Source organism: Melanotaenia boesemani, chromosome 18, assembly GCF_017639745.1.
Source record: "Melanotaenia boesemani isolate fMelBoe1 chromosome 18, fMelBoe1.pri, whole genome shotgun sequence".
Classification (NCBI taxonomy): Eukaryota; Metazoa; Chordata; class Actinopteri; order Atheriniformes; family Melanotaeniidae; genus Melanotaenia; species Melanotaenia boesemani.
The window spans coordinates 12,846,734-12,968,096 of record NC_055699.1 but is presented as its reverse complement, the minus strand read 5'-3'; the positions used below and the strand labels follow the sequence as shown (position 1 = coordinate 12,968,096).

The window sequence follows — 121,363 nt, the reverse complement described above, 5'->3', positions numbered from 1 at the left end:
ATGCATCACGATGTATTGTGGGATCAAACCAAATCAAATTGTTGACAAGATAATCATAATCTAGTCGAATTTTGAGACCCGTGAAGATGCCCATCTCCTTTATATCCATGATACTTGTTTATATTTTTAAATTAGCTGGAATTTGTCACAATTACTCCAAACCAGTCTGTAGCTACAAAATGAAAAGTGTCTATTTTCGAGTCTATTTTCTTTACTTTCAAATGTTATTTTAATTACAATATTTATATGATTATGACATTTTAAGTCTCTAGAAATCTCACAGACAATCCATTGGCACTATCTGCTTGTCTAAACATAACCGATCAACCTCTGTGCCCATGCCTTGGTCTCATGTGAAACCTTTGACTGACTTTTGTGAATAAGGCCTATTGAGAGCCTGTTGGGCGTTACCTCATTGCCCTCCCACGCTTCAAGTAAGCATACCTGGGTCAGTTAACACTGTTATCAGCCTCCTCCCCTTGTCATCCGGCCCTGTCCTACCACTACCAGCACCACCTCTGCCTGTGCTGTCAGGGACAGGATCAATACAGCTGACCCAATATCCACATAAATGGCCGTGCCTACACCTGGCTGTCTCTGATAACCACAACTCTCACCCCACGTATCACACACACACACACACACAGATACTGCATGTGTGATGTGTTCGCGCTGTAGTGGGATTTTCCTGTGTCTGTGTCAAACCTTCAGGCCTATCGCAAGAAACACACACCCTAACGCCAACACTTCTATCATTGTCACAAATATGACTGTCACAAGCAATGACAGTCAATTTCACTGAAAGTTAAAAAAATGTGAGGAATAGTGAGACTCTATTTTAGTGGAAATGAAAGGAATTTTCCTTATGGTCCTCACAGAAATTAAAATTAATTATAAATAACATTTGAAGGCTGCTTTTTTATTATATACCACTTAAACCATTTTTCTTCTAGTATAAATGCTTCTAGTAAATGTTTTTTACTCACACCCTGGACACAAAGACAGTCATATGTTATATCTACATATCACACTATGCGGCGGGTCCACACAAAAACTCTTGTCTGTGTCCACGTCCAATTATCTTCTGTTTGAGTGTGTGTGTGAGGGGTTAATAAGTAACACCAGGGTCGATACAGCTGCTCCAAGCTGCTGGCTGAGCTGACAGACTCAATCTGTGTGTGTCAAACGTGTGTGATTAAGGAGTTCATAGTGATCCACAGCTTTTATCCACAGGCCTGTTCTCTCTGCCCTCCTCCTTCTTGCTTGCTTTCTCTCTCCTTTTGTTTACCTTCTGTTTCTTCAATCAGTAACTTTCATGAGTCATGACGCTGTGATGTGTCTGAGAGAATACATAAACACACACATATAAAAGGATCTACTTTAAGGGTTTTGGCAAAAACAGTAAAAAGAGTAAAAAACACCAAAACACAGATTTATAAAGATTTTAATGTTGTATGTGAGAGAAATTAATAACATATAAGATACAAAAGAGCATAGATAAGGCTTTGCTTATCTATATACTCCAAGCAAAATCAAGACCCCGCAGATCAATACCAAAGGGCTTTGGTTGCCAACATGCTCATTGATTGATTGCATTTTGTTTTTCAATCTGTTTTTGCTGGTTTTATCACTTCAGGTTGTTGGACACTTATTACTCTGTCCAGATAAGGCTGATGTCTGAATTCCCTGACCTCAGGCCAGCAGGGTTATGAAGGTGTGGAGAGACAATGTCTACAAGTTTATCTAAAACAGGTTCCTCCATTGTTCACAAGAAAATTACAACATTACAACATTCAAGTTCCTCTTTTGCAGGTTTTTTTTTTTTTTTTTTTTTATGTTCCACCTCCCAAAACATTTTTTCTATAAAATAAATAAATAAAATAAAAAATATGGAATGAAAATAATTTGTTGTCCACACTGAGTCCTTGCTAGCATCCTCTTTCTTAAGCTGCTGGATCTGTCTCTGCAAGCTGGGCCTAATTTGTGAAAATATTGGGTAAAGCGCTGAGGTGAGATGAGATAACCTATTTTTCAACTATTTATAAGCTGCCAGCCATTCAGCCTCCACTGATTAAACATCACACATCTAGTGGTCCACACACACACCTGTCATATAAATGCTTCATTTTTATGCAGAGGAAAATATGGACAAAACTCAGTATACACTGATGACCATAAACTCTGTAAATCTCTATTTTATTGTAAATTAATTTAAGGGATTTAATAAAGCATTTCTTAATGTTACTTTTACAGAACTCAGTCAAGCAAAGAATTTAAGTGGTTTGTTTTTTTATAGACTTTAATGTAATTTCTGGATACCTCAGAATTGTAGATTTACCTGAAGCTCAGGTTCCTGTTTAATTTTTTCTGTACTCTCATGTCATTTTACTTTTCCTAGTCTTTCCAGTATGAAAACACTGGAAAGTAAAATAATATCACCTGAATATGGGACACTTTACACACTTGATTTGCTAATGTAACAAAATGCTCACACAAGTTATAGATAATTTGTCTATGGCTACAGTTCTGCTTGGCCAATATGAATCACCAGTTAACACTAATAATACATTCTTTTTTAAATAAATGTGTTGTCCTGGAGTAGCTGCACAATATTAAGTCCAAGCTTTAATTCTGGTACACACTGCCACCTACTGCACTAACAGAAGAAAATCTGTTTGTCTGACATCATCTCTCTCCACAGTAAACCCCCTACATCAGGTCTACTCAGTTCGGTCCTACGAGAGCTGCAGTCCTGCAGGTTTTCAATGTTTCCCTGCTCCAACACAGCTGACTCTAATTAAATAAATCCAACAGCCAAAGAAATTCTACTCGATAACTAATTTGAGCCAGGTATGTTGGAGCAGGGACACATTGAAAACCTGCAGTACTGCGGTCGTAGTAGGACTAAATAGAGTATCCTTGCTCTACATGATGCAAATATCCAACCCTTTAAAACCAGGTCTCTGCTAATTGCTCTTGCAGACTCCCCCCAAAATATCTACACTTGCTGGCTGAAGAGGTTTCTTCTCCAGCTGATAAAACAATCTTTGAGAATGGATTAAACATGTGATCTCTATGGCTTTGGATTACATGTTTACAGTGTTTGCAATAACTATCCTACTGGTTAAATTAGAGGTTGAACTCCATCCTTTAACTAGACCTTGACTGTTTTGAATCACTTGGATTGTTTAAAAAACCCAACCGAACATTTCCAGTCACCGTATCAGATTAGACCTTAAAGTTGCACCAATAACTCAGATTTTTGCATTTTCATGAGTTTCAACATTAAGTTTTAGTTGTTTTTGTGCCAAGATTTCTGGATTGCAGCATATTTAACACACTAATTTGTAATAAATTTGGTCAAGGCAGTCTTCGGTTGTAGCCCCATAAAATCAAGCCATTTCTTCATTCACAGCAAATGCCAAATAATCATTTCTGTTGTAATGACCAAGCTGTACCCATTTTCAATACTATTGGAGTTTAGGTTAGAACAGCATGGTATTAGTTTATATTTGATATACTTCTATAAACAAATTCAACAGGGTGGATTTATGTTCTCTACAGCAACTGATCATACAGTTTCTATTTCTATATCTTATGTAAAAATAGCACAATACTAAATTACTAAAAATAAAACTCAGCCTTTTCTTTAAAAGTATAGGTGTGAAACGCTTGTGACATGTGTCAGTCACCCTCAGTTCGCCGGTGAAATGCGAAGTGTTCAATTTCCTTTTGAGCAATCAAAGGAGGATAATCATCACCGAATGACGGCTCATTGTGACATTTATGCATTCAAATGTGTGAACAGGAGAAATAACAAGCAGTGTGTGTACAAATATTTTTATTTTGTTGAGCAGTTTATGCCATGAACTCGTAGGGGATGGGCTCCAGCAGCTGAGGCTCGTTTTTCTTGGTGCTGACAAAGTGGGCCTCACGGGGAGGAGCAGGCTGAGGAGGCAAAGCAAAGAAACATTAAATAATTGAAAGGTAAATACAAACATTTGGTTACTCATGCCCACAAAATAAATTATAGTATAAGGAGGTCCTGGTATCAACTTTGAAATTTTCAATATTTTAATTTTCAAATCTGACATTTGTTCATACATGCTGGTTACCACCACCTGCTCTCATCATTGCAAATTAATGCATTCCTTCACAAAATACAATTCAAAGAGACATCTGAAGAAAAAGAAGCAAATTTTTTAGTTCAGTTCATACCTGGCGCTTAAGCTCTATCCAGTTGCCTTGCTGCTTGGCCTCCTGCTTCTTGGCCTCATTTTCTTTGACACGCTGCAGGAAGCTGTCTCTGCTCTTTGAGTGCTTCACATGCTCAATGCGCACATTAATCCTCTTGGCCAGAATCCTTCCTCTGCAAAAACCAGAGAAAACTATTTAGTACATAGATAAATAAATAAATAAATAAATGAGAAACTCCGTTTTTGCTCAGTTTCTATAATGCTGTGTAAACATCAGCTGTGCTCCAAGCACAAACCCAGGTCAAAACACAAAGTTCTGGCTGGGGTGTTAAAGGATGAACTACTCTCCCCCACATGAATGACCACTGAGGACAGAAAGGTTCCAGGTGGCAAAGTGAAGATGGGGGTCATTAGATCAAGTGTAAAACAGCAAAGACTTAAGGATGTTTACATACCCTCCTCCAAAATAGTTAAAAATCCTATGCTTTATTAGCTGAAGTAAAACTAATACTGTAGTTAATGATATTAAGGGCATTTGCACTAGGATAGTCTGCGAGTCTCGATATGATCTGGGATTCTGCCTACAAATGTTGGTTCTGGTCTGCTTCAAGCAGACCAGGACTAGAATTCGTAGGTGGACAGAGTCTACTTCTTTGATCAAAATCAGAGTCTGTTTCCCAAACAAAGCGGACTTTCTGAGCAAATGGACTCTGATTCGAATCAAAAAGGCTGGTCTGAATGGGCCCTTAGTCTGATCACTGTAGTGAAATGTTCATCTGTTGTAATCAGATCAAAACTTGTTGGCTGTTTATTGTTCTAACTTCCTTAAAGATTTATGTTTCCAAGAACTTTTATGTGTGCAGACTAAATTGTGCATAAATACACACATGTCCCAAAATAAATATCACTTTATACTTACTTGACTTGCTTGTTGACAATGATGCCGACAGCATGTTGGGTTACGTTGTAGACACGTCCTGTCTTGCCATGGTAGCATTTATGAGGCATACCTTTCTGAATGGTACCTGTGCCCTGAAAAGAAAAAACACGTGAAAATGTTATGACACAAAAAAGAAATTTAATAATCACAGCCTTTCCATATACAACTGATCAGCATTTCCTGCTAAGTAAACCGCAGGTAAAATGTCATTTAAATCCAGTCATGATTCATCTGCAACATATCTTTTGTTACACACTTCAGGGACAAATGGTGTTTGTCAGTTTTGATCAATGCACCCTTCATGTTCTAAAATAACTGCATGACATTCTAGTTACTTATTTATAAATGAAAACACTGCATTAATATTTCATGCTCAGGAACTTCTAGAGAGACAAAGTACAGCAAAATATACTTTACTATATCCTACCTTGATGTCAACGATGTCTCCTTTCTTGTAGATGCGCATATATGTGGAAAGGGGGATTGGGCCTGCAGAGAAAACAGTCCAGGTTAGCTATGATAGCGTACTTTTGCTTAAAGACTGATATTAGGCCCTCTTCAACCCCTGGGTGACCCAATCAGAAGTGGACAGCACTATGTCAGTTGGGTAAATGAGAAAGGTACTCAAATGACTTCATTTCTTTTTAATTATCAGCGTACATTGATGCACAAAATGTGCCTAATCCGATGATGTAATAAGAAGAAATCTCAGCTTAGATCAGGAATGTACTGCATCTCTCTGCCAGACAACAATCTGCCGTACAACCATGTTAAATTCAGTTATTTTTGGCACACATGGGCAGACATTATGCATCCCTAAAGTGCAAAATCCTTGTTTAATATTAAAGAAAAAAGTAATTTTACCAGTTTTCTGGATGAGCATGTACCTTAGAAAAAGAAAGTACTTATCTGACAACTTTAAGGAAACCAGTTTGTCAGATTTCGATTTTATGTTTTGATGGTATGTAGGGCCCTATAATTTATAACAGAATATATAAGATATAACATATAAGAATATATAAGAATAACATATATAACAGAATTGTGGAATTGGCCAATTAAAACAGAATCCATTTTTTCATGCGGAACATCGCGGAATTTGACATAATTTGACTTCCATGCTGTTATCGTGGGGAGAAGGAGCGCATGTCTGGGGAAAACTGCATGGAGGTAAGCAAACCTGAGTGGCACAATAAGCCCTTTCCCCTTTCAAAACAATGTAAGCATGGCAAAGAGGCTGCCTGTGGCTCTGCCTTCGTCGGCATAAAAACTGCAGAACTCAACGCTAACCCCTCAGTACAGAGCCGAGCATTTCCAGAACGACTTTTATGTGTCTGGTGAACTGATGTTTTGCAGATTCTGTCAACACTCCGTTGACTGGAAACGTAAAAATACATTAAGTGACCACATAGTGTCCAAAAGCCATGTGAGAAACAAGGACACTCACACAATTTAAATTACTTATATAAGTTACTTTTGAAAAAGTTTAAAATGTTTGGTTGTTTTATGACAACTCAACTATGTTGCTTGTTTTTGATGCACTTTAATGTGCTATATGTTACTGTATTGAGGAAATGTCTGTCGCCTCAATAAGCTTAAGTTCATTTCTATTTAATTTGTGTACATTTTAGTCATTTACGTTAAAAACATACTGTTTTTGGTAGTTAAATAGGAGTAAAAGGTAAAAAAAAAAAAGGGGATTTCTATATAATATGATGGAAAAACTGAATTCCAAAAAATTAAAATGGAAAAAACTGAATTTTGGTAAAAATAAAACAGAATTTGGGAAAAAATAAAACAGATTTTATAAGGCCTTAGGTACATTTTTGATTTTGATTTAAAGACAAAGCTTTAACAAAATAAAATGTTGCCAGTCGTTTGGATGACCCCCTGCAGGTCCACAGCATACTGCAGATTTTATTTAGCATATTAAGGCTAATCAGCCAAATTGGTGGATTGTTACTTTAGACACAAATAAAATCTGATTATGTTACATAGAGGCTATTACTGTCACTGGCTGCTCACTCTCCTCATATTTATTTATATGAATTACTGTGTGCACAACTGGATAAATAATCACGCAGTGCTTTCAAAGTTGCAGCAATGAATAATTGTGGGATGAAATTATCCCCCCTCAGAAACTATTCTTCTTAGTATATTGAGAATCCATACAGTTCTCATTGTGGCTACAGAGTAATCTCAGTAAGGACCTTTCCTAAGCAAATAAGACCGTTTGACCAGATCCCTTGTCAACTCTAGATATGGTTTTACTCCATTCAGTGCAGGCAGATCCACTTAGATGTCCACTTGTTACCATGCTAAATGTTAACAGATGAGAACAGGACCCTTAACTTGTACATTTAGATCTTTACTCACCATGTTTGCGGAATGGCCTGCTGAACATATACCTGGTCCCCCTCCTCTTGCCTCTGGTGTTCGTCATGATGCCTGATTACTGAGGAGAAATACACATGGCTTGGTTATTCACCCTGGTTATTCTAATTAATAAAAACTATACATGTCACTTCATTTAAAAGATTAGAAAATATTTTCGTTAAGTTAATTTTCATCTTCGCACGTGGATTTACTAAATGCCATTCGTTGGCAGAAAAACTTGCACTAATGAATTTACTATGACCATAGTGACAACGAGGCATTACATGACTGTAGCCCTCGAACGTCAAAAGGTACTCCAACCTAAAAATAAAACTGAGCTTATCGTAATTAAACAGCTGACTTTTAAAGCAGCTTTAATGACAGTGTTTATCAGTAAGACTGCAACATTTAGAAGAAAAATTTCGCACTGAATACAATATGCCAAGTTTCAACACAGATGTCATCAAAGCCATCTTATTTTATTGTTATAAAAAATATCCATAAACCCACGTCCAAAAAAAGGGGTCAAATATCTTTCAGAACGATTACCATGGTTTCTGAAGAATGACGCTTTTTCTACTGAACATTTCTCAGCCTAGCAGGGCCGCATGGAGAGCCACGCTGCTGGTCATGCTCAGATTTAACGGGAAATACACGTCTAGAATTATTTTATAACCTACGATTAGTCGTTAACATGCAATAAAATATCTTTGATGCACGTACAAATAGTATTAAGAACAAATAAAAAGATATTTAAAAAGAAACAATATATTTAAAAGGAGAACAACTTACCCCCGGTCTCAACAAGATGGCGGGTGCGGCGGAAAGAGAGAGGTAAAGCCCCCAAACGCCGCCTTGCGAACAACAATTTAGGCAGGCCGAGATAATGCCTAAAACGAAAGAAATAAGCATAGACAAACAGGCCTTAGCGTAGAGTAAGGCCTGTAGAGTATTAGAGCGTAGAGTATTTCTTGATGAGATTACCAAACCATATGAACTAAACTGGCTGACATTTATGTCAATATAACAAATTAAGCTTTATATATATATATATATATATATATATATATATATATATATATATATATATATATGTACTGTAATATTTCCACCTTTTTTAATTATACATTTTTTTATGTATTTTGCTACAGTTTAATGTACAAAGTCGTTCACATCTGGTTTAATTATACGCATGCGCAAAGTCAGTGGCAAGTTTTTTTTGTGGGTTTTTTCCAAAATACTGACCTTTAAAAAATAATAATTATTATAATGTTAATAATTTTGGGTTTATGCAAATACAACTATATTTGGTATTTTGATGTGTCCACATGTTTGAGGTTCAGTCAAAATTATTGTGATTAAGCGAAAACGGAAGCAGCAAACAGTGAATGCTCTTTAGCGATGGGACTGTCCTCCGCGAGCTCAGCAGAATCGCTCGCCTGTCCTCACGAGGGGAGCCAGCCCAGTCTTGTCAGCGCGCAGCGGTGTTGTGGAAGATGGCGCTAGCCGAATGGAAATCCTAATGACAGTCACCAAATTTGCCTCTTTTTGTACCATGGTGAGTGCACGGCATTTTCACACTTGCATTATCTGGACTATAGGGCGATATGGAAACCGCGACTGCACTGTTATTGGTTGTTTATATTGTGAAGAGATAAATGAAAGCAGTAAATTGTAATGTCTGTGCTAGCCAAGCAGTATTCGATATGTAGCCAAGCGAGCAGCCACCCACCGCCTTTTCCGCGCTTCTCTTGTTGTTATCGACAATAAAACTCATTAGGGTTGAGTGTTTTCAAAATCGTAGTTTAATAGCCTGATTAGTTAATATTTTATCACAACTCGTGTGGACGGTGACAGTGCACCTGCTGTAGCTGAGATTCAAAGCTAACTTGCTAACGTAAAGCTAAACCAGTATTTGAGCTTGTCAACAACTGGAACAGCTGGACAATGGATGACTTCAGGCAAAGAGAAGATTGATTTGTATTATCTTTGGGGAAACAATGTTGAGAAAAGCCAAAGGTTTTGTCTTTTGGTCTTTGAAAAAGTTCACAATGTTATTAACACAGACAATGACGACATTGCTCTACATTAGCTGCGCACTAGATAAATGTGTCACAGGTTGTTTCTGTCTACAAATCACATCGTAGTTTATTACCTCTTACTAAATTATACTAAATGAATATTTGTTTCTCTAGTCACCGAGTCATGTTTAAATTTATATAACCTCTGCTGCCATACTCAGCTGTCATTCAGACCTTGTTTTACATTTAAAGCTTCATGGGATGAATTTAATTAGTGGCTCCCCTACCTTTACTGTCAACTAAAATGATGCATTATGTTAGCTCAAATGGGGGGGGGTGGAACACACACACACACACACACAATGGAGCTACAAGGAGGAAGTGTCAAGACTTTTAAGGACCTGCGATTTTTGCTATTTTCAACCAAAACTGATATTGAAAGTTTCAACTTGCTGGAAAGTGATGTGGTAATTGCATACTGGTTTTGAAGTAGTGGTGATTTGTATTTGTTATTTTAAAAACAATATATCAATGCTCATTTTATTTTGAGTGGGGAAAAAAATTACACGCATTATCTCTGCATGTACAGGGCGCCAATGCCTCTGCTCTGGAGAAAGAGATTGGATCTGAGCAGTTTCCAGTCAATGAGCACTACTTTGGCCTGGTCAATGTAAGTAACTATTTTCTACTGTGCAGTTTCATTGTTATGGATAATTATATTAGTTAGGATAAGATGAGACTTTATTTGTTCCACAATGGTGAAATTCAGATATCTCAGCTTCTCTAGAAGAAGAATATTGCATAATAATAATAATAAAGCACACAGTGCAACTCTAAAAGGAAGTGTATACAGATAATAAAAATAGAATAAAATGAAAATTAAATCGGGCACACTGGTCCATGATCCAGTAGCTGTGCAAATGAATAGTTATCTAGTTATTCTAATTTTAATTGCTGTAGAAATTAAGGTCCTACAGAAGTTACCTGGAAAATATTTCTTCAGCCTGAAAATATTCTGTTTAGAGATTCCAACAGTTTTAATGTTTGCAAAATAAAGTGTTTCAGTCAGATCCATATTTAAATATTCTGAAGCATTTCATCTGATTATAACTTTATTATTTGCAAAGTAGTTCTGCTTGCTGCAAAGCATCTGTCAAAAATATAAAATGTTTGGGGGCGGCAGTGGCTCAGGCAGAATGTGGATGAATGTTCGATGGTGGTTGGAGAGGCCGTAAACGCAGATTGGCAGTCACGTGTCCGTCAGTCTGCCCCAGTGTATGAGTGAGGAATGAATTGTAAAGTGCTTTGGGAGCCTTGAAAAGCTATGTATTATAATTATCATAGGCAGATATTTTCCTGTTGACCAGATAATTAACTATATATACCACCCCTCTCAAAGGGAAAATCTTCCCAGCCTTGCTAGATCAGCCCAGTTGGTGCCCATTGCATCAGTTGCATGAGGCATGTTTTTCCCTTTCATTTTTAATATTTTACAACTGTTAGTATATATATATTCATTAGTGTTTTTGTGTGATTTGTAGTTTGGAAACACCTGCTACTGTAACTCGGTGCTGCAGGCTCTGTATTTCTGCCGTCCATTCCGGGAGAAGATCCTGGCGTACCGCAGTCAGCCTCGGCGGAAGGAGAACCTGCTCACCTGCCTGGCTGACTTGTTCCACAGTATTGCCAACCAGAAGAGGAAAGTGGGTGTCATACCGCCCAAGAAGTTCATCACACGGCTACGCAAGGAGAATGGTGAGTGAAAACCTATCAGCTTAGTAAGACAGCAGTGACGGAGGAGAAAAGAAGTGTTTTTGAAATGATTTAGCCTGTTGTTTGCTGATGTTGCGGCAGCCCTGAAGCATCTCTTCTATTATATTCGTCAGAACTGTTTGACAACTATATGCAGCAGGATGCCCATGAGTTCCTAAACTACCTGCTTAACACCATCGCTGACCTACTCCAAGAGGAGAGGAAGCAAGAAAAGACCAATGGCCGCCTTGCCAATGGTACATTGGACTCCCAGAACAACAACAGCAATGCCACACCTGCTCCTACCTGGGTCCACGAGATCTTCCAAGGCACTCTGACTAATGAGACACGCTGCCTCACATGTGAAACGGTGATGTGCCTTGTCTATCTTTTAATTTTGTTGACACACCAAAATTATATGTTTGTCAAATGATCTTGGTTTATGAAGGTTTTATCCATTTCAAACAGACTTTATTTAAATCTTGGGCCTGTGAGTCTAAGAAATGTTTAATGTGAAAGAAAGAAACTGGTATTTATGTATTTTATAATTGCCATACAGTTGTGACCACCACTCTATACTTCTATACATGACATGAAAACGTCTTTAAACATTATTCCAAATGACATGGGCTGAGATTTGTTAGGAATAGTTTCTTAGTTTATTTTGTGTTATTATGACGTTTGCTTGTTCTCCCCTTTCTGTAGATAAGCAGCAAAGATGAGGACTTTCTGGACCTCTCTGTGGACGTAGAGCAAAATACCTCCATCACACACTGCCTCAGGTAACGCACCAGTTTTTACTCCTTTTAAACGTTTTAATGGTTTATTATACAACATTTTTGAGCAGCAAACACACACACACACATACATATATATATATATATATATATATATATGCAACGTTACCAGAAAAAGGATTCACTCCCTGTGTGTGTTTGTGCTGTAACTCGAGCTTCTCTGCTCAGTGTTTTGGCAGCTGGTCCTTGCTTTTATGTCCTTTCAATGCAGTGTAGAACAGATATGCGCTTCCTGAGTTTACAAGATGCCTAAGAGCTAGGATTAGCCTTTAGATTTTTTCTTTTTTCTCTTTGTTTTGCTTTGAAATGCTGCAGCTGTAGTGTGACACCAGTTGTCTTGTAACTAATAAAAGATCAAATTACACAAAACAATCACAATCAGAAAAATTAAGGGAAGTTAAAAATTTTATATATATTTATAACATATATACTGAAGTGCACACGGAGAGTATGGCAATATATTGATTTGTAAATGTGAAGTTTAGATTGACTTGTTTTTCTTTTTGTGTCCTCACAGGGGTTTCAGTAACACAGAAACACTGTGCAGTGAGTACAAATACTACTGTGAAGAATGTAGAAGCAAGCAGGAGGCACACAAGAGGTTGGTATTAAGTTTAAATTTTATTAATCATCTAATCATTTAGATCCAGTGTCTCACTGCTTTTTATTTTTATTTTTTTAATGTAGGATGCGTGTGAAGAAGTTGCCAATGATCCTGGCTCTGCACCTGAAGCGTTTTAAGTACATGGAACAGCTGCAGCGCTACACCAAGCTGTCCTATCGCGTTGTCTTCCCCCTGGAGCTCCGCCTCTTCAACACCTCCGGAGATGCCACCAATCCTGAGAGGTTATACGACCTGGTCGCTGTAGTGGTGCATTGTGGGAGGTGTGTATGTGAACGCACAGCCAGCCAGAGTGTGGCGCCTTCTGGCTGTCACCATGACAACCAGAGAAATGCAAACAAATGAGTGTTCTAACAGTAAGACTCATTTTAACCTCGAGATTAAAAGTATAGTGAAATGTAAATCTATCCGACAAGCGAAAACACACATCCTTGTCTGTCATTGTTCAGCTCTACTTCTTTTTATTAGCACTGCTTTTGACCCAGTGTGAGTGGGAGTTAGTGTGTCTGTGTTTATTCAAGGAGTTTCCATGCTTTCCAGCAAGTGCACGCTGACACAGGCTCCAGCCCTCCATGACTGAAGCGAACAATAAAGCAGATGAAAGAGGCATTGCACCCAAAAAGGTGTTTTTGAGCTGTAAACAACACAGACTTACTGAGTTGTGATGAAGACCACATATACTGTTGATTAAAATTAGTAAAAAAATGTCTCATAACGCCTCTACAGGGTAAAACCAGGTTGTTTTTCATGACATTGAGCGGTTATCTACGTCACGAGAAAATTTTAAAAACCACACAGCCCCTCCCTCCAGATGCAGATAGATGGGTCCTCCTTGCTGGCATAGAAAACCACGCCTACCAACGCATATGAAGGGATGTGAGCTTATACGGTGTAGTTTTGCTAGTTTCAGACTTCTATTCTTTCACAGAGTTTCTGATGAAATATTCCTTCAACGGACCGGATTTGTGCTTTTGAGGGGTGTAAAAGTAACTCTGGACTTTATTCTTTACCTGCTGATCCTCATCTGGCGACAGACAGCAGCTCAAGTCGTAGCAGCGGCAACTTCCTGCAGCTGCTACACCCTGCCGCAAGTCTCCACAGTTTTCCAGAGTCTACTGGAGCTGCTGACGGGCCAGCACAACAGCGCTAACGGCTCAGACTGATACGGTTCAGGACCACCTTGTTCTCTTGTAGCTGAGGAGATTCAGGAGGGGAAAGTCTTCCACCACAAAGACCGCTCTCTGTCATATATGCTTTGTGAATCACCCTTGCAGTTTCAGGAATTTTTCAAATTCGGCAGTGGGTGGAGTTACGCAAAAAGTAGGGTGTGTAGTTACCAAATACTTGTAAATTATATCCGTTGTCTACTAAAGGGAAGCCCTAGTTTTCTGTCCTTGAGCTTGACGCTAGCCATTTCATGAGATATGAGACCTTTTCTTCCAAAATTTGTAGTGTTGATGATAATTTAATTAACCAAAACATTTGTGGTGTAATTAAACCACACAATGAGTATTCTTTTCTATTATTTCTTTACATTTCATTTTAAAATCTTAGTGATCTTAAATGTATTGTCTCAACCCTCCTTTCTTTTCTCACATCTGAACAAGTAGTTTGATTTTATATAGGTTAAATCACTTAAGAGCCTTTGTTGTTTTTTTTTTGTTTGTTTTTTTGTGCCAACACAGTGCTTTTTCTTTTCAGTGGTCCAAACAGAGGTCACTACATTGCCATTGTGAAAAGTCACGATTTCTGGTTGCTGTTTGATGACGATATTGTAGAGGTGAGTAAATTAATATATTTATATTTGTCATTTAGCACTCACAGTCAGCATTTACTTACTGAGACTGCACTTTAACCCTTCACCATGTCCTGTTTGTTGCAGAAAATTGATGCGCAGGCCATAGAAGAATTCTACGGTCTCACGTCTGAAATCTCCAAGAACTCTGAGTCGGGTTACATCCTCTTTTACCAGTCCAGAGACTAAATGTGGACCTGAGCTCTTCACCACATAAATCAGGAGAGATACTCTCTTCCCGCTTTGTGGGGAGCAGCAGACTGTTAACCACACCCACAGCCACATGCACGGTGTCATACCTGCCCGCACAGCTGGAATTCATACCTGTGCTTTAACGCAGTCAATGCTGCAGCTCAGCCGTGGAAGTTCCCCTCCTACATACCAGCTAAACCTGCTGGCCTCCATGTTCTTCCTGTCCCCTCATCCACCGCTGCTGCTGCTGCTGCCAGGACAATGAGACGATAATGAATGAAACTGTGTCAAGATTGTTTAAAAAAAAAAAAAAAAAAAAAAAAGAATGAGGGGTGTACAGATGTTGACTGGTTGTATGAGTGGTGTTCTAGTTTTTGCTTTGGGGTGAATGGGTATTTAATTCATATTATGTAATACTGGCCTGGAGTCTTCACCTCCCACAACGCTATTCTAAACTATGATGGAGTTTTTGGTCATGGATGTTAAAGGATTGACGGGAGGTGGGTGTCCTACTTGTAGGGCATACTGGGTTGTGTATTTCTATAGTGTACAGAATGGTATTTGTATAAATATTACAAGAAGATAATATTGGAAAATGTTAGCGCTTGAGAAGATGTATTAACACTATGGTGCACTTTTGATACTGTTTTGTAGGTGTTGGCAAGCTTAATGTGGGGGTTTGCTTGAAAAGGCCTGTTGTGAAGCGATCATTTTCTGTTTTAAAGAAAAAGAAATAAAGCCAGTAAGACTGATGGATGTCATGCTCTCCTTTCCAAGTCCCGCAGGTGCATACTGATGACTCATAGGGGCTTAACGTCGCCCCTTAGCGGTGTGTTCTGGTACTCCTGCTCTCCCATTGCAACAGGAGCTATTTTTAATCCATTCACACCAAACAACCAGGTGCAACCAGCCGATGTACTGCTGAGACATATGCATATCAACAATTTGCCCATCGGTTGAGGTGATTCAGAGGCAGCGCTGCAAGAAGTGTGATAGAGAATATTGAGGACAGGGGAGATGGAAGGAGGAGAGGATGCTGGTGACACACATCAGGATTGCTGTTAATAGCTCAGACAGGACCAGAATAGCAGGGCGTCGCAGGAGAAAAGCGAGCCTTTGCTTCCAGCATCTCTATATCTGACACTTGAGCCAGAAAGAAGACAATAAAAAAATGAAAACTAAGCAAGCACATAAGGTTAGGTATGCTGCATCTTCGTTTGATCTAAAATAAGCGTAATTAAATGAGGGATAAATGGCGCAACATGCAACCATGTCATCATAGATGTCATTTCATGGTAGAAATGCACCTGGAAATTCGGCACACGCGCATCTTTCCTTGATACAGTCAGCATGGGCTAGAAATTTAAGGAGTTTAACCAGTCTCTGGCAGTCTGGTCCTTCTGGGACTCCTCCTTCATGATCGACCCCCTCCTCCCCTTCCCTGCACACCTCCTGTTCCCCCCTCCCTTCCGCCGCTGCTCCTCTCGCTGCTCCCTGCACTATCGCAGTCCACGGCGATGAGCCGTTAACGGCAGAGCCGCTCCGCGCTCTTTTCTTCTTCCATCATCCCCCTTTTTCCCCCTGAGCTGCGCCTCTATCCGCCGCTGCAGCATCCGCATCACTAACATGGAGATACAAAGCGATTGTTCGTCCATCTAGACAGGAAGTCACACCTCACAGTCAAGGTAGGCAGGATGGAGGCGGAATGTGATTGTTGAGCATCCTTTGCGTGCACGGGAGGGAAAAAATGCTGCATGTTTTTTCCACTTGTGAATCCATTTGCTGACGTGGATCAGCCTCTGTGTTTCTCTAATGCAAGGTGCACAGGATAAACCAACTGTGTATGGGCAGCCGGGTGAGATGCAGGCTGGCTGAAAGAGGTGTTTCCATCAGGGGTGCGGTATCTTGTACCGTGGAGATCGGCTCTTTTCTCTCTTCCATTTGCGTGAATTGTTGCTATCGCAACTGAGGGTTATCGATATCGGCTTTTGTTGCCTGAAAGTTGCTGTAAAGGATATATCTAGCCTATGTTATCGTGCATGTCCTCTGACGATTAATTTATAAACAAAGCTAATGACATGCAGTCTGAAAGGTCTATAATAGCTCACTTTGCTTAATTCCCAGAGAAAAAATACATTACCTGTTAACGGTACAAAATTAATTTAAACGTATAGCTATTACATACTTGTTTTAGTGTAGTGTTTAATTATTCAAAGACTGCTAAAATGAAAGTCAGTTGGATGTAGCTCAAGGCTTTGGCTCCAAGTTGCTCAGTGGCAGTATAAAGGTTAGCATGTGCGCATGGGCTGACACTATTGTACATACAGTTCCACAAGCAAAAAAACGCGACTGGTTGTTTTCTGGGATGAGTAAATGTCTTAAAAACACACTACATTTAATGCTAGACAAAAAGAAGTGATGTAGATAGAAGTGAAGTTCAAAGAATAAGACAAAAGAACACTTTTACTCATGAGTCTGCTTAACACCTGCGTAATCATGTGTGTGTGTGTGTGTGTGTGTGGCAATTACAGACGGGGGCCACAATGAGTGAGGAGCCACCGGTCACCCCCAGCTGGCTGAGCCCTGAACCAACAGCGTGGGCAAGTGGAGGCGGGGGATCGATGGATAACAGCACCAGCCTGGGGACGTTTCCATCGGAAGGCTCCATCCCACCCAGCCAGCTGCCACTGCTGGTCAACCCCTGGGACATTGTGCTGTGTACATCGGGGACTCTGATAGCATGCGAGAACGCCCTGGTGGTGCTGGTGATCTGGCAGAACCCAGCGCTCAGAGCTCCCATGTTCCTATTGATCGGCAGCCTGGCTCTGGCGGATCTGCTGGCCGGCCTGGGCCTTGTACTTCACTTCACCTGTGCCTACTTGCTTCGCTCTGACTCGGCCCAGTTGCTGACCGTGGGCTTGGTGGTGGCCTCCTTCTCCGCCTCTGTCTTCAGCTTGTTGGCTATCACAATAGATCGCTACCTGTCGCTGTACTATGCCCTCACATACAACTCTGAGCGGACAGCGGCTTTCACCTACACCATGTTAGTGCTCCTGTGGGGCCTTTCCTTGTGTCTCGGGCTGCTGCCGGTTACAGGGGTCAACTGCCTGGCAGAGGAGGCTACATGCAGCGTGGTGCGGCCACTGACAAAGAATAACATCGCTGTGCTGTCCGTCTCCTTCCTGCTGCTCTTTGGCCTGATGCTGCAACTCTACGTACAAATTTGCAAGATTGTGATGCGCCACGCTCATCAGATCGCCCTCCAGCACCACTTCCTGGCTGCCACACCCCACTACGTCACAACGCGGAAGGGCGTGTCAACCCTGGCCATCATTCTGGGTACCTTTGCGGCCTGCTGGATGCCATTTACTGTCTACTCCCTTATCGCAGACTACACCTACCCTCCACTCTACACCTACGCCACACTGGTGCCTGCCACCTACAACTCTGTCATCAACCCTGTCATCTACGCCTTCAGGAACCAAGAAATCCAGAAAGCCCTGTGGTTGGTTTGCTGCGGCTGCGTGCCTGCAAGTGTGGCCCAGCGTGCACGCACACCTAGTGACGTCTGACCGAGCAGACCCAGGTGGGAAAAGAGAGGCGACCTGGGTCAGCTGTGCTCCTCGCTGGATATGTCCAGTCCTAAAGGGAGCAGCAGTACGGGAGGTCAGGAGGAAGTGGCATCAGGTTGTGGCTTCAGCTCCGGCTGGAGGCAGTTTAGTCATTTGCAGTCCACAGGGGATGGATGGCATATTTTATTTTCTCACACTAATCATAGGGCAAAGGTATCTCACTGTCTTCCCCAGCAGATGCCACTTGGAGGGCTGTAACCCGCCCCTCCTGCTTAACTTGTGCCACGCCCTTTCTCATTTCTACAGCGAGAGCCAAGTGCATCACATGTTACAGACAGCTGTATGTGCATACACTTAACAGCACTGTAGCTTTGGTTGACACGTGCTTGTTTTTCTTCAGATAGAGGGAGGAATTATTCGTTTGCGCGTGCGTGCGTAATAACACACACTGTGCATCCGTGTTGAGCGGTGATGGGAGGAGAGGAGGACTGAATACGCAGGCTTTTCCACAGTGAAGCCCGTCTGGAGCAGCATCACGGCGTTCCGCTGCTGCACTCTGAACGTGCGACGAAAGCTAAACAGCCGCGGAGAGCTAAAAATAGATCCGCTCTCTGCTCTGATCCGCGCTCAACAGACTCCGAGGAAGAAATCAAGCCGCTCCTTCTCCTCGCCTCTCCCATTTTATATACTTCTTTTCGCTATGGATTACGCGTAAATGCGTTATAGTTTAGGAGGCTCAAGACAAAGTCCCAACAGACCACCCCACCCCCCTTCCATTAACCTCTTCCTGTATTTTTATTGGTATGAACATCTAAGTTCAGATGAATTTAAATTTACCCAAAGAGCCAACATATATGTAAATTTTGTCTGGAAATCCCAATTATCTTTACATGTATGGCTTCCAAAACCTTCATAAACACGCTAATAATAGATCTAAATAGACTACTACTTCAATGTAATTTGCATGCAACAAGCACAGATCCACATTTTCCTCGCTGAGTTTAGTGTGGTAGGTCACATAAACCACTGCAGGCAATCCACCAGGTATTCCTGATGTCATCATGACCTTAATAATGTGTTTATGTACAAAGTACCACTGTGTACCTCACATGTACAACATTAAAAGAGCTACAATTATCACTGCAAGGTCACAAGAGCTGCATTTTGTTAGAAAAATCTAGATTTTTTTAGTATGGTATGTGCTGTATTGTGAAGATAGGTTTCAAGTTATAGTTTTGCTTTGATCTTGCTCGAGTCCCATAGTTTATAAGCTGCTCTGAGTTAATCTTTTTCTCTCAAAAACATGGAAGTTGTATCTCTCTCCTTAAGCTCATCTCAGCAATAACTAGCCTATTAATGGTAGTTATTTTTTAGATGTGAAGCAATACTCAGACAGCAATAACATCCACGTCCCACCTTGACTTCTTCCTTCTGAGTGAAGTACTACTCAGTCAGTGAGCCACGAGTGATGCTCCAGTGATAGATGCTCAAACAAGTGGTGGGATCATCACTCTTGGACGAGATCAAACGACCCATTCATCATGGTGACATCACTGCCTCATTCCGCCACAACCCCAATTCGGGTTTTGATCATTTGTCACATCAGGATGAAATTGTGAACTTTTTTCCATTGCCTTTTTTCCTTTTTGCAAGCATACAGACCACCCTGAGTCTTGTAAACTCAAACAACACCTGCGTGATTTGGAACGGTTTTCATGCATCTGGTGTGAGTTGCATGGCCTCTGGGTGTGTGCATGTGTGTTGTTTATAAACCAGCAGCTCAGCAGACCATAATCTATCTCCTTGTGTTTGTCACGTCCTGTTGACACCCTGACCTTAGAGGATAACAATGTCAGTCTTCCTGTCAATTTTGAGAGAAGTGGCCTCGTAACGTGTTTGTAGACCTCCTCGAAGGGAGATGGGACTACGAGGTCCAGCACTTCAAGCCAAAGTGAAAGGGACTCTGAATGAACTGCGATCCTAGTCCTGCTGTTTTTTTTTGTCTCCTGTATCACTTATACTCTACTTTCAATCAATCTAGTTGAAGCAGGTGTCCGTTAAGTGACCTCTGAATGATCTTATGAGCTAAAAACGGCTACTTCCAAATACAAAGATAATGCTGATTCTTTCTTTCTCTGCTGCCCCCCATTTCAGCAAAACCTGATTGACTGAATTGTGGACTCCATGTTTTTTTTTTTGGCTTAATATCAGGAGCAAAACCTTTTTCTTAAATAAAGGGGGAGGGTAAGGGAAGTTAAAATACAGCATTTCTAAGCATGGAAATGTAGCTTGTGTGTGTTAACTTGTGCACAGTGTCAGGCTGAACCGTGTGCTATTTGATGAGCACCGAAGGATCAGACTGGCACATCACAAACCATCACAAACTGTTATTACTTTACCTTTGAAGAAAAGTCTATTTTGTTATATTCATTGAAAAAAAAATTCTATTTTTTTTCCACTGACCTGACTTATTTGTCTTCTTTCAGATTCTGATGTTGTATGAAATAACTGCGCTGTAAAGCCTTTATCTGAATGTAGTATTTATCTAAAATCCTACCCTCTTTACACATTTGTTTCTGTAAATTAGGCATGCTGATGAGGGGAGACTTTATACCACCCTGCATGGTGCTACCAAAGCCGGTCAATCTGGAGGATGAGTTGGGTGGCACCAGTTATTGTGAATGGCATTTCTCCACCTTTGCTGGTAATGTAAACAGTGTTCTGTAAGATTTCACTTCCCTCGCTTTAATATGCAGCAGTGAATGAAAAGATATTTTGGCTGAGCAGATGTTAGAGGAAAATCAACACAAAGTTCTCAGATTGGTGAATGTGAGTCACTTGTGCAGCCAACAGTATTGTTGAGATTATCATTGCCGAACAAGTATGAACAAGGGCTTTGTATCCAAGAAAGGGGGAAAGACTGTGATGTTGGATGTAACTTATCTGTAAAAACACCTGTTAATCTACTAGATGGTTTCACACTGTAATGGTACACCAAGATGTGTGCAAAGCAATTGATTTTTTTTTTCTTTTTGAAGAAATGGTACCAGTGGTGAGCTGTTAAACCAGAAGGAGACTTGTCTTTTTGGTTATTACCAATTTAGAGCTAAATAACAAAACACTCAAGGGCCTGTGAATGTGTGAGTGTATGTGCTTTGGGGTTGGAGATGGGGCGGTGCCACAGTAACAGCATCTCGTGTAGACGTACGCGTAGTTTTCAATGTAAAATGCACTTTATTTTTTGGATGAAAATGGCACAACAAATTAAGTATCTGCAAAATGAAACATATAAATGATAATCAACATGCACTAACTTAACTGAGATATTGTAAAAACATTTGTGTGAATGTGGTGTCTATTTTTCCAAGGTGTTAGTTGTACTTTTTATTGCTTTGGTTAGTTCACTCAATTGAGAGATCTTGTTAATTTTCTATTAAAAAACAATCATGTGCTGTGCATAAAACTCCTGCTTCCACTGTTTTTTTTTTGTTTTGTTTTTTTGTCCCCCATCCTCACAGCAGCTTACTGTCCTCTTTTTTGGACTCTTCTGTTTCCTTGGCAACTCCCTTCATAGCTGTACTGTTACTATGGAAACTGAGGTCTTAGAACCAGGTATGCGCTGTCTCAATGATGAGAGTGGAGCATTAAAGAGACATGGCAGTCCAGCCGCAATACTTCATTCATGATTTTATTTCTCTCTAGGTGAGAGGTTACAAAGCTCAAACTATATACGACTCCTTCCCCTTCCCACACAGCAGTGAGCATCTGTGGTAAGACTCTTTACATATTATGCTCATCCATCACAGCATATGCCAGTCATTCGGTCAGTGGTCCGAGTCTGTGGCCAAACTAAACTTGTCCATTGCTTCCAGTTATATCCATATACGGATTAAAAACTTACCTCATGATCTGTTACAAGTGTTTTAGTAAAAAAACATTTTTTTAAAAAGACAAGTACATTGGTTAGCTCAAGAGGAAAGTTTCTAATAATTCTAACACTCTCAAGTTCTGACTACATAAAATAAGCACCTTCGCATGGTGTCTATAGTGTTGTAACAGGAAGAGAAACATCCACTGGGGTGTATTCACAATGCTTTAAAGTATAACCATCAAACTCAGTGTTAAATGTTTCAGAGTGGTCAGTCTTAGTGTACACTACTAGTCTTTGTACAGTGTTTAGTTTTGTTTTCTTTTTTTGCATAAAGAATACACTCCCAGATTTCCAGTTTTGGACCATTCAGCTTATTTCAACCTTCAGCATGTGATAGTGTGTGGGTTTAGTGTGGGTTTTCAGCAACAAAGTCAGTGAAGAAATCATGAATTGGTGGAGAAGTGGAACTTCTTCTAGGTGAGTGTGAGGCTGACTTGACCGTGTATCTTACTGTGTGTCAGTGGTTATCCTACATAAATACTTTGCATGTAAGCCTGTGTTAATCCGACCAGTCGTTCTCCTCCAACTCTGAGTCATCCTCTGAATCAGAATATTCCACAGCGATGCGTCTTGACAGGATGGTGGCCACGTCGTTTCCGACCGGTTCTCTCTTAGCCTGCTGCTCCTGCTGCTCCTGCACCTTTTTCAACTGGATGCCTGCAGGAGAAACAGAAATGTAAAGCCAAGTTTTTAATAATACACTTTATAAAGGTCTTTTACTGCCTAAACATTGTTCAATTCTATTAAAACACACTATAAAAATTATTTTTACATTATTTTTCAGTAAGTCATCTGCATATTTGTAATCAATGCCTTGAAATAAGAAAAACAAAGTAATATGAGATGACGAAGAATTCAGTGGAATTACTTCATTTAGATCGATTGCCATGAATGAGGCAGAATATTTACATTAGCTTAATAACCTAAATCATGCTTTTAAAAGCAGATATGAAGCTCAGTGTTTTATTCAATCAATTTAGACATCTGTTGTGTTGCAGAGATGGTTTAAAACCTATATAAAGTACCGCAATGCACTTACAGACATTTTTTTTAGCTCTAACATATATAAAGATAAGTTTACATGTAATCTATTACTCTTAACAAACTATTTATCAGCATTTTTTTAAATCAAAGATTGTTTCAAATAATACTTCCCCTATAACATAAAACCAACACAGGCAGCTCTTACCCATGCGTATAGCGGCTAACAGATCACTGCGGGCATCGTTGACCACTGTGTTCTCAGCAGGTGCAGCAGAGGACATCTTGTGGGTTGTAGAGTGGGAGGCACCAGCTGGAAGAGGTGGAGGGCCAGGAGGAGGTGGAGCTGCCTGGGCTCCAGACACAGGTGGTGGAGGTGGAGCATAGCCACCAGTGCCAGCCATCGGTCCAGGAGGCATCAGACCTCCAGGTGGTGAGGCGAAGGCAGTCTGGGCAGAAGGGATGAGAGGGGCCGGGGGAGGGGGAGGAGGACCCGTGTTTGCATAGCCGTCCATACTGTGGGAAACACAGGAGTGAGAATTACTTGAGTTCATAAAAATAATAGCAAAACTGTTCACTGTTACTAAGATTTGACTGTAGTACTATAAAGAGACGTATAAAGACACTTGCCCACTAGGTGGCAGCATTAACCCACCAAACTGAAAACGTTTTATTATATCTAAAATTCTGGCAGTAAAATTAACAATATGTAAAAAGAAAATGCCTTCAACTATGTATTTTATATATTTAATGTTTAAATATGCCGTGTACTTTATGGTGGTTCTTTATGGTTTGTTGACTCTGCAGTGGCAGAAAATTATACATTGAAAAAATAAGAAGAACACACAATCATTAGCCTATGTTAGCAGGTTAAGCCTTTATTTACCTGTAATCCATCGGTGGGAGGGACATAGAGCCACCATTCATAGCTTCAGCAGGAGGAGGAGGCAGTGGGACTTGGTGGTGGTGAGAGCGTCCCAGTGTGCCACCCTGATAGGCCATCATAGTCCTGCCCCTGTTATCATGTTCACCTGCTCCACGAGTGGCGTGTCCAGCAGCCATCTGAGCAGCAAGAACGCTAGGTGGAGGGCCAGAGTAGGTGTGGGCATGGCCAGCATGGTTCATGCTGTTGGGGTAGTGATGCTGATCCCCACCATGCCTCCTGATAAGGCAAAAAATAAATAAATAAATTACTGATATGCAAACAAAACATATGTCATGTGATGACAATGAATTAACATTAGAAGGTGGGCTTTGCTACCTGTTGTCTGGTGACATTGAGCCCTCAGAAGAAGCCCCTCTGTCTCTGTGTATGGTATGTCGATGGTCAGGCCTCAGCTCCTTATCCAAAGCCATCATGTTCCACTCCTGCCGACGGTTCCTTGCCTTGCGGACGTTCTTGACCTCCCTCTGTAATGTCCCATCAACACAACGCCTCTGTTCCTGCAACCAGGAGAGAAAACAAATATTATCAAGCTCTTTTAGATCAACAGACATACTGTTAACAGCACATTAAAGGGATAGTTGAGGTTTTTTTTTTTATTTAAGTTTCACTGAAATTTACAGCATGTTTTATTGAGAGAGGGGTGGCCAGCAGGCAATTAAAATGTCAATATCAGACCTCAATAAATGGCAGTTGAATGTTAAATCATGCTAAGTATTATCTCAGAATTACTCTAGGCCAGTACTGTACCTTCTGCTTCCTTTTTTCTTTCCTCTTGTCCTCTGTGTCCTGTAGCATCTTTTCTTTCCACAAGTCAAAGAAATAGGACGGGTCTGTGTAGAATTTAAGTGCCTCTTTACGGTCATCCCTACAGAAATGAACACATGTTGTAGTAGGATGTTTTTATGTTATGCTGCTACATAAATAAGACTTAATGCATTGTTAGGCCTAGATGGGAATAAGAATAAGAAAACCTTTATTAGTCCCTCAGTTGGGAAATTGCTTTGCTTCAACAGTACAAGTGCAGTAATCAGAAACACGCAGGTGATATCAAACAAGAACACACACACACACATAATAAATAATATGTACAGTATAAAACATGTAAAGTTGTAAATATTGAATGAAAATGAATATAGGAAAAACAGTGAATTGGTTTGCTGCATTTTTATCACAAAGATAGCATTACTAAAGATGACACAATATAAAAATGGAGAAGAGAGACTGAAAGATAAAAGTGGGGAGGGTCAGGGTGGGGAGTTAAAATTCAGAGTCTTGACATGTTAAATATATAATACATTCGTGCAATGGAAAGAACCCTGAATAACAGCAGCTACACCATCAGGTATGAAAGATACCAGCACAAAATCTGCTGTTTCATCTTGGATGTTAGTCAGAAACTGGTTAAAGTTCAAGCTTGATACATGACCCACTTAATACCATTTATATTGTATGTTTCTTTTAAAGTCATATTAAACATTTACGAATAGGAAAAAACAGACCAGTGAAGAAATGATAGCTGTTAGTTATTTAAGATTAAATCATAAGGAACAGAAAGAAGAAATGACGTACGATATCTGCCCCTTTATCACATCTATTTTCTTTTTCATTGTCAACAATTTTATCATATATTCTACAGACAATGATACATCACTGAAAGAAAATCACAATATATTATGACTGCATAACATGGACCCGCATAAGCAGCAAGAAATGGATCAACTTACTGACTAGAAATTATTCATGCCAATAGAAAATAAAAATGTTCCAAAACTTTCTTACTCAACTTGTATGAGAAATTTCTGCTCTTTTCATCAATCTGCTGTGTTCTGGTTTATGACAAACCAGCATAAATGTACTGCCAGCAAATGCTTTTAAATATTCCGAACACACAAGTTACTGCCAAGCACTTGCAAGTCCCAATTTTAAAAAGTCAGATTCAGTTGATCACAGGAAATGTATCAGTGGCTTTGTTGCAGAAAGCACATTGAATGTGTGAGTGCTTGATGAGTGTGTATGCATTGACAGCACTGACCTGTATGGAGTGAGGATGGTCAGAGGTGGAGGTTTGTCGCTTAGGTTGTACATCTCTCTGACAGGAATGGGAACACTGCTCTTGGACACCACCTGCTGGTCCTGTGTGGTGGAGCTCTTAAAGGCCTTCCTCATGTTGATGTCTTGCAGAGAAACTGAGAGTACAAAAAAAAAAAAGACAACAAATGACCAAATTATTGGCCAGCTCAAAAAATAAAAGATGGAACAAGTGAAAAGAAAAGATGAAAACATTCAGAAAACATTAAACAAACAAGTCTTTAAATAGCAAATAGTGGCCTGCTGTGCTTTCTACCCTCTGACCCACCTTCCTCCACAGTGGAGTCTAACTGTGTGACTTTGACAGCCAGCCGGTCGATCCGGTCCTGGAGAGAGTTGGCACGCATGTAGAAAGTGTTGGCTTCATTAAAAAGCTCACTAAAAATGTCCTCGGCATGTTTACCTGGAAATAAAAAGCAGGAGGATAAAGAAATTGGAAATTTGAGAAAAAGGAGACTTTAAGTCTTTGTCTGGAGTCATGTAAATCCACACAGATACTGAGGCCCAATCAATAAAATGATCATATCACACAACGTGAAACTAGAGTATTGTGCGGGAAACAATAATTCAAACTACTTCATGTTGCAACTTCCGTTATGAATAATTTAACATCAGCCAAATATAAATCCCCCGAGTCAAACTGTGTATGTTTGAGTCGACCCAGTGACCAAAATGCAACTGTAGATCATCGTAGTCTCCGTCTTTTAAAGGGGACCCTTCTGTCATTACGGACTCTTTGACTCACTCCTCAGGGTTTTTAATTTAAGGTTTAGCACAAAAATAAAACATGATCCCCTTTTTTCTGGCCAACTGCTGTTGGGGTGGTGATGTGGAGGAGGTCAGACAGATATGGAGGGGGAGGGGGGGTCAAGGTTATGGATGTCCTTGAAAGCATAGAGGGGTTTGAGCTGAGTTCGATGAAACACTGGGAGCCAGCAGAGTTGCTGTAGGATGGGGGTAATATGGTGATATGAAGGGGTGTTAGTGATGATGCGAATGGCTGAGTTCTGAACCAGGTGAAGGATTGGGAGGGAAGGCCAAAGAAGAGAGATTTGGAATAATCAATACTGAAGGTGACAAGACTGTGGACAAGGATAGTGGTAGTATGGGTGGAGTCGACTGATATTTCAAGGTTGGAAATATGCAGACCGGGTAATGTTATTTATATGAGACTGGAATTTAAATGTACTGTCGAGGATGACATCCAGACACTTAGTCTGAGAGGAAGGGGAAACTGAGGAGCTGTCACTGATCAGGGAAAACCTGTCAGCTTTGGATAATATGAATAGTAAGTAATGAAGAAAAGAGGCCTCAGGACAGAGGGGAACACCTGCAGTGACTGAGGAGGGGTCAGATCTGAATTACTTTAACTGTATGAAATAAATGCAGCCTGAGAGAAAAGAGTGAAACTAGTTAACGGGAGTGTGCGTGATGTCAATGGAGGAGAGTCTACTGAAGAGGAAGGGGTAAGAGATAGTGCCAAAGGCCTCATTCAGATCAAAGATGACAATGGAGAGTAAACCAGAGTCAGCTGTGATAAGGAGGTCATTAGTGATTTTTATGAGGGTAATTTCTGTGCTATAGCGAGGACGGAAACCAGACTGGAAGGACTTGTGGAGGTTATTTTGAGACAGATGTGATTGAAGTTGGATGCCAACTATTCTTTAAGAATTTTGGAGATGAATGGTAAGTTAGAGATGGGGCTGAGGATACTGAAGTTGTTGGGATCAGAAACTGTTATTTCAGTAAAGGAGGGACAGCAGCAGTTTTGAATAATGGTGGAAGAATACCAGTGGTGAGTGACGAGTGAATAATGGCAGTTATGAAGGGAAGCAGAGAAATCAGCTGTAGGTGTCTTGGACCACCTCTAGACTGAGTGATCAGATCTGAATGTGTACTCAACCTGTCCTAAATGAATTCATAGCAGTTTTTAGCTCTGTCCATTTTTTAATTGGATGTTAGCATTAGCACCAAATGTTAACAGCTTCACACATCATATTTGTGAACTACGCCTCAAGTCACACAACACTGGTGGGCTTGGACACTAACAGATTTGTAAGTTAAGGTGGGCACTCATCAAGAATCATAACCAGTAGTAACAGCATCTTATGAATATTTTCTTAATAGCTGAGGTTACGATCATCAGTGGAGCCTGCAAATCTTTTTGACATGCATTAGCTATTTTGGTTTCAAACTTAATTTGACACATGTATTCTTAACAAAATGTTTTGGGGAAAAATCCATGCAGGCAAAGACAGAGATCTCCCTGCTCTGGAAAAATATGGGCTGGACAGGAAGTAGCCTACAGGTGTCAAAGGACTATTTTAGCAAGTACTTAAAGAGCCCAAAACAAGGTAAACTTGGGCTGTAGTAAAATTAAAAAAAAAAACAACATATTGAAAACAACCTGTGTAGCTTTAGTAAAGTTCTAATAATTTTTAAGCATGCAACACTTAATGCTATGTTATATGTAGAATGGCAAACAAGGGCTATTTCTGTCTCGCCTGCTGACAGGATGGGCAGCAGGAAAAACATTTAGAGGAAGGAAGAATCACAGATCCGGCACGCCGAGCCCGTCAACTCTGACCTCTCTGGAGGATTCTTATGGTCCACGAGCACACATGTGCACACAAACCCGTACTGTTCCGGTCTGTACATATTCTCCATCAGGCCTGTGTGAAGATTTATATTTAACCCAAACAGCTGTTGGTGAAAGGCCCACTCCCACTGCAGGAACTTGACACAATAAGAAACAGACAGAATCAATGTGACTGTGCCAAAAACAAAAAAAAAGGCCTGATTCTAATTTATGCTGCTGAAGTTCACCACAGACTTTCAACAAGGTTAGTATGAGAGCAGGAAAATGGGTGCAGCCGAGGATAAATGGGTAAAGGATACAATATAAATGGAAATACATCAACACACTGTTGATGTATTTCCATTTATGTATGAAGGACATGGAAACGGAGGATGGATGGGAAGATAGATGCCTTTTGTGCTGTAATAACTGTCTGATACATCTGCAGTAAGCATAAAAATCAATAAATATGCACTAAACAGCTTTCACACACTCTAACACACATAAAGTGCTGCTGCACAGTCACATGTCAACAGCTGAACAGAAAGGATCGTTTTTGCAGCGCTGTCTGAAAGGATTACATTTCAATGCTCCATGTTCCAGTGCGATCCTGTTGTAAAGCCTGCTTCTAGCCCTATGACCCCCAGCCTTGTAACTATGACAACACCCAAATCAATCACAGCTTCAGGATTAATAATGAGAGCATGTGATGTTTTACTGCTACAAAGAGGCTACACACAGTGAAGACATAATCACACTTAACTTAGTGGGGTTGCAGCCCAAGAAAGCAGTTTTAGTGTTAAATATAAACAAACAAAAAAACCCATTTGAGCATTGTTGTTCTCCTTTCCACATTTGAAGCTTTAAGCATCTGTTTGTTTACAGGAAATGCTGGATGTTTGCTTGAGTGTGTGAGTCTTACTGAGGCTGCTGAGCTGACGAATGATAGCAGAAAGTGTGTTGTTCATCACACACTCCAGCTCACTGCTGATGCCCTCGGGCAGCTCCCCTCGGCAGAGGTGACGCGGCTCGATATTCCTCTTCACCAGCGGCATGGCGAGGCCTCAAACCAACACAAGCTGCAGGGATACACAAGCACACACTGAATGAGATGCAGCTGGTCAGCATCTAATTTGCGTAAGTGTTAATGAACAAGACATGGATTAAACTCCTAATTACATCCATGATGAACGTTGTGGTTGATATGTTGAAGCAAAGCGGTGAATTCTCAAGAGCCAACACTAACAAATTAGTTGCTTATTTAGTTCGGTTAGTCAACAACTCAAAAATAATAAATTAGGACAGAGGAGAGGAATATTTTCATTTAAAGGCTGGAAACAGGACAGTTTTTCTTCTATGTATTTATTTTGTTTGCATTTTTTTTCTTTCAAATTTATGGCAATTACTTAGAGGTTGCCATCTTTTCATTTTTTAAGGCATACTTGGAACCATAAGGTTCCTTCATCATCCACTTCAACTTATCTTGCCATACTATGTCAACTGTTTCAAATTAGGCCATCTATCATATGCATATGCAACGAAGCAACCAATCAAAATTAAGTAACATGTGATTTTAAGTTAAAATATATGCCCATAAGGAAGCGTAGTTAACCAAATTTATGGATTTGCATATAAATATCAAAATCTACACAGATTAAATAAAAGCAAGTGGAACATCATTGTTGCGATGGGGAGGGTCTTGTCAGGGTGCTGACTTGTTACGCTACAATAAACGTGAAAAATATAGAAACTTTAGAATGTACTTTTTCTGTGTTTCCCTTTGATTACATGGGCCTGGTTGCTTTGCTAAAATAAACAAATAAATTAATTAATAAATCCTTTTTTCAAATGCTAAAATAACAGCAAAATTAAATCAATTGCTTCTAGAAGCCATTTATGCTGTTCTCTTCCAAAGGAATCTTATTTATATTATTTACCTGATTTATATGCATTATTTTACATTTCACCTCAGTGTTTAAGTCTATTGTCCTTTGATTTTATTTATAGTTGCTTCTCTACTCTCTTCTGCACTATGTCTGTGTGACAAGGCTCTGCAGAGGGGAAGCAGTTGAAGTGGAGATGAATTTATTCAAACAGACAAAAACTATTTAAGTGCATTTAAAGCATTCCAACAAGACTTGATAAATAATGAAGACAAAAGATGTCAAAACCAAAAGTCTGGAAGCTAGGCTCAAATATGTGGACATATCTTGGGACATGGGAGGGATATGAGGAAATAAGCTTTGCTGTTGATGTCAGGCAAACACTAGAAGATCTTAAAATGATAATCTTACATTAGTAGCTTAAAATAAAACAACACTGAAAAAGGAAAAATCTTGGTCACCTATAAGCATGCATGTGGGGCTGAGGTGTAAGGGCATATTTCATTAGGCCAAAACTGTCTACCTCAGGGAATCAATGTTTTTAGTTTTATTGTTTGTTTTACTATTACAGTGGTTATAGTCAGGAATTACACTTTCTTTCAAGGTTCTATTTTTTTCTGTTCTCCCTCTGCATATGCAGTATCTTGCATAAAAAAGAAACGTGGGAGGGCTGTTGACCACAGAACCGAGAGTGATGACCAACTGAATGCCAAAGCCAGAAGACTTCTGGCAACCAGCAGAGAGATTAAAGCATTAGGGATAGGAAGATACAGCATGCCAGCTAATCCCAGGCCAGCTTGTCACAAGCCCAGCTGGAAAACTGACACAACCAGAGATTGTGGTTAACACCAAAAAACAAGTTGAAAAATAAATACACCGCAAGGAAAAATTCAAAGCTTCATGACTTTCTCCAGATGACAGACAGTGTTGAATAGTTTTGCCCACACCCTCTCCCAACTCTGAACTTGGTTGCCTAAATTAAAACCTAATGACCCTCTGATCAGACACTCTGAACTCTTTATAGTTCAAAGGACTACAAACGATCCCTAAAAGCAAGAGAAATCCCAGGGAGTATTAGAGCAGCCATCTTATCATTGTCTCTTTCTGCTTCCTGTTTTTGAAGTGTGAGTCTGGCTCCTGTTTCCTGGTCCTCCTATTGTCACATCTCTCCTTCCTGTCCAGAACAATACAGCTATGGCTCAAATAACAACCAGAAGGACAGACAGAAACACATGCTTTAATAACCAATCAATTTTTGCACAGTCTAAATAAATAAATAAATAAAATGCACAAAAATCACCAGAGAAGAGCAGCTTGGAAAGATGCAGGGGATCTGGCAGTCTGACAGAAAGCTAATAATAGCAAACAGATAAGTTAAACACAAAATACCTCACTGAATATGAATCCTTATAAAGCAACACTACTTTAAAATATGGACTTTTCAAATATTCATCCTTGTTACTTTTTGTAAACCCTTGCCTCATGAGAGCCTAAGTAAAAACTCACATTATATCTTAAATTCAATAAAACACAATTCAATTACTGTTGTCACACTATAAGAGTCTGTAAGAATAGTGTAATAACTTCTATCATTACAGAAAGTGTCATTACACTTGTCAACAAATGACAAGACGCACTTGGTGTTCACGCAAGCCAATTCCCACCAGCATAATCCTTATCTGGTCCTTCTTTCTCAGCAAACAAACCCTTGCAAAACACAACAACATAAGAAAAAAAAAAACAAGAGTCAAAATAAATTATCGTGTGTAACCATCAATACCCAATAAAGACTGATTTGATACAAATATGGAGGTGGAGCTTTCTGCGGAAACATTTTGAAAACTGCACTTTCTGTGGCATAGATACGAGGTGATGCAAATTAGAAGATTGCATGTTTTTGCTTGCCCTGTCTTGCATGACAATCACACTGATGAGGCGAAATAATGAGCGAATGGGGGACGAGTGGGAGGAGTGACAGGCCTTGTTTGCTTGTGAGACATGAGTGGAAAGTGAAGGGAGGATGCGTGAGAGAGACACCAAGTGGGATAAAAGTGTGACAGATAAGATAAATAAGACTGTGTGTGTGTGTGTGTGTGTGTGTGTGTTTGTTTGTGTGAGTTATGATTGTGTGTAAAATAGGGAACAAAGTATATGTGTGTGTTTATGTGCTTATGAGGAAGAAAGAATGGGGGGGTCGAGTGGGGGAGGGGTTTAAACAGGAACCTCAGGGAAGCCACTGAAAGGTTCCAGGGACAATAGAGCTCCGTTCACACGGCAACAGCATTAGCACTCCCATGCATCCTCCCCTCCTCCTCTTCGACCTTTTTTAAGGCCCCCTTTACGCAAGCAATGAAAGCATAGCAAGCAAGCACTCCTCCTTCATCCTCCACTCACTGAGGGAGGAAGACAGTTTAAAGCCTGAGCTTAAACCCACAGCTACCATCAAACTCATAACCTTATTCACATTTATTTTGCCAAGCTTCTCCTGAGCATCATGTTTGGATGCTTTAATTATTACTACACAACATGTAAATTCAGCCATTCAGCTAAACAAATAGGTTCCAACACACCAGGTAGCCTCTCAAATGTCCCATTAGCAGCCTGTAAAATGCCTCATCAGCAGCAAAAAATGCCTTTGATCCTCAGAGATGTGACATTCAGACTGCATCCGGGGTAAAAACAAACTTCCCCTGTGACTCCTGCAAGACACCCACGTCTATATACCAACATGGAGTGATGGATGGAGGAAGCCTTTACTACAGATGTGAGAACTCCATTAAGTTTTGAAAGGGGAATCATTACCAATTTATGTGCCAAGTAGAGCTTCTTGTGTCAGAGGCTTATTTGCTTGTTCTGATGTTATGAATAATGCAGCCTGGATTACGTCATGTCACACTGCCCTAAAAATGAAGTTAAAATAAACTCTACATTGTACATGAATGTCTGCTTGTTCCAATATTAGTCAGGAACACACACAGTGGAATCCAGGTGGAATTAAACTAAATATGGAATCCTGCTGAGCTGTCTTTATTTGGGCGTTCGCTTTTTTCTAGCACCAGAAGATTTTGCAATAATCCAATAATACTGTTAGGTAACCTGGAAAAAAATCACAATGTGATGATTGCACTGTCCCCATACAAAATTGTGCAAAATAATATTTCACATAAAAAGATAAATAGAAACAGAAATACTCAGAATTTTATGTTGATTTTTTTTTATTACATTTAAGTCTGTAGTACATCTGAACATACTCAGCTGTTGGTGTATTTGAAATTAAAACTGGTCTTTGAGCCTATCACTCAGTCTTACACTGGATCCCTTCAGTAAATCTTCAGGATTATTCTTGTTCAAATACCTGACTTATTTATGCAAATGAGAATTTAATGTGTTATAAGTCTGGTGGACAATACAGTAGGTCAAGAAGCTATTTTATTTGTGGTTGGTTAGGTAAACTTTTTAAATTGGTACTTTATTTAAGTATAAGTCTAACATTAGCTGGAAATAAGATTTGTGACGGACAGCTAAATAGTGAGAAATATTAAATATATTAAAACTTTTAATTGGCATGTTTTGAATTTGTTTAGTTTTACAAATTTGTTTGCAACAACATTAGTCTGAAATCGTGATTTGTTGCAGCCCATGATAATAACAGCAAGCTGTCACAACCCACAGTATCAGTAACTTTTTTTTAATAAACTGGCATCAATCATTTTATAATATTTAAAACACCAAGAAATCAGAAGGCATTTCATTGTGGAGTTGTTTTAAAATACATTTTCAATGTTTCAAGTCTGCATGCTTAATTTAGCCACACACTCCTTTTTCCCTACCCTCAGGCTGATGAATATGAACACACGTGCACGCCCATTCACAGAAACAAACACGCGCGCGCACACAAGCGTAAATTGATGGCAACTGCGATCAATCGCTGTTCCGCACCATCGCTTCCCGTTACCGATGGACTGACCCACATCTGCTCATCCATCTCGGTCCCTGCGACTTTATATACCAGTTTTAATTTTAAATAAACCGGCGGGTTTCGTTTAAGTACAACACAAACGCTACGCTGTAACCAATATTATTTATCAGATTAAAAGGCTTTAAAGTTACTTAGCATCATGAATAATATTGAGTGTTACAGAATTTAGAACCCGTATATTATTATTGTTATTATTATTATATGGGGGTCTGCTCTAACTGACCACTTGGTTAGCTAGCCCATGACCAGTGGTCGATTACTTAGTTTGGACAAAAGCTACGAGGGTCAAGAGAAATATCCATACAAATGTCGTTATTATACCAAACAGTCTTATTAGCTGTTGTAAAAAGTATCATAAGGCCCTCACCAGTACTTGAATTATAAGAAGAAATCAGCCCGTCCGCATGTCCCGTTAGATACTCCTATTAGCTCTGCCATCCTGTATCCCTCAGCTCGTTTGGTTACTCTGGGGAAAATCCTTTGAGAACGGGGACACGCCCCTCTTAGCCTCGTCAGCTAATCATATCTCCAAACAAAAGATTTATTACGTGATTGGCGTTAAAATTATCCAATAGGATAGCTAAAGAGTTATGATTGACAGGAACACTCCCCGGCTGGAAAAGCATTGCTGCGAATGAAGGGGGTGGGGCAACAGTTGGGTGTTGCTGAAAGGCTTTTTTTCTGTTTAACTTGGTCCCCCTGCTAAGATGATAGCGTTATAAATATATATTAGGTGATTTACGAGCCTGTATTTTGCAGAGTTAACGATCCATTAAAAAAAATAAAAAATAAAAAAAAATAACGAGTAATAACACAAATTCGTGTGCTGCAGCTACAGAGGTTTTTAGGGGGTTAGTAGGTTATCAGGTACAGATGCAGAGCTGGGGAGAGTACAGTATAACAAAAATAGCTAGGCCAGCATCTTAAAGGTTCAGTGAGACGACTTGCTATTATTAGATCTACAGTCTAGTCTTTTATGTGTGTTTGTAGACACATAATGATCACTGCTATAGAAAGGATAAAGAAAATGGGCATTATTAGTGAATGAAGAAAAAGCAAGCTTAATTTTTGAGGACCATTTTTATCCCTGAACAAGGAAAGAAGTCATTCACAACCAAAAAATGCTACATATGTGGCAAGGGTACAAAATAATGCTTTGTTGGGATTTGACAGCAAATATACTGGTAATATGTAAAGAACATGTTTTCCCTTTCTTGCTTGATAAGATATTTTAGCATCTCAGCAGTTCAGGGTTGCTTTAGTCTTTTTTTTTTATGGTTTCACAATTTAACTGATTTTTCAGTGGGAGAGAGGTCTGGCCTGTTTAGCATGAGCAATAAAGCAATGCTTTTGTTTTAGATGTAATTGGAATTTACAGTATTTTAATTTACTAATCAGCATTTTCAGTGCTTTCACAGATATGCAAGGTCTCTTTGACATATGCACTAATGCAACACCCCATAATATCATCACAGGTGTAGATTTACTTTAAGTGTGTATTATTAAAAAGTTAAATATTTGCTTACAATTCAAAGCAGAGCATTACTTTTAGAAATAATTCAAATAATTACAAAATGTTAGTGTTTGGACCATCGGGCCTTCTCCACATTTTACGATCAAACCCCAGTCCTTTCTATTTCTATTTTACAGAGGTAAGGTATTTGTTTTATTTAAGTGATGCAGTAGAGGTTATCCAGCCAGCTAGATGGCCCCAATACTAGGACTGAAGGGCTACTTTTGATCCTCTAAAGAGAAAAAAAACTTTTCTCTGCTAAATGGCAGGGTAGAGCCAAGGGGGATTAGGGTAATTCCAAAATATTTACTATCTTTACATGATAGTTTTAACTTCCATTTGTAAATGAGGAATGAACTGCAGTGATTTTTACAATACAAGTCATGCAGCTTAAGGGTTTTATCAGAATAATTCAGTATTAATTTTCATCTTTATCACTTCTGAAAACAGCTTTCTCTATTACTTTTGTCTGTTATGTACTGTAGATAATGAACACCCCCCAATTTTTTCTTAAATTGCTTAACTATTTGGCCAGAGTAGTAATCCCTTCCCCATCTTTGCTTCCAAAAGACTTAGCCTCATTGGGTGCTCGTTTCATACCCAGCCATGGCAGCAGTAGTGATCTACTGCCATTTTATATCAATTATGTAAAGTGTGCAGTTTTGTTAATATTGCAAGATTAATTCAGACTTCTCTCCCTCTATCTTTTTGCTCCCCCAGTCTTAAAAGACTTTGTAAATGCGTTGCTGAAATCAAACAAACCAGGAATAAAAACACAAAATATTGGTAGTCACTACTGTTAGCTAGTTGGTAGTTATATGCCCTCCTGTTGGGTAAGATCATTTGCCAAAACTCTGCTGTATGAGTTAAATACAAACATGTAACATCTGAACACATGCTTAAATTAACAGAACTGCTGCCATTGCGCACACACTTCTAAAATATCGACAAAATGAATGCTTCCACTTTTATTGTCAGGATACTTGCTTCATGTAAAATATTTCAATAGAATACAGTACAATGCATGTTCCATCTGCTGTCCTCCATGCGATAGGTTGGTTTTGTCATCATGTTGTAAGGCTTACACATAGCATACAGCAGCTGAATGCTCATCTCACGCAAGCTGCTATGCCACTCTTGCCATGAAAACAAAACCACAAAAACAGATTAAATTATAAACTACTAAAATATTTTTTGTCTTTTTCTTTTTTTTTCTTTTTTTGTTTTCCTCTCTTAACAAAAACCCTCCAAGCCACAGCTGCAGGGGCTTCTCATCCTCCCAGTTTGCTTCATAGCAACTCAGTTCAATCCTCAGCTGAGGCCCTCACAGGACCCTACACACAAAATAAAAGACAGACGGACAGGAGGACAGATGGACTAGGAATCTGTCGACGCCGGCAGTCACATAGCAGCTTTCAGTCTCATCCAAGCTTTGACAAGAAGAGGGGAGCTGGCTGGGGTCGAGCGTAGGTGGAGGTGACAGGTGAAGCAGAGGGAAGGGAGGAGATGACACTACAGTTTAACATGTGTCCATCAAACCTTGATATCTTCTCTTTTCTTAGCCTGTTTGATTATGCTTGAGAAACAGAAGCAGACTGGATTTAATCATGAATGCCTTCATTCCATCCTTCCACCTTGTGTTTCACCTATCAGGCTTTGCTCTATGCTGTGTTTCTAATACTCAGATTGTGCTGTGTTATCTGAAATAAGTGCAGACTTTTGTCAGTCTGGTCTAAAGTACTGCTGCAGAGAAGGTGTCTTCTGTGAGGTGGGACAGGGGGGTTGGTGGAAAGTTTTGTTGCCGTGGACATCTCCACATCCCTCAATACATTCGTTCAAGTGGGCATAGTGAGGGCTGTGTGTGTACACATGTCTAGAAATGTGTGTATGTTTGTTGTGGAGGGGTGATTCAGTAGCGGTGGGTCTGATGGGAGTACTGGGGCGGCTGTTGGGAGGTAGAGGAGTATCCCATGCTGCTTTGGGGCAGTGATGTGCTTGGTCCAGGGTTCTGGTAGGCAGCATGTGGATTAGAGCGCTGCAGGGACAAAGGAAAAAGTGATATGTTAAATCTTGTTTGACACAATAGTTTGTTTATTCTTTAATGTTAACAATGTTAAAAAAAACATGCTTGAAGTGGTGACATGTTACAGCTTTTTGGCCACATGAATGCAAAATGAATAATAAAGCTACTTAAGGTTATTTAAAGACTTTGGAAAGGCCTAGTCAAAGTCCTGACCTGAATCCTATTGAGATGCTGTGGCGTGACGTTTAAAAAGGCTGTTTATGCTTGAAAACCCTCCAATGTGGCTGAATTAAAACAAATCTGCAAAGATGAGTGGGCCAAAATTCTTTCACAGTGGTATAAAAGACTCCTTGTAAGTTACCACAAACGCTTGATTGCGGTTGTTGCTGCTAAGGGTGGCCCAACCAGTTATTAGGTTTAAGGGGGTAATTCCTTTTTCCACACAGGGCCGTGTAAGTTTGAATTTCTTTTTCTTTCTTAACAATAACAACCTCATTTAAAAAATGCATTTTATGTTTACTTGTGTTGTCCTTGAGTAATACTTAAATTAGCTTGATCAGAAACATTTAAGTGTGACAAACATGCAAATAAAAGAAATCAGGAAGGAGGCAAACACTTTTTCACACCACTGTAGCCTAAACAGCCAATCAAAAGGATCCCAGCTTCCCGTATCTCTATCAAAATGTTATTAGAGAAATGCCTGGTAAAAAGGGCTTAACCAGTTGGGTGTCTTTAGAGTGAGGTATTTTGGGTTTGCCATTAAGGGCGGACAGCCTGGGGCAGACCCAAGGCACGCTGGTAAAGGCTACAGCTCTCAGCTGGTTTGGGAACATTTCTGTGTCCACTTTAAAAGAGCTTGGGAAGCTGCCTCAGCTGCCAATTAAAAGGCAATGGGAGCTGCAGCCTAACCTTAAAGCACATGGGTGACAGGTGTGTGAGACAAATTTACCTGGTAGTCTGAGGTCATAATGAGGCCACCTGAGGTAGTGGTAGGTGGGACAACCCGCACTTTCTTCAGAGGCGGGCCCTGGGCGTGGCTGTTATCTGGGTTGCCAGTGTGACCTGCCCCATTTGTGTGGTTGTTTCCCTGTTGCTGCTGCTGGTTTTTCTAAAGGGAAAAAACAACAAGCAATGAAACAAACTGCTTTTCAACTCTATTGTACATTTATCACCATATTTTTCTGTTTCTCTTTTCTAAAAGCACACTCATGAAATAAGGATGTTCAATGACTAGAAAGACAGCATGAGGCACATTGATATTTTACTTTGTCTGCCTTGTCCTCTGGCTCCTCCTCTGTCAGGAACTCTCTCTTGGGGTAAGGAATCTGACAGCCTGCAAACACACTGAGGAAAAAAAAAGAAAATCTTGACACTTTTAAACATTTATTCCCATGACTCAGATCTAATTAGCCAATCATGTGAGTCAAGGGCAAAAACCAACACATGATACTGTAGACAAAACTGGATAGAGGCTGCATATATGTGTGCATTTGCCATAACTCACTCAGAAGTGGGTAAGGGCTCCTCTAAAAAGTAGGGGTCCTGCATTGCCTGTTCAGATGTGATTCTACGGATGGGGTCCATGGTCAATAGCTTTTGCAGCTGTATAAATTTGCAGAGTTTTAGCACCAAACAAGAAGCAATAACAGAACCAAAAATGCAGAAATTCCATGCTAGTACTCCATTTACTCACCAAGTGGAATGCTTTACTGTCTGGTTTAACTTTATGTTTCTCCATGTACTTTATAAGGCTGCAGTTTGTGTATCTGTAAAGAAGTAAAAGCAAATACAATTACTATCATGTCATCATAACTTAATTTAAAAGGACATGCATAGTTTTGCAATGATTACAAAAATATATTTTTTCTAGCAGTCATACTTTATTTTCATATGTGATTACTTAAAAAGAAAAAGAAAAAAAAAACTGGGACAGAGGTGATCAGTAAACTCACGTGTTCCTCCTAAAGTCTTTCATCAGTGTTGAGTGCTCTGGCATCTTTTTGATGTCCTCCCAGTCTTTATCTGTCGAGTGAAGGAAAGACATAATTACAACATGCTACATCCTCCCTTTGAGAATTTTATTTTCATTCTGTAAGGTCTGAAATAAAAGATTTTCAGACACAAATGCTTATAATTTCCCTAATAGCAAAAAAAGTTTTGCAAACAAAATCAAGCTTTCCTTATTACTTCTAGGTTACTATCTTTTTCTATATAACTTAAAAAAAACTCATCAGCAAGTTTCACATTAATAAACCCTAAGGTAAATTAAAAGTATTATTGCAAATAAATGTTAAAAATGCTCAATTTTCAGGCACATAAAAAAGATCCATCAAACAGGCTGGTGCATTACACAACTACAGCAGCAGAGATAACAGAAGGGAAATAAAAAACAATCAAAAGCAGCTTAAATGAAGTGGAAAATATTGGTCCAAATGTAGTCCTGCAAGCTAAAGTTTTTATGCATGGGACTTGACTTCTTGTATGGAGTCTGTGGGTTAGGGTTCTTAGCCCACAGACCACATCGCTGAATTCAGAAACAGTGCAAATCGAGACCAATGAAGAAAAAAAACAAACAAAAAAAAAAAACTTTCTAAGCCAAAAACATAAAATCCCTTTCACAACCTTTCTCCACAGGAGTTGGACTGACAGCAGATAATAGAGATAGTCAATTATTTTTTCTGAATATTTTCCAAAAAAGTCTCATGGTAGTGGAGTCTCACCAGCAGGGAAGCCCATAACATTAAAGATGCGGTCCAGTTGGTCGTGGTGATAGGGGTTGCTGGTCTTGATGTCTTCCTGGCGACAGTGGAATATGGGCTCAGACGTCAGCAGCTCGGCAAAAATGCAGCCAATCGCCCAGATGTCTGAGAAAAAAGCAGAATGCACATTAACTAAGATGGTCGCCCCGAATCAGTAAAAACTGGCTACACATCTGCAAAACAAGAGAAGCAGTAAATCTCACCGATGGCTTTGGTGTAGTGCCGAGCCCCCAGCAGCAGTTCCGGTGCTCTGTACCAGAAAGTGACCACAACTGGGTCGAGATCGGCTAAAGGCTTCAGTGGTGAATTGAAGAGACGAGCAAACCCCATATCCGCTGCACGATAAAGAATACACTTGCTGTAGCAAAAATCAAATCTACACAAAAGTTTACAATGGAAAGATTAGGCACGATACATACCAATCTTTACTCTGCCCCTCTCAGGCCCTTCTCCCATCACTAAAATGTTAGCTGGTTTCTGATGAAAACAAACAATGATAATAAAAAATAAAAATAAAAAACCTTGTATTTCCACTATCCACATGTGTGAAAACAGCCCTTCAAAGAACCAAACTTTGCTTGATCCAGTTGCAGAATTTTTGTACTGAATGTTGAAAAACTGCATGTTGCTGCCCTCTAGTGGATACATCCTTATATGAAGAGGGCCTAAATATCAATTACATTTTTTTATTTAACCTTGCAAACAAATAGTACACATAATGAGAAATTATATTATCAAAAAACTACTGCAGACTAATCTTTTTCAATTTAAACATGTTAACTAATCATGATTTATCAATATGAATTCAATTAACTTCAAAATGACAAAAGGAGACCGATGTAGCTTCACGTCTCCACCTATCTTCCAATGTCTCATTAACTGTCCAAACCCATTTTCCCTGATAAATAAACACCCTGAAACCTAATCCTCTTACAAGATCTCTGTGAAGGACCCAGTTGGCGTGGAGGTAATGGATGCCATCCAGAATCTGGTAGAGCAAAGACTTCACCATTCCTCTAGGCAGCTGAAGTGGCTTCTTATTGGCCTTGGAGGCCCTGTGAAACTTAATAATGTGCTATGGAAAGACAAAATAGTGGTTACTTTGATACATAATGACTGAAATGTGTCCTTTTCTTGCCATCCAGTCACCAGCTAAGTTTGCTAAGAGCAAGATGGGTAAAAACTGAAGTGTGTGACATGTTTTTCGACTTATTTGGAAGGGGAGAGCAAGTATAGCTGCTCTGGGGTGGAAAATGACATCCATCTCAGCTGTTGCCATTGTAATTGTAGGCTGTAATGCAGCTTTAATACATATTTGCATGTACCAGATATGGAGTACTTCTTGGTGTGTGATTTTTTTAATGAGACTTAGCCTATTTAACCCAATTACAAACTAAGTGTACTGTTTGGAATTTGGGTGGTTATCTGCTGCAGGGGTATATATACTTTTATTACAAAAAAAAGAAATTAAAAGGAAGTTACCAAAAAGTATCAACAAAGATTACATCTGAAACAGATATATTCAATAGAAAAGTTCATAATATGTTTGATAAGTTAACAGGGACCAATGTGTGTGTATATTTTACCCAGAGATCATGTTCTGCGTAGTCAAAGAGCAGCCATACTTTACGATCAGCATGTGACAGGAAAACCTTCTGTAGTGAGATGACATTGGGGTGCTTCAGCTCCCGCAACAGCTGCAACACATGAACCCGTTCAGAGCAATGACCTCATAATTTCAAATAATTAAATATTGAAAGAAGCAGTCTGTACAACTAAATGTATATTATAATTACTAAGAATTAGCAACTAATAGCACTATTATTCATAAATAATGCATGCAGGGAATAGACACATTAACATCTATACAATCCTAGTGCAATACAACACGAGGGTAATTCTTTTAAATGTAGGATGTTTTGACGTGTTGATTTTGGGGACATAATTAAGATAACTGACATCGTTTCCACCCATACAAGCATTATGATAATATTTAATTTATTTTTCCCCTTGAGTTTATATTTCATATCTGTTGCAAATGTGACACACGGAGACGGAAATTAAAGGTGATTCTTATTTTAAATAGAGCACTTGGAAATGGCATGAAGGTGGTCTCAGTCACAGACCAAACAAAAGAAATAGAGTAAGCCAAGCAGCTCTTACTGCAATCTCTCTGCAGGCTGACATGGAGATGCCAGTGCCTTCAATCTGTTTGAGGGCGTAGTCCTTATCATCCTTCCTACAAACACAGAGAGAAGCAGAGAACATCAACACCACACTAGACTGCAGACCCCCAGAGAGTTGTCTGCACAGAAACAGAAATAAAGGGGGCACTTGGCAGCTGGCACAGAGGCTGAGTTGCAATACCTCCAGATTTGTGTAATCAAGCTCACCTCTGAGGCTCAAAACAATAGAAGGAGAAAGGAAATGGGCCTTTTCTGGCAGCTGGTGAGGGACAAACAGAGCACTGGGACTGGCTCGCACTTGAATGAATTGGTTACAACCTCTCCCTCCCCCAGGCCTAAATCATCTCATAAACCCGTGCTTTGTTCCTATTCAGGCCTTGGCCAAATGTTGCAGCGCAACTTAGCTCAAGACTCAAACAGCAGCAAATGAAAATACTTTAGTTTTTTTTTTTTTTTTGTTACCACCAGGGCTATGATAATTGGCCTTGTATGAACCTGGTAGCTCAAACTCTGCCCAGCTTTGGTCTACAACTCAGATTGTTAGAGAGATTGCATTAGAAACAGCAGGAGAGTCTTAGAGAAGAAGGTAAGGTGGTGCCCTGACATCCTTAAGGGTTTAATAAACTAACCAGGAGCCCAAATGTCTACAGTTTGGGCAAATCTTTAACTTGCTTTATTTCAGTCCACTTTTACACCATGACTAAAATACAACAACACACATTTCTATATGCAAGATATTTATCTAAATGTCAATGGATCAAAGTCAGAACCAAAACTTATGGCGAGGCTTCGTTCCACCACTAGAGGACTTGACTGTGGAACAGCTTGTCAGAGGAGCTAAGAGCTGCAGAGACTGTTCTTGTTTTTAAAAACAGACTCAATACCTTTCTTTTTAGCTTAACCTATAGTTGAATTTGATTTGATTTTGTTTAGATTTTTAGTTATCTAATTATATATTTTTCTATTTAAATACCACCTGTTTATGTGGCTCTCCGTTTTATTGTTTAGTTTTACCCAAGCACACAGTTTTTATGAACTCCTTTATCTGTATTTTTATTCTTGTCTCTCTTATCAGTTCTTATTGTTTTTAAGTTTATTTAATCTTTTTTTTTTTTACTTTTTGACGCCAGTGTTTTCCTCCTGGGGATCCTCCACACCGGTGGCTCTACCTGATCTGTCTGCGGGGTTGTTGTCATGGTGACTGCCCATGTCTGGGTGGCTGAGGGTCCTGCACTGCAGCCCTGCAGCTGTGGTGTGGACCCCCGATCTGGGTGTTTACTATGGTCGCACCCTCTGTGGTCATGGGTGGGCTGACTTTCAATGTGACTGAATGACCTAGATACCGTTTCCTCACAGCAGCATCAAGCCAGATGTTTTCATTCTATGATATTTTTATACTTACATTCTATTACGTGACCTAGGGATGTAGGGATGGGAGTTCATGTTTATACAGAATGAGGTATGGGCGGATGGGGGGAGTGTACATGCGCTTTGTTTGTATGTGTGTGAGTGTGTGGGTCTGAGATTGTGTGTGAAAGAGACTACTATGTGGTGTGTTTTAATTTCCTGTTATATACTCTGGCGTGTGAAGGCTTTTACATTTTGTTTTTAATATGCATAATTTGTTTGTATTACGTCAAGCACTTTGTGTTGCTTTGTGCATGAAAAGCACTTTATAAATAAAATTTGTTTTGATTTGATTCAACTCTCATCAAGAGCCCACTGGTACAGATGGTAGGTGGTAGAGCAGGTCATCCAATGACCAGAAGGTTGGCAGTTCAAATCATTCCCAAGTCAATCTGTAGTGTGTCATTGGGCAAGACTTTTCACCCTTCTTGCCTCCAGTGTCAGCACCACATGTGTATGAATGTGTGCGAATGTTTGATGGTGGTCAGAGAGGCCTTTGGTGCAGAGTGCCTGCCATGTTTCAGACAGTTTGCCCCAGGCTAACTGTGGCCAAGAATGAAAGTGGAATGAGTGAATAATGGATATAATGGAATAATGGTAAAGCACTGTGAGTGCATTGAAAAGAGCTATGTAAATCTTGTTGTTGTTATTATTATTATTACTATTATTATTATTATTATTATTATTATCATCATTATTATTATTATACACTACAAAGCTTTTCAAATGTCACTGGACAACAACAAAAAAAAGAAGAAACTAAACAAAGAACTTAATCTTATGTAAGGGGTTTAAATGGTATGAGATTTATACCACCTCTGAAAATACCATGGCTTCAGGGTATCATAATGTTGCGCAATATGACACAACTAATATTAACATTAGATATACATAGTTCTAAAGTAACTTAAAAACAGAAGTAGTTTTCTGGTTGAAACCTTTAATATAACAGAAACTTTAAGTTACCTGCAATCTTACTTAAAATTTTAAATGTGTAAACATAATATTTTCCAATTTAACTGTTCATGCCATTTTATTTTCACACACTGGAATGATACTCTTTCTGACAAAATCCTGAGAAAAGCTACAGCCAGGGCAAATAGGATCATTTCAGCCCGTTAGTGACAAATCTGGGCCAAGCTAATTATCAAAATCAAAAACTACAATTAGATAGATAGATAGATAGATAGATAGATAGATAGATAGATAGATAGATAGATAGATAGATAGATATTTTCGTGCATATCAACCATACACGTCACTAATCATTGTTTTAGCACAAACATAAGCAGAAAACACTTACATTAAGGATTATGTACAGAGGTATTTAACCCGAGTATGATAAAAGATATAACCCCAGAGAATCTCACAGAAGCACCTGCTAAATCCTACATTTACCACGTCACCTAGAAAAGAACTTAACAGCAATACATTGAACTATATCCAGAGTGAAACACATCAGAAAACAAATGCATGACAATGTCAACCTCCCATGTAAAAGAATTAAGATAACATAATAAAATAATAATAAAGGAACGCCACCATCCCAGTTGCAAAACACGTTATTATGCTATTTAAAGCTTAACCAGTATCTCAAACGTACAAACCATTTCAGTTCACTGCCCCTCAAAATGTATTTGTCTACATAAATCTTGTATCAACGCTCCTCCTTGCACAGCGGTCTCGGAAGGGAGAAAATGAGACAACTCGTTTAAATGTGTTTGGGAGAGGGTGGGGGACTGGCGCAGGGTTCACTGGCAGGAGGCCTTGTTGGTCATCAACTCACCCATCTTTTCTCTTCGCCTTGTATACATGACCGTAGGTGCCTCTCCCCACTTTGCATCCTTCGTACTCAAACAGGTCCTCGACACGTTCTCTTTCGCCGGTGAGCTTCACTTTGAAATCATAGTCCATTTTCACCACTGTTTGGGCTGAACGTATGCACTCCTTCCTTTTTTAAAGCGTCGCTTGGGAGGCAACTAGGCTCCTACAACGAGCTCGGTTTGGTATTTCAGCTAGTTGCCTTCCCCAGCGTGGCCCTTTCTTCTTTTAACCCAGCTTCCGCATTGAGTTTTTGGGTTAAATTTAATCTTCCGGGGGGGGGTGTGCGGTGCTCTGAGATAGCTCAAGTAGAAACGAGCTCGATTATATTTATTCCTTTCTCTTGTTGCTGCGTTTCTCTCAGCCGGTATCTGCTCCAAAGAGACGCACTTCAGTCGGTAACAACGATGTATTCACGCACGGCATTGTCGTAAAACGTCGTAAAGAGAGCCCTGCATTATAGAAAGAAGATATGAAAATGGATACACAAGCGTTCACCACGTGGAAATTTAAACTCGTAAAAATTTAACTTGAAGTATAAGTTTGAGAAGATATATCAAACTCACGTTATGGAAAAGTTGTTATTTTTATGGTTGCATTTTTAGTATGTTCTCACAAACACATCTACGAGTCTGACACTAACAGAATAATCCATTTTATTTAAACGAGAATGATCCCTTTCTTTGGATTTTTATTTACAGCTAACTGAATGAGAGAATTATTACCTACTTTATTGCTTATATAAAATAATAAGTATACCATTCTTAAAGTTATCAAATATTTATTTCACCGAAAGTAATTACATCATGTAAAATTGGTATTACATATTTCATCTTGTCTTAGCTTATTATGAATGGGTCCCATACATCACATAATTGAGACACCTTGAGTGAAAGAATCGCAAAAATAATCAAAAAAATATTAACAGATTTATCTGTATGTGGTTTCAATAATTTTGATGATCAGTAGTAGTAGGATGTTCAGTAGGATATTTCATCAATGTTGTTGAATGGCTGTATGAGGAAAACTGCCAATAGCTTTTACAGGCTATAGTCATGAACACAATGGAAGGTATGACTGAAATGACATTAAAGAGAAAATGAAGAACTAAGAGACTGTTTTCACACAACAGTCGTTTTGTGTAGCCCACATAGGGAGGACATTGACAGTCTGACCCACTGCATCACAGACTATATACATTTCTGTGTGTATGACACTGTGCCATCAAAGAGGGTATGGTGTTTTCCCAACAACAAGCCCTGGGTGACCCCTGAACTGAAGGCTCTACTGAATGAGAAGAAGGCTTTCATCTCAGGAGACAAGGAAGGAGCTGCAGAGAGTACAATGGAAGCTTAAGTACACCATCTGGAGGTGTAAAAGAGCCTGTAGACAGAAACTGGAGCTTGGAACAAAACAATGTCCGAGATGTATGGAGGTCGGAAACACATCTCTGGCCACTGCAGAAATGGGGACAGTCAAGTTACTATTGGGGATAGGGACTTGGAAAACAAGTCCCCCCCCCCCCCCCCCCCCCCTCGTCAGATGCCACAGATCCAGATGCCTTCACCTCCAAGAGATTGTGCAGACTGGTTCAGTGAGGTGGTCCAACACTTGTTCAACTTGAGTCTCTGTTTAGAGAAAGTCCCGGTCTTGTGGAAGAGCTGTGGTTCCGGTTCCCAAAACAGCCCACCCCAGGGAACCAAACCACTATAGACCCATTGTCCTGACCTCTCATCTAATGAAGACAATGGAGAGAATCCTCCTTGGCTATCTTCTCCCCCAGGTGAGCTCTATGCTAAACCTATTGCAGTTCGCCTACTGACCTGGCATTGGGGTGGATGATGCCATCATCTACCTGCTGCATCAGGCCCTGTCTCCCCTGGAGTCCCCTAGAAGCACTGTGTCATGTTCTTTGACTTCTCCAGTGCCTTCAACACCATCTAGTCATTACTGCTGCAGGGGAAGATAGAAGAGGCTGGCGTGGACCAACAGATGGTTGCTTGGACCATCAACTACGTCACTGACAGATCACAGTACTCTGGATCTGTAGGATCTGTGGCTGTGAATCAAATATGGTAGTCTGTAGCACAGGGGTCCCCCAGCTGCTCTTGTTAACGATGTACAACTCAGACTTCACCTATAACTTCACCCTTTGTCATCTGCAGAAGTTCTCCGATGACTCTGCCATTGTTTGCTGTATGTCAGAAGGGAATGAGCAGGGGTAGGGGGTCATTGCTAGATTTGTGGACTTGTGTGAGCAAAACCACCTGCTCCTCAGTACCAGCAAGACCAAGGAGATTGTAGTTGGGGTGCTACTGCAGATCAATCCACAGCCATCAGACTGTATAACAGCTCCATATAACACCAAATGTACAACTCATTTCTTATCAATCCAGTCACCTTGTACATTTGTCTCATCACACTCAATTGCTTCCCACCACTCTTTGTGAGCAATTATATTTAAATAACTAATTATTATTATTTTACATTTCTTAATATAATACACAGTAAAATATGTATATAGTTAGGTACTATTACTATTGCAGTTGTTGTCACTGCAATCATGGTATTGGGGCACATTTTTTCATTATTCAAATAGTAAGTATTAAAATCCACTACATAATACAGGGTAAGCGCTCAGCCATATAGAGCAATGTGCAACAGCTTTGACTTTATACACATTCAGCTCATCCTTTTTGTAGTTAAAAACTTAATTAATTCAGAAAGCGCTTTCATAATTATCAAAGTTAAAACATTTTTCCATAAAGACTACTGCTTATTGCAAGTGGTCTACTTGCTCTATCACTGTGTTTATTACATTAAGAAGTGATAACTACACCATTACTCTTAACATATAGCAGCTAGCAAAAGTAATTTCCCGAAAACCGGAATAATTTTCACAGTAATACCAATATGCCGCTTTGCCACAAAGAATAGTCTTTTAAGTATATAAAGACTTGCGCCATGTTTTGTCGTTGTGCTTCCAAGGAACTATTGAGCCAAGCAGGTTGTTTGTGACGGACGACATAATGTAGTACCACTGGTCCCATCTTGGAGAGAGAGAGAAAGAGAGAGAAGGGGGAGCTGAGCGAACCGTCCATATTATAGCTGCTTTGTCAGGTACTTAATTCCTTTAAATGTTGCTGTTATTATACCTGGAAATACGCTTTAATTACGTGTTAAGTTCCATGAATGTTATCCGCTTAATACAACTGTTAAGCATGTAAATACGTGATGAGTTTGTCAGCCCTGCATCTTGCTGGCGAGTCAGCTAGCACTGGTGTCGACTGATTGCTATTCGCTAACGTTGGTTGGGCTAACATGCTAGCGCTTAGTTAACGACTGAAGCATTGCGCATTCTAATTAACCCTTAGCAGTATTGAAAATGCCACAAAACTGACTGATATATTTGTTCGACATGGACGTGTAATATTTCCAGACGCAGACATTTTAAAAGTCCTTTTGTTGAATATTGCTGACAAGATTCTTTGTCTTTACTTCTTTGGTGTGGGTTTACATTGAGGAAACCTCTGTTTAGTCACTCATGTCCCGCCTATGTAGATCAGCGATTGGATGCTTCCTGTGTCGCTCGGTGGGACTAGGGCGGCGATTGGTCGCTTACCAAGATGACAACGCCAGTTTTGTTGCTTCGTTTCCCTGCCTTCAACATGGGCCTCCGTAGATAGGGTTGTCAGTTGGTTTGTACTACCTTAACATTATGAAGTCTGTCGGCCGACTCTTCTTGTTGATTAATTGAGCGTTAGCTCATGTGTCTAAGTAGACGAGTCTACAGCGCTAAGCTCCAGGCCAAACCTTAGCAAGATTATCATAGCCTTACTGAGTCAATTCCTAGAAGTGTCTTTCGACAGAAAATGGATGGCGTTGATTTAACGGTTGATCTTTTCTGCTGAAAGGCAGTGTTAGAGAGCTTTAATTTGCACTGTCTGTTGCGCCAGTATATGTTACAATACAGCCGAACACGTTTGTTCTTCGTCTATTCACCTAATAGCATCTGACTGCGGGGTTTTTCATGGGCATCCAATACTGATTACAAATGTCCACTTGTGGAAAGCTATTGTGGGTAGGCATTTCATCTTTATTTGACAGCCTTCCTCATCTACCCCTCAGCACTTTTCATGGTGATGGACCCTCCTGGTGGGGGAGATGAACGACGGAGGCAGGCAGAACGTCTTCGACGGGAGGAGGCATACTATCACTTCATTAATGAACTGAGTGAAGAGGAATACCGCCTGATGAGAGACAGCAACCTTTTGGGAACCCCTGGTGAGGAGAACCCTGCACTATTTAAGTACAGACTAGAACTATTAATATAGACCCACTCGCATATATTCTATATATATTCTAAAAGGTTTTACAGTATGTGTATTATATTCAGGGATGAACAGGTAGATTCTTCTGTACCAGTATTGTTTTTTTATATTAGTTTTTTGTTTGTTTGTTTTTTTTTGTATTGGTTTTAAATTGACTAGTGATCACCTAACCTTGCATCAGATTCTTTGCCACTCAAATTTACACACATGAACAATACAGTGGTTCCAGTGTACAGTTGCACAGACTGTAAATTCATAGAAGCTTGTACTTTGATATTTTCATGACTTAGTTCTCACGTCATGAGCTAAGTGTGTCCATAGAAAGTGGACTCTGAAGGGGGGCATGATCTCAAGACCAAAACATGTTCAACAGAGCAGTTTTTCTTGCCTGAGTATGAAATGCAGAAATATACTTTCAAAAGTGAGATTTGAAATTTATTCATTCATAAGTCAAATCTTGTTAAAAGACAAATAACCATTTTAAAGTAGACAAAAATTTAAATACGCTCTTAGCCAATGTAAACAAGTAACATAGGTGTCTTTCTGCTGTCAACTGTAAACAACGGGATTGGTGCCATTAAGAACTTTTCATATTGAAAGGAACAACAGGAGAAACCATCATAAAATTAAAAGTGTATGGATACAATGCATTTAACTTTCAGTAGGATTTTAGAGCAGTAAAAAGCTTTTAGAAAGAAATACATTTGTAATCAGTTATACAAAAAAATTACCTGTTCTTAATCTTAATTTAAGAAAAAGTTTAAGTATAAATGTTTTTCTCTGATGCTCATGACACATTACAGCCTGCATGTTCATATAGACCATTTGATTTACAGGGGAGGTGACTGCAGAGGAGCTTCGGCAGCGTCTGGATGGAGCAAAAGAACGTTTGTCATCTCAGTCTCGTATTGAGCAACGTTCACAGAGTGCTGAGTCCGGAGAACTGCAGAGCAGTAGCGGTGAGGGAGACGAGAGAGGGGCTGGAGGGAGACGAGGAGCAGGTAGGTTGGAGCAGAAGGGTCTTTTCTGGGTTTCGTATGGCTTTGGTTTGATTCCATTTTGATGAAAAAAGAAGCCAAAAACATCAAAGAATGACATAACATAATGGATTTGGACTTGATAAAAGATAACTTTAATTGTAAATTATTATTACTTATTGCCAAAATTATGTTCTTTATTACATGTATAATACAGTATACCTTGTGTAGGTTCATACATATTTATTATTGTTTTGTGTGTTTATTTTTTTGTTTGTTTGTTTTTTTATAGGTGGCACAGAACCCAGAGCAGAACCGTCTAATGGTGATTCATTACTGGAGTGGCTTAACACTTTCAGACGCACTGGTAATGCTACTCGCAGTGGGCAGAGTGGCAACCAGACATGGCGTGCTGTTAGCAGGACCAACCCTAACAGTGGAGAGTTTCGTTTTAGCCTGGAAATCAACATAAACCATGATCAGCCAGAACCTGGAGAACACAGTGATACTGTGGACACTGCAGTAACGGCAGAGTTGCCGGTGACTGCCCCGAACACAACTGCACAGTCTACTATACGCACGACTTCCTCCCTCTCCAGCCCTCGCCCTTCAACCACACCAAGGCCAGCTCCATACCCCTCCCCCCGCCCGGCCATCAGTAGAAGGATGCAGACACGGCGTACACGCAGCAGTACTACCACACTTTCAATGAGTCCTTCTGCAACTCCTCCTCCAGAGACCACCATGGCTGCTGCTCAGAGGAGGGGTACCACTTTGCACTCTTTAGCACCTCATCCCACGGTTCCCAATCCTCCTGTAGATCAAACCACACCTTTTCAACAGCAATCCCTGAATGTAGAAGTCGAGCAGAGGCATGATGATATGTCTGCTTCTTTAGACTGTCCTCAGGTGTCACCCCAGTCTGGGTCACAAGCTGCAGCTGTGGGGCACGAATCACGTGGCAGTAGGACTCGATCACGTGTTCGTGCACGCAGGGGTGCAACAGCGAGCGGGGTTTCATCTCGCATGTCAAGGCAAAGTCGTTCCCCTTTGAATAGAACACCCGTTGTCAGTTCCCCTCCACCATCCAACAGTGGCTTCAGTGGCGCTACCATTCACACTGTTCAGCCAGGCAGCATCACAACCTCAGTGTCGATGGAGACTGGGGAGACTGTGTCAGAAACTGCTGCTCCAGTTGAGTCAACTGGAGAGATAGCTGAACGTGAGAGCGAGTCCCACATATTAGGAACAGGAAATTCAGCAGTGAGGCGGCATCCAACCATAATGTTGGACTTGCAGGTGAGAAGGATTCGTCCTGGTGAAAACCGTGATCGGGACAGCATTGCTAGCAGAACAAGATCCCGCGCACGAGTTGCTGAGAATACTGTCACATTTGAAAGTGACAGTGGTGGATTCAGACGCACAATTTCCCGTTCTGAGCGAGCTGGCATCCGCACCTATGTGAGCACTATTCGGATTCCACTGAGACGCATCAGTGAAACGGGCTTGGGAGAACCTAATTCCACTGCCCTGCGCTCCATCCTGCGCCAGATTATGACTGGATTTGGGGAGCTTAGTTCCCTAATGGAGACAGAGGCTGATTCTGAAACTGTTGCACCTAGCCATGCAGATGGCAGTGGCATTAATAGTAACACTAGCTCTGCCAGTCGTCTACATTCAAATGACAGTGCGCCTGGTCAGGTTGGTACAGGTGAGGTTGTCCAGGAGAGGATGGGTTTGGTTGGGAGTGAGGATAGCCAGAATGGACAGGCCAGACTTGCGGGAGGAGTGGTGAGCACCACAGATGGACGGGCTAATAGCAGAGACACCAATAACCTGGTTGAAAATGGCACCCTACCCATCCTGCGGTTGGCACACTTCTTTTTGCTCAATGATGATGAAGATGATGAACATCCCAGGGGCCTGAGCAAAGAACAGATTGACAATCTATCCACACGTACATATGGTCAGGCCAGCCTGGAGGGCGAGATGGGTCGTGCATGTAGCGTCTGCATCAATGAATATGCTCAAGGCAACAAGCTGCGCCGCCTGCCCTGTTCCCATGAATTCCACATCCACTGCATTGACCGCTGGCTCTCTGAAAACAACACCTGTCCCATTTGCAGGCAGCCTATACTTGCTGTGCATCATGACTGACCTGTTTGCTCACAAACATATTCATCATACTCATGGCTGGCTGAACTGAGCAAACCCAGGTTGGCTTTGCATGTACATAAGGCTTTACTGGTTTAATTTCTTAGAAAATATCCATTATGTTAAAGAAGGTTGAACCAAAAGTGTGATTTAAAAAAAAAAAAAGACTATAAATGCAGAGAAAATTAACAAAACTTTATTTTTTTAGACTCTTTATTTTCAGGATCTCATTTTATTTTCTTCTCTCTGTGACCTTGGTCACTAATCCTTTCATAAAGCTTCAGAAATACATATGTCAGTAGGTGGCACTGTGCTTAAGGAGCTCCTGTAGCTGCTGCTTAATAGTCTAAATTTTTGGTGTCTGATACATGTGACGTCTCTTTTTCACAACTGGACAATACAAATCACTTCTAGACTTGATTTAATTAGTATAGGCTGTAAATAACTTACCACTGCTTATAATGTTTCTGAAGTAAGACTTATTTTCATGCCATCTGCTCAGATTGAAAGCAGGAAGTTTTTTTTTAAGTTTATTTTTTAGCATTTGCCATTTTAAGGCCTCAACATCCCATTTTAAAGTGTCCCTTTACAAAACATTAAGAAATGTATGGTTTATAATGAGTTGTATGAGTGGTGTATTAGGTTTTAAAATAAGTTTTATTCTGCACATCTATTAGTATTTCTTAAGCCTTTAAGTCTCAATGCAATATATACATCCATTGGTCACTCATCAAAAATCTGCCACATGGAAATTACAAACACCCATATGAGCAGCACAAGTCAAATGAAATGCTGAAGGCATGTAATATTCAGGGATTCAGACTTGTTGGTATGAGTTGTGCAATATGGAAAGAAAAGTATTTTGCTGTTCATTGGTGTTTACATTGTAATGCCCAATTGTCATCGCCACTTCAAAGTCTTTAAATTAACGTTGTCTCTCACTTTGTTTTTGATCCACATCTGACAGGTGAAACTAAAAAAATTAGAATGTTGCGTAAAACTTAATTCTGTAATTCAACTTAAAAATGTAAACAAATATATAGATTCATATGCAAAGTGAGACATTTCAAGCATTTATTCATTATAATTTTGATGATTATGGCCTACAGCTTATGAAAACCCAGAAATGATAATCTTAAAAAATTACAATATTACATGAAAAAAACAACAGTATTTTTGAATACAGAAATGTAAACCGTCTGAAGAGTATAGTCATGCATATGAACTCAGTACTTGGTTTGAACCCCTCTTGCATGAGTTACTGCCTCAGTGCAGCGTGGCATGGACGTTATCAGCCTGCGGCACTGCTGGGATGTAATGGAAGACCAGGATGCTTCACAGTAATCCTTTGGTCACTGAACCAGGTTTTGGTTCTTTTGGCAGTGTGGGCAGATGGCAAGTCCTGCTGGAAAATAAAGTCAGCATCTCCAAAAAGCTTTTCTGCTATAGGAAGCATGAAGTGCTCTAAAATCTCCTGGTAGACCGCTGCGTTGACTCTGGACTTAATAAAGCACAGTGGACCATCACTGGCAGATGACATGGCTCCCCAAATTAACACAGACTGTGGAAACTTCACGTTGCACTTTAAGTGTCTTGGATGGTTGCCTCTTCAGTCTTCCTCCCGACTCTGGGACCTTTATTCCCAAATGAGATGCAAAATTTGCTCTCACCAGAAAAGAGAATTTTGGACCACTGTTCAATAGACCAGTGGATTTTTTTCTTTAGCCCAGGTAAGACGCTTCTGATGTGTTTTGTTCAGGAGTGGCTTGACGAGGCATACGACAGTAGAAGCCCAACTCCAGCCTCAGTCCACTCCTTGTGAAGCTCCCCCACATTTTTGAATTTTTTTCTGATGATCCTCTCCAGGCTGCAGTCATCCTTGCTGGTTGTTCCACCTTTTTCTTTCACACTTTTCCCTTTCACTCAACTTTTTTATTGATGTGCTTTGATGCAGCACTTTGAGAGCATCCAACTTCTTTTGCAGTTACATTTTAAAGCTTCCCCTCCTTGTGGAGGGTGTCAGTGATGGTTCTTTTGCACAACTGTCAGTTCAGCAACCTTCCCCATGATTGTGAATTCTACTGAAATAGACTGAGAGACTATTTAAATGCTGAAGAGTTGGATTAATTAGCTGATCAGAATGTGGCATTTAGAGGCTACAACATTAAACTTTTTCACACTATTAAAATTTTCTGAGATTTAGATTTTTGGGTTTTCATAAGCTGTAAGCCATAATCACCCATATTATAATAAATAAATGCTGTGAATATCTCGCTTTGACTATATAATAGTTGACCTATGAAGTTTTGCTCGATATTCTAGTTTTTTTAGTTTCACCTGTAGTTCATGCCTGCTTAGTAAAGACTTGAAAAAATGGCACTGAAAAATTAAGTAAAATTATTGTTTTGGTTTTTTTTTTTTCGGTTTTGAAGGTGTAAACTAACTCAAAAATACAAGACAGTTATAGGAAAACTTTGTTTATAGCATTAGATTCTTTTGATGCATTTCTTTAAGTTCCAGTATGAGTGCAACACAAAAGGTAGAATTTGCATTATACAAGGTTTTTCTGTGCTTATTACATTTTGTTTATTTATTTTTTTTTAGATGTAGCGTGAAAGAGATGGATCATGGACTGAACCACTCAGTCAGTGTTTCCACCAGAGTCACTTTATACATAAACACTTGTAGTACACAAGAATTACTACATCTGTGCAGTTAATATGTTGCTAACAAAACTGCAGGGTGCAGTATAGTTTGTAAGAGTGTTTGAGAGTGTGCTAAGTGTGTATGGGTTAATTGTGTGTGAAGGGAAGGCTTAGAGTCCATTAAACCTGGTTCTCTAAAACTTTGTATAGTGATTGTCCATCTTGGAGGGTTGTGGGCAAACAGTTCTGAAGTGATTATTTATTGTGTTCCTATTTAATAAGATGGACATCAGATTTTAAAATGTGATATGTTAAAATGTGATGAGTGAATAAAACAGCTATGAAAATTATCTTACTATGTAATACAATGAAAACATTTCTTTTTCTCCTCTGCTACTTAAGAGCTGTGTAAAATCTTTCTATGGTAAAAAGATATGTGCAGAGGGGAGGAAGGTGCACATGCATCACACGTTAGCCACGCTAATCAACTGTTATTAAGAATGCCATAACCAGTAAACATCCCAATCAACTGTGTCGTATCCAGGAAGGATGGCCATTTAATAGATATCGCTAACTTCAATGGTAAACTTTGGTTAAAATAAGTGTGTGAAACAGGGATTTCTGGGTGTCTAAAAACCCTTAAACCCTTCTCTAATTTAAAAGATAACTGTGTTAATCGGTTTGTTTTTGAATAATTTCAAATAGTTTCAGTCATAGCTTTGATTATTTTTAAGACTGCACGTTAAATAAAAGTTTGTTGTGGCTTTTAATCACACTCATTGCATTTTTAAAGAACCTTATAGAAGATATGAAAAAGCTCATTGGTATTACAAACACGAAGAGTCTCTTCTGTCTTATAATGCATAGTAAATACACTGTAATGAATCAATCAACACAAATGCAGCTGTTCTAATGATGGAGCTGCTGGAGTTCACTGACTGAACTGACTCTGTCAGAGGGTTGCCCACCAAACCCTCAAACCCTAGTATCCTCATCCCTTGTCTACCTATATTTCACACACTGGTTAGCTATAACATTGCCTCTATTGAACAAATATATCTGTTGTCACCTGTCATTGTTTCAGAAAAAGTACATTTATATTTTATGACAATACAGCTCATCTTTTAATGACATAGCACTTTATTGAATACATAACAGCAACCCAAAGTGCTTTACAGAACAAAACAAAAAAAGAATATACAATTACTAAAAACAGCTGTAATTAAATAAAACTAGAAGCGCTCGGCGCAGACTTCTGAAAAACCATAGGGTCACTCATCCGATAAAAACCACAAAAAGCCTTTGAACCTTCTGGATCACCAGATCCAGAACATCAACATGATCCGGGTCAGTGTCAGATTGTAACATTTACCATTATCTGATGAGTTGGAAGCTGTAATGCAAAATTAGCCCTATTTTCTGGATCCAGATGGTGATGCGGATCACCCCTCAAAATGTAATCACTTGTTCCTTTGTTCCATTTCTACCATTTCCCAAAAATGTAATTAAAATTCGTCCATAACTTTTTTAGCTATGTTGCTAATGGACAGACAGCTTGACTCTACCATGATCACCGATCAAAGTGTTTCATTCTGCTGCACACCTAAATTATATTAATGGGTCAACATGCTTGGGCAGAAGTTGACAAGTTATTGGGGAGAGCCATTTAATCTGAATCAGGTGTGTTGGAGCAGGAAAACCTGCAGGACTACAGCCCTCAAGGACTGGAGTTTCCCATCCCTGGTTTAGATAATAAAATCACACAATTAGGTATTAAACTTAGCTGAAAAAGAAAGGAGATTTGTGTTTGGTCAATTATTTATCCTGCTTTAAAAAAACCCAGTTGTTGAATTATACATTGCTCTCTCTTAGCCCAGATTTTGTTTGAATACAAACTTTTTAGCAGCGGTTAATTGTTATTTTTTTTAATAAAAAAAAGTCTCATTACTAAAACAAGTTGTTTCTAACAGTTTTTAGCATTGTGCAGTGTAATAATAATGAGTAGTTAAATTATAGTCATAACATGAACAGTGTTTCTGTCAGATGGGGCAGGATACTTCCAAAACTCACCATGTCTGGACCACAAAGGTGGGAGATTTATGGGAGATAATTTAGATTTTGCGTCTAAGCATCGGGAGCGTGTACGTATCTCCCGATGCGCGAACCCGTACCTCAATAAAGCTAAACAGAACAAAAGGAGGAATGTCACCGTTTCCGTTGACAATAAAAGCTTGCTCCCTATGATTAGGGTTAAGCAAAAATGTCTTAATTAAAATCATAACTCCTCGAGCTATAAATTATCTAAAATGTCAGCAAGGTTTTTAAGAGGGTAGAATCACTTTCAGCCCTCTGAATGTTATCAGGTTCAAAACAAAACAAAGTTAATTTAGGCCAGATGTGCCCAAGTCCAGTCCTCGAGAGCTATTATCTTACAACTTTTAGATGCACCCCTTTCTCCAACACACCTGAATCAAAAGGCTGAATTCCCTCATGCGCATGTCAAAGCCTGCCTGGTAACGAGCCAACAATTTGATTCAGGTGTGTTGGAGAAGGGATATCTCGAGGACTGGATTTGTGCCCCCTGTATTAGGCTAATTATTGTCAGTGACCAAAATATAATACGAGGATCATAGGTGATAAAAATATGTAGCTTAATTATTATTTTTATTTGATTTGAAGAATGATTCTTATTTAATAAGCAACTGAAACTAAATGTTATTTCAACAAATATTGGCATAAATATAATACAGATACCTGTGTATGGCATTATCATAACCAGACATGATGGCTCTTTTATCTCAATTTTTCAGCCGAACCTGTTCATTTATTATATTTTATTTAATATTATTTTATTTGAATACGTTGTTAAAGAAATACATTTATTTTGAAAACACTGACCGGAAATAGAATATATTTAATTCCCGTAATAGACGCTGGTTTAAACTGCCCCCTACAATGTTACCTCCGCGGTCCAACCGTCAAATAATGAACGTTGAACAGCAGCAGGTAGGGCGACGGCAGCCCGGGCCCGGAGCAACCTTTTTCTGCTCTGTCAGTGAGCCATGAGCATGACAGCCATCCGGCCTCCTCGTCCCAGCCGCACCGACTGTCGTTCTCCACCAGCAAGATGTATTTCAACCGGAGAGCCAAGAAGATACACAGCGAGGGAGGTAAGCTAAAACCGCACCTAATTTAATCTTCGACTGCTAAAACTGCGACCTGTCATAACAAAATGCTTATCTCGTGAACGGGCCTGTCACTAACAGACATATAGCGGCCTGTATATAGTCGTGCGTATTAGGTATGTGCTCAGCATAATAACGGGGTACCGTAATGTCTGGGACTGCGGCATGGATATGATGTGCAGGTATTTATCCTCGATCCCTATTCAGTTTTTGAGACCAGAGATGCAAGGACAGGTTGACTGCAGGTAACTCCTTCAGGTAACAAAATCAGTTTTTACATTAAAAAAATAATAATAAAAAAAAAAGTTAAAGGGTACCTTTCTGTTTAACATCACAAGAAAAGGACCGCATAATTAAGCTTGACCTGAAGAATATGTCGGTCGTGTCATCGTTCTCGTTTTATGCACCGTATTAAACGTCCTATGTCATAATTACAGTATTACGTAATTGTTGCATCAGCTTATTCTGTGTTGTGCCCCTGAATTACATGGTATTTCCCTGATAATCGACTATTTTATTTTTGCTTTTATGATGGCTCATAACAAAATATAATTAAGTTGTTTAAATGCCCAAGTCAAGCGCCTGCAGAGTCAATCCAATAACAGCATACCCGATTTAAAAACCACGTGACCACCTAAAGCGCGCTCCTTTGGAGCCGACCGGAAATTAATCTTAGCTCACTTTAGTCCATATTAGACCCCCCATCCCCCCCCCCCCCCCCCCCCCCCCCCCCACCCCCCCACCCCACCACACACACATAATTCATATAGGAAAAGTGATAGATAACATATGAACAATGGCTTTTTACTTTTACATGATATCCATCTGACTAGGATTACTGTTTATTTAATTTTTTTTTCGATGATTGTATATTCTTTGTTATAATAAAACATAAAGATATTATAATAAAGTTAAGATGGGGATTATTAAGCAGGCTGCAATAGATGATTTCACACGTGGCAAACAGACATTTAATTGGATTTTTCTGGAGGAGAGGAGCATGTGTCCGTCTCATCCAGTGGCTTTTAATCGAGACTGGCATATATTGTCAGGCTGCTTTGCGGTTTCGTGTGTGTATGTGTTTGTGCGTGTGTGTGGTGTGGCTGCATGCCTCTTTCAGTTTCCAGAAATAGAAAGCAGGACAAATTGTGAGTAGAGATGAGCGCCAATTGGGCCATGATTGTTTTGTTTTTAAATGTAGAACTTACCCTTTTGACACTAAGACAGCACCTTTTATTGAAGAATGTAGCATTTAACCTTTTTGAAACTATAATACCAATTAAGTTAAATTACTGTTTTAACCATTTTCATATTAAAAACACAAAAATGGAAAATAAATAAATTATTAGCCCACATATGTGTTTTTTTCATGTTTCCTGTATTGTAATCTCTTGGATCCTGACATTTGATTCTTTGCTCCAGTTAGCAAGCTGCCACATCTCAGGTGATGACCTGTGCAGATGCCAATCTGTCACATTTATTTACATTCGCAAGCAGTTGATTTGAATTAAGTTTGTTTTAAGGAGATTATTGATAGTGTGTGATCTAAACTGTTAATAGCATATTTTAGACGAGTACTCACAAAGTAACACTGGTCAGAAACTACATGATTCAGTTGATCAGATTATTTTAAGATTATGCACCAAAATAACGCTAACAACCTGTAATGTTTATATCTTCTGGTTTTCACAGATTGTCTTTGACAGCCTCCCGAGTTTGTATCCTAAAAGAAAATAACTTTTACTGCTGTTGGTGTGGCTAGTTTATGTGAGTGAGGCAGTTTACAAAGCTGTAAACCATTCATCTGTTTTGGGAAGATAATGACTGGTCGTCATGGCTACCAAGCTAAAGAAGATGCCATTTGGGAGATAGAGAAAAGCCATGTCAGTTGTAGAAATTAGGTATTTGCATCATATGGCCATATGGGGGCACTCCTGGGCAAGCTACAAGGTTTTGGTAAAGTCCAAAGTAGGCAGCTCTGCAGGATGGCGTCTTATGTACTGTATGTATGCATAAATCTTAATATTACTATAAAAACATCAGTAAGACACACATACAGACAAACTTAGATTTGCTTTTGTCCTCAAGGAGCTCTGTGTGTGGTACCGTGTTTATAAATTGACTTATTGTCTTGTGTGTGTTTTCTTCTGCCACTGCCTCTCATGGCACCCACAGAGCAGTTAGTGTTGACCACCATTAGGCAGGAGGCTTCAGAACTGCAGGACCCAGGCCAGGGTGCCAGCGCTACCATGCGTGCCCGGCTCACAGACAGGTTTGACAAAAGTGAGTTTGCTCAAATTAGACTGGATGATGCCCCCTTTTGTGTCTGGAATCCCAAGGTGCATGTGCCATGCACAACGGCTAGAAGCAGGCGTCTCCAAACCCCTGGCCCTTAAGAGCTACAATGTGGAGAATTTTCCTGTCTCTGATTTTCAGCTGTAAAGGATACGTCTGTGGCTTCCGAATAATCTGTAGCTCCTTTGGGCCTGGAGTGATGAATGCTGGAAAAGATTTCACCCTCTCACTGCATGCGCTCATAGATAGTAGTGAACACATTTACCAGATCATGCTGGTGAAGACAGAACTATAAACAAAACTTTCAGTATGACTATGTGCATGCTGTAGAGCACAACACATGCATGTACAGACACAGCATATGTCAATAGAGCATGTACATGAACATGGCTGCATGCATGTGAGTGAGCTGGGAAAGCAGAAAAGTAGGAGGGCGCAGGGGAGTAGCTGCATGTTGGGGTCTCATGTTGTGTATTCTAGCACTGAAAAATGTTCATTTACATTTGTGTGTGTGTACATGTGTAGAAGAAGTGTGCATAGTATGCGTGTATGTATTTGTGTGTATGGATACATTACTGTAATTTACGTTGGTGTGCGTGTCGCACCTGTAGGATTAACAGGTTATGGATTAGCAACAGGTGAAGTTGCAGAGCAGACACAGAAAGGATTACCATGCTCGCTCACTGCATTCCTAAGAGGCTTTCTTGCCTTACTTCCTACTCTGGTAAGGTAGAAAATGGACCTACAGGGACAGCTAGTAACCAGGTTAACCTATACCTGGAAATAGGGCCTGCTGGTTACTTAGGAGACCAGGGCAACCATGGGACACAAGGGTCGCTCGGGCAGACGGCGCTCAGTTGGTAATGTGTTCTGATTGCACAGCATTATTGTGGGGTGGACAAAGGTATTTAGGGGAGAAAGTTCTGTTTTCTAAACTGAATTTAAATACATGGAAAGAAAGCCCGTCACCAAAAAAAGAAGAAAAAATAGTTGACAATCCAACAGCAGTTGTGATGAATAATTGTCAATCAGTTTAAAGCACTATCACATTTAAATTAATGGTACTAGAGGCATGTCATACCATCTTTTTGTTAAAAATCCAGAAAAGCTGAGTACTCCTTTTTTGTTTGGCTTGGAACCAGCATCAGATGAAAAATCTTGAAATCGTACCTGAATTTTGAGGAGCCAGTAATGGAAAATGGAAAGGAAATAGAGATGGAAAATTACATTTGAGTCGGTTTCATCCAACTGTTTATAGATAAATGAAAAAGTCTGAAAATGATTGTCCAAGTTGATTGCAATTACTTCACATAAAGGGACTCAAGTGATTATGTAATAGCCATGACAAGTAGTAGTGGTTTTGTGTTTAGCTCAAGAACACTTACAAGAGTTTTTCACTGTCATAGACTTTAAACTATTGTTGTTAACAATTACTTCAAATACTTTGCCTGGACAGGCGTGCCAAACACTTTGGGATAAATATGCATACTCATACTTTTACATCCAAGTGGAACAGCATCTGGATTGCCTTGACAATTTCACATGTAATAAAACGCAGGATCAGCCAGAGTATCCATCCCAAGTGTATCTTGTTTGATGGGAGTTCAGAAACATCTGGAGATAATTCTGTAAATCCCAGTATAGCTGTCAGTATGATTAGCAGATATTGCTTTTCTGGCTCATTTAATCTCTGGGCTGCATAATTGGATTAAATGTGCAAACATCTCTAAAGCTACATTTGTAACTTTACCAAAAAAATACAGTTCTGGCAGTTTTAAATACTTTGATTGCAGCCATCCTGAACGAAACCCAGGCGCAGCACCAAGGCGGCGTGTCTGGTGAAATATGCTCTGCCATACTGGAAAATGTAGATGAATTATGCAGCCTGTCTCTATCCATTATTCAGCAGCCTAAGCTGCTTGAACAGTGAAGTTTTGGAACCAGCCCAAAATACAAACGCTACACTACATATTGAGATATGAAGTTTGTGGGACTATTTACATAACAAGCATGTCAGAACTGACTTTGCATTTTTAGATCGTACAGCCCTCATCCTGCCTCTTGAAACAGGTTATTTTATGTTAACTGTGTTAAAAATCTGTTTAGTCTTATAAATTTTTAATGACCTAAGTAGGTGTTCAAGTAAGAGTGTCAGTAAAATTGCATATCTCTGCATAATGAAAAATTTTGGCTATTGTTTTTAAGAAAGGCAATAAGCTTAGTTTAAGACTCAACAACCAAATGGGTAGCTGGCAGTGTTTTGCTTGCAGGGTATGAGATCAGATTGTTGAGTGCGGATCAGTCTTGTCTTACCTGTTTTGGCCGCAAGCTGTAAGAGCAGAGAAATCTGTCTATCTTGGGTGCTTCATGCGTAATTGACCTGGCTGTGCTTTGCTGTGGTTTGTTGCTGAGTCATCAGAGGTGCACTGGTAATGAGTTACGGAGGCAACGGCGTCTCTATTCCATCAGAGATGAGTAACTGAGGCATTGATCTCCTCAGAAATGAATTATAGCTGAAATGTGGTGCTGAGAAAGCCATTATTGATCTTTTTGAAAAGGTGGAGTCGGCTGGGGTTAAAGGAAAAAGAGGATAAAAAGAATCCAGTAAAAAATTCTATGAGTTCAGAAATCAACACTAAGAGATTTTATTTATTTAGTTTGTGCAGAAAGATTTTGGAAAATTATGGAGTGTCTTATGGACATTAAAGTTACTAATTATATGCTGACTTCCCCAGCCTTAAACCTTGCATCTTCCTTAATCATTTCCTCACAATTATTTGCTATCTTTGTTGACCCAAGTGCCATTTGCATTGTAGCTTGTAGAGCTGCGATAGTGACTCAGAGTTCAGTCCAGAAGTACAGTAATAGCCTATTCTGAGATATAGAGATGTGAGATAATCTCTTTATTATCACATTTCCTGGGTAGACTTTGACCCTTGCACTTTGTGGGCTGGTGAAGTATAGCACTTCACTAAGTTTGAAGCTCTTGTCAAGCAGGTTTCTTTTACAGAAGAATAAAGTGAAGATGATTTGTAGCTCCCAAACAATATAAATGACTATATCTCTAATAAATGTAAGAAGACAAATATGGAATTGCAATTTCCATGAAAAAGTGGATGTCTGGTGTATGAAGACATATGACTGCACATCTTTTCGATTAGTCTGATCAGCTTACTTCTGTGTACTTTTACAAATTCTCATCAACTCTAGACTCCTGAGCTTGAGTGGAATATAATGATGTTAACCTGATTTTGGTTATTGATGAGGAGGGAGAGTAACTCGTCCATTGTTGTATTGCTGAAATGGGGTTTCAGGACCGTGGAAATTCAACCTGCAGAACTCTGCCAGTGCTTATTCTTTATTTAAATTATTCATGCAATTAGTCTGTTGTTTTTCTCTCTGACTCACTCACAGATGGAAACACAATGCACTGTCCCAAGATTATCATCATTCAACACTATGAACATCATTATTCCAAGGAGTATCAGATAACAAATAGTAGGAAAAGTAATTTGTGGTGTAATTGATCTCATCTCATAATTATGACCAAGCACTTCAGTACACGTTAAAGGCATGGAAAGAGATTTGGGGATTACCAGATAAATGCAGGCTAGATGATGCGGCTTGCAATAGATGCAGGATGGCATACGTAGAACTTGTGCTCTAAGGTAATGACAAAGATGTCAAGAGCCAGAGGAAATGGGAAGTGAAGTGAACGCTTCAGTTGTACAGACATCAGCGTTGGGAGGAAGCGACATGTGTTCTCCCGATGGATGGCTCCTGACTCGTGGATGTCATTTGACCCATCTGTTTCGGACCGCAAGACTTTAAGGCGACATCAGGCTTCTGGCCCTTTAAAAGCGGAGCCCCGGCTTTGCCCCTCCGCAGCGCCGAAGGAGCTCCATATGGCTTTCCCCTCGTTGTCTGAGCTCTTAACGTTGAACAACCCGATTAAGGAGAGAGGAAAAAGCCTGAGACGCGCCGGATAGAGGCTTCCCGCGGCGGCAGGTGTCCGGATGACACGGCGTCGGAGCTGGGCGTACCTCTTTCTTTCACCGGGACAGGGAGCTTCCTGTTAAGCAAAGACGAAAGAGGAGAAGCACGGACGTGTTGCTGCGTCTGTCCTCACCCAGGTTCGCCGTTGCTACCAGCTGAGCAAACTGTGACGCCCAGACCTGTTTGTATTTTTTTTTTACTCTTCTCATGTCCCCGCACAACTGCATCTGCTTGCTCTGCGGTATGGGGTGCACTTGATGAAAGATGGCCAGCTCCCGAAGCTCATGTGTGTTAAATGAGCGGAGATCACGACGCTTGGAGATGACAAAGCCAGGCGGGCGGGGAGGCAGGGAGTCTGCGGAAGAAGCGTGTTGGATCATCTTCAGTCACTTTTCTGGATAAAATAGCTTCTATCTAAATGTGCGTCCAGTCATCTCTGTGTCAGGCCACCATATGAACTTGCTGATAAACGTAGACAAACCCCGTCTGTTTGTTCGCCATTATGCATCCCTCAGCACATCCATTATAAGCGGGGGGTCCCGTGGGCGTCGCGAAACGCGCGTGTGTGCATTGACGGCACGTGAAAGACTGGGGTGGAGGGGGGGTTATACGGGAAACGTCATTGAATCGACCCGTTTGGCTTCAGCGTACATCAGCATAAAGTAGACTCTAGTAGTAATTGGGCGCCTTCGCCTTTGAACTGTAAACCACGTCTCCCGTCTGTGTCTCTCCCAACCTCCCCGTTGTTTCTGTCTCTGTCTCCCGCTCGCACTCACTCAGCCTCGCCTCTCTCCCATCAATCCAACGGTGCAGGACCTTCTTGCTCGTCCGCCGGTTATCGCAAGGCAGATGATGAGATGTCCGGGACCACTTCCCAGGCGGATCCCATAGACGCTTCGGCGCGGACGGTGCTGCTCAACCGGCCACAGAATACAAAGTTCTGCGACAACCATGTCAGGTAAGCGGCACTCCAACTTTTGCATTATACATATTTTTTTATTCCCTTGATTTGATTTCATTTATGTGTTCTATAATTTGTAAGGGGAGAGATGTGTCCCCGCCAACCACACACACACACGCACACTTACTCACACACACCTCAAAATGGGACCTTATCACGTTATGTTTTTGTATGTCTGTTTTTCACGTTTTTACAATAAACTAACCCGTCATAACGCGATAAGGTCCATTTTTTATTTTGGTGACAGCTCTACGCTATATATATAATTTTTTATTATTAAAATGAATGGCATATTTTATTTGCCTAATAAAGAAATCACACTAAAACTGCACAAAATCTTTATATTTATTATACAACTCCCTCATGTTGCAGACAGTTTGTGATTTTTTTCTTTTGTGTTAATGCGAAGATTTTTTACCCATCTTTACTAAATCCACTTCAACACATAGTGCACATGTACCTTTTACCTTATGACCCAGTAATATGAACGTTTGTTTACAGACGTACAAGGACGTTCTCTGACAGCCTGATTGTATGCTTTTCCTCATGGTTTTCACTATCTGTCGAGTAGACTTTGGACCACTGAGATTTGGTGTCTTTCTCTTTTGAATATTTAAAAGTTTCTTTGAAATCATTTTCACACTTTTTTTAACCTTTTTTTTAAAGATAATTATTCAAATGTAAATTTGTAAATATGATGCTATTATAACAAACCTATCAGAAGACTGTTTTCAAGTCAGTGGCTGACCCAACGGTTGAAGTTAACATAAGTCACTAGTGAAGTGTTTGGCTTTACGAAGTAACATGACAGTGTTGCTCAATCAATACATCTCCATAAATATTTAAAGCATTTATTGACACTAACTACACTTGCATGTGTTTACAGCACTTACCTGTGCTCATTGGGTCGAAGATTTGTACTGTGGTTTTTTGAGAAACTGTGGAGAGTTAATGTGGCATAAGTGTTGCTTAATGTGATTCTCTTCCTCTGTAGTCTGCACAGTTTGGACTACTGTCCAAACATTGTATGCACCCTGTGGCCCAGTACTCAACAGGTGTGTCCCAATTCAGGGCCTGTGCACTTCGAAGTGTGCAGACCCTGAATTGAGACACACCTAACATCAGAGTGAATTTTTAGATAGGATGTAATTATCTGTCATAGACAGAGCCAGCCATGTGCTGCAGTTGTTTTTTTTTTCTCAACATCCTCCCAGCTGTCATCAGCATATGCTTTGGGTTCAGCTGTGGTGATAAACAGTAAGTCAGGCAAATAGTATTAGTAAGTTTCAGACAGATAGACAGACCACGGTGAAAAATTGTCTTCGGCTTGCCAACACAGATAAAACACAATACACTTTTGCATAGGTGCAATAAAAAACACAAATATACAAATTAAATAAAAATACATATAAAATATATAATTAAAAAACTTGTAAGGGTAAAAACCAGAACTCCAGCACTTCAAATCAGCCTGTGGATTGGTCACTTTGAGTTAAGAATGCCATCTGGAATACAAGACATTTTGAAGGCACCTTTAGCCAGAGGAACTCTGAATCACCTTTCTGAATTCAGGAGCTCCAACTGGTAGGACAGAAGGTGATGGCACTGTTTGCCAGGATTATCTTTAATTTGGTTTTGTACTTACAGCCTAGTAACCATACCAAGAAGTGACATGAAAAGTTGAAACACTTTCGATATGTGTACACAAGTTCTAAAATCCGAAGACTGACACCAGTTGTCAGAGAAGTTTGAGTCGCTGTGAACATTTCTTAAAGCCATGCTTTATGTTTCAGAAAATATCAGCTTCACAGTTGGCTATCAAATAAACCTGATATTCACATCATATCTGGCTTAGTGCAGATAACCAGCTTCTTTGTTTCTGAAACATGGATTTCTAGCTGGCTAGCTGGACAGCATGTTTCAAGGGCCTTTATGCAGGCAAGATAGGAAGCCTCACCAGAGGAGTCTGTTTTCTGTAACAGACTGACTAAAGGCCGTGTCATCTGCATATTCAATTTAAAATAACTTTCATTAGGACAGAACAGCAAAGGTGAAAGAACACTACCTTGTGGGCAGCCAGTGTTTATGGTAAGCTCTCCTGACATAGTACCATTAACACAAACCCTTTGAGGATGCCATGAAAGTAAGTCTTTGATCCAGAGAATCATCCTCTTGTCAACATTAAGATCTGCCAGCCTTTTCAATAAAGTATGAGTTAAAAAGCTGCACTAAAATTACATATAAAATCCTAGCATAGCCTTTAGGAAGTGCAATTTGCTTTGAGACTGAGTCTTGTATCTCTGTTACTCTTATAAACAAATTGCAGCAGATCTAATGCCCTGAACACAGTGGGGGGCTGGAGATCAACTAAACTTTTCTCAATCTTTTTTTTACATAATATGGAGGTTAAAGCAACTGGCCCAAAGTTTTTAAGTTTGCCCGCACCTGACTTTTTGGTATAAGCTTTATTATTGACCATTTCCAGGTTCTGGGCACTTCAGTGATCAGGGTGGAAAAAAACTCTTGTTAATTAAGGAGAGCAGGTTTTAGGAACACGAGCATTGACACCATCTGGGCCAGTGACCGTTTTGGTTTCAGTCTAGAAATACTCTGTGATCACTATTGATGATCCTGTAGGGAGATTTGTACAGATCTCATCATAATCCAGTTTGTCTGCCACAGCATCAAATCTACAGAAAAACTGGTTCAGCTCATCATTAAAATCCCAACTGTTGCTTACAGGAATATCACCTTTTTATGCTTTTACCCATTAGTGTTTTTAAGCCATCCCAAGCCTCTTTGTTGTTACCAGTAAAATATTTGCCCTATATTTTTTTCTTCTCATTTACCCCCTCTATTTGTACCATATCACCGGAGCAGAATCAGCCATTTTTTGATTTTGATATATATAAGTTCTGCTTTGCATAATAGAGAAAAATATGTATGCTTTGTGAGGGGAGCGTTATTAGTCATTGACATTCAGCAATGTTGCTGTTGGAAGATTCAATTTTACTTTAAAAAGAGCTTATTTTAGCTCTACAAATAAGATTGTCGATGCTCATCCAATTGGTTCAGATGTGATATTCTTTCCCCTCGGGTTGCTGATTGGAGAGGTAGGAGCTCTCATACTCCAGACCAAGGTCTGTTGATGTTCCCATAACACTTTAGCTTGTGTTTAAAAGGTTCAATACCCCTATTGATTGTTTTTTTTTTTTCTTTTTTCCCCTGAGATTAAAGCCTCATAGCTTTTATATGTACACTCAACTTCTTCTCCATTTCCCAGCTCTTTCACCTCCTTGTTTCCTATGTAGGTAAAGCTTTTTCAACATCATGAGCTTTGAATACAAAATGACTGGCTCATTATTACAAGAGAGACACCTGCCTGTCTTCTTTCACAAATCCTTTCAGACTTTAACCCCACTTTCTTTTGGCCTTTAATGTATGAGGAACATTGCTTTTTATAAAAACATAACAAAGTCACACAGCCGCAGGAAAGCATCACCCCTACAGCTGACAGCTGTTAACACCAAGAAAAAGTTGGACATCTATAGTATTAAAAGAAAAACACAGTCACGCATTTTGGACTCTTTTCTAGAGCACTTGAAATGTGTGTGTGTTGCTGTTTGTGAAGTCTGGTATCACTTGTCTTTGATTAGATTAAGACAGCTTTATCTACTGGATCATAGGTGTAGTATCACCAACTCTGGGGTATCTGTGACATCAGGGTCATGACACTGCTTGCTTCTTTTTTTTGGGGACACATTCACATTCGTGTAATGTCCTGCTCCTAGTATTTTGTGTCAGTGTGTGTAAGGCAGATGGGGGCAGGGGATCATTTCCTAGGAAATTCTGCTCTGTGGCAAAGGGGTGTGTTTTACCATTTGCTGCATCCACTCTATGCACTCACATACTATCCATTAAAGAAAGCCACTTCAGAAGCTCTTACTCTTCAATTAGGCGGCACAAGAACAAAAACACAAGAAAGACAAGAAGGACTTGAATGTTGACTTTATTTTTAGCTTCACTAAAAGCTCTTACAGTAGATGCTGGCTATATCAAGGCCAATCAATATAGCTGTCTGATCAATACAGTTGACTGACAGGGTGAAGTTGCCAAGGATTCTTGGACCCATTTTCTAGAGTTTATGGGGCTAAATTTAGTGTTTTGGATGAAATGTCGCAATCTATTTATAGGTGTGATGTGTGGGCAGCCTATAATAGCCTTGTTTGCCCTCTCTGAGCACAATTTGGTGTTCTTAATAGATTTTCGAGTGCCTCATTTTTAAATCCCCAAATGAGTTCTTTTGTTATTCAGCCTTTAAAGTAATGCTTCTTGACCATGTTCAGTTAGAAAATATTTAGCACACAATTTATGCATAAAGTCCTACATTTTCTAATGCATTCCTTTTTCATTTGTATCACTTGAATCTGTTGAACACAACTAAAAATTATTTTCTTTTGTCCCTGTCTGTCTCTGCAGTACCACCAAGTATGGGGTTCTCACTTTTCTTCCCCGGTTTCTCTATGAGCAGATCAGACGGGCAGCCAACGCCTTCTTCCTCTTCATTGCACTCATGCAGGTAAACCCCACACACGGCAACAGCTGCCAACTCTATTGGCACAGCAGGCTGCATCTCTTGTTTCACTTCTCTGCAGCCCTTAAATGATACATTCTGTAAAGCCTGTTTCGAATAATTTTAAGTCTTGCACAGACACAGCTATTCCTAAAATACTGTTATAGATTTTTTAGGCGTTTGCACAATTTTAAGATTTGGTTAAGTTTGTCAGAACCCACAGATTCCTCCCATCTTTATACTTTACCAAGTTTCAAACTTCAAGTTCAGTCCAGGTTTTCATTAGTAACAAGATTATTTGCTGACAAGGAATCCCATACGTCAGCCTTAAATGAGAAAAAAATGGCTAAAGGTTTATCTAAATGTGAGTTATATATATTTTTAGAAGCTCAGACAGCATTATCACTGTTTACTAAAGCATATATTCCCCGTAAGTGCTAAACAGCCACTCTGTTTTTGCCAATATTGAGATGGTTAATCGGTACTGTAAGCCATTTAACCGTTTCCATCAACAGATATCTGAATGTTAACTTTTTCATGTTTCTTGTCAGCAAATCCCTGATGTGTCCCCAACTGGTCGCTACACCACACTGGTTCCACTCATCTTCATCCTCACTGTGGCCGGGATTAAAGAGATCATAGAAGATTACGTGAGTGCCACAGTTGTAACATCACCAGAAGTTACTCTTAAATCATCTAAAAAATATTTAAAATAGGTGAAAGGGTCATTGTAATCTCCAACTATCTTGTTACAGAAAAGGCACAAAGCAGACAACACAGTAAACAAGAAGAAGACAACAGGTATATTGAGTGTTTGTTAATGTGCATCAACCATCTATTCGGTTTTCCATGAGTGTGCTTGTGTTTATGTGCTTGGGTTTTGTTTTCCTTTCATCTCTGAGTGAATGGCTGTTGTCTGTCAGTCATTATTGTGCAGGCCACTCAGCCCTAACAAAAGTTTAGTGTGCATAAATACTGTATGAGACCTGCTCTATAGGCTGACTGACGACTGTGTTGTCCTTGTCTCTCAGTGCTGCGGAACGGAGCTTGGCAGACGATAATCTGGAAACAGGTATCACTGTCATCACATGCTTCAACTTTGATGGTCTCACATATCAATCCTGTGCTTTCTTTTTCAGTTTTGCGACTCACTTGGTTATATTTTATCGGCTTAAATAACATGAAATGATACTACATTTGTAGTTTCGCTACACTACACTCATTTACCAGACGCTTTTCTCCAAAGCGACTTACATCTGAGAGGAAGAAATAGCGTTAAGGGTCTTGCCCAAGGCCCCAATTGGAAGATGTTAATATTCGTCGCATTATAATATGTCCCCCTGTGAGAGCATGGGAGACGGATGCTCTAACTAAGCTATCCATAAAGGAAAAGGAGTTTCTTTTATTGTGTGTAATAGAAGATGGTCAATAATTATACATAAAAACTAGGGCTGTCAAATGATTAAACTTTTTAATCAAATTAATCACAGTTATTAAATTAATCATGATTAATCACAGCTTACAAATTAATCATGATTAATCACCATTCGTGACTATGCATTAAATTTGCCCGTCTTTACTGTATTGTATATAAAAAAAAAAGAACCAACGCTTACAAATATTTACTGTTAACTGACCTTCCCTTGGGTAAACAATGACATCAGATGTCCAACGGTTAGTAAATGTAGCATGTAATGTACTTCTATATGTAGAACCATGTTCTAGATCATGATTCAGAATTCATATATTATCTCACCATCCATTTCCATGGTGATATGTCATAAAACCACCAGATGGGACGACTGAAGTTAATCAGCCAACATTGGTGAAGAAACTGATACCACCGATGACCTGGATAAAAACACATTTTTCCTTTTATCATTAAAGTATAAGTCTTTTTGCAGCAATGATAAAAGTCCTACAGCAGCATCACCCAAACTGTTGATAAAATATATCACTGGTTGTTTGTTTTACAAGTTTTTCATTACTTTTTTTTACATTAGATGATCACTTTAATTGTAATAATTAAATATTTCATGGAATGTAGACTTAAAAAAGGTCTCATTTGTGCCCCCCCTTTTCCTGGTCAGTGCTCTTGCCTGACTCCCCATCGTTACATTTTTAGACTACCCCCTGCATAGCTAAAATATAAATCCTTTCTACAGCTACTTTCTTTTGGGTAAATATGTGCTGGTGTGAACCATGAACTGCTAGTTTCCTCCTCCTCAGCTGAACGATAAACAAATTCAACAAGAGAAAAAAGCTGATCACTGACAGCCGTCATGATTCACAGAACAACATGAGTGAAGGAGAGGGAGGAAGCAGCTGCTGCACAAACACAGACGACCAAATGCGGAAAAAGTGCGGGCGTGGCTCATCGTTTCAATCTCGGTTCTCCACATCCCACCGTCATAACAGAGAAATGACAGATGTATGGGGCTTGTCATGCCGAGCATGTTTTAATTGAGTTAAAAGTAGGAACACAATTAATTACATAAATTATTTACTGCCGTTAAGCCGTTATTTTTGACAGCCCTTAGAAAAAGATATTACTATGAATAATTAAACATTCAATTGGAAAAAAGCTGTAAAAACAGCAGTAATTCAATTAGATGAAAAAGAAATTAGATTTTTTTTCTCTGAAAAATTGAAAGAGTTAAAGGTCTTTTTTTTATATATGTAAAAGACATGAAGGTTTTGTATTGTAATATTCTAAGATTATTAATTACATGGTGTAAGTAGAGTGGTGCTTTGTCAAAGAGCCAGACAACCTTGAAGGAAGTCCAAGAGGGATGCATAATGTTCAGGAATCAATAATGCTGCAGTTAACATCACCCAGCATTATGGTATACATAATGTGCCCCCTGGGTCCTGGGAAAACAGTTTTCTGGATGCTATTTCAAAGGGAAAAGACAACTTGAAAAACATAATTAGGTTTTTCTTTTGGTTTATGCAGCACACTGGATATGTTTGAGCTTGTCCACATTCTTGTTTAGACTGCCGTTTTATAACATGACTGCATACCTCTTTTGTTTGGAATATGGTGGATGGATATGGATATGATAACTAAGTGAAAGTTTGTGACTTTAAAATGATTATTCAAAAGTTTAAATTCCTTTTTGCTTGTCTTTTTTCATAGTTGCATACCTGTAATTTTTATGTCTCATTCTGGTCTGTCTCTGTTGCAGCGTAATCAGAACAATTAAAGCAACACACTGCTGTGCTCTCTGTCATCTCAAATCTTTCTCTCTGTTGGCTGCATTCTTTCAGGTCACTGATTAACCTGCCTGTTGTTTACTCCCCTGCTTCTCCAATTCTTTGTTACCCTCACCCTTTTTTTTTTCTCTTTTACCCCCTCCTTTTGCCCTCGTTTACCTCCCTAATGCTGCTGCATCCTGGCCACAAGGTGGCAGTAGGCGACATAGTTAAGGTGAAGAATGGCCAACATCTTCCAGCTGACATGGTTATAGTGTCCTCCAGGTCAGACTCTGTTGTGTGTGAGCATGTAAAGTTAATCTGTTTGCTTCTTAATACAGGATCTCTGATAATTTGTCTTGCACTACCTTGTATGGCTGTCACTAATGACGGACACTAATGACTAATCAATGTGTTGTTGTTTTTTTAATAAGAAAATGATCTTATTGGTAACTAATTATTCCCTGGAAATAAATAAATAACAATGCTTAAAAGAGTAATACAATGTAAACAAAAAAATTGTTTATGCGTCATTTTAAAGAATCAAACTAATAACTAATTTCCTCAGTTGATTATACAACATTGAAATCAGTCTTTGAAATGTTTCCTGTAGGCAGATGCATGAATAATATTTTAAACCCTGCAGTGTTTTGATGCTTCTACCTTTAATTTTTTTTCCCAGTGAACCACAGGCCATGTGCTACATAGAGACCTCTAATCTGGATGGAGAAACCAACCTGAAGATCAGACAGGTACAGAATCTCTGTTTGGCTCTGATTATTGCTTTTCTATGAAGAACATAGTAAAATTTCACCCTCAAAAAACCCTCTGACTTTCTGTGTTGTGGATGTTTTTCAGGGTCTATCACTCACAGCCGCATTCCAGGCCCGAGAGGATTTGATGGCGCTATCAGGTCGTTTGGAGTGTGAAGGCCCCAACAGACACCTGTATGATTTCACTGGTACACTACGACTGGAGAACCAAAAGTAAGACACACATATGCAGCAAAAAAATACTGTCTGGGTTCATAAATCATCAGTTATTTTTTTTGTTTTCTGTTTTTTTTTTGGGGGGGGGGTACAAGAGTTGTGTCTAAAAATGTTCTGATGTCAGACAAATAGGATGATGAAATGTCAGATTTCAAATGCAAATGTCAGCCTTTCAGAGTACATTTACATCCTTTAGGGAAAGAAATTGGAATTTAAAAATCAAATCTACATTTATATTTACATTTTGTGTATCTCTCGCTCTTCTGCTCCACAGTCCAGCTCCTCTAGGTCCAGACCAGGTGTTGTTGCGTGGTGCTCAGCTTAGGAACACACAGTGGGTTGTGGGAATTGTTGTCTACACGGGCCATGACTCAAAACTAATGCAGGTAAAACCATTCTCTTGCCTAGAGTCAGTAAACTTTGTATGTTCTAAATCCCTAAAAGGGAAAAGGTATTTGAAGCTGGATTTTCAGTTGTTTAATAATAATATCTTCTTTATGACATGCTTGTGCTTACTTTCAACACTGTAATTTACTGTGATCATTGAGATACATAAGATACACAGACTGACTTAGGAAAACAGAGTTCCTGTGGCTTTCCTATTTTTCTCCACTGAGACATTAGAACTCAGTCAAGCAGCTGTTTTTTTTTTTCTCCCACTTCATATTTCTTGATATATCCACTTCTTAGAACTCCACCAAGGCGCCACTGAAGCGCTCTAATGTGGAGCGAGTGACCAACATGCAGATCCTGGTCCTGTTTGGCATCCTGCTGGTCATGGCACTGGTCAGCTCTGTGGGCGCAGCCATCTGGAACAAAGAACACACTGAGGAGGCCTGTTGGTACCTGTCCCGGGCTGGTGAGAGCAAATGCAAATAAGCCACAATTCTCAGCCAGCAGCTCATGTCTCTCTGTGGCAAAGAAAATTCAGAGGAAATGCACATTTCATGGTTTGTAAATCCTGTCTTTTGTGTGTGTGATATCAGGTGACATCTCCACTAACTTTGCATATAACCTGCTGACATTCATCATCCTCTACAATAACCTGATTCCTATCAGCCTGCTGGTCACTCTTGAGGTGGTCAAGTTCACACAAGCCCTCTTCATCAATTGGGTATGACTTATCTACATGTTGTAATGTATTTTCATGTTAAAACTACAAGTGGTCAGATCTTCCTGAGGGTCATAGTTTGGTTTTGTGTTTTCCTCAGGATGTGGAGATGTACTACTCAGAAACCGATACACCAGCAATGGCTCGAACATCCAATCTTAATGAAGAACTTGGCCAGGTTAGTTTTTTCCTCCTTTCATAATCTCTAGCCACTAAACAGAAATTAGGAGTACTTGTAACACCCTTTACATACACAAGACTGATAAAACATGCTGTTTGTTTTCATTACCAACCTTCTTTGTCTTTCCTAGGTGAAATATCTGTTCTCCGATAAGACAGGAACTCTGACCTGTAACGTCATGCACTTTAAGAAGTGCACCATTGCAGGAATCACATATGGGTCAGTCATCTTTTATTCTAATTAAATCTCACCTCTTAGATTTACTTAAAGGGGAATATGAGGTCAGAATGGCCCAAAAAAAAACACCTTTCCCTCTCAGACTAACTAAACTAAAAATTAAACTAAGAACTGTTACTCTAATATATTCTTGCATGTTTGATCAAAGGAACTAATCAATTGGTGGACTGATTTTTATTTTTTATTTTTTAACTCCTTCTATTTGCAATTTAAACTCATTCATAACGGCAGCCACTTCCCTGATCTTGAATGTGATCGTTCTATGGAGGACTTCAGGTCAGTGTCTCCATTCTTCTAATCTGTGTTGCTCCTTTTCTGATATTTCTTCTTTTCTGGCTTTGCACATTCTTTAAATATACATAGTGTGTTTTGTGCTTTGCTTAGATGATGAACAGAATTGGTCATACAGTATCTAAATGCCTTTCCCCTACAGTACACCATAACTTAAATAAGTGCTCACATTGTTTTTTGTTTTTTTTTTCCTCAGTAATCTGCCGTCCAGCAGCCATAACTCAACAGAGTTTGATGATCCAGCTCTCATTCAAAACATTGAGAAGAACCATGTAGGTGTCTGTGGGGCTTTTTTTTTAAAAGATTGCCTAAACTTGTCTATAAATTGGTTATACTGTAGTCCTTATGCGCTCTGGTTGTATTTTTGTATTTAGCCTACATCACCACAGATCTGCGAATTCCTGACCATGATGGCCGTGTGCCACACAGTTGTACCAGAGAGAGAAGAAAACCAAATAATTTACCAGGCCTCCTCGCCAGATGAAGGAGCGCTGGTCAAAGGTGCCAAAGGACTTGGTTTTGTCTTCACTGCTAGAACCCCTCATTCTGTCATCATTGAAGCTGTAAGCATGTCGAGTATCTACACATTTCTCTGGAATCACAGCTTTCTTTTTGGACAGAAGCTGAGATTTTTTTTTTCTGTGTGTTTCAGAGAGGAACAGAGATGAGCTATGAATTACTAAATGTCCTGGAGTTTTCCAGGTACCCTTCTAAAATGTCATCTCGGATATTAAATGGCTCCTGATGCCAGACTGTGTGTTAAACCTGGACTCGATGCTTCTTTTACAGTAACCGCAAACGCATGTCTGTGGTTGTCAGGACGCCCAGTGGGAAGCTTCGGCTGTACTGCAAAGGAGCTGTATGTTTATTTTGTTGCTGGTATAATTCCAGCTGTTGTCAAGATATATTTCATAATGACAAATGTCTTGTGTTTTCAGGACAATGTTATTTTTGAACGCCTCACTGAAGCTTCTCAGTACAAAGAATTAACTGTTGCTCATCTGGAACAGTTTGCTACTGAGGGTAAGAAAAAAAAGGGAAACAAAAGAAAATATTGATCATAAATCCATTTTCATTATCAGTTGTAGCATTTGTTATTCTGTTGATTTGGTTTTACTTATATTTGAAGTATTTTTCTTAAATGATTTGACCTAAAATACTTCAGTGTTTGTTTTTTCTTTTTTTATTGTGTATATTCAAACGTGTATGGCCTGTAGTCAATAGATATACACAATCAGAATATCATATTTGGTCAAGAAGAAAATATATCCTGTCATCACAAAACTTTAGGCTAATACAAAGACTAAATATCACTTGGTTACACGTCTAATTATTATTTGAATTTTCATCAGAACCACCTTTCTTTGATTTTTCTCTCTACTTTGTGTTTCTCAGCAACTATATGTGCCTAAAGACCTCAATATTGATAATCTTCCTTCTATTTTTTTCAGGCTTGAGGACACTTTGTTTTGCATATGTGGACCTGGAGGAAGGTGCCTATCAGGAGTGGCTGAAGGAATACAACCGTGTCAGCACTGTACTTAAAGACCGCAGTCAGAAGCTGGAGGAGTGTTATGAACTACTAGAAAAAGTAAATTCACTTTTGGAGCAGACATTTCACTGAGCACAGGTTATCAGTAGGTGCTTGATTAAAAACACAGTTTGGTTGCCAGCAGGTGGCAGAGTGGTTACACTGATTCCCACCCATTGTCTCTTGTCTGTACTCATCACATCTCTGGATTACAATGAACAAATGAGAGTTTGAGGTTGTTAGTTCCTTTATTGTGATTGTTTATTTTTTAATTTTTCTGCTTAAAGGAAAATCAATGGTGGATGTCATGTCTGCAGTTCAGAAAAGAAAGCTTTGACTTGGCAAAAAAAAGTAAACAGCATATTTACTAAAGACCTTTTTATGATAGATGAGCAAACCAAAGGTTTAAGAGAGCGTTGAGGTGAGAAAAGTACTTGAGGAGAGAGGGAGAGGGAAATAAAGAGGAAGCAGAAGGAGGAGGAGAGCTCCGACTGGGAGACCACAAGGGTAATTACCTGCACTGGCCTGCCAAAAGCCCAATAAAACCGGAGTCAACAACACTGTTGTGTTAACTTGTGTGTCTGTTTGTATGCGTGTCTAATGAGAGCACACATGCATTTAAATGCTAAACAAATTAAAGTGAGGGGAGGGCGGCTAGTAATAGGTCACTTCTTGGCATGTAGAAAAAGAGTTGGTACTGAGGTCCAAAATGAGCTGCTTTTCCAGCTGAACTGGACCCGCTGGCATTGCACTCATCCTCAAATTAAATGTGTATGACATTCTTGCAAGAACCCTCACATTTACAGTTTGGCTGAATTTGGTGGCTAAATGTGATTTTATTTTACTACACATCTTTTTTTTTTTTTTTTTTTTTTTTTATGCAGTTATGTTTCAAATTATTTCAGACTCTTTCTCTGTTGTGTTCTTCTGTTCCACCATCAGAACTTGATGCTTCTTGGTGCCACGGCCATAGAGGACCGTCTCCAGGCTGGCGTGCCAGAAACCATTGCTACTCTGATGAGGGCGGACATTAAGATTTGGGTCCTTACTGGAGACAAACAAGAAACTGCCATCAACATAGGTGAGAGATGTGTTTAGATAACATTACAGAGAAATTTTAAATTATTGTAAAAGAAACTGTGTGTACAGTGTAGTTAATCAAATGATCGCTTCAAGACAAGCTACTATTATGTAGGCTGTGAAATACCTGATATCTCCCACTTCTATAGTTGAAATGTACTAGTGGTCAGTATAATTATGGTGCAGGGGGATGCAGGAGCAGGAGTGTGTATACTTTCTTGGCAGTTGTGAAGGAAGTTGATGGCAGATGTCCAGGAAAACCAGGACTTGAAAACAAAATCTAAACTGACACTTGTCGCTCTTGATTTAAAAGCTGGGACATCCCCAGAGATGGTACTGTATAGGTGCTCTTTCATTATTCACACAAAGGACGTTATATCCTGAATGACTAATATCATGTTTTTCAGCAGCTGAAATGACATAAAAAAAAAACACTCTGATGGCTGTTTGTTTTTTTTTACCTTGTAATAGCAGAATATTACAGTATAGTAGGTTTGGCCACAGTTCAATAGAGGAGATAAGTGTCAGAAATCTGTGTGTAAAGCAGGATTTTGTAAATTCAACTATACATGTGATACGTTTTTTACCTCTGCTCTGTGTTTAAATAAGTCTAATCTCTTTCCCATACCCTATTCTCTACCCTTGTTTCTCAGGTTACTCCTGTCGCCTGGTGACACACGGCATGTCCCTCATCATTGTCAATGAGGACTCTCTAGATGTAAGTAGACCCACCTCTTCCTGCGGCCGACCTCCTTCTTTCGCAACCATGTACACTTTTTACAGTAGCTTTCTGTGTGAACCTGAGGGAGGAAGTTATGTGGTGGGGTCTTTAGCAGGTTATCATAAGAGCTAGGGTGTGGTCCCTGGCCAGATCGGTGGATGGGGTTCTTTGTGTGTTCACAGGTGCAGGTAATTAAAGTCTCTGATGTCCCCCCTTGGAGAAATGGATGAAAAGAGACAAGTGCTAAACTATCACCTCTATCAGTCTTCTTTCCATCTCTTTAAAAAGATTCTCATGCAGTGTTTTGACAGTCCTTGTCTAACTTGTTTCTAGCTAAATGCCAGCAGATGTACAGATGTGTTAAGTTTGTTCATAATCCACTTACTATTTAGAGTGAGAACTAAAAGATTCTTCGTTTTTAGATTCTTTTTTTTCTTTACCCCACTTCTATGTTCTTTACATTTAAGCTTCATGTCGTTAGCTTCAAAGCATATTTGCATAAGTCATATTCTAAGGTTTTATAGTCAATGATGCACAATCAGCAATATTAGGAAAGTACAGTTAGACAAATATCACAGTTTAATCAAAATATAAGTTAGGCAGCTATGCTATGAGGCTAGCGATGTGTGACTTCTTTATCTAAATGGCTTGATTGCTGTCATGTGCCTTCAGGTCTTGCACAACATCTACTAGGAAATCAGTGTGCTCACTTTTTCTGAATGTATTTACGTATGAGATCTCAAAGATTATGGCTCGTGCATTTTGAGTAACAGCACTGCATGTGCCTGTCTGCATTTGTTTATGAGTTTCTGTAAGTGTGGAATTTGTAGGCCCAATGTGTGCGTTAAACTTAAATGGAGAGGGTCTACACTCACATTCATAATTTTCTAGCTTCATAGACAGAATTGCACAGTTTGTGGGCAATCTTGTACTGCCAGCTTGTAGAGTAATTGTATTAGTCTACAGCATGATCAGCGTGATCAGTCTAAATGGTTAACAGGGGATCTAATTGGAGACCTGTGTAAATGGATTTTAATGTGGCCATGGTTATTATTTTTAACTTCACTCCTTTACATTTACCATTATGAATTCTTGTATCATGCCAAACACTAATTAATGGCCTGTTTGAACTTTTACACTTGCACACCAATCAAATTGGTGCCTGGAGGTTTTCAGACTTAACTACTGGTCAAACCCAGACAGCGTGAAACCACTTAGACACTGAGTAAATTGAGTTGGGTGAGGTGAATATTTAACTTAAAGGCAATAAGGGTACATTAGACTAAGAGTTGTTTGTACAATCAACACAACAGAATGAAAGCTGGGAAATTTTTTAGCAGCTAACTGTTTTATCAGTTTAAATTTGCCATCTGATCGTGTAGTCTGAGGCAGGGAAGGAAACATAAAGCTTTGATAGATGGTAAACAGAAAAGATTTATGTCCCTGTCATTTATTATTTTCCTTCTTTTGACAGAGATTAACCATAATCCTAGGTGGGGTCAATGACACATGAGAAAAATATCATAAGGCCTAAGCTATTTTTTTTTTTGCATTTACCATACATGTAATCCTTGATTTTTCAGACAGATAATAACATCTTGTACAGTTGAGTGATTTTTTTAAATGTGGCAAGATGAATAATATTTGCCATTGCAGCCATTGTTGTGATGCGCTGTCTAAAGAAGGAATTTGCAGAATAAACAGACTGTGTGGACAGTTTTGGGCTGAAGTTGCACACAGAAGCAGGAAAGCTGAGATGGACAGCTGGTTAACATGAATAAAACCTCATTGAAGGGTCATTATTGGATATTTTTCTTCCACCTTCAATGGACTGTAGATACATCATGGCAAGCTGGAGACAGCAGTTTAAACAGAATCGACTAGTTGCACCTGGAAAAACAAAATTAACCAATGGCAGTGTTTGTCATTACATTTTATGGCTCTCATGAACCTCCTATTAATAACTGGGTGCAATTCCAGCTTTAAATTTGGACATGCTTAAGAACAATTAGTTATGCATGTGGTGTTGTCATGCTTGCCTATCAGGACAACGTCAGAGAGCTGTGGTTGTGACTGATGTAAATAAAAGTCCACCATCTTCAGTTCAACACTTATCGCACACTTAAAATTACTCGCTCCAGCTTCACGTCTTTATACATGCGGTCCTGTTTGAAAGTCCAACCTGCACATGAGTGAAAACAGAAGCTTCTTATCAAAATTGTTCCTCAAGGTTGACCTCTTGCTCCCATTTGTATCAGCCACTATAAAGTAGCTTGTTTTCAATTTGTGCACGTATGTGGGTGTGTGTGTATGTGCCAGAGATCAAGGTATAGTGTGGTCCTGGAGACACCTACTGTTGGGGGGGCTTTGGCAGGCGTGTATATGTCTGGCTTTCTGTGGACAGGTTTTGTCAACAGCACATAACCTTGCAAGATCTGTGCACAATAATTTACAGCAGTTGAGTTAAAAAAGTGAGGCTGCCTTTGAAGCTGAGTGTGTTACGATGCTTCAGCACTGAGTACTTGTGTAATGGCTATTAGAACATCATTGTTTCAGTGGATGTCTCCTTTTGTATGATGCTCTTTAGCTTGAGAATTTGTTCCACATTAACTCCATCTCTCTGTTGTTGTTAGTGTGCGGAGCATCTTATGTTTGACATTCATGCAGCAGATGTGATCGCCTCCTCCTGGACCAATCCCCTTCTCCGTTTTGTGCCTCCTTCACACAAGTACCTCCACATCTGTCAACAGGCTCTCTGTGCTCAGGAAGCGACCACACACCCTGTGTGCTGTGTGACAGCAAAAATGTGCATTAAGCAGAGTTAGACAGAACAGGCACAAGGAACAAAATGTGTCTGTTTATCTTTGTGGAAACACAAGAGTGTGTTTGTGAATAAAGTGGGGGAAGTGTTTATTATACTCCATGTGTGAGATGGACTATCTGGAAAGAGAGAGAAAGGCAGAGTTGAGGTTTAGTTGGTGCATTCAAGGGCAATGAATGAGTGGTAATGTGATCTCCTTTTGGTGCTCCTCATCAAACAAACCCTGTGAGCAATGCCTCTTGGGCAAATGGTTTACATCCACTGAAGCTGTGACAAGTGCCATCTGTCACCTCCAGATCACATACCACACACGGCCCTACACAAATCTTTACCACATCTTCTTTCTTGTGGTTGATGTTGAAATGAGTTAATAGATGCAAAATCTTTTTATCCTCTTTGTTCTGTCCCAGTTTCAATCCAACTCTACCAAATCTCACACACTGTTTACTCAAAATGAAGTGGCACATGGTCATCCCAACTGGCATAATAGCTCAGAATGTACACTTCATCAAACTTTCCCACAATCCCCTGGCCCTTGTCATGCTGCCCGCAGTACAACTCTTAAACAAACAGCAGCTTTCTACTGCACATTAATCATCTTTCTGTGAAAACGCAAACACACACATTTTGGAGTCCCTCCGTGTGTATGTGTTGTTGGTTAAAGTCTGTGTGTGTGTGTGTGTGTATACATACATCTGGCCCAGGCAGCAGAGGATGTGGGTGTTTGCACAGATGCGCTGTCTGATAATTAAATGGTATATTAAATCTCAATGGTGACAGAATTTGCACTGTAAAAATGAGCATGTCTTTCTCCGCCTTCTTTTCACTCAGCAGCTCTGTCTCTCTGGGTCTTTCAGTTTTTCCCTTTGTCTGGTTCCTAGTCCTTACCTCACATCTTTCCCCTTTCTTTGTACCTTGTCCTATTTATCTTGCTTAGTGCTTCTTTAGTATATTTTATACCATGGAGTTTGGACTTTATAGGGGGCCTGCAAAGGATAAACATTTGGCCATTCCTGTCATCACTATAATACAGTGATATATTTAGCAGAGAGAGAGAGATGTGTGTGTGTGTGTGTGTGTGTGTCTTTGCGTGTGTCTGTGTGTGTGTGTGTTCTTGTGTTTTAGTTTGCTTGTGCTTTTGTATTTTTTTATTTATTTTTTTTTTTTAGAAAGTAATGAGAGTAAGTGACCTGTGATATCTCAAAATTCCCCCATTTACTGATCCAAATATAAACCTGATAACATTCCATGCAGCATGCACATATATGTGTTTTGCAGTCTCTGCTTTCTTCAAGGCTGGATGCACATGAAAAATAAACATTTAGTTTGGAGTCTAAAATGTCAGCTAATCAGATCTGCCATATTGAAATTAGTGCAATCAAAGAATTAAACATTTTTTTCCTCTCAGTCGCCAAAAATAGTTGGTAATTTAGCATGAGTAAAAAAGGGAAACTACATAATTGTTTCAGTTTCTTGTTTTTTTGTTTTCCTGTTTCTAAAAGTTCCAACAGATCAGATATAGTTTGGTCTGGACTTGCTGTTCTTCAAGCAGCTGAATGACTTAACTGCAGGAACTAACCAGTGCTCATACCTTACTCTTTTTTTTTTAAATCTCTTGTAACCCTCTGCAAGCTTATTCTGGTTATTATCCAAAGTTGTCCATACTGCCGCTCAAGCTTTGTCTGAACCTGCTGTGACAAGTCCCTGTATTGTACTAGAGCTCAACTTTTTGCATACAAAACCCTTTCTGACTGGATATTTACACAGGCTACTAAACATACACACTAGTAATTAAGACATAATATTTAGTGAATAAACTGGAAACTTTAATGTTTTTTTAGATTTTTACAGGTTTACTCTGTATTTATCAAATTAACATCTTTGTCCACTTTGTGATTAAATGAGGACAAGCAAGGAAAAGATGCACATGCACTCACAACCCTCTGTGTTCACTGTTTACAGGCAAAGATAATTTTACATACCAAGATGTTCTCACACAAGCACCATGCACACCCATAGCCCCCTTGAGTTTAAGAACTCTGACAACCTGTAATCTAGTTTAATCCTTTCATTATGTTTTTGTTTTCCTCTCCCCTGTTTGGGGAAAAAAGGTGAATGCAAACAGGAATTCCGGCGTAAAAAGAAAAACACACAGCCTCAGGCTGAGAAAACAAGAGCTAGGAATTTTTGGGAAGAGGAGGTCCACTTGTGTGTGGAGGGTATGCATGTGTGCATCCCAGTTTGGCAAGAAGAAGAGAGGCTACATTTTTCATATGACCGTTACATACATATACACATGAGTGTGTGTGCTTGCTGTGTTGTGTCTTGCACATGCTGATATGTGGACTGAGGGGTCACTTCTCTGTGGGTCACTGGATTCTCTCAGGTCAGACGGCCGCCATAACCCACTGCGACAGACTAAGTAGACTCTTGATGGCACCAGATTTTCTAATGTTTGTGCACTTTTCTGTCTGGAATTTTGGTCTTGTTTGGATGTTTGCTAAGTGTTTAGTTCAATTACCCATTTTCTTGTCTCCACAAACATTGAGATATAGTAGCTGTATAAGCTGTATTTAACACACACAAGCAAACAAAACCGACCACAAATAAAGTTACTGAAGAAAACACTGGATGAATTCAATATTCTTTTCTCATTTGTTTTGCATTTTGAGTCATTTTTCTGATTAGCTTTAACCTAATTTCATCTTTTTGAAAATTATTTCTCTTTATATAATTAGCTAATCCTGTTTTAGGAATTAAAGGATTTTCATGAGGCCCAATGTAAAACTGAATTTTGTTAGTGGAAATGAAGAATTCAGGTGTGTGGTTGTTGGTGTACATTTAGTGTAGCATGTCTGCTTCTCCACATGGAATTCATTACAATCTCTGTTGGATGTTTATTTTCTCTATTAATCCCTGTTCCTCTATTATCAAGAGCTCCATCAAAACGGCCCCAAACTACTGCCCCACAGGCTGGCTGGCATTTAAACAAGCACACACACACACACACACACACACACACACACACACTTTGCTGGTATCGTGAATGATGCATTTCAACCGTCCACAACATTCATTCAGCACATTCATCTATCTTGCCTTTCCTTCCTTCTCTAGTTGTACGTTTGTCATTTTCTCCACTTTGCCTATTTCTCCTACTGTCATGTGGTGCAGTTACATGAAGGAAAGACTGAAGACTTTACTGCCTGATTAAACATGCCTTCAGGACCTCACTGCATAAGTATGTTGTGATAATGTCTAGAACAACTGTGAACTTTATATTGGCATTCTTAATTGTGTACACAGAAGCAAATTGTTTCCTCAGATGAAAGCAGCAACCATGAACATGTGTCTTCCATTTACTGCCAGCGATTTTGACCTTTCAGCAAACTGGTTTGTGTTTTGATGCACGTGATTTGCATTTTCACTACTTTTGTGAGGCAGCAATATCCACACAACAAAACAGAAAAGCATGAAAATGTAGTTACTGGGAACATCCACTCATGCACAACAGGAAGCACTGTTTTGTGTGTCGGATTTAGAGATTGCTGGTAGTGGTGAGATTTCCTCATAGATCCTTATAAGCACTGTGCGTATACTGCTGACTTAGGATAACTGTAGAGAAGTTTTCTGAGACAGAAGATTGTCAGTTAAAGCTTGTTTGTAATGTTTTAAATTAATACTAATCATTTATTTTCTGTGTTTTTCTTTTTGCAGGCTACTCGTGCCACACTCACGACTCACTGTTCGTCCCTGGGCGACTCTCTAAAGAAAGAAAATGAGCTTGCATTGATCATTGATGGCCAGACACTGAAATATGCCCTGTCCTTTGATCTCCGCCAGGCCTTCCTTGATTTGGCTTTGTCCTGCAAAGCCGTAATCTGCTGCAGGTATGGAGGAATCACTCATGCACAGAGGAACACTTTAGACTTGTTGTCAGTTATCTGGTCTGCACAAGTCAAGCAAAGTTTAGTTAAGCAAAAACCTAAATTTTAAGACAATGCAGTTATAGAAACCCCCAGCCTAGGCTCAAACTAGTGACCTTCTTGCTGTGAGGCAGCAGTGATAACCAAACCACCTTGCAAAAATATCTCATTAACTGTTAACTCAAAAACCCAATTAATCGCTTCAGACACACACAAATTCTCTCTGTGTGTATGATAATGTTAGAAAGCATGAGTATATGTGAATGAAAGTGCTTACCTGCATACTAGTGTATCTGCCCATGGTTAGCAGGTAACCAAGGATACTAAAAACATTTTCTTATTTTATAGCAGGAGGATAGTAATAAAAAAAATACACTGAATGAAAAGTCCTGACTCACTTACTGTTTACATGGTCATTGACATTTTACGTTTACATTGACACAGAGTGCACCCCCCTTCATTGAGTATTTACTGTGTGCTTCCTTTTTTGGTCATGTTCCAGTCAGAACCAGCTGTGATGTTTAACAAAAGAGTTTCCACTCGTCTTCTGGTGTGGGTGTGTGTGCACGCGTGCATGTGTGTAGTCAAGAGGGACATAACTGAATCTCTCCTTATATTCAAGCCATATCTGGACTCAGGTCTCACAGCCTTCAAGTCTCTTTGTACCCACCTCTCCCTTATTTAGTTTCTTCCTATCTGAACTATGTTTTAAGAATTATTTCTTAAAGACCAAATTCATCTTTAGTTTAAGAGTATCTAAAGATTTTCCTGCTGAAACTTTTGATAAACATAAACATACATTTGGTCACACAAGTAGCAGTACAGATAATTGATATTTTTTCTTTCTTTCTGTAAGAAATTAGAGAAAACTGATATTTATGGCATCTTGGCACAAAGCACTTTTAAACAACGTGCTTTTCAACACTTTAAACAACTGAGCTTCTTAAACTCCTTAATAATAGTTGGTCTAATGATGTACATTTTAAATAAGCTAAATATAATTGAAATTTATGCTGTTGCCTTTCCCTGTAATCATCCTATGAGCACTTAGCTTTAATGTGACCTCTTGGGGGGTCCAGTCATCTATACTTAGAACCTGTGTTCTAGGTGAAACCTGTAATGAGTATGTACATCCAGTGCAATGTATGCCTGAATATAAAGACATAGACCTTAACTTTAAGGTGTGAATTCTTTCTCAGATTACAGTATTTCTCACCACCTCGATCTCTGTGATGTTTTAAGTATGGGTGTGTTTGTATGTGTGTATCTCACGGGGCGGTGGAGTCAAGTGCACTTGTATGCATGGGTTCCTGACTTCACTGTGTGTTTGTTTATAGGAAGACTTAGTGGCTGATTATTTTCTGCTCAGTTCCACCGTGAAGAGCAGTGGGAGCCTTTCATCTTTCCAGCTCCACTTTGCACAATACCAGACAGTGTTAGCAGTGTTTAGAGGAAAGGTAGAGACAGAGAAGAAGAAAGATTTGTGGTCAGAAACAACGAGACACACACACTTCAGATGCAGAAACAGTAAAAAAAAAAAAAAACGGAGCATAGGTTGATCCTACCCTTCAGAAATGAATATAGAGGCCAAGCTTGTACCCTGCTGATATGTTGATGAATACGAACAGACTACCCAACTATTTCAAGCTTAACCAGGACTTGATCCTTCTGTTCTTGCATGTTCATTGAAGATGGATCTTTAGGAAACATGAGCTCCAGTAAAGTGTGTGTGTGTGTGTATGTATTTGTATCTGAGAGCATATTCTTATAATTTCATTTAGTCATAAAAGCAACCTTTTTGTGTTCCATTTGCATGTGATGGCTCATAATCAAATTTAGTAATGTCATTATCAGCACTGACAGACATGTTAGCGATTCACTGCTTATGCAGTACTCCAAGAGTCAGACTTGTACTGACAAACAGTCACTGTGAGTGTGGCTCCTCCTCTTTCTAGGAAATGTTTAAAGTATTGGCAGCAGTTTAAGTTCTGTGTTGATGTTTGAATCATTATCACCTCATGCATCACCAAGGCTCAGGTAATTACCATAATCTGGGAAATGCACTCTAAATATTTAATATCAGACTGTGGGTAAGTATCCGTTCACATAACTGATGACTACTTTGATAATCATTGATGTTACAGTATTTGGCACTGAAGAAATCATTTTAGCCTTCTGAAGATCCTCATCTTTCAAATTTGTTTCTTACTGTGCATAAGCTTCACTTGCAAGTGTACTGTTGGAAGTATAACTTGCTTTGTTATTCAGCTTTAATTCCAGTATCAGTTTTCTCCCATGTCTCCTCCTTTGGAGAAATATTTGTTTTCAACGTTTGTACGGTTTGCTGCTAGTAATGACAAGACTCACTAAAGCTTCAATTGTGTGCATGTGACTGACATGCAGTGGAAACGCCTCTTCGTACAAAGCATGTTTTGAAAACAGAGATGAAAACAAATGTTTAGTCCAGACTTATTCAACTTATGAGAAACTAAACACTGTCTGAGACTGGATTTGGGCTTTTTTTATTCACATAAACACAAAATATCCTCTTAAGATGACTAATAAGTATGAAGTACTGTACCACTGACTGAACTAAATGGGACATATGTCAGATCTACCAAGAGTTACCATGGCAACATTTTAGATTTTCCTTTCTGGTGGATGGAAAAAAAATAAGATGGAGAAATGTCAAATATTAGAGGCATGGGGGAAGTGAATTAGATTTAAAAACTTGACTTAATTATTTGGTAAATTTAGGGGTTTTGGAAAATGTATTTAGAAATGTAGCAGCCTATTTTGCTGATTAAAAAAATTATATGCAATTTATTAAAAAAACTCAAGTTTTTTGGACGACTATTTGCATTTGCATTTATATGAGAGAAATCATTTAATCACTTTTTAGTCATCTTTTTTCCCACATGATTAAAGTGGTGAAATGTGTTTGTAGTGTTGCTGGCACACCAATCTCAGACTTCTATAGTTTCTTTCCAGTAGCAGGTGAAGAAAAAATAAAGTACTTTGTAAATCCACATAAAACACCAGTGTAATTGTGGGAAAGTGAAATTTGGACTGTTGTCATTTATCCCAAAATGCACCACATGCCTCGATTTAAAAAAAAAAAAAAAAAATCAAGAAAAATCTATTCACTAAACAAATGCATCATGACACTTCATCATTCTTTTTCAATGCCCTTGAGGGGAAACGTCTGTAATCGAGCTTCCCTCTGTCCTCCATTGTCAGTGAAGAGACAGGACCGGTTATAGACAGAGGATCAGTGATACAGGTCAAGAGGGTGGAGTACCACTGCAAGCTCCCTAAACACTTACCCCCTCTGGAATACACTCAGATTCATGCAGTCATGCATAAATCCATGTAAACATGCACACATATGCAATATAAACTCATCAAAGGTAAGCTTTACTAAATCTTATTAGCAGAACAGTGAATCATTGTTCTCTAATACCTGCCTGTAAACCAGTAAACAGAGCACTCCAGTGTGTGTTTCTTCCAGCCTCTCATCAGTCCTTTTGCCTTTCAGCTGTTGCTGTTAGTTTCCCAGGCTTTGTTTGTTCTAATGGTTGATGTGTTTGACTTACTTTATTTCCTGAAGACATTTTTTTTAATCATCCCATCTTCTCTTTGCCTCTAATTTTCTTCTAGTACAGGCAGCTGCATACATTTAATATCAACCAACTATCTCCATCTGTTTGCTGCAGAGTATCTCCACTACAAAAGTCAGAGATTGTGGATATGGTGAAGAAACATGTGAAAGCCATCACTTTGGCGATAGGTGATGGTGCAAATGATGTGGGGATGATTCAGACGGCTCATGTTGGAGTGGGAATCAGCGGCAACGAGGGCATGCAGGCCACTAACTCTTCTGACTACTCCATTGCACAGGTGGGAGCACAGAAAAACTAAACTTTTACTTCTTCCATAGGAGTTAGGAGAGTGGGCAGCAGCTAAATGCTGCTAATCTAATGCACTTCGTTAATTGTTCATGAGCAATTTTGAGCACCTCTAAGATATGAATAGTTTTGACAGTGTGCTGGTGTAGAGCATTCAGTTGTGTGTTAATGCAATGCTAAGGTAGAAACAAACCAGCAGAGATCGTCGATAAGCAACTGTTGCTTGAGTCATTATCACCATAAGGTGCCTTTTGAGACTTCACATTCCCCCACAAAAAAACTGAGATTTTTCAGTGAACTTAGTACAATAAATATAAAGTAGATGTTAGGCTGTTAGAAATGGGTGTTGGTCAAGCTCCAACTCTTTTTATAAATTTACTGTGAGCAAACAAAGAGTGAGCAACAAGCAGAATATGTCCACCCTGTCAGGGACACATTCATAGTAGACTAAATACATTTTAATTACTCATTGATTATAAAATGTACATTTTTAGGGCCCTTTTTTTGTCCTTATTTTAACAATATATTTCAGTTAATGGTAAAAGTATTTGGTAAATATATAAATCATGTCAATTTTTTGGTTTTTCTATAAAATCTGTCAAGTGGATCTTTCTTTTCTAAATAAAACAAACAACAATATCTGGTCAAGCTTTCTCCCTCAGACTGATGTTCAGGAGTTTCAGCAGTTGCTGGGGAGTCGGGTGGTGTCTCTGCAGCAAAGCACTGACCCTGTTTCTGACTCTGGCTATTTTCTTTTTTCTTTTTTTTTGTCTCTCTCCATTTCTTTCTTTTTGCTCTCTTCTCTCTCTCACTAAGCTCATTGACAGCCTTCTTCTTCCCAGACTCTTTTTTTCCATTTCTCTCTTTCTCGAGGTACTTTCTTCTTCTCTCTGGGTCTGCATCACAATGTTCTCTATCTCCTTGCTATCTCAGCTACTTTTGATCTCAGTCCTTGAAAAACACAATTCAAAATGTTCTCTTAAACATTTTAATCGAAGGCACATGTACATTAGGCCTGCCCTTTCAAACTAGGCTTGCTGATACCAAATCAACAAAAAAAGTTTTTGTCCTCTCTTATCTGTGTATAATTTATATTATTTTAAAATGTGTGTAGTAGCTGTTGTTAAGTATAAAATTAGTAGAATATGGCCTAAACTATGTGCATGTTCTCACTTATTTAATCATGTCCACCCTGTAATGACAGGCTCGCTGACAGGGTTAACAATGACAGAGTGGACATTTTTGGCTAATATTATCATTTAATGAGCACATGGTAGACATTTATTTAGCTGCATGATTCAGTTAGCAAGCTGACTGTGTACAGTTTAACAAATATATTTCAAATTTCTAAAAGTTTCTTTTATTCATCGATATTTCACGATGACAGAGTTGACATGTTAAGCTTTACAACACCCAGTTATATATACAATGTGATGAAAAATACAAAATATAAGTGTAAATACTTACTAACTATCCACTGTATCAGCCACCACTGAAGAAAGACAAAACACTGGCAGTGATGTAACTAAACACATGAGATGGTTTCTTAAAGGGCCACTTATCCGGTAATGACAGGGTGGACAGTGATTTCAGGGACACAAACAAAATGTTTAATATAATTGTGAAAACAGAACATATTTGATAAAAAAAATGTTTTATGAAGAAAGTTGTTGTGGACAATGAAGCCATGTAAAAAGAATTTTTGATTTAGTATAATTTTACTACTTATTAAACACATACCAGTTAAAAAAAGCAGTGAGTGGGATGTGCTGAAATCCTGCACATGCAATAAAAAAAACTGCATAAAATGAAGGAAGAATGTTTTAAGAGACTTTTCATTGTGCTAATATGTGTGTAAATGTTTGACTATTGATAATAAGACCCCAGAGTTTGATTACTTTACTGTATTTCCATGATAATTGTGTGACTGTGATAAGGACCCCAAAAGGAACCTTATGGTGATATTGACTCGCTTCCCATCAATCTTGTAAGGGTTATAAGGCTGTTTCCAGACAATGTGGAATCCATCATTCTAAAATGAGAGAGACTGTTTACAAGTGATAAACATTCAAGACGGTTGGCAATCTTCCCGGGAGTGAATGTCCCAGCAAGTTCACCCCAAGAACAGACTGTGCAACACTCAGAGAAACCGCAAAAACCTAAGAAATACATCTCAGATTCTACAAGCCTCAGTTAGCAGGTTAAATGTCAAATTTCATGACAGTACAGCTAAAGTGAATGAGTTTTACTTGTTTGGAAAGGGTTCCCAGACGAAAGCCTTTTGCATTGTAGCAGAGATTAGGTTCGCAAAGTTGCATATGAATGAACCACAAGACTTATGAAACAACATTCTTTTGGGTAAACAAGACCAGTGGAAATGTTTGCTCATAAATTGCAGCGCCATCTTTTTTTTAAGACCAAACCCAACATATCAGCAAAAATATCTCTGAACAACTGTCAGTATGCAGTGGAAGATGAGCGATGAGTGAAGATTTGGGTTTGTTTTGCACCCACAGGATCTGGGCACCTTAGACTTGATCGTGAACTTGTCTGTAAACCAACATTTTCTAGAGTCTAATGGTCATTTTTTCAGCTAAAGGTTTGCTGAAACGGGGTCATGCAACAGGACAATGATCCCAAGCACAGCAGCAAACCTACAACAGAATGACTGAGAGAACAAAAGTATGAAGCAGGTTCGATTACCCACTTTAAGTCAAGATCTCGTCAGACTGAAATGCTATGGAGAGACTTAAGCTGGGTACACACATAAAGATTATCGGGCTGTTTTTGTCCTGATTTTAACCATTCCCGACCAAGAACAACAAACACCTGATTATCTTAAGTCTTATAAGACTTCTATAAAATTATCATTTGGTCCGAGGTGTGTTAAGAGTGAATTTGTCCCGATATCTGCTCCGAAACGGGTCATAGCCGACAATCGGAAGTATTGAACATGTTCAATATTTATGGCCAAAAATCTTCGTGTGTGTGGAAAACCGACGGCACCTGAGCTGTAACTCTGTGGATTGTGACGTGGAACAGAATATAACCAATCAGAGAGCAAGCTGACCAGGGAGCAAGGAAGGATATAAAGTCCTTCTTCACGCGGTCTACAGTCTGTTATTTTGTACAGTTCTGGATTTTTCTATAATTATAGTTGCAAGACCACCATCATTACTTCATTATGTATGTCCTCTTCCATGGTGGGTGTTGTGTTTTCCTGTTGTTGCCATGGTTCTTCTTCCTCTTTCCGGTTGTTGCTATGTTTCTTTTTAATTTTTGTTTGATCACGTTTGATCACGCAAGATTTCTGACTCGGAGGACTAGATTCTAGATCGGCTGTGGGACAGGATTGTTGTGTGTTGTTTTGTGATGAGATCATCAGAGCACACCACACACAGTATGATCAAAACTGTTAAATGCCTGATTTTTTTTTTATCTTTATGTGTGGGGTGACAAACGGATGAAAAAATCTCTCCAGATTTCGCAAATCCTTGTGTGCACCAGCCTCTGAAGAGAGCTGTGTATAAACAAATGGCCACAAACCTCAGCGAACTCAAGCAATGAAATGTTGATTGAAGCAATGATTAGCAGCAGGCATGTACTTGAGGTAAATGTGGTTCTTTAACCTGATAAGGATCAGATGATTTTATTGTTTTGATATGTAACGTTAACCTTAAATTAAAAAAAGTGTACTTACTTTACCCTTTTTTTTTAGTCCTGTCTGCTTATTATTTACTTGATCTTGAGCTTTAACCTTATGTCAGAAAAATGAATGAAAGGAGAATTCACTTACCCTCACAAGCTTTTACTGTCTGAAATATTTCAATGCATCCACAATGACAACAAAAGAAAGCCATTACAAATACTGAATACAGAAACAGATTTGCAGATTGAACATTTAGATACTTATTTTCTGTATTGATCTTCACTCTTGAGGGATGTACCCCATGAATTTTCAGGCCTCGTGTAACTTTAACTAAGGTCTTTTAACTTGTTTGGACTACAACTTATCCAAACAAACATTACATGGGGAAAAACAGGTGATATAAATGTCAAGTTATCTGCAAACCAGGAGAACGTGTGGTGGTACAAGCTTTTAAAATTGTCAAAGAAAAAGATTAATTGACATCTTGAATTCGAACAAAAATTTAAAACACTTTTTAAAATGGGTCTTGTGGACTTATGAAATTGTAAGATTGAACTCAAAGGCATCTCTGAACAAAATTATATGAAGGAAAAAACTGTTAAATGAAGAGTTGTCTAATGATTTGAGCTTGTGTTGCAAATCTTCTTTTGCATTAGCTTCCTCTTCTCTGTAACTTTCCTCATGTAGTCTCTGTTCTCCATCTGCCTCTGATTTTCACTTTTAGCCTTTGTCTTCTAAGAATAGATAATTCTGTATTCTTGTTTTTTTCTTTGGTGTGCAGTTCTCCTACCTGGAGAAGCTTCTGTTGGTCCATGGGGCATGGAGCTACAACCGTGTCACAAAGTGCATCCTCTATTGCTTCTATAAGAATGTAGTCCTCTACATAATAGAGGTAAGAGCTTTACCACCACACCCGTCTGCCTTACACACACTCTCACACACCAAAACAGTTACATTAACAGAGACGTTTTGCAGCTGTTTGTCGACATGGCTGACAGTGATGGACGAGGTGCCCTTCTGGTGTCTGCTTTCTGTCTCTTTTACACACACACATGCATACACTTGTACATAAAAGTATCCTTAGATCAGCAGTGATGAGACCTTGGCCCTTAAGGTCAGCTGCTGTGTGTGCATGTACTTGAATTACGCATGTTGTATGTACTTACCTTTCTGCCTTTTGGGGACAAAAAAATCACTGCATTTTAGGTTGGAGATTCGTGTAGGGTTTAGGGAAGGGTTAAAGTCAGGCAAGTTATAGTTATGGTTTGAGTATATCAACAGGAAAATTACTGCAAATTAGTGTACTGTCCTAAGAATTGATGGAAATAAGAATGCTGTTTGCATGTGTGTGTGAGATGAAGAGGCACTTCAGCCCCAGCCTGTCTGCTATGAAGGGCAATTGTCAGCTGTGTTCACTCCCACCCACCCACCACCTCACTCCGCTGTCTAAAGTTAAGAATGCCAGCAGGTGCTGGTCCTCGTGGGAGCCACAGCCTGTAGCCTACTGTCCCACTCACAGCACCACTTTGTCCCTGTGTGTAAATATGTGTTTCCATGATTATCTCGCATAATTGGCTTCCAGCAGAGCCCTCTAGGCCAAAGGTCAGACTGTCTCTGTCCACTTAGTGGAGACAGAATAAGGGGGATGGGTGAGTGTGAGAGAAAGAGAGTGTTTGTATCTGACCTCACCCCTAGGCTGTACGCTCCACTGTATGCCCCAGGAATGCCACAACTCCCATCAGCGGCCCCAAACATTTTCTCTATCTGTACTCAGATCAGCTTGTGTCTGCTTCTTGTGTGTGTGTGTGTGTGTGTGTGTGTGTGTGTGTGTGTGTGTGTGTGTGTGTGTGTGTGTGTGTGTGCTCGCATTAAGGCATTAATGAAGGCGTACTCTGGGCCAGACTCACATTAGATACTGTGCTTCAGTAGATTAACTTCTGCAAAGACTGAAAGTGGTTTCTGGGTGGGCTAAAACATGCATGAAGAATGCATTCACAGCTTCATGTCTTATGGTTCATAGAGCTGCAGGAAGGATACAACGATGTTTATATATTCTGCATCTTTACGCTCAATCTTGTGTTCTGCAAAGTTGATTTTCTCATGTGTCCATATAATTTTGTAAAGCGAGGCACACATTTGTCCATCTCTCCCTATGCCTTCCACTATCAGTGCCTCCCTAAGGCAGTTTTACCCTCTGCTATTGTTCCTCTCATCCCTCTCTTTGTACCCCAGCTCTGGTTTGCCTTTGTGAATGGATTCTCTGGCCAAATCCTTTTTGAACGCTGGTGTATAGGCCTCTACAATGTGGTGAGTATCCACCCGCAGTCCTTGTCAAACTTACTCTGTTCTGTTTTTCTGATCTTTTCCTCACTCTCAGGTCTTTTCCCATTTTCACTTAGCTGGTATAATCTGCTCTCTATCTCTTAATTAATCTCGTCCACTTTGTCTTCTTATCACTACTTTCTTTGCATGCCAGAGATGTCTGTAAGCTTGTCTATTTATGTGCTCTGATGACAGTTGTGTGTACTTTACGTCTGACTGCTGATGCCTTTAGGCTCCCCATTTTTAAAACACTAACACCCCCCCCCATTTTTTTTTCTTCTTTGGCTGATGTCCTGATAAGAACAATCAAAGTGGAGCTAAACAAAGTAATGCCATTTGTGCATTTTGTTATGTTTTTTTTATGTTTTCATGTGTCTGTTTTGTATCCTGCAGATATTTACCGCACTGCCTCCATTTACTCTTGGGATTTTTGACCGGCCGTGCAGCCAGCAAAACATGCTCCGTTTCCCACAGCTCTACCGTATTACCCAGAACGCTGAAGGCTTCAACACCAAGGTACACACACTCGCACACACTCACACAAATAATTTTTCTCCATCTCATTCAACTCATAGTTGCTTGGAATCTGAGGAGTGATGCTGGCTGTTTGTTTGGGACTTCAGTGAGTAAACAAGGGTGGCATGGAGACTGGGGTGTTTCCATGACAACTCTTAATGTGATTCATAGTCCCAGAATAAGGAAGTCTTTCATTTTTGGCTACTGTATGTGCATGAGTGTGTGCTAATATGTGTGTTTACAGTACAGATGGGCACTTTTGATGGTACCAACACAGAAGAAGTTGTGTGTTGTTTGAAGAATTGCTGTTTTTGTACGTTTTCATATGCACAGGGGCATATATGTGTATTAGTTTGCACTGACCTGTTTTTTACTTTTCACACTGTCTTGCAGGTGTTTTGGGGACACTGTATCAATGCACTGATTCATTCAATTATTCTCTTTTGGTTTCCACTCAAAATGTTGGAGCATGGTAAGTGACTTAAACCAGCAATTGTTTTGCAGTCCATTGATTTGACTTGACACTTCGTTATGAAGCTAATGTTTGTATGTTCTCCACAGACTCTCCCTTCAGCAACGGTCAGGGCAATGACTATCTGTTTGCAGGAAATATGGTCTACACAGTAAGCATCTTACTTATATTTTCTCTGTGCAGATTATTTTTTTCACCTCCTCAGTGTTTGTGTACACACCGGCTCTGCAGCACTGTGCTTCTTCCTCAGACCCCTTTTGAGTCTCCAGTCAATCTGGTCTCGTCTAGCCAGTCTCTCTCTTCTCCATGCTCATCAATCTTTTCTCTATTCACTCATCTATCTCACACTCCTGCTATCATTTTAGACCCTACAACCCTAATGTCTGTTGTTTTTATTTTTGTGCTGTATGTACATGTAGGCCAGGGGGTGTGGGGGTCCTGGATGTTTTAGCAGATGTTTACTATATAACATTAATGTTTATTATCTCCACAGTCACCAGTGAACTAATCTGCTTTTCTGTGTTTTGTTTTTTTTCTTTTCATGTTTCCACTCCTCTTTTTGTACGTCTTTGTGTGCATGTGCGCAGTATGTGGTAGTTACTGTATGTCTGAAAGCTGGAATGGAGACCACCGCTTGGACCAGGGTAGGAACATTAACACGCTTATAATAAACCAAACCACATGTGCTGTATTTTACTCAACCGATCATAAAGAGAGAGGAGGGGTGTTGCGCTCATGACTTTACTGTCTCAGTGCTTCATATTATACCTTGATCTTGTGGTGGATGTTTGAGGTTTCTCTAACTGCAGTCACCTGCACCTTTTCTTCTAACCACATCAAATGTAGTTGATATTTTTTTGCTAGCCTGCAAGATTTGAAATAAATCCATACACATAAACATCCAAATGTTGATGGATTAAATTTTTCATCACCGTTTAAATTAATTGAGAAAATTTACGGTGAAGCAGCTGTGAGAACTGCTTAGTGTGCTTTGAAAGATTAATCTTTCAAGGAACAAATGGACATCATAGCTGCTCAGACAGAGCACAGCAGAGGAGAAAAACAGACCCAGAAACTGTTAGAATACCATCTGTTAGATTTATATTAAATACAGTAACATAAGAGCAAAACAGATTGAATTTACAGCTAACTTTGAGCCCAGATGTCCTTATCCTTTTCAAAGAATGTTCTATTCAAGTCATGAGGAATGTTTTACACTCTATTTGGTTTTAGTGAGATTATTTAGTGGAGCTACACTTCTATGTTTTTAACTTGTTATAATTGTGGATTTGTCCTAATGACAATTAGACAAAATGATAAAATTGAAGAAGTCAGTTTTACTTAAATTGTATTTGACAGTTTTTCACCATTTGTAGTTGGCAAAACTGTGTTTAAATAATAATAATTGAAAAGAAAACAAAAGATTATTCTAGAGAGAAAAAAAAATGCTAGTTTAAGCCTTATTATATCTTGTATATGAGTCATTTTGGAGCAAATAAACTGGGAAAAATCAGAACAAAGAATTAATAAACAAAGCAAAGCATCTGACTACATGTGTGATTTCAACTGTCAGTCCCAAAACAACAAAAGCAAAAGTGGATGATGAGTTTAAGAAAACAGCAGCTCACGCCGTGGCAGTCACTTTATTTGGTTTATACCCACTGTTGGAGTGACAAAGTCGGGAAGTATAGCCAGGCTCTGACACCTTTGTCCGTTCAGCTGTCCACACAACAGTCTGGCAGTAATGAAGCAAGGTCCCAGAGGAATTCACAAAGTATCCCCTTACAGCAGATCAGAGTTGGATGAAGACTGGGGAAGATGGGAGGGAAAGGTGGTCTATATTTGGATGAGCTGTATGTAAACTATTTGACCTCATGTTGTCTGTCTGCATCTTCCTTTTTATAACTCCCCTTTGTTCTTTTCTTTGCCTTCTTTTATCTTTTTTTTTCCCATGTTTTAGTTTTCCCACCTGGCAGTGTGGGGAAGCATGGTGCTCTGGATGGTCTTCTTTGCCGTCTACTCTGCCATCTGGCCCACTATCCCCATTGCCCCTGACATGCTGGGCCAGGCAAGTTGCTATTTGTAAACATGTCATTCATTTCAATAACGGGGTGATTGGGACTGACAGAGCCCTTCCCTCTACAACTTTTTTCTACAAAATCAGCTACCCTTCCCTCCTTCTTCTTCTAATACATGGTGTCTATGAGACCCACCTCTTGGGTGTTCCATGTCGGCACTGCTGGAGCCCCAGGGGGAGGTTCATACCCCTGCAGCCCCTCTCAGCAGGCTTCCCGCACCTGCTGCATGTCACCCGAACCCCTGTCTTTAACTGCCCTCTGTGAAGGTGTTGACTCAAGAGGGTGGGCTGCTGTCTGTATTGCTGAGGTGTAAAGACTGTTTGTTTGTTGGACCCAGTGATTCAGAGACTCATTTTAAGAGTTTGAGGATGAAGGCTGGGATGGGATGAGGTGCCCCTCTGAGTTGGGTAGGTGAATGAATCGGGCCATCTCAACTCCCCTCAGCCCATTAATTCAATTTGTGTCAGAAATCAGGAATGCAGTCAAATATCTCTGCAGCTGCTCAGACTAACTGGGGAATGGTCAGAGACACTCAACTACCACCCCCCCTTTCCTCTCCATCATCCCCCCCTAACTACGCCATTACCTCTCTCATTTCCCCTGCTCCTGCTATCTATATTTCCATCTGTCCAGGGGGGAAACAGGATGGAAAAGAGCTGTATAATTCCACTCGGAATAACTGTGGTGATTATAAAGTGGTGTAGACTTCATAGTCTGATTCTACTGCTTTTAACAAAGTACAGAAAATAATTTGTCCTCCGCATCTTCCATCCTCAGTGTGTGACATTCCATATTTCCAGTGCAGTAAAAGTGAATCGCGTGTCTCTGTGTGGGTGTTTTGTGCAGAGGTTGCCTGACTCATTTTCCTCATTACCTTCTCTTCTCTGAGTCAAATTATCTCTTTATCCCTGTTTAAAACTCAGGATGCAGAAAACGTATGATATGAGCAATGAATTGGTAGACTTATACCCAGACACAAAGAGTTAGGCTTGTAAAAGACCGCAAAGCTTTTGCACTTAGCCAAAAAGGAGATGTTGGGGAAGTAGGAGAAAACTTTGGGATTATCAGAAGCAGGTGAGGGCAAGCAACAGAGGCAACAGTCATTAATGATGAAAGAAAATTGTGAAAGAGTGAGATCGAAGGGAATCACAAGAGAAAGATGTGTGGGAGTAAGAAGCAGGGAGAGACAGACTGACAGACAGTGGTTAGACGCATGATTAATCCTGGGAGACAGACCAAGAATGGGGTTGTAGGTCAATGAGCTGGCTTGCAGCTGGACTGCAGAAACGGGTAGGAGGGGGGTAATCTGTGGTTACTCACTGGCGTTTTATCATTCAGTTTCACAGAAGCATTATTTCAGATGTGGGAATGTTGTGTTTAGGCCAGTTTGTGGTGTGTACACAGGCTTTAAGAAAGCTGTAAATAAAGGTTTGGCAAAGATTAGAAGTGTTAAATTTTGGTTACTTCCACGCTCTATGCACTGTATGACTTTTACTGCCCTTTGACACTTATCTCTGTGCCTCCACCACAGTGTTGGTTAATTTGTGCTTGTTTGCTTAGAAGAAAACTTAATCTTCAACTTGAATTAATGTGCAAGCAAAAACAAATGGAGCCTGTGTGTTGTCATTGCAGGCTGGCAAGGTGATGCAGTGTTGGCACTTCTGGCTAGGTCTGATCCTGGTGCCTACTGCGTGTTTACTCAAAGATTTTGCTTGGACAGCGTAAGTAGAACATATTTAACATAAATATGTTTGAATCTATACAGAAACTGTTTAACTTAGCTTAATCGTTTACATAACCCATATTGAGTCTATGTCAGCGCTTACGCACACTTCATTTTATGAATCGCATGTGTCTGCAATTTGAAGAACTAAGACTTTCCGTCATGGGTCTGATGAGGTTATTTCTATTTTGCAGTACACGTCGCACTGTGAGGAAGTCTTTGCTGGAGGAGGTGCAGGAGTTGGAGGCACGGGCAGTTGACCCTGGGGCAGCAGTGCTTCGGGATTCCAGTGGCCGCAGGTATGTAAAATCTCCAAAGCACCAGAGGTTCTCATCAAAATTCACATTCATTTTCAGTAGCATCATTATTAATGCTCTTTCTTGTTTTTTTTTTTCTTTTTTTTGTCTTCTAGTGCAATTATTTCTTAGTCTGCACATCAAATTGTTCCTGCCCATTTGCTTAATATATCTTAATTTGTACTTTTTTTTACTCTGCAGTAGAAATATGTCTTAGCTCTATTGTAATCATTTGTGTAGCCTTTACGTAAAAATGAAAATTAACTATTTTTGCGTCCCCTGTGGGAACCGTCCATAGGGCTGAAGGCAAGGCGGAGGTCCCATAGAACCAGAACTGCTCTGCAGAGGTAGTTTCTGGGTTTGCACTGCTCCACTGTGTGAACTCTGACTTGTAATCACCTGTGTGCCATACTGCAAGCTGCTTTTTAGTGGCATTCACATGGTTTTCATGATCTGAGTTCATATTTCTCTCTTTTTTTACCTTTTTTTTTATAAATCTGCATACTTTTATGGTCTTCAATTTTTCCTATTCCTCTGAATTTCTTCATAGGTGGACCAATTTGAACTGCTGTACAGACCTGGTGTGTTTACTGTTTGGCTGTAGCTCCTCAGACTGTGACTTAGCTTTGTGTGTGGTGTTTGTGGGGCCGTGTTAGAACAAAATGCACCGGTTGCTGTTGGGAAAATATGTGCAAATACTAGAAGTGACCTATGTAGTTAAATAGTCAACAAACATACATACATACATACATACATAAAAAATTTATTTTTCTAATCCAAAACATTTTACATTAATCTTTTATTTCAATCAAGTCAGTTTCTATGTTTAAAAACATAACATTCTTAGCGTTTCCTTTTAATCAATAAAACAAGCAGATTAAGTACAAAATATCATGTATAGTTTAAAATTACCAGTGTCAAATTGAATTTTTTTTTACAAATATAGTTGATATGATTTAGTACTTAAAGCATGTTGGTATTAATTACCCAGCTGTGTGTAACTAAATAATACAAAAAATCTAAAATTATGAGTAATGTATAGAAAGCTTGAAATTAGCTGAGGAAGCTTGAGGTATGTTCCAAGTAAGGGAGGGATGAGTGAGTGCTCCTCTTCACCCTCACGCAGGGCCCCATCCTTCACTGAAACCGGCTTTTACACCCATGGATGCAAAGACAAGATCCTTTGCATCCTCTCAATTCCAAATCAAAAAAGGAAAGTAAGGGTGGGCAGAGAGTCAGTGGAGTGAAATGAAAAAGATCACATCTGTGTTTGCAGTTCCTGAGGAGCTCTTTGGTTAGGCATGGGAATGGGTGGAAAGGTACAGTACGGGATTGTCCCAAAGGAAGAGTTCAAAAGTAGCACATCCTCGGGCTCTTTTGAATCAGCAGGTATTCATGGAGAGACATCACAGTTGGAGAGAGGACAGCTTGGATCATAGCAATGCACAAGCTGTTCATGTATTTGTCCAGCTGCCATTTCATCTTTTATCATTCACTGTGCTGTTATCTATCTAATAGACATTACTTTTTTGGCCAAAGACTTCTTAAGCAAACTTAAGAGCTCCTCATTTTTCTCTATTCTTTACAAAAACTCAGAAGATTTCCAAGAGTCATATTTATTTAGAGGAGTTTCCTAACTACTTGTTCCAAATGTTAGCCTTGGGAATACTGTAGTTCTTAACCAGTCCACTGATCGTTATCACTGCAGAATAAAGCAAGTTCTGGGGAAAACCATAATTTCAGTGCTACAGTAGAGGATAACTGTGCAGAATATATTCTTTCAGCCAATCCTGATCTGGAAGTCAGTGTCCTCAAGTTACATCCAATATGTATACTTTATGGCGACAGTGATAGTGATGGGATTCAAGGGAAATTCAAGGATGTAATAAATATGCGTACATTTGTGTGGAATATGAAAAAAATGGTTTGGTTCTATTTGGTCACGGGAGGAGAGGAGCCGTGACGGCGTGTGGTCTTAGAACAGAGGTCCCACTCTTCTTCTTGGAAAGGGGGGAGTTATGAGGAGAGGAGTGGCCAAGGGGTGAGGACTAGTTGACTGTGGATGGCCTGTTAGTCTGCAAGCAGTGTATGACTTACTGTTAGACTGAATTGAATGTCAGAAGCAATTGATATCAAAACCACCCCTTTGTGGTCCTTAAGTCCCCCAGAATTTAGCTTGTTAATCGGTATGTTTTAATGTTGATCCTTGAAGGAAAAGCTTATTTTTTCTGGTATGTGGTTGTATGTGTATGTGGTTCGTTGCTCAGGAACACTATTGCATCTACACCCTAAAAATGTACAGATCCTTAAAGCTATCAAGCCACCCGTCTCAACTGAAATCTTAATATCAAAGATACTAAAAATATGTGCATATGTGAATAAAAAAACCTTCACAGTTGCTAGTACTGGTGCTGTGTAGTTGATTCAGTTAGTCTCTATTAACCATTAGTAGAAAAGTGCTGAGTGCTCTGAAGCTGTGGAGTAACTTTTCTTTTTCATCTTTTTGCAGTCTAAACGAACGAGCCCATCTGCTGACAAGAGTCTTTAGGAAAACACCTTCAAGTGTAGGACGCTCAAACTCAGTGCAGCAGACTGTGTCACGTAAGTGTGTGTTATTAGAGATGTGCTATGACATTATCCACATTGTATAATGTGTGTCATGTACTAGCTTGGGAAAGCCATGAGGAAAAAAAGTCATTTTAGTGTGTCTTTCTCCAGTTAATTCTTATTACAAGTGCAACAGTTGTAAAAACTGACATCTATCTTAACAGCAGAAATATTATTTAGGAATTCATCCACGCAAATAAATAATAATTTGAGATTTGTCCCCTTTTGTCTCTCTACAGATGGCTATGCCTTCTCTCAGGAGGAGCACGGTGTGGTGTCTCAGTCCCAGGTAGTTCGCTCCTACGACACCACCCGTCAGCGCCCCAGCCTCTAGCCCCACTCCGATCAAGGCTTTGGCTCACAATAACAAAGGTTGTCAAGGTGACAGTGGAAACAGACTTAACTGGCACCCTCAAATCGGGTGACCAACCCCTGCTGTGGCCTTACTGGAACAATGACCTGACCCCAAGCTGGGGTGGGGTGGGGGAGCAGGGGAGGGTCACGGTCAGGTGTGGGGGCCGTCGTCGGCGCATGGAGGACAGAGTTGGGAGAAGGGACCAGGCCAAATACTGAACAATGAAACTCACAAAAGCTGCACTGGCATGAGCGATCATATCCACGTACAGACATGCCAATTCAAACTCAGACTGCTACTCTTATCTGTATACCGCTCAGACTGGGTTTGCTTCACGCCACTGTGTGTCAATGTAAGTGTGTGCGTGTGTGTGTGCATTGCAGTGCGTCTGTATCTGCCTGTGCATGTATGTCTGCACGCATTTGGTGCTCCTGTATTTGTGTGCATGTGTGTGTCTGTTCACGTGTGTTTGCTTCCAAGGTTACCTCTCATCTCCCTCTCAAGAGGAGGGTTCATGTCTTCTGTCATCACATGCCGTCGCAGAAGGGGATGTCCAAATAAACATGCACACACACTCGCATACATCCAGCCGCAGGTTGAATTCCTTAAAAAAAGGTAGGAGGGAAGTGTAGACCAAGGACCGGCTGGAGTTCTGCATCACAGCTACAGGCCCTCTTGCCACTGCCAGACACCGCAAAACTGCTACTGAGGCAGAACACTCACCCCAAACTGAACCACCACCCTGCTGCAGCTCCTCCTACCCCACTGGGACCTCTTCTCTCTTATCTCTCTCTTCAACTCTTCCTTATCTCTGCATCTCATAGTGGCTCTGCAGCCTCCATATGTCTTCTCTACAGCACATCATCTCTTTTTTTCCTCCCTTTTTTTTATAATATATTTTCCTGTGATTAATGACGTGATCTAGCATCATCAGCAGCTCATGTAGAAGCAGCATAACTGGCAATAGCACTTCTGCTCCCACAGTTCTGTTGGATATCTGCTATTTACTGGACTTTTTCTTTCTTTTTTTTTTATTAAAGTGAACATTAACATGTATGCGTTTATATATTTTTTTTCCTTTTCATTAATATCTGTTTTTGTACTCATGTGTGGAGACATGTTTTAGAGAGAATATTTTACTTGAACTGCTCCTAACAGGCATCCAAACAGAGGGGATTTGATTGAAACACTCGCATGGATCATGTGTTTCTCTGGCCCTGGGATTTGTTCGAATGTAGAGTCCATTGTCTGTGTGCTCCGTGTTAAGGACACTCTGGTTCAGGAATGCAGGACTGAAGGGTTGGGAGAGTGGTGAGGGTGGAGGGGTTGTCCATTCGAGTCCTAATCATTAAATCTAATCAATCCATGGCCTGACTAAATGTCTTTGTGTTTTGACTGTTAGCTGAGTGCTTATGTAGTTAAGCAGGGAGATTTGGGTTCAACTGTAGCTCCAGGGAAGCTGAAGAAGTTTGGTTTACATTTCATGCTGAAAATAGAAAAAGGGGAAAAATACATAGAGCAAGATGATTTGACATGAGCTGCATATGATTTTATATATTAACAGAATCAAACCTCTCCCACACTCCCTCTTTAAGCTCAGGAGAGTCGGTGTAGACAGACCATTAGGAGATTATTCCTCCTCAACTAGAGATCTCTTTCCCACCCACCTTCCTGGACACAGCCCAGCCCAAACCAACTACAGCTGCTGCAGTATGGAGAATCCATCGGGCCGCTCCATTTATGCTGTTCAAGTCCTCCCTGGTGAATCCAGTGTCCTGCTCTGATTTCCATATTACTGTGGCTTAGCTTTTGGAAGACACTGCCAAAACTACCCCTCCACATCGTCAAAGCTTTAAACTGTCCATTGTTCTGGTTTGTTATTTTTCATTTGTGTGTCAGGTGATGTGACGGTTATTCATTGTGTTGTCTGTGGGAGGTAGGCCTGTCTGAATGTGTATGGTGTCTGATAGCTTAAGTACGTGTCTCTTTGTGCGAGTGTTTCTAAGGGATTAAGGCGACCCATTCATCAGTTTTTTTTTTTTTTGGTCTGCATCTTTTTATTGGCACTCATACCTTGTTGCTTATTAAAGCACAAACCATCGCTCAGTGTGTTTCTATGCAAGATGACAAAATGCTGAAACAAACTTTCAGCCCTCTGCTGTTTGTTTTGAAATGTTTATTTTTAAAATTCATATGAAAAACATTTCTTCTGCATGATGGGATTTTAGAGCGAGAAAACACATTCAATTTAAAATGAATCCAACATTTGACATATGCTCTTTTTTTTCCTCACAAGCTGCGCACTGTATCATAGAGACATTGTCCTTGAAGTACAAAAGAAGTGCAGAAACATACCAGTTTTAGTATTTAAGGACATCTCAAGCTGCGCACAGAAAAGCGGCACATTCTTCTCACTACATGTTTCTCAGTTATCAGTGACCGAGCTGTACCACAGTACAGAAAATATATGAAAACTAAAGAAAGTTTCCTTTTTTCCTTCTTTTTTTAAAATTTTTGCTAACCAAATACTGCCACTTTTGTACCTTTTTTGTAAATAGAAAATGACTCTGCTGCTCTGTTACACACTTCTCACAGGAGAGATCTGAAGGAGGTGGCTGGCAGAGTTTTTGCTGTGTAATTAACTCTGAAATCTCCAAAGAGCTGACTCCCCTCTGTGTCACACACTCGAACGTCCAAGCAACATTAACCGCCAGCTTTGTGTGAAAATTGTCATATTCAGGGGTCTGTGAGTGTATTTCTGCTCGGGGCTGTTGGGGTATTTGTGGGTTTTTTTGTTTTGTTTTTTTTTTTTTTTCTTTCTGGATGGCAGGAGAGGGGATTGTATAAGTTGGGTGGAGCGTCACAGTCTGTGTCCTGTGTTCACTTCATTAGAGTTTAAATGGCCTACTGGGAGACTGCAACTGCCTTTCACATCACACCACCTGCATTTCCCATTACACACAGTTCACTCACAGTTACTCATGAGACCACATCCCTCCACAGTTCACACTCTCCCTCATTCTCTCTCACACATACAGTACTAACATCTGTCTACACACTTTCTTTCCTCATTCTTTCAACACAAACAAAATATACCATTTTGTGTAAACCAGTCACAGGCATTCACAAGCACAGATGGTGCACATGGCGTAAACTGCTTGTGGTCATATTATTCTCGCTTGAATATCCATTTTTCATACATTTACTGCTATAAATCATCCAGTCATCACTCATTCCTGCACATATAATCTTTTTTTTTTTTTTTTTTACAAATCACATCGGTATCCATGCAAACACACAAACATATACTGTCATTATTTGAGCTGCAGACACCTCTGAAATCTGTGTTGTTACTATCTTGGCTGTGTGACCCTTCAACCTGCAGTTTTGTCTTTGAATCTATCTTAACCCATCATAGGCTGAGCTTAGCTCAGTGTGACTTACCAAGAGATCATATGAGACACTAAACGGACACCACACCCAATAGCAGGACAGGCCCCGCTACCAGAAACAGCTTTACCTCAGTGTACCCTCCCACCTTTTTTTTTTTTTTTTTTTCTCCCCCAACCCTGACAGTGTACCCAAATGTCTCTTCTGCAGCCCTCGTGGGTTAAACTTCAAGTTTGCAACAAAGTGGTAGAGTGGTCTGCAGGCTGGCCCCTCATCACACTGTCACAGGAGGGTATTTCTGGTCACTAGTGACACTAGACCCACCAGTAGGAGGAGGGCAGGGAGACTGGAGGGGTCTATATCCTCCCTGAGCAGGGTCCAAAAAGGTTGGGGTAGGGGACACTGGGTGGGCATAGCCGATGTATTGTGGGTGTAAGAACTGTCCCTGGTGAGACATGATTTGGGTTGCTTGCTGGCAGTTGAGAACAGAGAAGTTAGTGGGCATGTTGACGAAGACACTGGCATCGGGCGGCAGGCAGCAGGAGGCCTGAGCCCGCATCATAGGAGGTGGGACCGTGCGTGGGGCCGTGGGCGGTGCAGAGGAGCTGGACGAAGTGGCTGTGCTGGATTGTCGGGACGAAGAACCCCTGGAGGTGTTAGCCATCATGGGGATGGTTTCCAAGAGGCGCCCACCAGCGGCCCCGCCTCCTGTGGCACCTGCCGATGACAGTTCCTGCTTGGGTCGGAGGCAGCGGCAGCAACACACGGCAACCACAGAACCCACCAGGATGAAGGCTACGAACACGGAGCCCACGATCAGGAACGGCACATAGATGGGCACTAAAAAGAAAGCATTAAATGATAGTTAAATCTTTTTTAGTTGATAACTGAGTTGTAAAATGAACATCAAACTTGTACACTAAATAATGTCATCGTCGTTGTTTACCCTCTCTGCACAGGATGTGAATGGGTTTGATGAAAGACAAAAGATTTAACAAGAGAAGTGTTTGGACCTGAGTGGAAGAAAAGTTGAACAGGAGTGGATCCCCAGGGAGTCACGGGCTCTCATTAGTAGTTATTAACTTTGTTTTGATCTGTTTTAATCCTCCACACCCTGCTGTGTCCCCAGCCTCCTTGACCCCATGTTGGAATGGGTGACATTCTCAAAACCAGTTGCTAACAGATATTTGTGACCCCTCTTTTTCTTCAGCTATTTATGACTAAGCCTTTGAAAATAAGTTTCTCTAGCTGAACTGTGGTGCTTGGCATGTACTTGAAGAAAAGTATTAACTTGGACTGATTTAATGTAGCAGAATGGGAGATCACTCGGCCCTGTAAATCAGAAATAAGCCAGTTCCTTCTCACTGATCTTTTCCTTCTTTTAGTTTAACAGCAAATAAAACTTGGAAACACTTCTGAAACTCATATTTCCACCAATCAGAGTCTGGTTTTCTGGGTCAGGCATCAGTGGTGTTACTGAACATGTAAAGTTTTGACATTTTTATATGTGAAAGCCCTTGGTTTCCGAGTGCAAATGTGTTAAGTGAGCAGGAGGTGCTCCAGCAACAACTTTGAAACGTGATCAACAATAACTTTCCTATTTTTCTCACTGGACCTTTTTGCCAAATGGTAAAAACAGTGAATTCGACTGAAACATTTAAAATGAGATCACTCTTGAGGTGTTTCCCTCAACCATTCATTCCTGTCCTCGTGCACACAAACACCTTCCAAACACAATAACGACCATGTTACTTTATAAGTGATTAGTTGAGGATTATTGTTCCCACAGGGTGTAATTATATTCCATTTTGAGTGTACCCATGTTGTCATGAATTGAAACTGTATGCCAGCACGAGAAAGGTGGCAGCTGGCTCCAGTTTCCTTTTGTCTCGGAACTCTTTGAAATACATCCATATGACTTTTTCGAAATGCTCATCCAAAGTCGCAGGGTATTAAGAGGATTACTGCACAGAACCTGTTAAGAGCTGCAGGTCACTCTTTGGTATAGGGAGTAAAGGCATCATGACAACATGCTGGCCACAAAAGTCGGCTGAGGCACAGAGACATGAAACAAACCAGGACCTTGACCCGTTTCCTCTGGACAATAAGTGATATCGACTTCAGATCAAACAGTAAACATGACTTTATAGTGACGTATATAGGATACATGAGAAGAAGTGTCCCCTGGGAGGTTTTTGCTGCCCTCTTTTTCTGCACTTATATGGCCATGAATACCAACATCTCCAACATGCCTCCACTCCTTTTTTTTTGCACTACAAAACAAAAAAAAAGCTAATTTCTTGCCTTCATCCTTGGTTTCACTCCAGAGCTTCCCTCCAAAACTGTACAGTAAATCAATGATGGAGAAAAAAAGGTCCAACTTAAGCTCCAGCAGGCACAATCACAAAGTTAGAACATTACAGTCTAACTATACTGTATTACACTAGTAATATGTATTCCATAATTTCTAAATTCTAAGTACTGTAGTGCTTTACTGATAATGCTGTTTCAAGCTAAGTAAGTTGGAACTATAATCAGTCCTGTTGTTTCATATCTAGAAGTTTAAAAGGTGATTAATATACTATAGAGCATCAAAATGTATCTACCCATGTAAAGCCTCCTTATAAAGTTGTTTAAAAGTTTTCTTGTGCTTAGCAAACTTTTAACTTTTTAACCCTACTGTAAAATATAAGTTTTTAACCCTATTGTAAAATGTCAGACAATTCTATCTCTTTAGACTGACAATTATTGGTGGAGTTGTCTCTCGAGTGGAGCTGCCACGTCTAAGACATCTAAAGAACAATAATCTTAACCAGAAGTGTAATGAAGAAATATTTTTACATTCTAAGTACAGTATTTGAAATGCACTTTTTTTCCACTACTGAGCATGAGGATACGTATTCATCCCTCCTATCAGGTCAAATTTAGCTTATGACTGCCTTTCATTTTCCAAAGGATCTCTACACTTTTGCTTGAGTGAGCACAGAGATTTGCTTTTAGTGCACATGGCAGTCAAAGCCCTCCTATTGTTCCCTGTCACTCGTCCACACCTGTTGTTGCAGCTGAGCTGTGGCAGCCATGCTGCAGTAACAGCAGCCCCCACTCTTAAGCTCTTGTTTTGGACAGAACCTTTGTGGTTGACTAGTTGGCTGGGCTCCCTCTGTCTCCTTGGGCTATCCCACGGGCATTCTCCTGTTCCTAAATACCACATGTTCCCTCATGTTAAGCACATTAATAATTTCTTGCCCGTTATTTTCTGACACTGTGGTGTGTATCTTTCTTATATGATTAATAGGCTGTAAGCATATGAAAAATGTGTAAAATGCACAAAGCAAACTGGGCTTTACATGGGAAAAAATACACTTCCTCTGTTCTTAGTGAGGAAAAAAGCAGCTTTTCTTTAGGTTATTTTGGCTGGTGGCCACTGAGTGGAATACCTCTTCCTGCAGTGATAAGGTATGATAGTAGAAAATGAAAGATTACAATGTAGCTACAAAGCCAAAGGGGACATAATATCCTCCAAGGAAAAAAAAAAAAAAAGTCTGTTACATTTCCTCTTATGTCCGTTGTTTGCTTCATAGTATTCTTGACCTTTTTCGAAGTTATGACAAAGCTCCAAGAAACTTTCTGGAAGATTAACTTATGGGAATGTAAGCAATGATGAAAGAGGGGCCAAAATGGGGAAAGAAGTTGTATTGTTGTCACCTAATCCCCTATATATGCTGGAAAATATGGATTTTTGCCTTTGGTTTAGGTAATGATGGTTCTCTGTAATGTAGTTTGTGTGTGTTATTGGAAGCAACTCTGACTGTAAATCTCTTCAAAGTACACTGACACCAGAGAGGTAGTGGGTGAGGGGAAGTTCTGTTGTACAGGAACCTGGTAGGAAATGACACATAACACGATTTGAGTGCTTTATGAACAGGGCTGTCAGCACCCATAGTGAGCCACTGTCCAAGATCCGGTCAAGTCCAAATTTGATCCCCGTGGGGACAGCGTGATCTGAGCCTGAAAGTCTCTAGCCCTGTTACAGAACAAACACAGCTATTTATAAAGTGCAGCAGCATGGCACAGTTTGCCATTTGTGAGTGCAGTTAACTGGTTTTTGGGGGGAGTCTGCTGTCTCCTGTGCAGCTGTCTTTGCCAAGTGGGACAGGCAGCAGATGAGCCCACTGACAGGCTGATACTGGTAGTCTGCTGGGTTAATGAGAGGAAACTAAAGCTTGACATAGGTCATATTTCAGATTTACAAGACATCCTGTGCATGTGCACTTATAGCCTTTAAAATTGGGTTATAACAGTCTTTTAGTCATCAAATGATTAAAAACTCAGAGATCAGCTACAACTACCAACTTTTCACAAGCAACAGGTCTAGCTTTTCCTGACATAAATGAAACGAGGCTTTAACTGTGCCGTTCCCGAAACTCTTGGTGGCTTTCTCAACACCTAGAACACCAGAATAATTTAATATGCTTTTTTTTTTTTTTTTTTTTTTTTTCTCTCTTTGCCGTCTTCTGCAATGCCTTTAGTTTGTTTGCACTACCATACTCACATAATATGGGATGCTTACGTTTATTATTATTCATGATCGTTTTTTTTTTCACAAAAATAAACTTCTACCTGCACGGGAGTTCTTGTTTTCTTTGTTCTCTGTTCCGGGCTCCTGTGCCTGCTTATCGTTCTCGCAACTCCCCTGATCCAGCCGTGCGTCCGTGCTGGAGCAGCAGTAGCGTAGCTCACATTTGCCACAACAGATGATCGCATCCTCTGCGTCGATCTTCTCCGGGCACTGGAACCCTTCTTTCCAGGCGCCCTGGGAGTCGTGCCAGCCGTGGCAGAACTCTCCGCTGGCCTTTACATCGATAATGATCAGGAGCAAAGTCACAATCACGCTGACAGATATCGGGAAACCTCCTCCCCACATTGTGGGGCTGCACGCTGGTGGGATGAAAAACGGAGAGACTTTTCTTTTACTCCCCGCGTCGAATCTGGTGAAGAGGGTGATGATACGCTTGGTCGGTGCGGTAAAGGGAGCTGGAAGGAAGAAATGAGGGAGCCGCAGACCACTTAGAGGCTGGCATTTGTTAAAAAAATCCGGTGCGTAATTTAGATCCAACCTCTCCAAAAGTGACTTTGTATGTAAGCAATTATCCTGGTTTCCCACAAAACACAAAAGTTGATGTTACTGAAAGTAAAACTGTCATCGAAATTATATGTACCAAAGCTTAACTGATACTCCAGTTGTAAATCTTCAGAGCTCTGGTAAATCCAGTACGGAAAGTCTAATGGATTTCCTTTGGCATCGCAGCAGTGTTCCTCCAGCTTTTCAAATGACTTTCCAGGGAGATGCAGAGTAACCAACATTTGTAGCCTGCTCCTTGGGCGCGCAGCTGCTGTCACTCCTGACCCGTCTTGCCGCCAGCTCCATGCGTAAAGTTTCAAACTTTTGTGGCGTGGCCTACATTGTTGAGCGCCAGAAGTCTGTGGGCCAAAGTGTGAGTCACTGTGGCCCGATTAAACTGCAATGTATCCAAGTTTGTGTCAGAGAGAAAGAGAGAGAGGGGCGTGTAGAAGATGCAAATACACACCTTACTGTAATACAGTGATGCACCAAGGAATGAGCAGGATCAAGGTAAAGTGAATATTTGTCAACTTCCTGTTTAACCCTTTCAAATAAACCACTTCAAAAATTCAAATGACCGTTATTAAGAATAACAATTCGCCTCTAGAACTTAGTATTTGGGCAAAATGCACAACATGTGCTCAATAAAAGCACGTTTTTATGATCACTTTTACACAAGTGATAATAAAGGCTAAATGTCATGTTGAAGAGGAGGTGTTTTGATTCTGAAGGAATTATTTCGGACAAACTATTGGTAGCTTCATATAGCTTTCCTATGATATTTTGTTTACTTGGAGAGGTTCCGTTCAGGTTTGAGTATTTTTTACTGAGAAAACTCTGTTTATGAATGACAGCAACTTCCCAAGCTATTTTAGGATTGTGTGAAACCACAATTTAGTTATCTCTTGCAACGTTCTTTTTCGTTTAAATTAGGCCTACATTGGTTTTTTTTCCAGAATGGAAACCAAATATATCCAACAGATAATTAGTAAAAAAAATACATTTCAAGGGATCGACAGCTTTGATCTCAGAGGAAAAAAATGTCAGGTTGACATTCAGCAATATTTGCAATTTATTTGCAAAATTTACATGATCATGGTATTTTTTTTATTAAGTATTTCAAACTTAATATCAACTGAAACTCAAAGTGGAGTTTCGCGACCGCCTTCTGCTCAATTACAAATGTGTGGTGACACTGCCATCTAGTGGTGATGTTGATGTTCACACCCCTACATACACCTGCTAAAGGAGAATACAAGCAAGCTAGCATTCATTCATTCATCTTTAATAGGAAAATGGCTTATAGTTTGTAAAATGGATAGCAGAACACTTAAGGGGTAAATTTTGACTAAGTTCATGCGAATGATGAAAGGGGACAAAACTAATTTCTATGTTTTTTTTTATTACTTTGTAAGAACTGATCTTTTCATAACGATTTATGGCTATAGGTAAATCCATAAGAAGGTAGTGAAGCAACAACAGGGACGCAAGCATAGACATAATAAAGGACGCAAGTTGCTGCAAAACCTCGAAGAACTTCATTTCCCGTCGTGCTATACCCTGAAACGGTATCCGTGGCAACAAGACAGGAAGTGGCGCGCAACTCTTGAAAAAAAAAACTGTCACACAACAAACTTAAGATTATTTGAGACTACCAAAGAGTTTAGCCTTCAAGTGGCTGCAAAAATATCACTAAAGCCACTTTTTATGCTCACCGTGGCTCCTCCTTATAAACGTAAGTGTTTTTTCTTCCGTTTTAAACAATATTGTAGCTAAAAAGAAGCTAAACCATCCCAAAGCTCAGAGTTGAAGTTGAGTAAGGTCTACAGCAGCTAGCTTAGTACGTCGTTCAAATTATGTTATCTGGCCATGTTTTGTGTTTCTGTGCAAAGACTCGTGACTAATCTTAAATTGCTGACTGTGACAAGATGTCGTTTGTAAGAGCGGGGCGTACACAACAACAAAGCAAAGGAAAAAGGCCTGTTCGACAAAAAAAGGCAACGTGTCCTAAACGAGACTGGGTGGTAAGTAGTGTAAGATGTTGCACTTGATACAAATAAAATAAAATTATTAATCGTAACAGTTAACAGCTATTTATATGGAAAAGGTTCATATAAATTGAGAATTGTAAGATGCTAGCTATTCTTATTTGCTAAACCATTAACAATCAATAAAGTTATCTCAAGTAATGCACATTTCATATTTTGTTTTGATGAAAGACTTCTTGTAAAATCTAACAGCTGGCTTTTTGGTTTCAGAACACTGTTACTGACCTGTCTGTGCACAAGTTAACACCTGCTGAACTGGTAAGGTCTTTAATGGTGTGCTTGTTGGGCAGTTACTCAAAAAGCATGAATTCTTTACGTAAAGTTAGCTGCAATAAATTTTTAATACTGTGCAGTATAATAGCATATAATTCAGAATAAAGAAATTAAGTCAGGAAGTGTCAAGATATATGATCTTCTTTCCATCCCATTCATAATTTTCTGATTGTTGTTTACCTCAGAGTTATCGGCATGAGATTCATAAGTCACATAACAAAACTGCAGCTCAGTGGGAGCTGAAAGAGAAAGCACTGAAACGGCGTTTAAGGCATTCTGGGAGCCCTGTGCCCATGGACCAGGCCAGCCTCAGCATCATTAGGGAGGTGTGTGGGATAATTGGTTTGCACATTTTTGTTTATGTATGTTTACTGTACTGGGTCAAACACACTTCTCTTGCATGGTGGTGTGTTGCTGTAGGTTTTCTCTGATCAGCTGTTGCTGCAGGATGTGTTGGCCCGCTCTGACAGAGCCATGGCTGTTGTCAAAGACCTGTTTGGAGATGCTCCGCGGAGACACACAGGTAATTAAACATGTTTGATAGATGTTCAGATGTCATATACATGTTAAAGATTATGAAGATTATTTCCATTGTCAAAACCATGGTTGTATAGATACTATAGTGCTATATGTGCATTTCCACAGGGCATCCCAGTGTGACCATGGCTCCAAATTGTGATTCAGACTCAGAACTGCCTGTTATCCAAAAACCAGATCCTCCAACTCACCTGTCTCTCCTCAGCCATTCTATGATGGATCAAGAGGTGTGAGAGACTGAGATTTTAATAATCATCCTAATAGTATATATTGTGTGTGAGATGTTTAAAGAGTAATACTATATAAGTTATTTTGTGTATTATTTATTCTGCATATGTTATTGGTGAAAGTAATGTACTTTGCATTCAGGCTCTTAATGAACTAGAAATTTCAAACGAAAACCACAGAGAGGAGGATGCCGATCCATCCTGCAGTTCAGAGAATGATATAATTCGAAGGTATCAATTTCTGCAAAACCCACTACCACTCAATACGTTTCTGTTATCACTACCAGATTGGTCATCATGTATTTATTTGCAGGGCCAATGTACAAAAAATGAAGACCCACTCTCGGAGTAGAGTGACACAGCAACAAAAAGGCAAGCACCCCAACAATCACAGAGAAGACAGAGATTATGTTCCTGTGACTCCCTGCACATCGGGAAGAGCACCAGATCAAACGGGCAAGTTGCATTAAGGAATTTAGTGCAGTGATCACAACAAATTACAGTGAGCTGTGTACTCTTATGTAAGGCTTCAAAGGTCAGCATGCATAGACATCCCATTTTGTTTCAGCTCTGAATGCCACTGTAGCTGTTCGGCGTGTTCGGTCCAAACAGAGTCAGTCAGAGGAAGATGAGGAAGAAACCTCTGTCATGGTCTCTCAGGTTCTGAAGCCTGAATTTCCATTCAGTAAATCAGGTAATGTCTGCAAGGCACTGATTTTCTTTTGAACTAAATTGTCAATGTGACACTACTGCTATATCAGAAAATGTGTTTTTCTATTTCTCAGGAAGGATCAGCAATTACACGAATGGGATCAGGAAGGATGTTTCTCATAGTTTTGATGTTTCATCTGTTACCTCTCTCAGTGGGGATCAGTCTACTCTGGGCCTGCTCCAGGCCATGTTGGGTCATGTGGAGGCAGAGTTAGACACCCTGAGTCCCGACACAGCAAGAGCATCACCCCAGAGTTCAAAACAGCACAGAGCACAAGGCCTCACAGGTTTCTCTGTCGCCCTGGTCTCCACACTTGGCCGTTTAGTACACCTTCTCAAACAGGTACTGTTGAATACCCATTCTTTCTGTATTAAACACCATGTGTAGACAATGCACAATTTAAAAATCCAAATCCAAATTTGTTATATAAAACTTATGCTATTGAGAATATTGTACTTTAAATATCTTGAAAAAGTGACATCTTCAATGTTTTTAAGTTCACGTGTTCTCCTGTTTTGTGTTAGCGGGAAGCTGAACCTCAGAATGAGGCGGAGGGAAAAAGACTGGAGGAGGAGTTGAAAGAGCAGAGAGGGGTTATTGATGCTCTCACTGCTGAAACCATGACTTTGAGAGAAGAAGTGGCTGCCCTGCAGGTGATATATTAAGACTACTATATCCTCTGGATTTCAACTGTGCTCTTAAATTGTTCTCTTTATCATCTGTCTCTCTCTTATCTATTGTTGGTGCCGTTCAGGCAGGATTACAGCAGCGCACAGCAGAACTGGAGCAGAGGTTGGACACAGTGGTGTTGGTGATGGGAGGACTTGGGCTACTGGGAGAGCAAACAAGTCTACCCCAAGACTTTGATGCCAGAGCTGCAGGTTTGTCTACACACACATGATCTTTGGATTTGTTGTAAATCACAAATAACTGATTTTTGCTTTTGAATTTTTGTGTTTCAGTCTGTCAGACTGCTCCAATTCCTGAGGGAGTTCCTGAGCCAACACAAGTCAGTGTTTCACCTGCCATTCTGCTCTCCCCACCTCGTCAGACAGATAACTGGCTGAAAAGTCCTGGTAGCACCTTCATTCTTTTCTGGTTTTAACTTCTCATTTGGTCCTATGTCAGTCATATCTAAGAAACCTAAATATGTCTTTTCCACAGGGACTCAACCTGTGCCCCTTCAACACCAGTTTCCCCCTGTAGATTTTCTTGGTTCCTGTGAGGATATCCAGGCTGATGGCTCTGCCTCGAGTCCCACTAGTTTACAACTCAGCAGACTTCCCTCCAACTCCTCACTGATCTCTGACCTCCTTCACCTGCAGTCCTCTCCAGGCGCAATGTTGGCTGAGATTGCTGAGCTAAGCAGACAGAATGAACTGATCAAGGCTCAGCTCCATCAGGCCAGGTGCCATGGGTCAGGGGTTGGAACATTACCCAGCAGCAACAATGAGCGGAGAAGGTCGAGCCCCATCAGCACAGGAAGACTCACACCTCAAAGTGTCGAGGAAAGGAGGATGTGTGGGTCCAGCGGCACAGACAGGGCGAGCCAACACATCCAAGCTCCAGACGAACAGGCCGCTCAGCAGGTGAATTCCATGTCAGATGGCCGTAAAGCTTCAGAAACTCTTGAGCAGGTGAGATAATTTCCAGAAATCTGTAACTCTATTAATCCAGTATATTTCTAACAAGCCAACATCCAGACCCATTAAGTGTGTGACTGGTTGGTTTTACACAGGGAAATATAGGAATAAGATGATGTTCTTGTAGCTTTCTTTTTCCACTTATCACTGAACTGTGTGGCACTGTATATTTACAACTAAATGCAACATGGTGTAGAGTCTCAGTCATCCAGTTCATAGTAATATTGATAGCTTGAATCGAAGGCATCTGGACTTCTTTTTTGTCCTGCAAAGACGTTTTGCCTCTCACCCAAAAGGTTTGTTCAGTTTTAAATTAAATACTCTATTGTTAAAATTTATTAGAAAGAATGTTTTATGTCTCCTCTCTCTTTCAAACAACACGAGGTTTTAACTTGCATTGCTTCTGAACACATTATTCCACAGCACTATAAAGACATAAAGAGCATATTTATTAGTTTTACTTTGCACTTAATTTGCAAGGGGCAAGTAAATAGAAACATTAACAGTGTCTGATGTACTGTCCACACTTGCAAACATCCCCTTGGTTTGTCTGAATGGAGCAAGCACTTCTTGCATGTTTCTGATTAAAATCCATACTAAAAGGAAAAAAGGAGCATCAACTTTAAGAAACAATTAATGTCTAATTCTTTCATTAACTTCAAAAACATTTTGCTTAATAATGAGTTGTTTTTTTTTTTTTCTCAGGCAACATCATCAAACAGCCTCAGTGTAAACAGTGTGGAGCAGCGCCTCCTGGAGCTCAACAAGCAGAGCGCAGCAGCTCGGAGTCGACTGCTGGAGCTCATCGAGCAACAGAAGCAAAGTGTTGCAGTCAGAGGCTCTCCCTCTGTCTCTCCCATTCCTCCCTCGGCCTTCAGCCCAAATACAGCAGGTATAGTTGGTCAAACTAAATAGCATGTTGCCGTCTGGACAAACATGTTTTAAAAAATCAGCACATCATCTCATTTTCAGCCGGAGAAGGAAGCTCACAGACATTGAATCTGGTGCCTGAGCGGGAACCCCGGTTACAGGGTGGTGCAGAGAGACTGTGAGTGACTGCTGGGTTTAAACAGTCTGTGCATAAGCAGGAACTGTCAGGCTGTTGATTACAAACTGGATTTTTATTTCACTAACAAGTTAAAGAAAAAAAATCTTTCAAAAACTGGGGGAAAGAAAGAAAAAAATGAAAGTAAAATTTTGTAAAACAACAACAATTGACTGTTTAGGTTTTTGTGAAAATAAATTTTGGGAATTAAAGGTCATGATTATATTTGTTTACAGATCTGCTGGTTCTGATGTGTCTTCTCGTAGCTTTGGGTTTGAAGAGAGGGATGGAAAATTACAGGTGCACAAACAGGCTGTAGATTTTGACTGTTATCAAATGTTATTAAAGTGTTATCACTTGGATGTAAATGTATGTTTCCTCATCCACAACAGAAGGACAAGCGGAGGGAGCGAGAAGGCTGGTTTGCCTTATCTACTCACGTAAAATGACAAGTGGAAGGAGAACAAACCCATTCATTCAAATCTGTTTTTTTGTGTTATTTCTATTGTTGGTGTTTTTAAATGTCTGAAATAAACTGTTTTTAATTTTAAAATGTTAATGAACCCTGAGTTTTTGTTTTTTCCAAAAATCTTTGCCAAAAATACACAGCAGCCACATTTAAATCTAAGGATGAGCAGATGATTAGTATGCAACAGAACATCTAGAAACTAGAGATTAATAAAGCTGGAGCTTCCTCTGATTAGGTAAATGAATAGAGCAAGCTAAAGCTCAAGGAGGAGGGCTGGCAGGATAAAGTCAGACAGCTTTAAGATCCTCTCAAAGAGAAAGCAACAACTGGGCAGGGCCATGAAAACGTGCCAGAACACAAGATCACTTAGATACCAATAAATGTGCTGCATTATAAAAACAAGCAAACAAAAA

General features: G+C 39.9%; 9 protein-coding genes and 1 long non-coding RNA gene across 15 annotated transcripts; 5 read left to right on the top strand and 5 right to left on the bottom strand.

Annotated features, from left to right (window-relative positions):
- Window positions 1-3,824: 3,824 nt before the first annotated feature.
- On the bottom strand, window positions 3,825-8,398 carry rpl21 (ribosomal protein L21). Its single transcript, XM_041968240.1, has 6 exons — window positions 8,305-8,398; window positions 7,513-7,591; window positions 5,564-5,625; window positions 5,116-5,228; window positions 4,219-4,369; window positions 3,825-3,948 (listed from the first exon to the last, which is right to left on the bottom strand). The coding sequence occupies exons 2-6, from the start codon at window positions 7,577-7,579 to the stop codon at window positions 3,859-3,861; spliced, it is 483 nt and encodes a 160-aa protein (XP_041824174.1). The 5' UTR covers window positions 7,580-7,591; window positions 8,305-8,398; the 3' UTR covers window positions 3,825-3,858.
- A 527-nt stretch (window positions 8,399-8,925) lies between these two features.
- On the top strand, window positions 8,926-15,443 carry usp12a (ubiquitin specific peptidase 12a). Its single transcript, XM_041968238.1, has 9 exons — window positions 8,926-9,070; window positions 10,123-10,203; window positions 11,075-11,288; window positions 11,420-11,655; window positions 11,991-12,067; window positions 12,600-12,683; window positions 12,770-12,967; window positions 14,406-14,484; window positions 14,587-15,443. The coding sequence occupies exons 1-9, from the start codon at window positions 9,023-9,025 to the stop codon at window positions 14,686-14,688; spliced, it is 1,119 nt and encodes a 372-aa protein (XP_041824172.1). The 5' UTR covers window positions 8,926-9,022; the 3' UTR covers window positions 14,689-15,443.
- Window positions 15,444-16,047: 604 nt separating this feature from the next.
- Window positions 16,048-21,612, top strand: gpr12 (G protein-coupled receptor 12). Its single transcript, XM_041968602.1, has 2 exons — window positions 16,048-16,376; window positions 17,223-21,612. Exon 2 carries the CDS (start codon window positions 17,235-17,237, stop codon window positions 18,261-18,263), a length of 1,029 nt encoding a protein of 342 aa, XP_041824536.1. The 5' UTR covers window positions 16,048-16,376; window positions 17,223-17,234; the 3' UTR covers window positions 18,264-21,612.
- Window positions 21,613-21,930: 318 nt separating this feature from the next.
- wasf3b (WASP family member 3b) lies at window positions 21,931-35,102 on the bottom strand. The gene is made up of 9 exons (XM_041968599.1): window positions 35,017-35,102; window positions 29,710-29,866; window positions 26,478-26,612; window positions 26,154-26,307; window positions 24,869-24,986; window positions 24,437-24,618; window positions 24,062-24,337; window positions 23,384-23,691; window positions 21,931-22,851 (listed from the first exon to the last, which is right to left on the bottom strand). The coding sequence occupies exons 2-9, from the start codon at window positions 29,840-29,842 to the stop codon at window positions 22,694-22,696; spliced, it is 1,464 nt and encodes a 487-aa protein (XP_041824533.1). The 5' UTR covers window positions 29,843-29,866; window positions 35,017-35,102; the 3' UTR covers window positions 21,931-22,693.
- A 2,015-nt stretch (window positions 35,103-37,117) lies between these two features.
- On the bottom strand, window positions 37,118-46,770 carry cdk8 (cyclin-dependent kinase 8). Its single transcript, XM_041968815.1, has 13 exons — window positions 46,324-46,770; window positions 43,108-43,183; window positions 42,531-42,641; window positions 41,879-42,019; window positions 41,364-41,421; window positions 41,148-41,279; window positions 40,906-41,049; window positions 40,138-40,207; window positions 39,879-39,951; window positions 39,690-39,787; window positions 39,451-39,529; window positions 39,135-39,293; window positions 37,118-38,197 (listed from the first exon to the last, which is right to left on the bottom strand). The coding sequence occupies exons 1-13, from the start codon at window positions 46,449-46,451 to the stop codon at window positions 38,072-38,074; spliced, it is 1,395 nt and encodes a 464-aa protein (XP_041824749.1). The 5' UTR covers window positions 46,452-46,770; the 3' UTR covers window positions 37,118-38,071.
- A 2,612-nt stretch (window positions 46,771-49,382) lies between these two features.
- rnf6 (ring finger protein (C3H2C3 type) 6) lies at window positions 49,383-56,813 on the top strand. The gene is made up of 4 exons (XM_041968591.1): window positions 49,383-49,478; window positions 50,487-50,642; window positions 51,526-51,690; window positions 51,959-56,813. The coding sequence occupies exons 2-4, from the start codon at window positions 50,495-50,497 to the stop codon at window positions 53,821-53,823; spliced, it is 2,178 nt and encodes a 725-aa protein (XP_041824525.1). The 5' UTR covers window positions 49,383-49,478; window positions 50,487-50,494; the 3' UTR covers window positions 53,824-56,813.
- Window positions 56,031-67,590, bottom strand: LOC121629082. Its single transcript, XR_006008334.1, has 2 exons — window positions 67,556-67,590; window positions 56,031-56,116 (listed from the first exon to the last, which is right to left on the bottom strand). It is a non-coding gene; the product is annotated as an uncharacterized LOC121629082 (long non-coding RNA).
- atp8a2 (ATPase phospholipid transporting 8A2) lies at window positions 59,400-107,754 on the top strand. Of its 5 annotated transcripts, none has more exons than XM_041968587.1 (37): window positions 59,400-59,635; window positions 61,826-61,933; window positions 66,755-66,899; window positions 71,382-71,481; window positions 72,027-72,125; window positions 72,231-72,276; window positions 72,507-72,547; window positions 74,882-74,955; window positions 75,353-75,422; window positions 75,529-75,656; window positions 75,934-76,045; window positions 76,350-76,518; window positions 76,646-76,773; window positions 76,871-76,948; window positions 77,082-77,170; window positions 77,420-77,464; window positions 77,676-77,751; window positions 77,854-78,042; window positions 78,132-78,181; window positions 78,269-78,338; window positions 78,418-78,502; window positions 78,931-79,070; window positions 79,953-80,091; window positions 80,744-80,808; window positions 87,350-87,522; window positions 91,275-91,458; window positions 95,897-96,007; window positions 97,348-97,422; window positions 97,831-97,953; window positions 98,347-98,425; window positions 98,515-98,576; window positions 99,013-99,069; window positions 100,386-100,493; window positions 102,136-102,224; window positions 102,421-102,525; window positions 105,032-105,123; window positions 105,369-107,754. In XM_041968587.1, exons 1-37 carry the CDS (start codon window positions 59,593-59,595, stop codon window positions 105,461-105,463), a joined length of 3,642 nt encoding a protein of 1,213 aa, XP_041824521.1. In that variant the 5' UTR covers window positions 59,400-59,592; the 3' UTR covers window positions 105,464-107,754. The 5 variants fall into 5 exon arrangements, with proteins under 5 accessions (XP_041824521.1, XP_041824520.1, XP_041824522.1 ...); XM_041968586.1 differs by having other exon boundaries at window positions 66,722-66,899; XM_041968588.1 differs by lacking the exon at window positions 77,420-77,464 and having other exon boundaries at window positions 66,722-66,899.
- A 241-nt stretch (window positions 107,755-107,995) lies between these two features.
- Window positions 107,996-114,439, bottom strand: LOC121629081 (protein shisa-2). The gene is made up of 2 exons (XM_041968592.1): window positions 113,495-114,439; window positions 107,996-109,714 (listed from the first exon to the last, which is right to left on the bottom strand). Exons 1-2 carry the CDS (start codon window positions 113,796-113,798, stop codon window positions 109,149-109,151), a joined length of 870 nt encoding a protein of 289 aa, XP_041824526.1. The 5' UTR covers window positions 113,799-114,439; the 3' UTR covers window positions 107,996-109,148.
- A 1,133-nt stretch (window positions 114,440-115,572) lies between these two features.
- On the top strand, window positions 115,573-121,034 carry spice1 (spindle and centriole associated protein 1). 2 transcript variants are annotated; one of them, XM_041969064.1, is made up of 18 exons: window positions 115,573-115,731; window positions 115,925-116,020; window positions 116,255-116,302; window positions 116,503-116,643; window positions 116,738-116,840; window positions 116,963-117,081; window positions 117,224-117,312; window positions 117,395-117,537; window positions 117,650-117,775; window positions 117,867-118,135; window positions 118,318-118,446; window positions 118,548-118,674; window positions 118,756-118,869; window positions 118,958-119,430; window positions 120,142-120,328; window positions 120,409-120,484; window positions 120,718-120,781; window positions 120,874-121,034. In XM_041969064.1, the coding sequence occupies exons 2-18, from the start codon at window positions 115,925-115,927 to the stop codon at window positions 120,928-120,930; spliced, it is 2,361 nt and encodes a 786-aa protein (XP_041824998.1). In that variant the 5' UTR covers window positions 115,573-115,731; the 3' UTR covers window positions 120,931-121,034. The 2 variants fall into 2 exon arrangements, with proteins under 2 accessions (XP_041824998.1, XP_041824997.1); XM_041969063.1 differs by having other exon boundaries at window positions 115,889-116,020.
- Window positions 121,035-121,363: the final 329 nt, after the last annotated feature.

Excerpts from the sequence above, each read along its gene's own strand:
- rpl21 (XM_041968240.1), bottom strand. The coding sequence starts at position 7,579 with ATGACGAACACCAGAGGCAAGAGGAGGGGGACCAGGTATATGTTCAGC. Across the intron at positions 4,370-5,115 it reads ATTGTCAACAAGCAAGTCAA|AGGAAGGATTCTGGCCAAGA; the intron begins GTAAGTATAAAG and ends TGGTTTTTGCAG. Across the intron at positions 3,949-4,218 it reads GGATAGAGCTTAAGCGCCAG|CCTGCTCCTCCCCGTGAGGC; the intron begins GTATGAACTGAA and ends TTGCCTCCTCAG.
- usp12a (XM_041968238.1), top strand. The coding sequence starts at position 9,023 with ATGGAAATCCTAATGACAGTCACCAAATTTGCCTCTTTTTGTACCATG. Across the intron at positions 10,204-11,074 it reads ACTACTTTGGCCTGGTCAAT|TTTGGAAACACCTGCTACTG; the intron begins GTAAGTAACTAT and ends TGTGATTTGTAG. Across the intron at positions 12,684-12,769 it reads AAGCAGGAGGCACACAAGAG|GATGCGTGTGAAGAAGTTGC; the intron begins GTTGGTATTAAG and ends TTTTTAATGTAG.
- gpr12 (XM_041968602.1), top strand. The coding sequence starts at position 17,235 with ATGAGTGAGGAGCCACCGGTCACCCCCAGCTGGCTGAGCCCTGAACCA.
- wasf3b (XM_041968599.1), bottom strand. The coding sequence starts at position 29,842 with ATGCCGCTGGTGAAGAGGAATATCGAGCCGCGTCACCTCTGCCGAGGG. Across the intron at positions 26,613-29,709 it reads TCGTCAGCTCAGCAGCCTCA|GTAAACATGCCGAGGACATT; the intron begins GTAAGACTCACA and ends TTTTATTTCCAG. Across the intron at positions 23,692-24,061 it reads CTCCCACCGATGGATTACAG|TATGGACGGCTATGCAAACA; the intron begins GTAAATAAAGGC and ends TGTTTCCCACAG.
- cdk8 (XM_041968815.1), bottom strand. The coding sequence starts at position 46,451 with ATGGACTATGATTTCAAAGTGAAGCTCACCGGCGAAAGAGAACGTGTC. Across the intron at positions 39,788-39,878 it reads ACAGTAAAGCATTCCACTTG|CTGCAAAAGCTATTGACCAT; the intron begins GTGAGTAAATGG and ends AAATTTATACAG. Across the intron at positions 38,198-39,134 it reads TTATGACCTCAGACTACCAG|CGCTCTAATCCACATGCTGC; the intron begins GTAAATTTGTCT and ends TTGTCCCTGCAG.
- rnf6 (XM_041968591.1), top strand. The coding sequence starts at position 50,495 with ATGGTGATGGACCCTCCTGGTGGGGGAGATGAACGACGGAGGCAGGCA. Across the intron at positions 50,643-51,525 it reads CAACCTTTTGGGAACCCCTG|GGGAGGTGACTGCAGAGGAG; the intron begins GTGAGGAGAACC and ends TTTGATTTACAG. Across the intron at positions 51,691-51,958 it reads TGGAGGGAGACGAGGAGCAG|GTGGCACAGAACCCAGAGCA; the intron begins GTAGGTTGGAGC and ends GTTTTTTTATAG.
- atp8a2 (XM_041968586.1), top strand. The coding sequence starts at position 59,593 with ATGTATTTCAACCGGAGAGCCAAGAAGATACACAGCGAGGGAG. Across the intron at positions 71,482-72,026 it reads TCTTCATTGCACTCATGCAG|CAAATCCCTGATGTGTCCCC; the intron begins GTAAACCCCACA and ends GTTTCTTGTCAG. Across the intron at positions 97,423-97,830 it reads GTATAGGCCTCTACAATGTG|ATATTTACCGCACTGCCTCC; the intron begins GTGAGTATCCAC and ends TGTATCCTGCAG.
- LOC121629081 (XM_041968592.1), bottom strand. The coding sequence starts at position 113,798 with ATGTGGGGAGGAGGTTTCCCGATATCTGTCAGCGTGATTGTGACTTTG. Across the intron at positions 109,715-113,494 it reads AAACAAGAACTCCCGTGCAG|TGCCCATCTATGTGCCGTTC; the intron begins GTAGAAGTTTAT and ends CTTTCTTTTTAG.
- spice1 (XM_041969064.1), top strand. The coding sequence starts at position 115,925 with ATGTCGTTTGTAAGAGCGGGGCGTACACAACAACAAAGCAAAGGAAAA. Across the intron at positions 118,675-118,755 it reads CTTTGATGCCAGAGCTGCAG|TCTGTCAGACTGCTCCAATT; the intron begins GTTTGTCTACAC and ends TTTGTGTTTCAG. Across the intron at positions 118,870-118,957 it reads TAACTGGCTGAAAAGTCCTG|GGACTCAACCTGTGCCCCTT; the intron begins GTAGCACCTTCA and ends TCTTTTCCACAG.